General features: G+C 59.0%; 12 protein-coding genes and 1 long non-coding RNA gene across 24 annotated transcripts; 5 read left to right on the top strand and 8 right to left on the bottom strand.

Moving 5' to 3' along the window:
• Positions 1-1,507: 1,507 nt before the first annotated feature.
• LOC128801442 (uncharacterized) lies at positions 1,508-22,365 on the bottom strand. Its single transcript, XM_053967320.1, has 27 exons — positions 21,668-22,365; positions 20,830-21,044; positions 20,574-20,634; positions 20,174-20,269; positions 19,874-20,038; positions 18,857-18,982; positions 18,387-18,607; positions 17,967-18,001; positions 17,774-17,863; positions 12,453-12,730; positions 11,460-11,674; positions 11,283-11,343; positions 11,027-11,122; positions 10,726-10,890; positions 10,492-10,617; positions 10,063-10,283; positions 9,663-9,697; positions 9,243-9,578; positions 4,591-5,111; positions 3,519-3,733; positions 3,342-3,402; positions 3,086-3,181; positions 2,786-2,950; positions 2,562-2,687; positions 2,224-2,444; positions 1,908-1,942; positions 1,508-1,800 (listed from the first exon to the last, which is right to left on the bottom strand). The coding sequence occupies exons 1-27, from the start codon at positions 22,292-22,294 to the stop codon at positions 1,508-1,510; spliced, it is 4,902 nt and encodes a 1,633-aa protein (XP_053823295.1). The 5' UTR covers positions 22,295-22,365.
• Positions 22,366-22,969: 604 nt separating this feature from the next.
• LOC128801460 (uncharacterized) lies at positions 22,970-25,420 on the bottom strand. The gene is made up of 3 exons (XR_008435189.1): positions 25,166-25,420; positions 24,332-24,479; positions 22,970-23,201 (listed from the first exon to the last, which is right to left on the bottom strand). It is a non-coding gene; the product is annotated as an uncharacterized LOC128801460 (long non-coding RNA).
• Positions 25,421-26,515: 1,095 nt separating this feature from the next.
• LOC128801449 (keratin, type II cytoskeletal 4-like) lies at positions 26,516-32,130 on the bottom strand. The gene is made up of 9 exons (XM_053967328.1): positions 31,556-32,130; positions 30,626-30,843; positions 29,491-29,551; positions 29,010-29,105; positions 28,754-28,918; positions 28,408-28,533; positions 27,816-28,036; positions 27,580-27,614; positions 26,516-27,478 (listed from the first exon to the last, which is right to left on the bottom strand). Exons 1-9 carry the CDS (start codon positions 32,072-32,074, stop codon positions 27,225-27,227), a joined length of 1,695 nt encoding a protein of 564 aa, XP_053823303.1. The 5' UTR covers positions 32,075-32,130; the 3' UTR covers positions 26,516-27,224.
• A 6,385-nt stretch (positions 32,131-38,515) lies between these two features.
• Positions 38,516-48,964, bottom strand: KRT8 (keratin 8). The gene is made up of 10 exons (XM_053967331.1): positions 48,696-48,964; positions 44,772-45,104; positions 43,801-44,009; positions 43,039-43,099; positions 42,821-42,916; positions 42,579-42,743; positions 40,900-41,025; positions 40,268-40,488; positions 39,669-39,724; positions 38,516-39,582 (listed from the first exon to the last, which is right to left on the bottom strand). The coding sequence occupies exons 2-10, from the start codon at positions 45,102-45,104 to the stop codon at positions 39,389-39,391; spliced, it is 1,461 nt and encodes a 486-aa protein (XP_053823306.1). The 5' UTR covers positions 48,696-48,964; the 3' UTR covers positions 38,516-39,388.
• Positions 48,834-55,513, top strand: KRT18 (keratin 18). The gene is made up of 7 exons (XM_053967336.1): positions 48,834-49,286; positions 50,554-50,636; positions 52,141-52,297; positions 52,366-52,530; positions 53,096-53,221; positions 53,959-54,182; positions 55,311-55,513. Exons 1-7 carry the CDS (start codon positions 48,834-48,836, stop codon positions 55,414-55,416), a joined length of 1,314 nt encoding a protein of 437 aa, XP_053823311.1. The 3' UTR covers positions 55,417-55,513.
• Positions 55,514-57,232: 1,719 nt separating this feature from the next.
• EIF4B (eukaryotic translation initiation factor 4B) lies at positions 57,233-67,424 on the top strand. Its single transcript, XM_053967324.1, has 15 exons — positions 57,233-57,320; positions 60,269-60,406; positions 61,232-61,440; positions 62,497-62,613; positions 62,807-62,861; positions 63,019-63,162; positions 63,591-63,701; positions 63,863-64,030; positions 64,410-64,644; positions 65,107-65,225; positions 65,305-65,515; positions 66,112-66,179; positions 66,472-66,559; positions 66,657-66,711; positions 67,240-67,424. Exons 1-15 carry the CDS (start codon positions 57,308-57,310, stop codon positions 67,315-67,317), a joined length of 1,809 nt encoding a protein of 602 aa, XP_053823299.1. The 5' UTR covers positions 57,233-57,307; the 3' UTR covers positions 67,318-67,424.
• A 1,805-nt stretch (positions 67,425-69,229) lies between these two features.
• On the top strand, positions 69,230-83,373 carry TNS2 (tensin 2). Its single transcript, XM_053967321.1, has 28 exons — positions 69,230-69,307; positions 69,688-69,886; positions 71,226-71,336; positions 71,681-71,718; positions 71,810-71,848; positions 72,230-72,268; positions 72,852-72,895; positions 73,088-73,259; positions 73,524-73,574; positions 73,877-73,999; positions 74,278-74,342; positions 74,650-74,733; positions 75,096-75,208; positions 75,283-75,343; positions 75,662-75,731; positions 75,844-75,967; positions 76,343-76,408; positions 76,496-76,600; positions 76,923-78,722; positions 79,173-79,481; positions 79,851-79,976; positions 80,392-80,484; positions 80,713-80,790; positions 81,281-81,358; positions 81,813-81,999; positions 82,354-82,422; positions 82,520-82,549; positions 82,639-83,373. The coding sequence occupies exons 1-28, from the start codon at positions 69,230-69,232 to the stop codon at positions 82,778-82,780; spliced, it is 4,494 nt and encodes a 1,497-aa protein (XP_053823296.1). The 3' UTR covers positions 82,781-83,373.
• A 13-nt stretch (positions 83,374-83,386) lies between these two features.
• SPRYD3 (SPRY domain containing 3) lies at positions 83,387-90,041 on the bottom strand. The gene is made up of 11 exons (XM_053967335.1): positions 89,993-90,041; positions 88,931-89,116; positions 88,352-88,427; positions 88,148-88,272; positions 87,484-87,619; positions 87,025-87,213; positions 86,327-86,476; positions 85,927-85,984; positions 85,083-85,202; positions 84,854-85,008; positions 83,387-84,268 (listed from the first exon to the last, which is right to left on the bottom strand). The coding sequence occupies exons 2-11, from the start codon at positions 89,101-89,103 to the stop codon at positions 84,134-84,136; spliced, it is 1,317 nt and encodes a 438-aa protein (XP_053823310.1). The 5' UTR covers positions 89,104-89,116; positions 89,993-90,041; the 3' UTR covers positions 83,387-84,133.
• A 566-nt stretch (positions 90,042-90,607) lies between these two features.
• MFSD5 (major facilitator superfamily domain containing 5) lies at positions 90,608-94,567 on the bottom strand. Of its 2 annotated transcripts, XM_053967365.1 has the most exons (3): positions 94,330-94,567; positions 93,832-93,897; positions 90,608-93,217 (listed from the first exon to the last, which is right to left on the bottom strand). In XM_053967365.1, exon 3 carries the CDS (start codon positions 93,191-93,193, stop codon positions 91,877-91,879), a length of 1,317 nt encoding a protein of 438 aa, XP_053823340.1. In that variant the 5' UTR covers positions 93,194-93,217; positions 93,832-93,897; positions 94,330-94,567; the 3' UTR covers positions 90,608-91,876. The 2 variants fall into 2 exon arrangements, with proteins under 2 accessions (XP_053823340.1, XP_053823342.1); XM_053967367.1 differs by lacking the exon at positions 93,832-93,897 and having other exon boundaries at positions 94,330-94,352.
• Positions 94,568-95,979: 1,412 nt separating this feature from the next.
• On the top strand, positions 95,980-105,239 carry RARG (retinoic acid receptor gamma). 2 transcript variants are annotated; one of them, XM_053967369.1, is made up of 8 exons: positions 95,980-96,012; positions 99,769-99,914; positions 100,443-100,565; positions 100,944-101,098; positions 101,943-102,119; positions 102,704-102,908; positions 103,190-103,348; positions 104,036-105,239. In XM_053967369.1, exons 1-8 carry the CDS (start codon positions 96,005-96,007, stop codon positions 104,209-104,211), a joined length of 1,149 nt encoding a protein of 382 aa, XP_053823344.1. In that variant the 5' UTR covers positions 95,980-96,004; the 3' UTR covers positions 104,212-105,239. The 2 variants fall into 2 exon arrangements, with proteins under 2 accessions (XP_053823344.1, XP_053823343.1); XM_053967368.1 differs by lacking the exon at positions 95,980-96,012 and adding an exon at positions 97,169-97,389 and having other exon boundaries at positions 100,443-100,584.
• Positions 105,240-106,808: 1,569 nt separating this feature from the next.
• On the bottom strand, positions 106,809-111,733 carry ZNF740 (zinc finger protein 740). 7 transcript variants are annotated; one of them, XM_053967359.1, is made up of 9 exons: positions 111,568-111,605; positions 111,292-111,343; positions 110,664-110,834; positions 109,106-109,237; positions 107,837-107,923; positions 107,673-107,732; positions 107,415-107,529; positions 107,167-107,285; positions 106,809-107,076 (listed from the first exon to the last, which is right to left on the bottom strand). In XM_053967359.1, the coding sequence occupies exons 3-9, from the start codon at positions 110,679-110,681 to the stop codon at positions 106,984-106,986; spliced, it is 624 nt and encodes a 207-aa protein (XP_053823334.1). In that variant the 5' UTR covers positions 110,682-110,834; positions 111,292-111,343; positions 111,568-111,605; the 3' UTR covers positions 106,809-106,983. The 7 variants fall into 7 exon arrangements, with proteins under 7 accessions (XP_053823334.1, XP_053823335.1, XP_053823333.1 ...); XM_053967360.1 differs by having other exon boundaries at positions 111,278-111,343; positions 111,568-111,591; XM_053967358.1 differs by lacking the exon at positions 111,292-111,343 and having other exon boundaries at positions 111,568-111,638.
• On the top strand, positions 111,687-119,065 carry CSAD (cysteine sulfinic acid decarboxylase). 4 transcript variants are annotated; one of them, XM_053967353.1, is made up of 16 exons: positions 111,687-111,764; positions 112,563-112,817; positions 113,069-113,311; positions 113,957-114,083; positions 114,724-114,814; positions 115,179-115,285; positions 115,388-115,503; positions 116,023-116,102; positions 116,179-116,233; positions 117,182-117,298; positions 117,378-117,442; positions 117,557-117,638; positions 117,723-117,922; positions 117,992-118,043; positions 118,546-118,635; positions 118,744-119,065. In XM_053967353.1, the coding sequence occupies exons 3-16, from the start codon at positions 113,168-113,170 to the stop codon at positions 118,915-118,917; spliced, it is 1,500 nt and encodes a 499-aa protein (XP_053823328.1). In that variant the 5' UTR covers positions 111,687-111,764; positions 112,563-112,817; positions 113,069-113,167; the 3' UTR covers positions 118,918-119,065. The 4 variants fall into 4 exon arrangements, with proteins under 4 accessions (XP_053823328.1, XP_053823329.1, XP_053823330.1 ...); XM_053967354.1 differs by lacking the exon at positions 111,687-111,764 and adding an exon at positions 111,771-112,187; XM_053967355.1 differs by lacking the exon at positions 111,687-111,764 and having other exon boundaries at positions 112,464-112,805.
• A 344-nt stretch (positions 119,066-119,409) lies between these two features.
• On the bottom strand, positions 119,410-121,011 carry LOC128801473 (uncharacterized). Its single transcript, XM_053967357.1, has 2 exons — positions 120,600-121,011; positions 119,410-120,170 (listed from the first exon to the last, which is right to left on the bottom strand). Exon 2 carries the CDS (start codon positions 120,132-120,134, stop codon positions 119,496-119,498), a length of 639 nt encoding a protein of 212 aa, XP_053823332.1. The 5' UTR covers positions 120,135-120,170; positions 120,600-121,011; the 3' UTR covers positions 119,410-119,495.
• Between the last annotated feature and the right edge of the window lie 11,673 nt (positions 121,012-132,684).

The following is a 132,684-nucleotide window of genomic DNA, read 5'->3' on the forward strand; positions in this document are numbered from 1 at the left end:
GAGGATTCCACAAAGGGCAGGGACACTTTCCATTAGATCAGGTTGCTCCAAGCTCCCACCCACCTGCAGCCAGCCCAAACCCTAAATGTGAATAATGAATCCTAGCTCTCAGGGTGATGCTCAAGAAAACACCTTGACATTCCCACAGGATAATCTAAATCATCTCAAAATAGGATCATAGAAGGATTTGGGTTGGACAGGATCTTAAAGTTCATGTCATTCCACCCTCTGCTATGGGCAGGAACACCTTCCACTATCCCAGGTTGCTCCAAGCCCTGTCCAGCCTGGCCTTGGACACTTCCAGGGATGGGGCAGCCTCATGGAAGTCCATTCCAGTGCCTCACCACTCTCACAGGGAGGAATTCCTTCCCAACATCCCATCTAACTCTCCTCTTTTCCAGTTTGAAGCCATCACCTCTTGTCCCATCACTCCCTTTCCAAGGGGCTCCAGCTCTCCTGGAGCCCCTTGGAAGGGTCTCAAAGGTCTCCTTTCCCTACTCTGCAGGTGAACACCCAGATCTCCCAGCCTGGTCCCAGAAGAGCTCCAGCCCTCAGAGCATCTCCGTGGACTCCTCTGGACTCACTCCAGCAGCTCCACATCCTCCCTGTACTGGGCCCCAGGGCTGGAGCAGCTCTGCAGGTGGGATCTCACCTGAGCAGAGCAGAACACCCCCTCCCCTGCTGCTCATGTTGGGGGCTCAGCCCAGGCTCAGGGGTCTCTGGGCTGGGGCAGGTCCAGCTCTCACCCACCAGCACTCTCAAGTCCTTCTCTCAGGCCTGCTCTCAATCCCTTCTTCTCTGTTTAGCCTGTATTTGTCCTGTGATCACCCTGACCCAGGGCAAACCCATGTTTCTCCTCCACTGGGGAGCATCAAGTGATGAGACAACACAAAAATATCTTCATCTCTCTGCAGTTTATTGGTACTGAAGGGCCCTGCGGCCAGGGCACTGGCAGGAAGCAGCTGATTCACACGACAGAGGGGGGCAACAGGGCCACACACTCCAGGCAGGAAGGAGAGGAGGGAAAAGGATCCATAAAACATTAAAGCTGCCAAATTACTCCACCTGGGGAAGGTAGACAACTCCAGAGACCTGTTTCTCACTCCTAAATCTGACTATGGGACATCATCTCCTTCCTTCTGTTCATGTGGGCTCCTGACACAGCTGGAGCAGGATGAGGGAGACCCATGAGGGGTGCGGGGGAAATACAGGACTTAAAAAGTGACAGGAAAGAGCAGTTTTCCAAAGGCTCCTCCTCAGCTGGTGCAGCAGCGCCGGGGAGCTCTGCAGTGCTGAGAACCCACGAGGGAGATGTTTTACCCCAGTGGGGCTCAGTGAGGGCCAGGCTAGGCCAGAGGGATGTGTCTTGTTTTCAATCTCACTTTGGGGAGATTTCCCCCAGAAACAGTTTCTTTCCTCCTGAATACTGATGGGGATGGAAGGGGCTGTGCTGCTGGTGGGAGGAAGAGGAAGGTGCTGCTTTCCCTGGGAGGACGGAGATGAGGGCTCAGTATTTGACTCCAGAGGATTTGACCGTTGTGGTGGTGACGCATCGCCGCACAGAGGAGGAGCCCCCGCCAGCCATGAAGTTGCCACCTGCAGTGCTGCACATCCTCCCGCTCCCAGAGGAGAAGCCACCACTGAGGATCCCTCCTCCCACACCACAGCTGCCACTAATGATGTTCCCGCCACCAACCGTGCACACTCCACCGCCAACCGTGCACACTCCTCCACCCAGGCCATTGCTGGCTCCAAAGCTGCCAGATCTGCCTCCGCACACGGTGGTTCTGCCCACCACAGCTGGAAGAGAGGGAGAGGCTCATTGAACCCTAGGCAACATCCTGGGAATCTTCACAAAATCAAGGATAAAGGTAATGGGGCAGAGAAAACAATGTGCGGATACTTACAGACATTCACGTTGGAGGGGTTCTCTAAGCAGAGCCTGTGTAGGGAGAGGAACATCAGTTGTAAATCTATATACAGTCAGAAGCAAAACTCTTCCCCAAATATTCCTTTTATATCGTGTTTCATGTAAGATCAATCAAGCCCCCTGAGAAGTATTCCCCATGGGAATCATGTTTCTGTTTTGGGCTTCAAAATTTGGAGGAAAAAAGGAAAGTAATCAAATTTTAAATGTTAAATGTGTTGCAAGGGATGATAAAAGCTGAATCTGACCCCAAGGGGGGACAGAACCCAGGCCCAGCCAATGGTGGCAGGCCTCACCTGTTCTCCTCCCCTTCCAGCAGCTTCCTGTACATGGCAATCTCAACGTCCAGTGCAATCTTGATGTTCAGCAGCTCCTGGTACTCCTTCAGCAGGCGAGCCAGCTCCTCCTTATCCTTGCTCAGGGCACATTCCAGCTCCTCCAGCTTCCTCCTGGCATCCTTGATGGCCATCTCCCCCCTCTCCTCAGCCTCAGCGATGGCTGACTGCAGCTGCTGGTTCTGTGGAGAAGAAAGTAAATTTCCTAATTCCCTCTGCCCACCCTCTACTGGAGCATCCTCATGGCACAAACTGGAGGGAAAAGAGAAAGAAACCGTGAGACACTGGCCAACCCCCACCTGCTTCTTCACATTCTCGATCTCAGCCCGCAGCCTCTGGACATTCCTGGACAACTCCTGGATCTCAATCTTGGTGTTGCGGAGGCTGTCCCCATGCCGGCCAGCCGTGCTCTGGAGCTCTTCATACTGTAGGCATGGGGACAAAGGCACCCATCAGGAACACAACTGACCAAAAACTCAGGTGGTTTTCATGCTCCAGAAGCCTTGACCCCTTCCCAACTCACCCGGCTCTGGTACCAGGCCTCAGCCTCAGCCCGGCTGCTCTGGGCGATCTGCTCGTACTGGCGCCGAACCTCCTCGATGATGCTGTCCAGGTCCAGGTGCCGGTTGTTGTCCATGGACACCACCACGGACAGGTCCCGGCTGATCGTCTGCATCTGAGACAGCTCCTGCAACCAAGACATGAGTCAGAGGCACCATCTCAAGCCTAAATCCATCCAGACACCCCGTCCAACCTCAGTGTCCTTGGCCACCACACACCTGATAAAAATTTCAGCCCCCCCTGGAGAAGAGAGAGCTCCTACCTCCTCGTAGATGCACCTCAGGAAGTTGATTTCATCTGTCAGAGCTCCCACCTTGGCTTCCAGCTCGACTTTGGTCATGTAGGCACAGTCCACATCCTAAAGGAAAGATCTCAGAATTGGACCATGGCTTCCTTTCATCGCACAAGAACTGTTGGCTCTTCCTGTTGGGATCTGCCCATCTTGGAGATGAGTCCTTCCCATGTCTTTGCCTCCTGTCCCCTCTCACCCTATCCCTGCTGGTGTCTTCCAGACTCACCTTCTTCAGCACCACAAACTCGTTCTCAGCAGCCGTGCGACGGTTGATCTCCTCCTCATACCTGTGGCAGGGGCAGGACAAGGTGAGACTTTGAGACCCCAAGTCACCCCACCCGCGGGGTCTCCGCATCAGCTGCGCTCTCCCGGCTGGTCCCTCCCTGTGTGTCCCCGCACTCACTTGGTTTTGAACTCCTCCACGTACTGCCTCATGTTCTGCAGCTCGGATTCCAGCTGGCCCCGCTGCCCCAGCAGAGACTCCAGTCTCCTCCGCAGGTTCTGGATGTAATTCTCAAAGATCACATCCAGGTTTTTCCTTGGCCCTGACGGCCCTTGCTGCTGGAGCAGCTCCCACTTGGTGGAGAGCACCTTGTTCTGCTGCTCCAGGAATCGGACCTACAGCCAACAAAGGCTGTGTGAGACATTCACCAGGGAAACATCCCACTGCTCAAACCTCCTGGGAGCTTTGGAAGGCCATGGATCATTCCCCAAAACCCTTTCTATTGCTTCCAAGGGGAAAGTTACTCCCTTTTTTTCTCCTTTTTTTCCCCATTATCCTTAAATTTTTCTTTTCTCCTCCTGTGTTTCTGCTCGTTCTCTCTTTTTTTTTTTTTTTTTTTTAGGAGGTAGCTATTGAAATGCTTCCATTCCAATCTTACAAATGTTTTCCAATACCAGTTGGGATTTTTTAACATCACTTTTCAGGAGCATCTGATCCTTTTTGACCGACCATTGAATGAAATCCCCTTGGTGTCCATATTCAAGAACATTCCTCTTATCAGACACAGAAATTATTCCATATACACATATATTTAAAAGACATGGAGCACGTTTATAGCCAACATTCTCCCAGTTCAGATAATTTAAAGGGAACTCATCTGCACTTAAACTGAAAGAAGAAATGGTTGGGATTGTTTTTAAATGTAATTCCTAAATTTTAAGTTTCTTGTGAAAAAACTATCGCAGAGAAAGGACAACTTAAAGAAACACTTTGGTCACTGAGTACATCCCCATGCCTTTGGCCTGTCTGCACTGTAGTGAAAACCAATGTGAATCCACCAAACCTGGAGAAAGTTGTTCATTTCTCTGTGAATGCTAAATTTTGACACGTCCTCAGGAGGAAACCAGATAGAACCCAATGGAAAAAATCACATCCCAACACTGAGCTGAGAAGGACAATATTTCCTTCTCCAGAGCACAAGGAATTTCTGCAGTTTTCCCATTCCCAAGCAAATGCAGGTCCAACCTCTCACCTTGTCAATGAAGGAGGCAAACTGGTTGTTCAGAGTCTTGATCTGCTCCTTCTCCTGGCACTTCACTTGCTGGATCTGAGGGTCAATGTCAACGTGGACTGGCCGCAGGAGGGTTGGGTCCACCTGCACCGGTTGGATGCCTCCAGGGAACCCAGGGCCACCTCTGATGGGGCCACCAAAGCATCCCATTCCTCCACCAATTACACCTCCTCCAATGCCACCAAATCCTCCTGGAAATCCTCCACCAAAGCCACCAATTCTACATCCGTAGCCACTGCCATAAGAGCTGCCCATGGAAATCCTTGTGCTGCCCCCCAGGTTGTGGAGGCTCCGGCTGCTGAATCCTCCACAGCGTCCACTGCCACCTCCAATCCCCCTGGATGTGGAGAACGAGCTGTAGCTGATCCTGCTCCGGCTGCCGCCTCCAAAGCCACCACCAACAGCAGAGCAGGAGCTGAATCCCCTTTTGCTCCCAACTCCGAAGCTCCTGCAGACAGACTGACGAGACATGACTGCTTCTCCTCAAAAGAGCCGAAACTGGGGAAGATGAGGAGATCCACAGAGCTGAGCTGGTGCTGAGGACAGAGAGAAGTGCTCAGAGTCTTCTCTGGCTCCACAGCTCCAGGCATTCCCTTTTATCTGCTCCTGGAGGTGGGCTGGGACAACTTGGGCGTGAAGAGGAAACAAATTTACTGTCTTCATCAGCTTGGTGCGGTTAACAGATTTTTGCCAAATTGGTGACTCCACCCAGAAATCCGCTTCGCCTTGCAGAAGGAAAAGCAGGAGCACTGAGGCAGGTCTCTGTGAGTAAGTGGACTCCCATATCTTTATGTCATCTGGAAAAATATATTTTACAGTGATGTTGTCATGTTCTTCCCTCCTCCCACTTCTCTGCCTGCTCCTAACGACTCCACAGGTTGTCTGACTCCAGATTTTTTGCCTGACACTCCACACCAGGCAAGGATTTTGGTGAAACCCAGACAGAATGAGGCTTTCACAATTCCCCCAACCACACACCACATCTCCTTGTTAAGCAGAAAATTCCCAGTGGCTTTCCAAGTGGAAAAATGCTGCATCATTAACATTTAACAGGGTCAGCATTTCTGTTTTATCCAGAAAGATCTGCTTAGTTCCTTCCTAAGAGCATCAGGTGGGATTTTTCTCTCCAAAATCTGTCCCACAAAGTCTGAGACAGCCAGGTCCTGGGATTCTGAGGACCAGAGCAAGAGAACAAGGATGTTTAACTCTTTGCTTGTGTTTTTCCAATGACCACAGGGATTGTCAAGCCACAGAGGATGGAAAGGACGCTCCAGGCAGTAGATGTTGCAATGATGACTGACAATAATGTTTCCTTTCATGCAGCAGCTCCCCTGCAATGGATTTGGATACTCACATGAAGGACATCTTGCAGGTATTTTCTGAGCTGCACTAATCAAATAAATATTTCAGTTACATTTATTAATTTTTTTTTTTTTGTAAAAAAACACCAACATTTCTTTCATTCTTATTTCCTGAAAATCATGAATAAAAGTCAAGGGAAATATATATCTTAAAGCACTCCAGCAGTCAAAAAATATCCTGTTTTTAAGCTTCCAATGGCATGTGTTGAGTTTTCATGGTCACACCAGAGAGATTTGGGCAGGTAAATGCGTTTGAAAGCATCCCTAGGAATCAGCTGGTGGCCATAGACACAACAAACACTTTGGAAAACCAGCCAGGGAAAACACTTCCAAAAGCCACTGGAGGAATCAGAAACATGAATGTTATTGATTGTCACTGGGATGAGGCTTCTGGAGCCACAGACTGTGTGGAATGGGAGGAAGGAGAGGACGTTACCCTTGACGGGGGTTCAAATGTTGGCCGAGATTATCCCACCCTTCGGGACTCAACAGTTGGCAACAGTTCTTCAGCAACTGAAGGACGCAACAGCCAACCAACAATTATCCCTCCATTAATGGACTAAACAGTTGGCAAAGGGCTATCCCACCCTTGAGGGACACAAGTCATGGTTAGCCAGGTGTGTGTTCCTGCAGCTGGAGAATGGACAGCATCCCCAAAGCACGGAGGGGATGCCCTCCTTTCCAAAAGCAGCTGCAATCAAGATGGGCTGGTTTCTCCATGGTCATCTCCCAGATGGAGCTTTAAGCTCTCCAGACCATCCTGCAGCCCAGCGCACTTGCTCATGACGAGCAGCCCAGGCCAGCTGCAGAGTGGCTCAGGTTTAGGTGGAGAAAACAGGTTGTTCCTACTCCTGGCCTCCCTCCCAGCTGCCAAACCCATGGTATGAAAGCACCAGGACTTCACTGGAATATCCCACAAAGAAGTTCCACAATGAGGAGGAAGATCTGCAAAGTCAGCCAGATGCCTGGGTGCTGACCACACTCAGCTCCTGCAGATAAGACGCCCAGATTGAGTCACTCTGACGTCTTCAGACAAGATGTGCAGATTATTCCAAAACGGGAGTCACCTGAGTCTCCTCCAGGTAAAACTCAAGAGGCAGCTGGGCTCCAGCCATGCCCTCAGATCTCTTGTGCAAGGAGCTGTGCACAGCAGAATCATCAACACCAGGGAAAATGTGAACTCGGCAGAAAACATGGATCGAGACTGAGCCGCGCTCCAGCTTCGCATCTGACCCAGCCAAGAGCATGGAGGAGGTGTTGCAATGACTCTTCACAGCAGCGCTACAACGCCGTGTAAAGTTCGTTGTAAAGTTTAGAAGAAACAGGCTCTTAAAATTATACACCGAAACAGGTGATTAAGCACCAAAACAGGTGACTCTTGCCCCAAGGCAAACCTCAAAGTGCTCCTGGCACAACACCAGCTTCACACAGGCATTGCCTACACAGCATCTTTATTTGGGCCAAACGCAGCCGCAATCCCAGCTCCAGCACCCTTCAAAGCAGGGAGAATCCCCTTTTCCAAGAGCCCACTGCCTTTCCTGGACCTCTTCCTCAGTCTGCAGCTTCCTGTCCCACTGTGGGAACATCAGCAACTCCCAGAGGCTGTTGTGGGACTCCTGAACCACCACTGACAGCATTTTCTGCCTCTTTGATCTCTCCAGGTGGTGGAGGAACCACAGATCAAACACTCTGGACTCCCCTCCCAAACCCCCACCTTGAGCTCCTCCAAATCTCTCCCTCCTGCTCTTGGAGCAAGGATGAGCCACTGGGGAACTAATTGGCTTCTCAGGGAGAGGATGGTACCTGAGCTCATGGATGGGGATGAATCACCCATCATGTCATCTTCCAATCCAATCATGTCATCTTCAAATCACCTTCCCAGCCCATCATGTTCCCACGGCTGGTCAGGGATGGTACATGGCTCTCCAGTGCTCCCCCTGCTCTCTGGGTGCTGAGCTGTGCATCCCACCTGGCCATCCCACAGCCCAGGTGTGCACTAGAGGCAGGTGCTTCACCAGCATCCTGATCCATTGTTATCCATGTTCACCAGCTCTCCCACCCAAGGGGTTCCTGCCCTGCCACTCCCTCATCACAGCCCGAAGACCATTCAGAAGGAGACACCTTAGATGACACTTATCCCGTGTTGGCTCCCACCTGCTGCTGCTGATTCTCGTCATCCATCAGCCCCTGTGGGTCTCTACTGGTCTGGCAACAAGGCACTGGGAATGTTCCTGCCTAAATCCCAGGACCCAAGTTTCGGCAGACCCTTTGCAGAGCTTCCAAAATCCAGCAGGGATTGAGAAAGTCCCTTTCCTACAGCTTCAGGAATTGGAGGGTTGCCACATCTGGAGAGAATGTGATGTGGGCGCTGAGGCACTGAGTGCCTCCGTGTGCCTAAAGCTGAGCTCAAAAAACTGGGACAGGGCAGCTTGTATTAGCTCAATGACTGGGAAGATACTGGAACCCTTTGTGCTGGGGGTTTCCAGACACAACAATTGAAGAAAAATGCTGTGAGAGTAACTCTACAGAATTCCAGGGATTAACTGGATCATTCACTATGTCATGAGATGCCTAAAAATTGAGCAGGCTACTGTATTCCTCAGTTTGGTCTTGTCCTGGCTCAGTTACTGAGCACTGTGTGAACTGAGCATCCAGCACGCACCACCTGGACTTGTGCGCTCAGGTGAGAGTCGGTCATCACTTGAGCTGTGATGGCTGCCCTGGTCCACCCGCACCTGTTCACCTCCATCCAAGCACAGGTACAACACACTGAGCAAAGGATGACCCCCAGCTTCGCAACAAGCTGCTTCCCCAAAGTGTGAACCGCCCTGCCCAGAGTGGCTCCCGAAGCATCGACACAACAACATCGTGAATGTTCTCTGCAATTTATTGGGAATGGCAACATCCTGGGGAAGGAGGGCAGGATACACACACAGAGGAAGGGGAGGTGGGGACACAGAACAGGAGGAGAGAGGAGGAAAGAGGAGTTTTATACACATTTGCCACAAGAAATGTACAACACAGCAAGGAAGGCAGAGCAGCCCCTCCTGCCAGGCAGCTCCCGGTGCCGGGACACCCACGGCATGGCCACCAAACCGCCGGGTGGGACCAGAATCTGGGACAAGCTGGGTGGGAGGGACACAGTTCATCCCATCGCAGGACACCGGAGCTGGGCTTCAGGAGGCTGGGCTGCTGTCAGGAAGAGAGAAGAGGAGGTGCTTCTTTCCTTGTCAACCTTCGGGGCTCAGAATCTCACTCCCGAAGATTTGACCGAGGTGGTGGTGACACATCTCCGCACGGAGGAGGATCCCCCGCCAGAGCCGCACATCCTTCCGCTTCCAGAGGAGAAGCCGCCGCCGTACATTCCTCCCCCCATCCCACAGCTGCCGCCCATGCTGCCTCCTCCAAAGCTGCTGCCTCCTCCGCAGATGCCGCCTCCTCCCATTCCTCCTCCCATGCCGCTGCCGCCTGCGAATCCTCCTCCCATTCCACAGCTGCCGCCTCCGAATCCTCCTCCCATGCCGCTGCCTCCGAATCCGCCTCCCATGCCTCCTCTGACTCCAGAGACAGTCGTCCTGCCCACCACAGCTGGAAGAGAAGCACAGGTTACTCACCTGTTGCCCAAAAGAAAAAGTTCTACCACTTCTGAAGGACCCCAGGGCGGATACTTACAGACATTGACGTTGGACATGCTGTCGTTGCACAGCCTGTGAGGGAAAATTGGACCAATTATTCCTCTGGGAAATGCATAGCTCTTCAGCTGAGAATTTCCCCTTTTTGTACAAGTTTATATTTCTCAGTTATTCTTAATTCTAAGAATTAGCAACCTATTCAATTTTTTTTTCAGAATTTTCCGATTATTCTTTAAAGAAATGAGCAAACTTTACCTTCACATTCTTTTAAGATGGAAAACCCACTTAAGTATGTTCATGCTTAATATAATTAATACATACTTGGGAATTAGAGCATGAACGACACAAAATCAATCCAGAATTTAGTGTGGATTCAAAGGTTTTACCCACACATATTATAATCTGTTAAGAATTTAGCCAAATAGATGCCAATTAAGTACCTGTTCTCCTCCCCCTCCAGCAGCTTCCTGTACATGGCAATCTCAACATCCAGTGCAATTTTGGTGTTCAGCAGCTCCTGGTACTCCTTCAGCAGGCGAGCCAGCTCCTCCTTATCCTTGCCCAGGGCACATTCCAGCTCCTCCAGCTTCCTCCTGGCATCCTTGATGGCCATCTCCCCCCTCTCCTCAGCCTCAGCGATGGCTGACTGCAGCTGCTGGTTCTGAGGAAGTGAAAATTAGTGTGTGAGATCCCTTCTGCCCACCCTCTACTGGATCATCCTCATGGCACTAACTGGAGGGGAAAAAGGCAGAAATAATCCATCTCCTCCAAAGGGCATGAATTTTCATGATTGCTTTCCCTCTCACCACCCAGCCCCATCCTGAACCAGCACACAGCTGTTACCCAATGAGGCGCTGATGGTCCCTTACCTGCTTCTTCACATTCTCAATCTCAGCCCGCAGCCTCTGGACATTCCTGGACAACTCCTGGATCTCAATCTTGGTGTTGCGGAGGCTGTCCCCGTGTTTCCCAGCAGTGTTCTGGAGTTCTTCATACTGGAGACACGGGGACAAAGATACCCATCAGGGACACAACTGACCAAAAGCTCGGGTGGTTCAAACAGCAGAGACTGTCCCAGGAGCCTTGACCCCTTCCCAACTCACCCGGCTCTGGTACCAGGCCTCAGCCTCAGCCCGGCTGCTCTGGGCGATCTGCTCGTACTGGCGCCGAACCTCCTCGATGATGCTGTCCAGGTCCAGGTGCCGGTTGTTGTCCATGGACACCACCACGGACAGGTCCCGGCTGATCGTCTGCATCTGAGACAGCTCCTGCAACCAGGACATGAGTCAGAGGCACCATCTCAAGCCTAAATCCATCCAGACACCCCGTCCAACCTCAGTGTCCTTGGCCACCACACACCTGATAAAAATTTCAGCCCCCCCCTGGAGAAGAGAGAGCTCCTACCTCCTCGTAGATGCACCTCAGGAAGTTGATTTCATCTGTCAGAGCTCCCACCTTGGCTTCCAGCTCGACTTTGGTCATGTAGGCACAGTCCACATCCTAAAGGAAAGATCTCAGAATTGGACCATGGCTTCCTTTCATCGCACAAGAACTGTTGGCTCTTCCTGTTGGGATCTGCCCATCTTGGAGATGAGTCCTTCCCATGTCTTTGCCTCCTGTCCCCTCTCACCCTATCCCTGCTGGTGTCTTCCAGACTCACCTTCTTCAGCACCACAAACTCGTTCTCAGCAGCCGTGCGACGGTTGATCTCCTCCTCATACCTGTGGCAGGGGCAGGACAAGGTGAGACTTTGAGACCCCAAGTCACCCCACCCGCGGGGTCTCCGCATCAGCTGCGCTCTCCCGGCTGGTCCCTCCCTGTGTGTCCCCGCACTCACTTGGTTTTGAACTCCTCCACGTACTGCCTCATGTTCTGCAGCTCCGATTCCAGCTGGCCCCGCTGTGCCAGGATTGATTCCAGCTGCCTCCGCAGGTTCTGGATGTAATTCTCAAAGATCACATCCAGGTTCTTCCTCGGCCCTGATGGCCCTTGCTGCTGGAGCAGCTCCCACTTGGTGGAGAGCACCTTGTTCTGCTGCTCCAGGAATCGGACCTACAGCCAACAAAGGCTGTGTGAGACATTCACCAGAGAAACATCCCACTCCTGGGAGATTTGGGAGCCCAGGGAATCATTCCCCATCTATGTCTCATTCAGGCAATCAAGCTCCTGAAGTGCATGAGAAGTATTATTTAATTTATTTTTTATTAGACAATTAAGTTGTGAGTCATTCTGAACTTCTCCCTTGGGGACAAAGCAGTGTTCCCAGTTGAAAACATCATCCCAATTTTCCTTAGCATCAGGGTTGGACTTTGCCATCATCTTTCCTGCACTGAAGTCAAGAAAGATGAAATTTTTATTCCCTAACTGCCCATGCATTCTCTTTGGAGGGATTCTCTATTTCTTTGGCTTTTATTTGAAATTAAAATAATCCAAGAGTATTGGAAAGGGGTTTAATGCTCTGCAGTTTCTAGAATCAGGCTTTGAGAAGTAAGTTTCATCAAAAAGCAAATCCCAGCAATGAGAACTCTTAGGATAATTAAATTTACAATGATGACTCTGTCCTGAATCACCCAAAATGAGGCTGCAGAAGTGCCTTGGCAAGACAATCCCCAGAATACCCTGCAGATGTTCTGTTTAATCTTCCATTAGCACAAAACCTCCTCTATTGTTCAGTGTTACTTATTGAGTAAACCTAACTAATTACAATTTGATGCTGAGGCATTGGTCTGACAACTCCAGCAACTGTTGGTAGGTGAAAAAATTCCCAGTCCATACCCCAAGGAAGTTGTTTGACATTCCACCTCCAAAAAAAACCATCCTAAACTCTCACCTTGTCGATGAAGGAGGCAAACTGGTTGTTCAGGGTCTTGATCTGCTCCTTCTCCTGGTTTTTGACTTGCTGGATCTGGGGATCAATCTCAACGTGGACCGGACGCAGGAGGCTGGGGTCAACTTGCACTGGCTGGATGCCTCCAGGGAAGCCTGGACCACCAAAGCCACCCATTCCACCCATTCCCCCACTGCTCATTCCACCACCAAAGCCACCCATTCCTGCCCCACCACCCATTCCACCACCCATTCCACCACCAAAGCCACCCATTCCCATTCCTCCAACACCCATTCCACCACCACCCATCCCTCCACAGCTCATTCCTCCACCAAAACCACCCATCCTGCCACCGTATCCACCACCACCATAACATCCGCCCATGGCAATCCTTCTGCTGCCCCCCATGCTGTGGAGGCTCCGGCTACTGAACCCCCCACAGTGTCCTCCTCCGCCTCCTCCCCGGGATGAGGAGTACGAGCTGTAGCTGATCTTGCTCCGACCACCACCGCCTCCAAATCCACCACCAACAGCAGAGCAGGAGCTGAATCCCTTTCTCCCCCCGACTCCAAAGCTCCTGCAGACAGACTGACGAGACATGGCTGGTTTTTTCCAAGTGGAATCAAAATCCAGAAGAGCAGAAAGACCAACAGAGTTGATAAGGGCAGAAAGAAGTCTGCAGAGTCTTCTCTGGCTCCACAGCTCCGGGCATTCCCTTTTATCCGCTGCTGGAGGTGGGCTGGGACAGCTTGGGCGTGAAGGTGGAAAGCAATTTAATATTTTCATCAGCACGGGGTTGTTGACAGATTCTCCATGAGCTTTGCCATATTTGGGGCTCCCAGAAACACGCCCTGTAATCTAGAGGTGAATAAAAAAGAGCATCGAGACACGTCTCCATGACTAAGTGGAATCTCGTATCTTTATGACATCTTGGAAGTCAATTTTATCCATAATCCCCTTTTCTGCAGCCCCTCATTGGCTATCCAGCTCTCATTAGTGACTCCCAATAATTCCAGATAGAGATCTCCCTATCAAAGCTCCACAGAAAGGCAAAATTTTGATGAAATCCCATCTATAATATGGCTTTCACAATTCCTTACACACACCCTTAATCCCCTTTTTATATGTTAAATTGCATTTGCGTTTCAGGAGATGTTTCCCAATCCTGAATGGGAATTCACGACACCAAAATTTGAGGAGACTCAGCATATTATCCTGCTAGAGAGGAAAAAAATCTCCTTGGAGCATGTGGTGTCACTACAATGGGAGTGTCTTCTGCCTGCAGACTAAATTCCCTCCACTTGCAACTCCGCAAATCTGGGACAACCAGCTGGAGCTCTGGATGATGCTGAAGCAGAGGGAAGAATGTGACTGGAATCATCCCACTCTCCTCAGTGTTCTGAGGGTTACAGGGAGTGACAGCTTGAGGAAGAATGAAGGGACACATTGGGAACCCTTTGGCAACAATGTCAGAGACAGACAGACAAATACTATGGAGGAGGAGCGACAGATTAACAATTTGAAGTGGTGAGGGGTTCCTGCTACTCTGGTGAATCCCACGACCTCTGAATTACCTGTTTTTTCCCAAAAATGAGATGACTGACATGGAAAAACCTGCTGAGAAATGGAGCTGTTACAACCCCCAAGGCACAGTATAACCTTTTGCTTCCAAATAATTTATTGTGAAGGGAATGTGGTTTAGGAATGTGGTTTAGAAATGTCTTTTATAGAATGTCTCTGAAATAAACCCTTTTTTTTTTCATGTTACATGTAAATGAAATTTAATTAATTACAGAAAATACAAATAATATCAGTGGGTTCCAAAAAAAGTAGATTCTAGTTTAAAAGGAAGCCAAGTCTGTAAATACTATTTAAGAGGCATTCTAAAGGTTTTATCTACCTGAATATTATTAATTAAATACCTGAATAATTTAATGAAATAAATAGAAAATGAATGTTCACAATTTCCTAGAAAACAGCACGAGTAATGAAAAAAATGACAGAAAATGCACATTCTAGTCCTTGAAATACTTAAAACATGAATTTAAGGCCATTCAAAAGACCTGTATATGAACACAGACATTCAGAAGGAATTTTCAGAGTCTTCAATGAGATCTGGGCAACTAAATGTGGTTTGAAAGCATCAAGAGGCATCAAAAAACAAAATGTCCCTGACTGTCACTGGGACGGGAGCCCCCCGGTCTGCATGGAACAGGGAGGGGAGAACATTCCCCTTGAGGGAGTCAAGGGTTAGCCAAGGGTTATCCCACTCTTGGGACACTCAACAGTTGGCCAAGAGTTATCCCACTCCTGAGGAACTCAGTAGTAAGTGACCAAGGGTTATTCCATACTTAGGAACTCAGTAACACTTGAACAAGAGTTATCCCACTCCGAGCTCCTGGTTGGTCAAGAGTTATCCCCCTCTTAAGGGATTCAGGTAAGAGTTGGCCCAGGATTGTCCCACCCTTGAGGGGCAAGGTTATGGAGCTTTGAGGGGGACCAATGGTTGGCCAAAGGTTAGCCAGGTGTGTGTTCCTGCAGCTGGAGAATGGACAGCATCCCCAAAGCACGGAGGGGATGCCCTCCTTTCCAAAAGCAGCTGCAATCAAGATGGGCTGGTTTCTCCATGGTCATCTCCCAGATGGAGCTTTAAGCTCTCCAGACCATCCTGCAGCCCAGCGCACTTGCTCATGACGAGCAGCCCAGGCCAGCTGCAGAGTGGCTCAGGTTTAGGTGGAGAAAACAGGTTGTTCCTACTCCTGGCCTCCCTCCCAGCTGCCAAACCCATGGTATGAAAGCACCAGGACTTCACTGGAATATCCCACAAAGAAGTTCCACAATGAGGAGGAAGATCTGCAAAGTCAGCCAGATGCCTGGGTGCTGACCACACTCAGCTCCTGCAGATAAGACGCCCAGATTGAGTCACTCTGACATCTTCAGACAAGATGTGCAGATTATTCCAAAACTGGAGTCACTTCAGCCTCCTTCAGGTGAGACTCAACACCAAACTGATCCTTCAGATCTCTTACATAAGGAGTTGAACATGGTAATATCAACATCAGGGAAAATGTGAACTTGACAGAAAACGTGGATCGAGACTGAGCCATGCTCCAGCTTTACATCTGACCCTGCCAAGAGCTTCCGTCATGGATCTTGCACAGAGGAGGTGTCACAACTCCTCACATGGCACTACAATGCTGTGTTCTGGATTTTAAAGCTGAGAAGAAACAGACTCTTAAAATTAAGCATCAAAACAGGCGATTCTTGCCCCACACCAAACCTCAAAGTGCTCCAGGCACAATACCAGCTTCTCAGAGCCTTCTCAGCATCTTCTTGTTGGGCCAAACGCAGCCACGTTCCCCAACCCTGGCACCCTACTCCTGGGCTTCCAACAGGAGAATTCTCTCTTCCAAGAAGCCTGTAGTCATTCCCTGTTGCCTTTCCTGGACCTCTTCCTCAGTCTGCAGCTTCCTGATCCATTCTGAGAACATCAGCAACTCCCAGAGGCTGTTGTGGGACTCCTGAACCACCACTGACAGCATTTTCTGCCTCTTTGATCTCTCCAGGTGGTGGAGGAACCACAGCACAGCTCAGATCAAACACTCTGGACTCCCCTCCCAAACCCCCACCTTGAGCTCCTCCAAATCTCTCCCTCCTGCTCTTGGAGCAAGGATGAGCCACTGGGGAACTAATTGGCTTCTCAGGGAGAGGATGGTACCTGAGCTCATGGATGGGGATGAATCACACCTTCCCAGCCCATCATGTTCCCACGGCTGGAATCATCCTGGGGCAGATGAGTTTGTGGCTGACTGCAGCCAGTAGCAGGTGCTTCACCAACATCCTGATCCGTATTCACCTGCCCTTCCAGCACTGCACACGGCAACACTGGTGCCATCTCCTTCGCCTCACACAGGTCAAGGTCTCCTGCACCTGGAGATGATCTCAATGGAACCTTAGAAGCAGCAACTTAATTACATTGATTGGTCCAAGGGGTGCAACACCTCCCATCTAGAGGAAGGTGTCCCTGTTCATGGCAGGAGGTTGGAATTGGATGATCTTTAAGGTCCCTTCCAATCCAATCCAAATCATTCCATTATTCAATGATTCCAGGTCTCTGACCTGGGCTCTTATTTCTCATTGTTCAGCTGGAGGATCCAGACCTCCACCATTCCAGATATAGGCTTGTGCCTCCAGGTGAGAGTCAAGAGCATCATCTGAGCTGGGGCACCTGCCCTGATCCATCCCCACCACTGATCTGTTCCCTCAAAACACAGGGACGGACAGGAGAGCAACCTCCTCTCCCACCCCGCCCAGAGAAGCTCCCAAAGCAGCAACACAACGATAACGTGAATATTCTCTGCAATTTATTGGGAACGGCAACATCCCAAGGAAGGAGGGCAGCCCACAGAGGAGGGTGGGAGGTGGGGACAGTACATCTGGGGAGTGCATCGCACTGTGTCATGGGAGCTGAGCACTGAAGGACAATTTTGTTCTCCGTAGGAATAGTCCAGGTGTGTGTGAGGTGTCCCAGGTGTCACTGAGAGCTGGGACTAGTGGAATGGAAGCTGGAGATCCAGGGAAGATGTGCTGGCAGCACACCGGGGGCTCCCAAGTAAGCAAAGCTGCCCAGAATCTGCACCCTGTGCCAGCTTCTCCCCCTAATCGCCGCCCGAGATGCCCCCTCCCCAAGGGACGAGTCCCGCTTGCCCCACACCCACCCTGACCCCAAAGGCCTGGAAAGAGAATAGCAGGATGGACGCACACAGAAGCACCCCAGGGACACAGAACAGGAGGAGAGAGGAGGAAAGAGGAGTTTTATACACATTTGCCACAAGAAATGTACAACACAGCAAGGAAGGCAGAGCAGCCCCTCCTGCCAGGCAGCTCCCGGTGCCGGGACACCCACGGCATGGCCACCAAACCGCCGGGTGGGACCAGAATCTGGGACAAGCTGGGTGGGAGGGACACAGTTCATCCCATCGCAGGACACCGGAGCTGGGCTTCAGGAGGCTGGGCTGCTGTCAGGAAGAGAGAAGAGGAGGTGCTTCTTTCCTTGTCAACCTTCGGGGCTCAGAATCTCACTCCCGAAGATTTGACCGAGGTGGTGGTGACACATCTCCGCACGGAGGAGGATCCCCCGCCAGAGCCGCACATCCTTCCGCTTCCAGAGGAGAAGCCGCCGCCGTACATTCCTCCCCCCATCCCACAGCTGCCGCCCATGCTGCCTCCTCCAAAGCTGCTGCCTCCTCCGCAGATGCCGCCTCCTCCCATTCCTCCTCCCATGCCGCTGCCGCCTGCGAATCCTCCTCCCATTCCACAGCTGCCGCCTCCGAATCCTCCTCCCATGCCGCTGCCTCCGAATCCGCCTCCCATGCCTCCTCTGACTCCAGAGACAGTCGTCCTGCCCACCACAGCTGGAAGAGAAGCACAGGTTATGTCCCCTTGCCCAGTCGCAGGCTCTGTCTCTGAAAAGACAGTCTGATGCTTTTTCTGAAGGACCCCAGGGCGGATACTTACAGACATTGACGTTGGACATGCCATCGTTGCACAGCCTGTGAAGGAAATTGGACATTTTAATTACCCAATAAAAGAGAGGTTGTAAAAACTTTAAACTGTGTTTTGACTGTCAAATCATTTTCCTGGTTCATCCTCCTAAACCACTTTGGAATCACTAAAAGATTGGAGGAGGGAAGGGGCTGGAAATTCCTCTTACAATGAGTTTTCTCCAGATCTGAGGTTCATTAAAAACTCACCAGTCACAGAGATGGGGCAGCAGCTTTACCATCTCTAGGGAGCCAATTATGCATCCTGACCCCCAGAATACCCCCACAAATTATCAATCACAACATCTACCCATTAGCCCAAAGAATTGGTTTGGGATTACAGTCAATATTCCAGGTGTAGATCTCAGCATCCAATGAGAGCTCAGTTGTTTACCTGTTCTCCTCCCCCTCCAGCAGCTTCCTGTACATGGCAATCTCAACATCCAGTGCAATCTTGACATTCAGCAGCTCCTGGTACTCCTTCAGCAGGCGAGCCAGTTCCTCCTTGTCCTTCTGCAGGGCACTCTCCAGCTCTTCCAGCTTCAACCTGGCATCTTTGAGAGCCATCTCTCCCCTCTCCTCAGCCTCAGCAATGGCTGCCTGCAGCTGCTGGTTCTGGGGAGCAAAACAAGAGCTTTCTCAGACTTCATTTTGTCCCTAATGACCAGTCCTCAGACCCCCAAGAGGAGAAATCAGGAGACAAATAAACATCTGCATGAAGTGAACTTGGGGTGATGGAAGGTTTCTGCCCCACTCAGGGTCTTTTGTGTTGTAACCTGCTGCCATCTTCCCCTGAGACCCCAACCAGCCCCTTCCTTTCTTCATAGCCTCTATCTCAGCCCTGAGGCATCAACCAATCCCTACCTGCTTCTTCACGTTCTCAATCTCAGCCCGCAGCCTCTGGATGTTCCTGGTCAGCTCCTGGATCTCAATCTTGGTGTTGCGGAGGTTGTCCCCGTGCCGGCCGGCCGTGCTCTGGAGCTGCTCGTACTGATGGCACCCAAACAAAACCACCCATCAGTGACACATTCCTGGTACCTCTAGATCTGTCCCCAGTTTCAAGGCTCGGGTGACACTATGAGGACCCACTGCACTGCCAGTGGATGCCCAGCTCAATGTTCAAGGTGGCTCTGTGGCTCAGTCATGGGGTTTGAGCTTTGAAATGGACCTTGGTGACACTAAAAAGCATCTCTTGGCTTCTGAAAAGCCGCTTGGGCTGGAATTTTCTCATTAAGGTGCATTTTGCACCATTTTATTGAGAGGTTTTGATGTCTTAAGTTTTAGCGTTCATATTATCCAGATTCTGTACTGCATTGGCACATAACTCTGAACTTCATATAAAGTCTTAGCAAGTTCTCTTCACAGTTTAGTAAGAAAAAACAAGCATCAGGCCCAAAAAGTATAAACAACAGCAAATTTAGGAGAGCACTCTGAAAGGATGGGACTGCATAACCTGGAGCTGGAATTGGAGAATTAACCTCAATATGTAAATAGACCAAAACTTATAAAAGTGTGAAAACTCGTGACCCATCATCCATCTTGGGTCCATCTTGGGTCCATCTGGTCCTCGGTCAGGCACTTGTACTGCCCAAGGTATATCATTTGAAGGCCTTTTTAATAAATACCTACTTTATTCCTTTAACACTGTCTGGCCTCTGTTCTAGGCAGCCTCTCAAGGCATCAGTTTGTGCCACGCACCTCGGTGAGTTTGGGATGCACTGGGAACAGTGAGTCAGATCCCTCAAAAGCAGTTCAATCCCTCTGGACCTTGCTTGCACTACAAGCTCCAGCCCCGTTAGCTTGAAAAGGTGTCTCACCCAGACATAAATTATTGTAAACCACCCAGCCACACCCAGGAGTCTCGACTGCTCCCTGACTCACCTGGCTCTGGTACCAGGCCTCAGCCTCAGCCCGGCTGCTCTGGGCGATCTGCTCGTACTGGCGCCGAACCTCCTCGATGATGCTGTCCAGGTCCAGGTGCCGGTTGTTGTCCATGGACACCACCACGGACAGGTCCCGGCTGATCGTCTGCATCTGAGACAGCTCCTGCAACCAGGACATGAGTCAGAGGCACCATCTCAAGCCTAAATCCATCCAGACACCCCGTCCAACCTCCGTGTCCTTGGCCACCACACACCTGATAAAAATTTCAGCCCCCCCTGGAGAAGAGAGAGCTCCTACCTCCTCGTAGATGCACCTCAGGAAGTTGATTTCATCTGTCAGAGCTCCCACCTTGGCTTCCAGCTCGACTTTGGTCATGTAGGCACTGTCCACGTCCTAAAGGAAAGATCCCACAGAAAATAATTTTCTTCCTCTTGGGAATCCTTCAGGCTTGTGGGAATTGCCATCTGTGCTGAGGATTTGGTGTTATTCACTGGGACATCATTATGTTTATATATTATTCAGTAACCATATATGTAAATAATTTAAAATAAATAATGTTATGGTGTCCTCCAATTATGCAAATTAAATATAAGGGATTCCGGATATCAGCTGGGAGATCTTAAAAACTCCACAATTCCCATTCAAGCACAGGTAAAGTGAAATATTGAGAGATTGTTTTGTGGTGCCTGTGACTCACCTTCTTCAGCACCACGAACTCATTCTCGGCTGTCGTGCGCCGGTTGATCTCCTCCTCATACCTATGGAGAGGGAAAGTGCAAATTGCATTCCTGGACTTTCCTGCCTAAGGCCATTAGAAACAAACTAAAAGGGGAAAAAAAATCCCTAAATTAAAATATTTAGACTGAAAAACTATCTCTGCTACCATAAAAAACAGTTGGGGAAAATTATAGTGACCAAAAGGCTGTTTGAGCTGCTCCTGGCTCCACACTCACTTGGTTTTGTAATCCTCGACGTACTGCTGCATGTTCTGCAGCTCCGATTCCAGCTGGCCCCGCTGTGCCAGGATTGATTCCAGCTGCCTCCGCAGGTTCTGGATGTAATTCTCAAAGATCACATCCAGGTTCTTCCTCGGCCCTGACGGCCCTTGCTGCTGGAGCAGCTCCCACTTGGTGGAGAGCACCTTGTTCTGCTGCTCCAGGAATCGGACCTACAGCCAAGACATGGAGAACCCACCATCACACAGGAACAGCTCCCACCAAAACGTCTCTTGCATCACTCAGAAAGTTTTGCATGGTGATCAGAGAACCAATTAACTCTGTTTTTTTCACTTTCTGTTGGTGCCTAAGCTGCAAAATCAGGAAGAGAAGGAAATTTCTAATATTTTTCTGCTCAAAGGAGTTTTTACACATTGCCCTTACTCCAAGTCCATCCCCATCATAGGTAGTGTAGAAATCTGATCTCCAGCCTAGATTTAAAAGCTTGGAGATTTGAAAGAGAAAAATATATAAATTAATACTTAAATGGGAGGTTGTTTGGACAGAGAGTGGTGGAGGAGGAAGAATCTGTGCCCGAAACTTGCGGAGGTTGAAGGTGTTGAACCTGCTTGAGAACGTAACCTCAGAGTAGAGCTTGGTGCAACAGGACAGATGAAAGCCCTGGAGACATTGCTTTGATCTTGTGTGGAGGAGAGATTCCCATCTCTTCCCTTAATGAAAAGGCTCTGCTCAAGCTTCTCTGCCTGCTGGGATTTCGCTCCAGCAGGACATTTCTGCACAACTGGAAAGTTCCTCCTAATTCTGGCCTTAATCAGGCACAATCCCACCCTCTCACCTTGTCGATGAAGGAGGCAAACTGGTTGTTCAGGGTCTTGATCTGCTCCTTCTCCTGGTTTTTGACTTGCTGGATCTGGGGATCAATCTCCACATGGACCGGACGCAGGAGGGTTGTGTCAATCTGCACTGGCTGGATCCCAGGGCCACCTCTCCCAGGGCCACCCATGCCAAAGCCTGGGCCACCAAAGCCACCCATTCCTCCACCACCCATCCCGCCACCAAAGCCACCCATCCCACCACCAAAGCCACCCATTCCTCCTCCACCCCCCATTCCACCTCCACCCATTCCTCCAAAGCCACACATTCCTCCTCCTCCTCCACCCATTCCGCCCCCAAAACTGCCAAGACCCCCATAGCTCCCGCCAAAGCCGCCCATCCTGCTGCCGTACCCGCCACCGTAGCACCCGCCCATGGACATCCTGGCGCTGCCCCCCATGCTGTGCAGGCTCCGGCTGCCGAAGCCCCCGCACCGTCCTCCACCTCCGAACCCCCTGGACACGGAGTACGAGCTGTAGCTGCTCCTGCTCCGGCTGCCGCCTCCAAAGCCACCACCGATTGCAGAGCAGGAGCTAAAGCCCCTTCTGCTCCCCCCTCCAAAGCTCCTGCAGACAGACTGACGAGACATGGCTGGTTATCCTCAAAAGAGCCAAGAATGGAGAAGCTGAGGAACTCGACGGGATTGTGGGTGAGGAGGTGGGTGGAAGAAGGGAAGTCAGTCCCTCTGGCTGGAGGGCAGCGGACGCTCCCTTTTATGTGTTTTTGGAGGTGGGCTGGGTCTGCATGGGCGTGAAGGAGGAGACAGGTCCTGTCTTCATCAGTGTGGCGTGGCTAAAGATTTTCATCTCCAATTTGCCAAACATTGACCCGACCCAGAAACACACCCTCTAATGCAGGAGAAAAGGCAAAAAAGATACAAGTGGGGCTTCCAGCACTCCATGACTAAGGAATCCTACAACTTGTAGAGCAGCAAAGCCTCCCTGGGATACACCAGGCATTTTTTTTTTCCACCTTTCATCCACTGGGGATTTTTCCCTGCTTGTGTTTATCTTTAAATCTCTCACTCCAAAACCCCATTGCAGGCAAGCACTGCGATTCATGCCAAGTTGTAGCATGGCTTTCACAATTCCCAAAACACACCTAAGTTACACCCTCAGCCTTCTTTTTACTTGGAAAATTGCCTTTGGCTTGGAGAATTGAGTTTCTCAATCTACAGCCAGGGCTCAGCAAATTGCATTTTGATGAGGCTCTGCACCTTCTTGATAAATAAAACCTCACCGGTGACGAGACGCTGGTGCTGGCACTGGAAATTCATTTATTGTTGGACTAAAGCATGTCCCACTGTCTTCATGCCAAGATATTCTCAGCACTGGTGAGGAAATATCCTATCTGGGAAACCTGCGTAGGATTTTCTGAAAGCTTCAGGAGATGCCAGGCACTGGCTGCCACGGTGGGATGTGCAGGAAGATGGAGGGATAGCCCCGAGAACGCAATGGGAGGAGGGATCCCAAACCTTGCTGTCCACATCACAAGCCCTGGAACAATTTAAATGCAATTAATAGAGCTCAAGTCATTTATAGAGATGTGAAAATCTGGAGAGCACAGGGCTTGGAGGAATCACCATTCTTTTCAGCTGTTTCACTTATTTTGGTGTTTATATGCAAATATATCTTTGGCAAATGTAGATTTTAGAAAGGCAGGAGTTTGTTGAAATTCTCCAGTCCCGATCCCCAGCTGAGGATGGATTCAGACTATGATCTGTCACAGAATTCCAGAATGGTTTGAGTTAAAAAGGACCTTAAAGCCCATCTCACTGTACCGCCTGCCATGGGCAGGGACACCTTCCACTATCCCAGGTGGCTCCAAGCCCCATCCAACCTGGCCTTGGACATTTCCAGGGAGCGGGCATGCACCACCCTTCACAGAATCATGGAATGATTCAGGCTGACTCTGTAAGTCATTTAATCCAAAAATCCATCACAGATCCACCCTTTTGCTTTGCTTATCAAGCTGCAATTAGTCTCATTTTCTTTTTTAATAGAAAAAAATAGATTTCGCTGTTACTTTTCAACATTTTAAAGCCACCTAGGCCATATTGAAGTCCAAACCCACAGCTCTGGAGGCACCTAACTGTGCTGGCAGCCATCTGGTGCAGGTCTCGGATTTCTCACAGGACACATGTTAATTAAGAGCTTCTGGAAAATCCACACCAGCAACTTCTGGTAGTATCAGATGTTTAAATACCTCTGAAAATATCACCCAGACACCCATTTCCAAAAGTGCCTTGGGACCCGGACATGCAGCTGAACTGGCATTTCCACTGGAAAACATGACATTCCCTGTGTTTTTCCCACCTCCGGGACCTGTGTGGGTCTGGGAGGACTCAAGGAGGTGGCTTGGGAGGGATAGATAAGGCTAAGAAAAATCATGGAAACACAGAATTGTTAAGGCTGGAAAAGACCTTCAAGACCATCAAGTCCTACTTTTGAAAAAAATAAATATATATAATATCAAAATCTCACTGTGAGAGCAAAGGAAGGGAGGGGTTGGGGGTTGCACAGAAGTTTTTATAGGCAATAAATCAAAAAATAGACAAGAAATCAATACACAGACAATAAAAATGGGGGCTGAGGCACTGTCCCCCAACAGCCCAGGCAAGACCCACCTCCCTCAGTGTTATCAAACCTCTGGTTACGCTTTCCTGGGGGATTTTTGTTGGGATTTTTTTCTCCTTCTGTGGGCGGGATGACACGATCTGAAAGTTCTCCTGTTCCCAGGGGAGAAGAGTTCCCGAGTCAGCAAACGGCAGAGCCCTGAGCGCCCATGGAGAGATAACACAGGGCGTTGAGTCATGGCCATGACTCCAGCCAAGCTTAGGAAATCGAACTGGGATTTGGGTGTCGATATCACCTCCCAGTTCAAACATGATGGGCAGAGCTGGAATGGCTTGGGTGGGAAAGGAGTGGAAAGATCATCCCATCCCACCCCTGCTATGGGCAGGGACACCTTCCAGTAGACCACACTGCTCCAAGCCCCATCCAACCTGGACTTGGGCATTTCCAGGGATGCAGCAGCCACAGCTTTTCCAGAAAATCCATTCCAGGACCTCACCACCCTCACAGGGAGGAATTCTTTCCTGATATCCCATCTAATCCTGCCCTCTTCCAGCTGGAAGCCATCACCCCTTAGCCCATCATTTCAGGCCCTTTCCAAGTCCCTCCACAGCTCTCATGGAGCCCCCAGTGAAGGAAAATGAGCTTCAGCAGTCACTTCCCACCCAAACTGTTCCAAGATGCTGTAAAAATAAACAGGTCTTGAATAACTGAGAGGAAACCATGAAATCACAGAATCATGGAATGGTTTGGGCTGGAAAGGACCTTAAAGTTCATCTTGGTCCATCCCCTGCCATGGGCAGGGACAAACCCTGATGAATCCAGTCCTATTTTCAGACCATGGAAAACATTGTCTCTCCTCCAACCAGAGGCAGGAATTATATTACCTCTGTGTCTGGCCTGGGATAATTTTTCCCTAATTGCTGGTGTGATCTCAGGAATAAAAAGGGAGGGATTTGTAAGGATGTTTGTTTTAGCGACGGCCTTTGTGCTCCTGGAGAAGCCCTTTGTCTCTCCTCAGGCAGGAGTCACTGCTGGAAGCGAGTTTGGATTGGGGTGACTCGGAGGGAAGTCAATGCCTTTTCATTCAACACCACTTCAGGTCACTTTTACAACTCCCTGAATGTTTAACCATCGCTCAAACCATGTCCCCACCCAAGCAGTGACAAGCCCGTGCTGGCAGCATTGTGACATTCCATTGTGACATTCTGCCTGTCACTGCTGGTACTGGATGTCTTCAGCCTTTACCAGCTCAGAATGGAACACGGGAGAAATGGGATGAGTCACCCCAAGCACAGTCTGTGGTTGGCCAGGGATGTGATTCAAGGACTCCTGAGCAAGAGATCAAACCACAGCAGGAGTTTGGGGATCGAAATTTATCCAAATACTCTGCTTTTGGGGAGAGGTGGGGTTTGATGGAGTAGGGGGGGAAGGTCTTGCTCTTCCCATGGTCTCAGTTACCCTTTGGAGATGCCTTAAGAGCAATTCATGTATCCTTGGTGAGTCCAGACAGTAGGAAAAGCTGCAGGGCCATCTCCAAAATAATGGATACCAAGGAATTAGCTCCAAATTATTTTGAGGGGTGATGACTGCTCTTCCTTCTCCCACACCAACCATGGTAGGATGCTCCTAAAGCACTTGGAGTTGTGCAAAGAGTTTCCTGGGAGCTCCAGCTGTGGCACCGCAGTCCTGGAGCCACCTTGGAAGACAGGGTGGGCAGTTGTGTGGTCAGGCACAGCGGCCAGGGAGAGGTGGGATAGCTGGGGAACATCCAAACTGGCTAATTCCAGCATGGAAAGGGCTTAGGAAGAGAAGGAGGAAGGGAAGAGTCTCCTAAAATCCACAGAGTCTGAAAGTCTGCTCAGATCCGGTGGGGACAATGGTGGAACAACAATCTCTGCCACGTCTGGAGATCCTGCAGGACACACAGGAGGATCCAGGGGCTGCCTCTTTCTCTCTGCTAGGAGTGGGCTCATTCTCAGGGCTGTCACCAAAGACATCCCTGACTGTGTCACTGTCACTCTGCACCCCACGTCCCTTCAGCCTCGCCGCTGAGACCCTCCTTATTCTGCAAAACTCACAAACTTTCCACATTTTTGGAGACAGAGACTGGTGAGAGAAGACCCGGTTGCCCCTTCACCTGAGTTCCTTTAAATTCAGACTTCAAAGGGCAGGAGAAAGTCAGGAAATGTTTTCAGATCTCATCAGAAGATGAGACTTGTTACAACATGAAACTCTTGGTCGGGGAGAAAACCACACCAGGTTTCTGCCTCTTGTGTTTATTGGGGGATGGCACATGCCAAGGAGAAAGGCTTAAGCAAACACACATGATTGTTCCCATGGTCCCAAGGAAAAGGTGAATCCTGAGTAAAAATAAACATTTTACAACAGCACGAGTGAAACTTGGGGAGAAAAAGCAAACTGAAAGTCAGTTGGGTGAGAAACATCTTCAGTTGGGCCAAGGCACCAGGAGGAAATTCCTGTTTTGGAGCTCGAGCTGCGGCTGATGAGTGACGCTGATTAAAGTTGCACCACGGCTGGATCCAGCACAAGAGCTTGAGAGAAGCCGAGGCTTCCCTCCGCACTGGGAGCTGCGCTCGGATCCATCCCAACTTCTGCTTGTGCTCGGGCGCCTCTTGCTTGGAGGGTGCTGGGCTCATCCCAGTCAGGTTTGGGGCTCCCCATGAATGGGCAGGTCCCGCTCCCAGAGGAGAGCTAGGCACCTTGATGTCCATCAGCTGGAGGGGAGCACAAGGGATTGAGCTGTTCTCGGCTGCTGTTGGGAATCTCAGTCCTTACCAGGTGGATTTGGCCATGTTTGTCTCCTAGCCACAGTTTGAGTGATGGTTTAAGGGCCATCAGTGCCCATCACTCAGTGGTCATCGGGGGGTCATTGTGCAATTTGCTTCCTTTCTCCTCTGGATGCCGGGGGGGTTGATCCCTTTCCTATGCCCTCCAGTTGGTGGGGCCGCTGTTCTTCAGGATGGTGCCAGATCCTCCCACCACCACTGAGTTAGATCCCCCACCCAGGGAGCCAAATCCACCCCCAGCACCAAATCCACCCCCTCCCAGGCTGAAGCATAAACCAGCACCGCCCGTGCTGCAGCTGCCTTTCCCGCTTCCAAAGCCAATTCCTCCTCCTCCAAGGCACAATCCGCTGCCATATCCACCTCCCACGGAGCTGCTGCCGCCCACCACAGCTGCAGAGAGGAACAAAAGGCACCAGGTTACCTCTGATACCACCAAGAAGTTTGGGAGCACGAATCCCAGCCCGCCACACTCCAGTGGGAACAGTACTTACAGATGCTGACAGAGCTCTGGCACTCTCCAGACATCCTGCAAGGAAAAGAGTTGGAATGTCAAATCCAGCCAGAGCATCCGGAGTGGTCCAACTCCATAAAGTCAGGATTGGTCCACTGACACAGCCACAGGACCATGGTCCACAGCTCATGACAACGCCATTAATGTTTATGATGGTACACATTTTTCCCATTGATTGATCAGGATACACTGGAATTCTTGCTGCATCCCACCCACCTGCACTCCTCGCCCTCCAGCAGCTTCCTGTAGGTTGCAATCTCCACGTCCAAGGCTAGTTTGACGTTCATGAGCTCCTGGTATTCTCGGAGCTGCCGGGCCATGTCAGCCTTGGCTTTTTGCAGGGCTGTCTCCAGCTCGGCCAGTTTGTCCCTTGCATCCTTGAGAGCCACCTCCCCGCGCTGCTCCGCATCCGCAATTGACGTCTGAAGAGTCTCGCACTGGAGGGTAAGACATGGGCAGGATGAGTGGGGTGGGGGCAGCCAGTGAGAGATGAAACCATAATCCCAGATCAGAGAAACATGTAACGGTGTGGGTTGGACAGGACCTTAAAGATGATCTGGAGCATGCACAGGGACACCTTCCACTATCCCAGGTTGCTCCAAGCCACGTCCTACCTGGCCTTGGACACTTCCATGGATGGAGCATCCATAACTTCTCTGGGCAACATGTGCCACAGCCACTCAGGCTCAGCCATTCCCAGGTCCCTCCCACGCCCAACAATTCCCACCACACTTATTTCCCTTCAGGAAAGTTCTAAAAGGCATGACCAAGAGGTCCTCCCCATTGCTCAAAAAAACATAACACCCACCTGCTTCTTCACACTGTCGATCTCAGCCCGGATCCTCTGGATCATGCGGTTGAGCTCTGAGATCTCAATCTTGGTGTCCTTGAGGCTGTCGCCATGCTTGCCCGCGGTTGCCTGCAGCTCCTCATACTGGTGGGATGAAGCAGGAGGAGCATGTTGAGTCCACTGTGACCTCACAGCTGCTCCCGCGTCACCGTAGGGAAGCCAAGGAGAGCAAGTCTGTGCCAGGTCCACTCTGGATGGACCAGCACCAGCAACGTTCCAGATCTTGCCATGGCCTGAGCTGCCACCAGTAGCTCTCCCACCCCCTTGGACACTGGAGAGCCCCAGCAGTGTGTGCCACCCTCACCTTGCACCGGTACCAGGACTCGGCCTCGGCGCGGCTGCGGTTGGCGATCTCCTCGTACTGCGCCTTCACCTCGGCGATGATGCTGTCCAGGTCCAGGTTCCGGTTGTTGTCCATGGACAGCACCACCGAGGTGTCAGACACTTGCTGCTGCATCTGGGACAGCTCCTGCAGGTGACACCCAACCCGGATTTAGCCCTTCCAGAACTTCCTTATGGTGCCACAATCCTCCCCCATCCCGGTGCCCCAGAGTACTCACTGCCTCGTAAAGACACTTGAGGAAGTTGATCTCATCTGACAAAGAATCCAGTTTTCCCTGGAGTTCCACCTTGGTCATGTAGGCTCCATCCACATCCTGCAGCAGAGATGGGATGAGAAAACCTGCTCGGCACACACCAGTTAATCTAAAAGTTCATGAAACCGTCTGGGTTGGAAGGGACTTTAAATGTAATTCCACCCCCTTCCATGGGCAGGGACACCTTCCACTCTTCCAGGCTGCTCCAAGCCCCGTTCAACCTGGCCTGGGACACTTCCAGGGGTCAGGCAGTCACAGCTTCTCTTGGAAATCCATTCCAGGGCCTCCCTAACCTCACAGGGAAGAATTCCTGCCCAATATCCCATCTATCCCTGCCCTCTGGCAGTGGGAAGCTCTTCCCCCTTGTCCTGTCACTCCAGGCCCTCATCCCAAGTCCCTCTCCAGCTTTCCTGGAGTCTCTTTAGAAAAAAAACAAGGACTTGACCTTCTTCAGGAGCACAAATTCGTTCTCAGCTGCCGTCCTTTTGTTTATCTCCTCCTCGTACCTGTGGATGGGAAGGAGGGAGATGGAATCTGGCTGCTTGTTTTGGCTCCGGCTCAGACTAATGAACATTGTTGGCCTCAGACTCATAAACCCGGCAAAAATAGATCTGCCATGAGGGAGATTTATGGACAGGGAATTGCACTTTGCTTTTCAGGACAAGCCCTGGCTCCTGCACTTCCAGCGCCTGGGCGAGGAAAGCCTGGAAAGAGGAATTCAGGCTCTGCTAAAGGGAGTCCTGGTGCTTGCAGCACTCCAAGTTCCTTCTACGAGATCCAAGAACCTTCAGCTCCTCACAAGTATCATGGAATCTCCTGATTTGGAAGGGGCTTACAGGGATCATCGAGTTCAGTTCCTGGCCCTGCATAGGACACCCCAGAATCCCAAATGGACCCAAATTTTCCAGATGTTCATGTCCAAACATAAAGACAATTTTCACCCAGCAACCTCTGGTTGATCCCAGGTCTTGTGGATTCCCACGATTCCCAGACTTCCTTGCCCACTGTTTTTTGTAATTCCCCAAGTGGATTCATTTCTCCAGTCTTTGTTCTGCTTTTTCCAACTGGACAAATTTTATCTTCATATTTATAGACTAAAATAAATTATATATTATAATAAATAACAGCAGGAAAATAATCTTTATGTTTCCTTTCTTTTTTTTTTTTTTTTTTTACTTCATGTCAACCTTCCACAGAAATCCTCAAATCCTGAATGATATTATATGAAGGAATCATGACGAAGTCCGTAAGGAAATTACAGCTGGGTTTAGCAACTGATTAATTAATTCTTAATTATTCTTAATGACTCTTAAGGAATTCCTTCTTGAGGAAGACAAAGAGTGGAGGATCCTCCTTCAGGAAGAAGCACAATTTGAGCAATATATTGAGAAAATCTGAGAAAAGTTGAGAAATACCTTGAAAAAGCCCCACTTTTCATCCAAACTCACTTTTCCCAAAACATTTTACATTTTCTAACCACAGGGGGAATAAATCAATACTGATAATTATTATCATGATTTCTCTTTTTTATGTCTGTTTGAAGTGAGTTTATTCACCATCAGACACCCCAAGCAACCTACTTTGTCTTGAAGTCCTCCACCATGTCCTGGAAGCTCTTCAGCTCTGTCTCCAGCTGGTGCTTCTCACTGGAGAGACAATCCAACTGCTTCCTCAGCCCACTGATGTAGGTCTCAAAGAACGGGTCCAGGTTCCTGCCGCCTGTTCCTGTACCACCCTGCTCCTGCAGCAGCTTCCACTTGGTCTCCAGGACTCGGTTCTGCTGCTCCAGGAACCGGACCTAAACAGGTGGGGAAAGAGTCAAAATCTCCCTTCAAAACCCCATCGTTTTTCTGATTTTCTTTTTCCCCCCATGTGTTTTCCATATTTTATTCCCATTTAATGTGTGATAACTCCCCAGTCCTATAGGACAGGTAGGACCACAGTGGATGGGGTGAGTGGGCAAAAGAGGGTCACGTCCCCTTCCCAATTCTGGAGCCTCTCAACAGGAGAAACACAATGAACTTCATGGGTTTGGCATCTTCTTGTTCAAAATAGTCAAAAAACTCCCAACGTCTTCAAAATAGAACAAAATATCAAAAAAGTCTGATCATCTCCTTAAAAAAAGCCTAAATCACTACGTATCCCATCTTCTCCTTAAAAATAGTCCAAAACACCCAAATCCCAACATCTCCTTAAAAATATTCCCCAAAAAATCCCACCTTCTGCTTTAAAATAGCTCAAGTCACCTGAAATCACATCTTCTCTTTAAAAGTAGCCTAAAGCACCCAAAATCCCATTAAAAATAGCCCCAAACACTAAAAAAAATTCACCTGTTCCTTCAAAGTAGCCCAATGTTCCCCTTAAAATAGCCCATTTTCCCCTTAAAAACAGCCCCAAACACCTTCAGTTTATGATGATCTGGGCAACTGCAGCTCTGGGTGCCCCTGGATGAGCATCTCCTGGTCATTCCCACCCTCCAGAGCCGATCCTGGAGTGAAGCCCCTCCAAACCTTGTCGATGAAGGAGGCAAATTTGTCGTTGAGTTTCTTGATTTCCTCCCGCTCCTGTGTCCGAACTTTCTGGATCTCGGGGTCAATCTCCAGATTGAGGGGGGCCAGCAGGCTCTGGTTGATGGTCACCTCCCTGATGCCGCCCGGGGGGCATGGGGGGAAGCCCTGGCCCCCCATGCCACCATCAAATCCTCCACCAAAGCCACCAAAGCCACTGCCAGGGCCGCCACCAAAGCACCCTGCACCATAGCCGCCTCCAAATCCTGCTCCGGCCCCAAAGCCAAAGCCTCCTTGGCCACCGAAGCCTCTGCAGGCACCACCAGCCCCCCCAAATCCTCCCAGGGAGGTGCTTTTACTGCCCCCCAGGGAATAGAGGCTCCTGCTGCTGAAGCCACCAGCACCACCAGATCCCCGGCATCCTCCACGGGGCACGGAGCCAAACATGACCTTGTTCTTGCTCCCGAAACACACAGAGCTGGAGCTGAACCCCTTCCCAAGAGCACAGGACTGGCGAGACATGGTGAAGAGTCCCCAAAACTCTGAGCAAAAGGCTGAGGCTGAAGCTTGGGAGGCGAGAAGAGACAAGTCCTGTGGCAGGAGCTGCTGGGTCCCCCTTTTTATGGGCACAGGGAGTTGGTCGGTGCCAGGGGGGAGTGGAGATGTCATTTTTTGGGGATTGTTTCATTCTCTTCATTGTTTTCAGGTTTGAAAGGATGCCCTCCTCACTTTGCCACAACCATGACCTGCCTGCAAACATTCCCCAGAGAGCAAAGAAAAACAAAAGTATTGTTGGTGTTGGAACCGAACTCCAACCCAAATTCCCTGGGCCATGGCCAAAGCCCCATGAACTCTCTGATGCATCACGCCCTCGAGGGAAACCCTTGTTTTAGCTAAATCTGTCATTTTCAGCCTGACACCAGTGGCTGGGTTCACTGAATTCCAACAAAAATCCAGGCTCCCAGGCACACCCTCAGATGCACTCAGTTTCAACCTCCTGCTCCGAGGAGGGGTGACGTGGGTTGTCCAAAGTGTTTCACAACTGGGAGCATTAGCATTGGGCAGGGCTCTAAAACTACTTTTATGTCAATAAAGGTGATTTTAAAATCTTCTTAAACCTTCTGAAAGGGTTTTGAAGTCATTCTGGATTCCTCTGAGTGATGGGTTGAGCTGGGCGGGACACACTGGGATTTGCAGAGACTGAAATATCCCAATATATCTGTGTTGAGACACACCCCAGCAGGGTCAAGACTGTTCCCTGACCCACAGCTTTGACAGGGGATCACATCCCTCCTCTGAGGAACCTTCCAGGGATTTTGCAGCATTTCCTGAGGGTCCTTGTGGGTCTCCAGTCCCTCCACAGCACGTGGTATTCAGCAAAGCCACTCCCAGCCTACCCCATTGTTAAAACAACGCAATTTAATTGCTTAATTGCTTTAAATTTCTAATTAAATGAGGTGTTGAGCTGCCTCCATTGAGCATCCTGGTTTATCCCACTGTTAAAACAAATAAAAAGCCCCAAAACTTCCCCCTAACCCCACACTGCCAATAAGATCCAGCTCTGGATTATCTCATTCATTGGGAGAGGTTTGTGGAACCAGTTTCAGCTCCAAGACTGTTCACCCCAGCTTTTTTTCCACTGAAAAGATATAAATCTAGGTCTGGGTGCATGTCCCGGTGTTTCCTCCTGAATCTCACTGGGGATTCCTGAAGCTCCAGGATTTTCAGCCCCAGGGGATTTGCAGTGCAGGGAACAGGGAAGTTGATGCTCCCCTTGGACAATGCGCATCCTGCATGCCCCAATCCCACCTGGAAACCCTCTCACACCCTCCGGGGTTCCCCAGTTTTCCAGCTGGAGAAGAGAAGCGGTTTGAACCGATGGAAGGAGGCGGTGGCTGCATCTCCTCACCTTACGCAACCGGCAGATCAGCCCCAAAACCAAATGAACCTGTTGGAGCCCGGGCGGAGAGCATTCCTGCCAGGAGTTCCCAGGGTGGCTCCAGCACCAGCTCCTGCCCCAGCTGCTGCCCTGCGGCCAGCCCAGCACCTGCCCAAGCAGCTGCTGGGCCAGCAAAGCCCTGCCCCACCCTGCCACCAAGGGGTAAAGACACCTCACTGGTACATGGGATCACTTCCCAAATCCTTCCTGAACTCCAAGGTGGAGCATCTCAGATGCTCCAGCACTTGCCGGATGGGAATGTATCAGGAGCAAAGCCAAGGGCCCAAGGTTGGCCACTGTCACCCAACCAGTGTTGGCCACTGTCACCCAACCGGTGTTGGCCACTGTCACCCAACCAGTGTTGGCCACCATCATTCACCCAGTGCTGGCTACCATCAACCCCCTACACTGGGCAACATCACCACCCAGCACTGGCGCCACCATCCACCCAAGCAGTGTTGGCCACCACCCCTCACCCCCTGTTGTCCACCATCGCCCACCTTACACACTGGCACCCATCCACCCTAACGTGGAGGGCCATCCCCACTCAGTGTTGGCCACCATCACCTACCAAACGTTGGACTTTGGGCCAAGACTGCTCAGTCTTGGCCACTGTCACCCACCCAACACTGGCCACCATCACCCACCCAGCACCCCAACATCCCAGCTTCCCCGTGTGTCCCTTGGGAGCCAGGACCTCCAGCACGGGTGCCCAGCAGTCCCAACCAGGGAAACGTGTAGCAGAACCAGAGCCCAAATAGAGCTGCATTCACCCCAAACCTGTGCTGGGACTGGGTTCCACTGGGAAAACCTCAGATCCGGAAACTCCTGGCTGCTCCGCTGGCAGCCACCACCTGGGAAATTGCAGGGCTGGGAGCAGGAACGGTGACGGCTGGAACAACAAGATGGATTCCCGGGAGATCAAAGCAGGTGTTGCAGAAGACAGGCGGCACCCTGGCACTGCCAGGAGCCCCGGGCGCCCCGGGATCCATGGCGGGAGCAGAGCTGGCAGCAGGGAGCTCATGGCACCCCCTGATGCCAGGAGTCACAACCCCCAGGGGTGGGCTGACTCTCATTCCTGTTGGGATGCCATTGGTGTCACCTCTCCTGCTGTCCCACTGCCCAGGGGAGGGACCCCACATCCTGCCCAGCCAAAGGGAAAGCTCATCTCAGCCCTGGCACTGGGAAACAGATCCCAGGGAAGGAGGATTGGGATCATCGGGGAGGCAGCCCCAGGAAGGAGCACCCCCTTGGACTTGACAGCCCCCCATGATCCCTGTGAGGGGGTGAAGACCCTTCTGGGGGTCACAGGGTGGGGGTGGGCCCCAGGCAGGGGTAGGGCCGACCCTGGGGGCCCCACAGGAATCCATGTGAATATCCCATGGGAATAAAGACCCACTGGACACCCAGGTGCCCCTGTTTCTTCCCACATGGGGGGCAAACAAGGACACCAAAATGGGGTGAATTCAGCGTTAAAAGGGTCGGGGCAGGTGCTTAAGGTGGGGGGAGATCCCATGTTTTTGAGGGAAAAGCATTGGGACTGGGGGGGGTGGACCCAGTAGGCCCCCCAGGAGCAGCATCACCCCATCCCCAAATTCCTGGGGGTGGGAAAGAGGTGGGCTGCACCCCAGGGTATCCCTGTACCCATCCCTCCCCCACCCTCCATCCCTCCCTCCCCAGACCCTTGGGATCCCAAACGCAGAACACCCTCTAAAGGGCCGGAACGGCTCCCAAAAACGAGAGCACACCCCAGGCCACCCCAGTCCCCCTTCCTGGGGGTTCCCCAGCTCCTGGGCTCACTCCACATCTCACCCCAATTAAAAAGGCAACACTGACTCAAAATGTGCCGGGTCTGGGGGTGCAGAGTCTCAGGGGGGAATGCTCGGGAGCGGGAGGAGGTTTGGGGTGCTGGGAGGGGAGGAGTGCAGGGGTGTGCGTGTGAAAGTACCAAGAGTTCGGGCAGCTCCTCCCGACGCTAATTACGGAAGTTAATTGCCCCGACAGGCCCCAGCTTGTCACTGCACCCCAAAACCCCACCCGGGTGGCAACCGAGGGACCAGCCCCCAGTACGGGGCAGGGATACCCTGCTGTGGGGCAGAGACCCCCCACAAACACCCTGGACACATCTCTGTGAGGAGGTGCCCACATGAGCACCTGGATTTCGGGGGTCCCCACCGTGGGGAGGTGGGTTTTGGGGTGAAGGAGCACATTCAGGAGGTGGATCTGTGAGGGGCTGACATGTGGAGGGAGTTCCACAAAGACAGAGATGGGGGTTGAGGACTCCCTGATCCAGGAAAATCTGGGGGCAGGAAGTGTCTGTTTGACCTCCCATATTTTGGGGATCCCCTCCATTGGGAGGTGGGGTTTGAGGTGAAGAAGCCCATTCGGGAGGTGGATTTGGGGGGTCTGAGCTTGGATGGACGCTCAGTGGTGGAAATGGGGGTTCAGGTTTCCTAGCAGAAAAATCGGGGGGGGGGGGGGGGCACAAACCCCCAAGCCCCCTGGGGCTGACCTCAGACACAGGGGGACCCCCAAAGTGCAGGGTCCCCCGCATTTCCTCCATCACCCCTCCTGCGAAGCGAGCAGGGGATGCTGGCCCTGAGGTCATGGGAGGGGTCCTCTCCCACTCCCCGGAGTCCAGATGGCACTGAGGGTGACATGAGGTGACATCCCGGGGGTCCCACCGAGCTTGAGGGCTCCAGCTCCCCCCACAAACCATCCCTTCCTCAGTTTCCCTGCAGGGTCTCCGTGACCCCCAGTTTCCAACCAGGAGTGTCCGTGGGGCTCAACCCCTCCAGAACCACCCGGATCCCCCCACACCCCCGAAGCCAACCTGAGACCCCAGACCCCACTGCCCGGCCACACCCCCCACAGCCCTCGACCCCCCCCCCATCTACTTCTAGACCACCGCAGACACCCCCAAACCCACCCCCCGGCCCTCCCCGGAACCTCCAGATCCCCCCCAGACCCACTCCTGACCCCCTCTAAACCCATCAGACCCCCCCCCGCGCCCCCAGATCCGCCCCCTGACACCACTGCTCCCGCCCCCCAGCCCCCAAATTCTCCGTGGAGTCGTACCCGGGCGGGGACGCCCCATTCCCGACTCACCCCACCCGAACTCGCGGGGGCCCCAAATTCCGCCTCCCCCGAGGGGCCATTCCCGCTCCTCTGCCGCCCTCCAGCGTCAGCGAACCCCAAAATCACCCGGCCCGGACGGCCGGGGGGGGTCTAAGGGCTGCGGGGGAGACCTCGAGGGGGTCCCCAAACCCCTCAAACCCCTCCCCCGCAAAGAATCTGTGATCCCTCAAACCAGCCCCCGCCCCCCAAAAAGCAGGGGGATCCCCCGGGGAGACCCCCCCCCCCAAAAAAAAAAAAAAAAAAAAAAAAAAAAAAAACGGACGTAGGATCAGGGGGGGAGTTGAAACGGGGGGGCAAGAAAGGGGGTGCAGGGAGGTGACCCCAGTTTAACCCTCCCGGGGGGGGGCACTGCTGATCCCACCACCTCTTTTAAGGAGGGGCTGTGTCAACCCCCCCGGACCCTGTGGACACCGCCACCCCCCCAGCCCACGGAGGGACCCCCAAATCTGCTCCCAGCCCCAAAGCCTCGCTCCCCCCTGGGCCGGGCCCCGAGGGGTTAATGATTAACGGGGCGCAAATTCCGCTGGCAGCGCCGATTTTGGGGGGGTCCCCCTTCCCCCCCGTGGGCTCTGAGCCCCCCAAAACGGCTCCGAGCCCCCACCATGCCCCCAAATCTCTACCACCACCAGCCCAAATACCCCAGGGCATCATCTTGACACCCCCAAACCAAGTGGGGGGGCCGAGACCCCCAAACTAGGCCGCTGCCCCCCCTCCCTGCCGCTCCAAAATGGGGGGGGGGGCGTGGAGGGCAGCCAGGGGTTTTGGGGTGCGGTAGCACCCCGAGAGAAAAGGGCCCCACAAAGCCCCCCTGGAGGGACATGAGCACCCCAAAACACACCCTGGTACCCCTGGATGAGAGCTCAGGAAGGGACCCAGGCAGCCCAAAATAGATTCTGATGTCCCAAAAGGGGTCCTGGCACCCCAAAACAAACCCTGGCATTCCAAAACAGACCCAGCCACCCCAAAACGAGCTCTGATGCCCCAGGGTGGGTGCTTGTACCCCGAAACAGACCCAGGCACCCTGGAACTGGTCCTGGCACCCCAGAGGGTATCCAAGAACCCCAAAACAGACCCAGGCACCCTGACATGGGCCCTGGCACCCCCTGGTGGAACCGGCCACCCCCAAAAAGACCCTGGCACTCCAAGATGGGTCCTGGAACCCCAGAAGGGACCTTGCCCCCCAAAACTGGGATGGCTCCTGGTATGCCAAAATTGTGCCAGGCAGCCCGGGATGGGCACAGACACCCTAAAACTGGTCTGGGCATCCAAAATGGGACCCAGGCACCCCAAAACAGGGATTGCTGTCCCAAAACGAGTCCTGGCACCCCTGGAAGGGTTCTGACGCCCCAGGAGGGACCCTCAGAGCCCCAGACAGATATTGACAGGCCAGGATGGGTCCTGGCACCCCAATACAAAGCCAGGCACCCACAAATGGGTTCTGGCACCCCGACACAGACTCGGGCATCCCAAGATAGGTCCTGGCACCTGGGAGATTTCCAGGCAACCCAAAATAGGTATTGGCACCCTGGGATGGGTCCTGGCACACCAAAACTGGTCCTGGCACCCCAGGAAGGGAGCCAGGCACCCCAAGATTGGTCCTGGCAGCCACAGATAGGTTCTGGCACTCTAAAACAGATTCCAGGACCCCCAAACAGACCCAGAGACCCCAAAACTGATCTGGGAACACCAAGACTGGTCCCAGTCCCCCAAGAAAGACTCGGGAACCCCAGAACAGCACCATGCGCCCCGAGATGGAACCCGCCACACCCAGACTGATCCGAGCACCCCAAGATCGTCCTGGCACCCCAAAACACCCCAGGCAGCTTGGGATGAGCCCTCCCACACACCTCTCCCCCCCCCCCCACCCCGCAGTTATCAACACACCCGAATTTCCAAGGTTTTATTCCAGCAGCAAGCAGAACACCCGGGGGAGGCCCAGACCCCCCAGTTCCCACCCCCCAGTCCGAGAGGGGGCAATGGGGGGGTTGGAGCCCCCCAGGGGAGACTGGCACTGGCACTGGCTCAGGTTGTCAGCAGAGGGTGCCTGGTGTCCTGTCGGGAGCTGGGGTCCCCCAGGGAAGGGGGCCAGGATGGAGGGGGGACACACCAAGGTGGGGGGGGGGCTCAGCAGGTCAGGACATGGGGGACCCCCAGGGGAATGGGGGGACCCCCCAAGAAGGGAATGGGCTCAGCTGGCCTGGACAAGGGGGACCCCCCTCCCAAAAGATCCCCTCAGGACACGGACAGGACCCCCAGGAAAGGGGACTCAGGGGGCTCAGGTGGCCTGGGGGGATCCCCCCAGGCAGGAAAGAGGGGACTTGGGGGGGGCTCAGAATGTCAGGACATGGGGGACCGTCCCTCCCACCTCAGAAGAGGGGGTTCAGCTTGGGAGGATATGGGGGGACACCCTGAGAAGGGAAGGCCCAGGGGGGCTCAGCTGGGCTGGACATCAGGGACCCCCCCAAGACACAGAGTGACCCCCAAGAAAGGGGGAGGGCTCAGCTGAGCTGGACATGGGGAACCCCTCTCAGGAAAGGGGTTTTGCCTGGTCAGGACTTAGCGGGACACCCTGGGATTGCAGGGAACATGGAGGACCCCCCTGGGAAAGGGGGGTTCAGTTTGTGTGGACATGGGGGACACCCCAGAAAGGGGGGCCCAGGGAGGGCTCAGCAGGTCAGGATTTAGGGTCTGCTCAGGAAAGAGAGAGGCTCAGCTCAGCTGGCCAAGCCAAGGAATGGGGGTCCCCCAGGAAAGGGGGTTCAGCTTTCCAGGACGTCGGAGGACTCGGACACAAGTTTCCCGTCACGGGTCTCGATCTTCTTGATGACGATGGCACGGGATTTGAGGGGGGCCGTGCTCTCGGGGGGTGGGGGTGGCACCGAGTACCCTGAGCTGACCACGGCGCCCCCAAACGCCCCCCCAAATCCCCCCCCAAAACCTCCCCCGAACCCACCTGTGGGGAAGAGGGAGCAGCTGTGAGGAGGAGCACATGGGGGGGCACCCAAAATCGGAGGGTTCTGGAGACCCCCCCAAACTCACCCAGGTACCCCGAAGTCTTGCTGTGGATGCTCAGGTTCTGCACAGCAGCCTCGAGCCTGGGGGGGTTGGGGGGGTTCCCCAAACAGGATCAGTGATGGGGGGGGGGATAAAGGACATGGCCTGGGGGGACACCTCGGGGGGAGGCTGTCCCCCAAAACTTTCCCCTAAGCAGGAGCAGTGATGGGGGGGAGGGTATTTAGGGGCATGGCCAAAATGAGGGGGAGGGGGTCCCCCAAACTGAGTGGTTTTGGGAGGAGAGGAATAAGGGACACAGTCAAGTGGGGGGGATTTGGGATGTTCATGGGATATGAGACATGGGACACGGAATATCCGTGGGGTATGGGATACCCACAGGGTATGGGATGTCCGTGGGATATGGAACGTGGGATGCCCATGGAATGCGGGGTCCTTGCAGGATGTGGGACCTGGAGTACGGAATGTTCATGGTATCCAGGATGAAGGGCACGGTAAATGGGATACCCATGGGATATGGGATGGAACATGGGACACTGGGTGTGAGATAATGGATGCCCAGAGGTGACGGGATGTGGGATGCCCGTGGGATGTGGGATCCGGGATTTGGGATCGGGGCTTCCCACCTGCTCTCCTCGCCCTCCAGCAGCTTCCTGTAGGTCGCGATCTCGATGTCCAGGGCCAGCTTGACGTTCATGAGCTCCTGGTATTCCCGGAGCTGCCGGGCCAGGTCCTGCTTGGCCTGGGCCAGGGCCCCCTCCAGCCCTGCCAGCTTGGCCCGGGCGTCCCTCAGTGCCAGCTCCCCGCGCTCCTCGGCCTCGGCCACGGCCACCTCCAGCCCAGAGCGCTGCAGGATGGGACACTGAGCCCAGGATCCCCCCGGACCGGGGTCCCTGGGACCCAAAATCCCCAGTATCCCAATATCCCCCACCCCTCAGTGTCCCCATGTCCCAGTATACCCAGTGTCCCAGTATTCCATGTCCTATCATCCTCTGGGGTCCAGTGTCCCCATGTCCCAGTATTCCTCACTCTCCAGTATCCCTCATATCCCACTATCCCTCACCCCCCTCTTCCCACCAGTATTCCCAGCCCCCCTAAAATCCCCAAGCCATCGCTCTCTCCTCCCGTTTCCCAGATGACATCCCAAGGGATTCTCAGGAATCCAGTGTGGGGGTTCCCAGGGGGTGCTGGGGTATGTGGGGAGGGGGGGGGGACAGGCAGTATGCTTCCAAATTTCCATCCGAGTTGGATCCCAAACCTGATTTTTCAGAGCCTCAATCTCTGCCTGGATCCGCTGGATCCGCCGGTTCAGCTCCTGGATCTGGCTCCGGGTCTGGCGCAGGTCGTCTCCCTGCTTCCCGGCCGCCGTCTTCAGTTCCTCGTACTGGAGACACCAGGCAGGGGTAGGAATGCGGGGCACCCCCCAAACCCACTAGTGCCCCAAAACTGATAGGAAAAAGCTGGGATCTGGCCAAACTTGGAGGGATAGTCCAGGGTGGGATGTGGTAGGTCCAGCTGGGTTTGAGACTGGGATCTTGGAGGGGCTGGAGATGGAAGGACTCCCCTTTTTCACCAACACCCCAAAAATTGGGAGGGAAGAGCTGGGATGTGATGGAGGCAGGAGGGATGCCCTGACAGGGATGTGGTAGCTCCAGTTGGAATTTGGTGGGTCCAGCTGGGTTTGGAACTGGATCTTGGGGGAATGGAGATTGGAGGGACCCCTCTTTTTCCCCAGCACCCCAAAATTTGGGGTGGAAGAGCTTGGATTTGCCTGTATCAAGAAGGATGTTCCAACTGGGATCTGGGGTCTCAGGGGGATGGAGGTGAGGGGACCCCTCTCTTCCCCAGCACACCAAAACCAGGGAGGAAGGAGCTGGAACGTGGCCACGCCAGGAGGGATGCTCCAGCTGGGATGCCGTGGGTCCGGTTTGGAGTCAGAGTCTTGGTGGGATGAGGAGGGGGGAACCTCACTTTTCTACCAGCACCCCAAAAATTCAGAGGAAAGAGCCAGGATGCAGCGATGCTGGGAGGGATGATCCAGCTGGGATACGGCGGCACTCACGGGGATGTGGTGGGTCCGGCTGGGTTTGAATCCGGGGTCCCAGTGGGATGAGGCCCCCCACTTTCCACCAGCGTCCCAAAATGGGGGATGAAAGAGCCTGGGAAGTACTGGCACTGGGATCTGCACCAGGAATGGAGATGGGGGCCCCTCCCTGCCCCACGGCGCCCCGGGACTGGGATGAGCCCACACCAGGGGGAACACCCCAGGCTGGGATGTGGCAGCTCCAGTTGAGTTTCAAGCCAGAATTTCTCCCACACAGCAGCTGCTCCCTCCAGGGCAGGGAGGAAGATGAGGAGGATGAGGAGGAGGAAGAGGGGGAGGAGAAGGAGGAGGAAGGATTTGGAGCAGGGAGGAGGAGGAAGACAAGGAAGTTTCAGGAAGCAGGAAGGAGGAGGAGGATGGGGCAGGGAGGAGGAGGAAGATGCAGCAAGGAGGAAGAGGAAGGTTCAGGGACCAGGGTGGAGGAGGACAAGGAGGAAGAAAGATTGAGGCACAGGGAGGGGGAGGAGGAGGAGGATGGGGCAGGGAGGGAGGAGGATGAAGGCTTGGGAACTAGGACTAGGATTGGGGAGCAAGGAAGAGGATGAAGACTTGAGAAGCAGGGAGGAGGAGGAGGAGAAAAGCTCAGGGCAGGGAGGAGGAGAATTAGGAAGAAGACAGGATGGGGCAGGGAGGAGGATGAAGGCTTGGGGTGTGGAAGAAAAGGAGGAAGTTTTAGGGAGCAGGAAGGAGGAGAAAGTGTCAGGGGAAGGAAGAGGAGGAGGAAGGATTAGGGAGAAGAGGAAGATGAAGGTTTGGGGAGCAGGCGGAGAGGAGGAAGAGGAAAAGGAGGAGGAAGATGAAGATTTGGGCGGCAGCAGGGGTGCTCTCCTGACCTTGACCTGGTAGAGGCCCTCAGCCTCAGCACGGCTGCGGCCAGCGATGTCCTCGTACTGCGCCCGCACGTCCGCCAGCACACCGGCCATGTCCAGCTGGCGGCTGTTGTCCATGGACACCACCACAGCCGTGTCCGACACCTGCGCCCGCAGCTCCTGCAGCTCCTGTACGCACGGGGGGGTGGCTTAGCAGGGGGGCACCCCCCGAATCCAGGCACCCCAAATCCCGGGCACCCCCAAACCTCCTCATAGAGCTGCCGCAGGAAGTTTATCTCGTCCGTGAGGCTCTCCAGGCGCGATTCCAGCTCTACCTTGGACATGTAGGCTTCGTCCACGTCCTGCGGGAACACCCCTGTCACCCCCTGTTCCCAGCACCCCCAGGGACCCCCCCCCAGCAAACCCTTGTTCTTGGGGACTCCTCCCGTGTTGGGGTCCCCCCTCAGTGTCGGGGTTCCCCCACCTTTTTGAGCAGGACAAACTCGTTCTCCTTCTCTGTGCGGTGGTTGATCTCCTCCTCATACCTGGGCAGGGGGACACAAAGGTGGGGGGGAGAGGGGCTCATGGAGAAATGGGCATGGGGGACATGGGCATAGGGGGAATACGGGGATGGGAGCTGGGGGGATGTGGGACATGGGAATGGGGTGACATAGGGACGGGGAGATGGAGACAGTGGGGATGGGGACATAGCGACAGTGGGGACATGGCTCTGTGGGGACATTGGGCAGGGGGAACATGGCTCTGTGGGGACATTGGGCAGGGGGAACATGGCTCTGTGGGGACATTGGGCAGGGAGGGATATGAGGATGGGTGACGTGGGAACATGCGGACACAAGGGGATGGGATGACGTGGGGACAGGGGGACAAAGGGACAAGGCGATGGGAGGATGTGGGGACATAGAGAGGACTCTGACCAGAGATGTCAGGACATGAGGATACAGGGTGACCCAGGGACGTGGTGGGGACGTTGAGGGCCATGGGGACAGGGGCACATGGGGATGAAGGGACACGGGGTTGAGGGCACACAGGATGGGGACACGGGGTATGTGGGGAAACACTCAGGGACACGGACGTGGCCCTTGAATTCCTCCAGGAGGCTGCAGGCATGGCCCGGGCGGCATCAGCAGCCACAGGGGGGCTACGAAGTGGTACTGGGGGGCTGTGGAGGGGTCTGGGGAGACATGGGAGTACCCGGGAGATTTGGGGGACATTCAGGGACACTGACTTGGCCTTGAACTCCTCGACGAGCCCGCGGACGTGGCCGAGCTCTGCGCGCAGCCGCTGCCGTTCCTGCCCGAGCCCCTCCAGCTGCCGCCGCAGGGTCCCTGCGTAGCCCTCGAGGAGCCCCCCCAGGGTGCTGCGGGGGGGGGGCTGTGCCCGCAGGAGCCCCCACTTGGTCTCCAGGAGTTTGTTCTGCTGCTCCAGGAACCGCACCTGCGGACAGGGAACAGCATCCCAAAACCAGACAAAATCACCACAAAAATCACACCTGGGGAAGGGGGGTCAGGAGCACTCCCACACCCCAGAATCACCTTAAAATCACCCCACACCCCCAAATTACCCCAAAATTACCCCCCACACCCCACTTGGGTGAAAGCAGGGTCAGGGGTACTCCCACACCTCAAAAATCACCCCAAAAACACCTCCAACCCCAAATTACACCTGGGGGGAAAGAGGGGAAAGGGAGTCAGAACCCCAAAATGACTCCCAAATCAGCCCCTGGGGAATGGGTTGGGCTGGAGGGGGGCATGGAGTGGAAGGGTGGGGACAGGGGGGAGATTTGGGGTCCTGGGGCAAGCTGGAATCTGTGTGTCCTTGGGGAAGTCAGGAGGGGGTCAGGGTGTCCCCAAGGGGGGTGTCAATGTCTCTGAGGGTCTCAGAAAGTCCCCAAAGGTGCTCAGGAGGTCCCAGCTAATCCAGGAGGTCCCTGAAGGGTACCCATAAAGGCTTTTCAGTGTCCCCAGGGGTCTTAGGAGGTCCCCAAAGGTGCTCAGGATGTCCCAGCTGAGACTCAGGGGGTCCCAGAGAAGGTCTCAATGTCCCCAGGGGTACAGAAAATCCCCAAAAATGTTCAGGAGGTCCCAAGGAGGGTCTCAATGTCCCCAGGTGCCCCAAGATGTCCCAGGTGCCCCAGGAGGTCCCAGAAGCCAGTCCCCAGGGTGGTCCCACCCCTCCTCGGAGTGCCCCCAGCCCCACCTTGTCGATGAAGGCGGCGAATTTATCGTTGAGGCTCTTGATCTGCTCCTTCTCCTCTCGGCGCAGCTCCTGCAGCTCGGGATCCACGGCCACGTCCAGAGGCGCCAGGAGACTCCGGTTGATGGTGACAGCCGTGATGCCCCCGCCCGCCCCCGGGACCCACGAGGGTCCCCCGAGCCCCCCGGAGCCACCACGGAGCCCCCCGTAAGGGCCGAGGGCCGGGGCCGTGCTCATCCTCAGCGCCGGGCCGGCCGTGAAGGAGCGGGACGAGAAGGAACGGCCCGGAACGGCCGAGCTGCTCCGCAGCGGCTGCCGGGGGATGGAGACTGACATCTGAGAGGGGAAAGTGGGAAAAGAGGCTGGAGAGAGCCTGGGAAGTGTTTGGGAGGTGGGAAAGGAGGTCGGCTGGAGGATGAGGAAGCTGGAGAAGATTGGGGAAGTTGGGGAAGGAGATAGGAGGGAGTTTGGAAAAAGGCTGGAAAGTGGATGGAGAGGGTCAGGGAGGGTTGGAAGAGGGCTGGAGAAGGCTGAGGGGGATGAGGAGGCTGCAGGGAGGATGGAGAAGGTTAGAAGGAGGATGAGGATATTGGCGCAAGCTTGGAAGAGGGTTGCAGAACGTCCTCAGCAGACAAGGACGACTGGAGGAGGCTGAGGACGGCTGAAAGAGGCTGAAGAGGCTCAGGAGGATGAGGACGGCTGGAGCAGGTTGGAGAAGGCTGAGGAGGACGAGGCCGAAGGCCGCGCTCGGGGCAGGGAGGCTCCGGCGGCAGCCCCGGCAGGACCGGCCGGACGGGTCGGGGCAGGACGGGCCGGGCCGGGCGGAGCGGCCAGGCGGGTTCCGGGCGCCTTCCCGGTTTGGTTCCCGGGCTGGTTCTCGGGTTTATCCCAGAGCCGGGGGAGGAGAAGCGGGGGGGAGGGACCGGAGCTTTAACCCCTTCAGGACACGGGATTCGCGGGATCACCGGGATCCACCGGCATCAGGACGGGCGGGGACGCGGGGGTGGGCTTACGCCAAAATGCGGGTCCCTGTGCTCCTCGCCCCCTCCCGGAGGAGGAGAGCCACCGAGTGTCCCTAGGGAGTGTCCCCAGCCCTGTCCCCACCGTGTCCCCAGCCCTGTCCCCACCGTGTCCCCACACCTGGGTCTCCCAGTCTGAGTCCCTGACTCTATGTCACCAAGTCACCCGGCCACCCGGTTTGGGCCCCCAACCCCCGACCCCAGTCCGGATGCCCCCAGTTTCAGTCCCCAACCCCTGACCCAAGCCCATGTCCCCAGCTTGTCCCCCAGTCCGGGTCTCCAGACCAATGTCACCACCCTGTGTCCCCCAGTCTGTGTCCTCAGCACCACATCCCCAATCTGCAACCCCAAACTATTCCCCCAGCCCTGTGTCCCCAACCCCTGACCCCCAGTCTTTGTCCCCAGCTCCACATTCCCCAACCCCCAGCCCCTGTCCCCAAATCACAACATGGGACTCCAGCCACATCACTCCAAATCTGGCCCCACACCTGTCCCCAAACCTGTCCCCAGACCTCACCAGGGCCTGTCCCCAGTGCCAAACTCAGCAGCAAAATAATGAAAACATCCCCAAAAAGGCATGGGATGGATGGATGGATGGATGGATGGATGGATGGATGGATGGATGGATGGATGTGAGTTCAGGTGTGTGCAGGTGGGTCTGACAGGTGCCAGTGTGTGCGGTGGTGTCTCCAGCCCAGACTTGCCCGGCACGAGGGCGGCACACGCTGGGCACTGAAAGGGCGGCACCCATGGCCTGGGAGTCGGCAGCCGGCTTTGGGATCCTGCAGTTGAAATCTAGAGCCCCCTCCCTCCCTCCCTTCCTGCAGTCCTTCCCTTCCCTTCCCTTCCCTTCCCTTCCCTTCCCTTCCCTTCCCTTCCCTTCCCTTCCCTTCCCTTCCCTTCCCTTCCCTTCCCTTCCCTTCCCTTCCCTTCCCTTCCCTTCCCTTCCCTTCCCTTCCCTTCCCTTCCCTTCCCTTCCCTTCCCTTCCCTTCCCTTCCCTTCCCTTCCCCATCCAGATTCCACCGGGGGGGCAGGGGGAGAGAGGGGGGTGTCACATAGGTCAGAGCAGGGTCTCGAGGCCTCCCCCAAACCTGCGGTGCCCGGGAGGGGACACGATCTGCTCCCCCCTCCACCCCCCAGAGGCTCCCACCACCTCCAGCTCCCTCCCCAAATCCCGCCCGTCCCGTCTTATCAGGAAGGAATTTCCAGAGATAACCCTCGAAAGGGGGTTGGGGTGGGTCCCGGACCCTGCAGGACACTCCCCCAGGCCCCCAAGACCACCGAGTCCCCCCAAGGAGCAGCGGGGACCCCCTAAGCCCTTGACGGCCCCAGCTGAGCCCCCCCTTGCCATCAGATGGGGACACTGAGGCACGGAGGGACACGGGGGAGCACGGGGGGAACACGGGGTGGCCGTGAGGTGACAGGGGGATGGGGGGCGTTATGGGGATGGGGGACACGGGAGGACACAAGGAGTGGACACTGGGGGGTACTAGGTGACACGGGAGGGACACACCGGGGGGACACCGGGAGGTCACAGGGACATTGGGACCGGGGGACACAGGGGGAAGCGGGAGGGGGACACGGGTGGGACACGTCACCCACCGGGAACGCCCGGAATGTTCCCGATAAGGCCCAGGGTGGGAGCAGCCGCGGCACCCCGGCCCTCCCCCCGCGCCCTTCAGGGGGTCCCAGGGAGTCCCCAAAGAGGGACGAGGCCGCTGGACCCCGGGCAGGACCCCCGGGGACCCTCGGGTCCGGCAGCACCTCGGGGACCCCGCGGGGAAAATGGAGGAAAAAGGGGGCAAAAAGCGGGGGAAGGGGGAAGACAGAAGACAGGGCAGAACAGGATAAAATTGGGCATAAGTAGGGGAAAATGGGGAAAAATTGGGCAGGAATGGGGCAAAACAAAGGGAATGGAAGGGGAAGGAATGGGGTAAAGCAGAGAAAAACGTGGAGGGAAAAGGAAATGGGAGATAAAGGGGAAGGAATGGAGCAAAATGGGCAGAAACCGCAAAAAAAAAAATGGGGGAAAACCAGCAAAATTGGACAGAGATGGGGCAAAATCGAGCAAAAAAAGAGATAAATGGAACATGAACGGGATAAAACAGGGCAAGATCAAGCAAAAAGGGTTAAAGTGAGACAAGAATGGGATAAAATGACAAAATAGGGCAAAAATGAGTAAAATGGGACAGGAATGGGGTAAGACAGCAGAATGGGGCAAAACAGCAAAATGGGAAGATTTTGCATAAATGGAATAAAATGGAGCAAAAAGAGGCAGGAATGGGGGAAATAGGGAAAATGAGAAATGGGCAAAAATGGGACAAAAATGAGATAAAGCAAGGCAGGGATAGCGCAAAGGTGGGCAAAAATGAGTAAATGGGACATGAACAGGGCAAAATGGGAAAATGGACCAAAACAGGGCAGGAACAGGGTAAAACAGGGGTTCTCAGGTCAGGCAGGGGCTGCAGCAGTGCAAAGGTCAGTAGGGTGATGTGGGGCTGGCTATGGGGACACGAAAATATGTGAGGCTGAGCCCGCCCCACATCCCACAGTTCTGGGGCCATCTCCTATTCCTTCAGCCCCCACCCCACAGTGATGGGGTCGATCCCATCCTTCTGAACACACGCCCATCCCTCCAACCCTCACCCTACAAGTTCTGGGGCTGATTCCCTCTGTCCCCCACCCCACAGTTCTGGGTCATACCCCTTTCCACTCACCCCACAGCCCACCAGTTTTGCGGTTGATTCCCTTTCCCCTGTCCTGCGTTCCCCAGTTCTGGGTGAGACTCCAAAACCTCTGCCTCACATCCCATGAGTTTTGGGGCTGATTCTTTTCCCTCACACCCCACTCCCCAAGTTTGGGGCCGTTCCTCACAGGAACAAAGCCCTGGGCCGGCTCCAGCCGCACCTTCCCGGGAGCGAGGCCGTGGGGAGGTGCCGTGGGGCCGCTCCCGGCTATAAATCCCGGCCACAATTCCCGCCCGGAATTCCATCCGTGCGTCCGTCCGTGCGACTCTCGGGCTCCCGCCGTCGTGTCACCGTCCCCATGAGCTTCTCCCGCCGCACCGTCTATTCCAGCTCCGTCCGCTCCGGCGGGATTGGGACCCTCGGGACCGCCGGGATCGCCCCCGGCCGCCGCTTCGCCCCCCTGGGCAGCGCCGCGAGCGTGTACGCGGGGGCGGGGGGCGCGGGGTCCCGCATCTCCGTCACCCGCACCCTGAGCAGCGCCGGGGGCGCCTTCGGGGCCGGTTACGGGGCCGGTTATGGGGCCGGCCTGGGGGGCAGCGTCTTCCTGGGGGGCTCCGGGGCCGTGGCCAACGAGAAGGAGGCGATGCAAGACCTCAACGACCGCCTGGCCACGTACCTGGAGCAGGTGCGGCGACTGGAGCAAGAGAACCGGCGCCTGGAGACCCAAATCCGGGAGTTTATGGCCCAAAAGGGGCCCAGCGCCCACGACTGGAGCCCCCAATGGGAGTTGATAGAGGAGCTACGGGACAAGGTGGGGGCGCGGGGAGGGTTGGGTTAAACATTAACGGGGAGAGGGAGGGAAAGAGCTGAACTTTGTATCTGTGGGAGGTCTGTAAGTGCCTGGGGGGGTGTAGGGGGGCATGGGGGAGGTCTGTAAGTCCCGTGGGTGGGGGGCGTGGGGGGGGGGTTTTCCTCCCCGCGGAGCCGTTTTTGCATGGGGTGAAGGGACGTGACCAAGGGCACCGCGGTGGGGCAGTGTCAAAGGAGCCCCCCCTCCATCACCCCGATTTTTGGGTAAATTAGCCCCCCCCCAGTACCCCCAAAGCTGGTCTCAGAGCCTCCTCAAGGTGTCCGGCACCCTTCCTCCCCCCCCCCCCCCCGACACCTAGGGCCCCCCCGCCCCGCCCCCACCCTGGGTAATCGCAGCTTTTCCGGGGCGAGGCCCTGCAGGGAAGGGGGGCCGGGAAGTTATCCTGCCACGGTGACAGTGACACGTGTCCCTGTGTCCCTGTGTCCCTGCGTCCCTGCGTCCCTGCGTGCGTCCCTGTGTCCCTGTGTCTGCGTGTCCATGTGTCCCTGCGTCCCTGTGTCTGCGTGTCCATGTGTCCCTGTGTCCCTGTGTCTGCGTGTCCATGTGTCCATGTGTCCCTGCGTCCCTGTGTCCCTGCGTCCCTGTGTCCCTGTGTCTGCGTGTCCATGTGTCCCTGTGTCCCTGTGTCCCTGCGTCCCTGTGTCCCTGTGTCTGCGTGTCCATGTGTCCCTGTGTCCCTGTGTCCCTGTGTCCCTGTGTCCCTGTGTCCATGTGTCCCTGTGTCTGCGTGTCCCTGTGTCCCTGTGTCCCTGTGTCCCTGTGTCCCTGCGTCCCTGTGTCCCTGCGTCCCTGTGTCCCTGTGTCCCCCTGTGTCCCTGTGTCCGTGTCCCTGTGTCCCTGTGTCCCTGTGTCCCTGTCCCTGTGTCCCTGTGTCCCTGCGTCCCTGCGTGCGTCCCTGCGTCCCTGTGTCTGCGTGTCCATGTGTCCCACTCACCCGTCCCCCCCATATCCATGTGTTCACCTATATCCGTGTGTCTGTGTGTGTCCACCCATGTCCCCTCATGTCCATGTGTCCCTCCACGTGTCCCTTATCCGTGTATCCCCATGTCCGTGTGTGTCTTCCACATGCCCCCGCCGTGAGGCCCCATATCCCTGAGTCCACTCGTGTCCATGTCCCCCTGTGTCCATCTGTCCCTGCATGTCCCTGTATCTGCGCCCATCCCCGTGCGCCCCCGTATGCACGTGTGCCCTCGTGTCCCCATCCCAGATCCTGGAGAGCACGGTGGAGAACGCACGGACGGTGCTGCAGATCGACAACGCTCGGCTGGCAGCCGACGACTTCCGGGTCAAGTGAGGGCAGGATACTGGGAATACTGGGAATGATGGGAATACTGGGAATAATGGGGGTGGGAACATGGCAGGGATGACATGGGAATGAGGATGGAGTGGGAATGGGGATGGAAAAGGGGATGGGAATATGACAGAAAAGAGGGTGGAGATGGGGTGGGAATAGGAGTGGGAATAGGGATAGGGGTGGAAATGGAGTTGGAAACAAGGTGGGAATGGAGATAGGAATAGTGGTGGGATTGGGTAGGAATGGGGATGAAGATGGAGTGGGCATGAAGGTGAGGATGGGGTGTGAATGGGGATGAGGATGGGGATGGAGATGAGATGGGGATGAAGACAAGGACAAGGATGGAAACAGTGGGGATGGGAATGGGGATAAGGATAGTGAGGGAGATGGAATGGAGACCAGCATGGAAAAAAGAGTGGGAATGGGAATAGGGTGGAAATGGATGGAGATGGGGATGGAGATGGGGACTAGGGGGAGAACAGGTGGCAGTGGAGGTGAGGATGAGGATGGGATGGAGACTGAATGGGGATGGGTGGGAAGGAGGTGGGAATGGGGTGGAGACAGAGATGAGGATGGGGCTGGAGATAGGACAGGGATGTGCACAAGGACAAGGGTGGAAATAGGAGTGGGAATGGAGACCAGATGTGGACAGGGACAGGGATGGGTGAGGATGGAAATCAGGATGAGGACAAGGTCAAAGATGGAAACAGAAGGGGGAATGGAGATGGGAAACTGGACAGGGACAGGGAAAAGGACAGGGATGGGGACAGCTATAGAGAGATGGGATGAGACAGGAATGGGAACATGGATGGAGAGAGCGATGGGACAGGATTAGAGATGAGGATGAGGAATAGGATGAGACAGGAATGGAGATGGGAACAGGGGATGAAAATGGGCATGAAGACAAGGAGAAGGATGAGAATGAAGATGGGGACAGGTACAAAGAGAGGAGGTGACAGAGGAGATGAGACAGGGATATAAGAACATGGATGAAGACATGGGATGAGGTCAGGTGGGGCTGGAGATGGAAATGAGGTGAGGGTGGGACAAGGAGATGGGATGGAATTGAAAATGGAGATGAGGACAAGGATGAGGACGAGGACAGGAAAGGAAATGGAGATGGAAATGAGGATGGGGATGAGAATGAGGATGGATATGAGACTGAGGATGAGAATGATGGGAATGGGATGGGGATGGGACAGGGATGGGGAAAGGGATGTGATGGGGATGGAAATGGGGATGAGGATGATGGGACAGGGATGGGGAGAAGGATATGTTGGGGATGGAAATAGGGCTGAGGATGATGGGGATTGAATGAGGATGAGGAAAAGGCTGTGTTGGGCTGGGGATAGAAATGGGGCTGACGATGGGGGTGGGGGACAAGGATATATCGGGGACGAAAACAGGGCCAAGGACAAGAACAAAGTTATGAACGGGCACAAGGTTGGCTCAGCTCTGTGTCCCATCACGGCTCTGGCCCCGGTCCTGTGGCGTGTCCAGGTTTGAGGCGGAGCTGGCCATCCGGCTGTCGGTGGACAGCGACATCGCCGGGCTGCGCAAGGTCTTGGATGACACCAACATGACACGGCTGCAGCTCGAGGGGGACATCGAGGCCCTGCGCGAGGAGCTGATCCTGCTGCGCAAGGACCATGACCAGGTGGGTCTGGAGGATTTGGGGGGCTCGGGTGGGCTGTGAGACCCCAAACTGACCCACCCTGCCTCCAGGAAGTGCAGGACCTGCGGGCGCAGGTCTCGCAGTCGGCGCTGACGGTGGAGGTGGATGCACCGCGGTCACAGGACTTAGGGAAGGTCCTGGGGGAGCTGCGGGCTCAGTATGACACCCTGGCCCAGAAAAATCTGGAGGACCTGGAGAAGCAGTGGGGGCAGCAGGTAGGGAACCCTAAAAAAGCTCAAATCCCACCCAAAAACAGCCCCACAATGATCCTGGGGAAACTGTGGATCCAGGACAATGGCCTGGTCTTAAAACCCCTGGAGGACCCGGAGAAGAAGAGGGGATGGGAGCTGGGGACCCCAAACCCCCACCAATCCACACCCAAGGGTCCCCATTGACGCTCCATGGGGGGTCACAGGGGGTCCCAAAAAAGGGGAAACCCCTTTTGGGAGCTGTCCCCAGGCTGGCATGGGAGGTCCCCAAAGAAGCCCCACAAAGCAGGGGGGGAGAGGGGTGGCAGACCCAGGGTGGTCCTAGGTGGAGACTTGGGACATTTTCAGGGGGAGTCCTGGGGTGAACTGCTCCAGGAGGTTCCTGGTCCAACCTTGGGGACACTTTTGGGATGGCCTCTGTCCAAGGGGGTCCAAGTTTGGAGCCCCTACTAGGGCACCTCCACAATGCCTGAGGATGGTATCACTCCCCCGCATCCCCTCCAGGACTTGGGCTGTCCGTGGTGGGTGGGACCAAGGCTGCTGCCCCCCAGACCCCTCCTTTCCCTCTCAGATCACGGAGACCACCCTGGAGGTGACGCAGAGCACAAAGGACCTGGACACGGCACGAGGCACCGTCGGGGCCCTGCGTCGCTCACTGCAAACCCTCGAGATCGACCTTGAGGCCCTGCGCAACCAGGTACCCCAAAATTCCCCAAACCCCCCCAAAAAAACTCAAACCCCCCCCCAAATCCTTCAATCCACAGCCTCACCCCCCCATCTCCCCCCCGCAAAAAAACCTAGCTCCCCTTAATCCATGGCTCCAGAGACGCAAAACACTTCCAACCCCCAACCCATAACTCCAGCCCTGCAAAAGCCATTTTTGAGGTCCTGATCCCCCCCCCCCTAAACCCTCCGAATCCCCCAGAACTCAGGGCTGGAGGTTCAGGCCAGGGTGAACCCCCACAAGACTCTGTAATCCTCCCCTGATCCCCCCAGAACACAGGTTTGGGGTCTGCATTGACCAAAGTTCAGAGTGAACCCCCAGATTTTGGGGTGAACCCCCACAAAACCCCTACGTTCCCCCAGAATGAGGGTCTGGAGGCAGCACTGGCTCAGCCTGAGGTTACTGCCCCCCTCCCCCCATTTTCATGGTGCAGATCCTCCAAACCCCCCGTTTTAGGGGTACTGGCTCCCCCAAAACCCCATAATATCCCCGTGAACACCCCAGAACACGGATTTAGAGGGTGCCATGGTCAAGGCTGAGGCTCAGATCAAAGTGAACCCACCCAAAACCCCCTTAATTCCCCAATCCCTCCAGAAAGTGGGTCTGGAGGCAGTGCTGGCTGAGGCTGAAGCTTGGGATGAACCCCTTCAACCCCACTTTTCGGGGTGCTGACCCCCCCCAAAGCCCCCTAATTCCCCGAATCCCCCCAGAACACGGGTCTGGAGGCGGCGCTGGCCGAGGCCGAGGCCCGGGCCGGGGCTCACCTGGCGCAGGTGCAGCTCCAGGTGAGCGCGGCCGAGGCAGAGCTGCGGGACGTGCGGGCGCAGCTCCAGCGGCAGAACGAGCAGCACCGGGAGCTGCTCGGCCTCAAGGACCGGCTCGAGGCCGAGATTGCGACATATCGGCAGCTGCTGGAGGGCGGCGACGGCTTCAGGTTAGCAGGGGGGGACTGGGGAGGGGATCAGGTACGGGTGAGTTCAGGTGGGGGGGAAAGGAATTCAGATACCGCCGGGGTGGAAGTTCAGGTGAGAGGGGAAGTTCAGGAAGGGGGGGGGTTCAGGTGGGTGAGGAAGTCTGGGGGAAGAGTTGAGGTTGGAGGAGGTTCAGGTGAGGGGGAGGAGTTCAGGGGGTTCGGGTGAGAGGGAAGTTCAGGCATGAGAGGGTTCAGGGGGGAGTTTGGTGGAGAGGGAAGGAATTCAGGTACGGGGTGTTAGAAGTTCAGGTGAGGGGGGAATTTGGGGGTGCAGCTCAGATATGGGCAGTTCGGGTGAGAAGGGGAAGGAAACCATGTACAGGGGGTGGAAGTTCAAACTGGGGGGAGTTCAGGTATAGGGGGAGAATGTGGGGCAGGCATTCAGGTACAGGGGTTCAAGTGAGAGGGGGAAGTTCAGGTTTTGGGGAAGGTGAGCACAGAGAGCTCAGGTGAGGAAGTTTGGGGGGTGAGTTCAGGTATAAGGACTCGGCGGTGGGGGAAATTCAGAGAGGGGGAGTTCAGGTGAGGGGGAAATCCAGGTACAGGGGGGTTCAGGTGGGGTGGAAGTTGAGGTGAGGGGGAAATGGAGACAGAGGAGGGGAAGATATGGGCTGGGAAGGGGATGGGAAGGGATAATTCCAGGAATTGAGTGTCCAGGTGCCATCTCTGGCATGGGGAGGAGACACCCAGGGCAGATGAGACCCCCTATGATGAGGTGTCCAGGTCCCACCAGTTACAAGATTTTGGGGACAGCCAGGGGACAGCAGTGACATCCAGGGGGATGATCCCAGGAGATCACATATCCCAGCTCTGTCCTTCAGGATGGCCTGGAGATAGGGACAATGGTGACGTCAGAGGGGATAAACCTCAGGTGTCCAAGTGTCTGGGTCCCACCAGTTACAAGATTTTGGGAACAGCCAGGGGACAGTGGTGACACCCAGAGGGGACAACCTCTGGGGTGTTGGGACACCCCAGCCCATCCCACTGGACATGCCATCTCCATCACCTGTTGGGTGACACCGAGGGGGGACCTATTGGCATGGGGAGGCGACCCCTGGTGCCCCCACCCCTAACCCCCCCTCCCTGCAGCCTGAGGGATGCCCTGGACAAGGAGACCACGGCCACCACGGCAGGGACAGGGACTACCCAGCGCGTGGTCACCGAGACCAGGGAGGTGAAGGTCCGCACGTACTGAGGGGGTCATGGGGGATCCCCAGCCCCCAAAACCCGGGGGGAGGGGTCCCTGAGCCCCTCCAGATCCAAATAAAGTGGTGTTTCCCATGAATGGGAGATAGGATGTGTTGGTGTGTCCTTCCAGGGGGGAAATGGGGGTGGGGATACGGGGCTGAGACTGGGAGGAAACTGAGGCACGGGGTGTGGGGAGCTGTCAGGGAAGGGGTGGATTCCTGTACCCCCTCCTTGTCACCATCCCTACAACGACCCCCGATCCCTCATGCCCCCCCGGGACACCCCTTCCACCCCCTGGTCATGTCGGGGTCCCTGGGGGCATCGACCTCCCAGAACCAGCCAGGAGGACCCCAAAATGTCCCTGGCCCCGCTGGCCCCGGGACCAGCCCCGAGCTCCGTCCTGTCCTGAGCCGCTCCCAGGGGGACACGGGGGTCGCGGGAGCGGGGGTCCCACTGCGGTAGCCGGGGGTCCCGGTGCAGTGCTCAGGGGTCCCGGTGAGGTGCTCGGGGGTCCCACCCGGGCGTCACGGTGCGGTTCTCGGGGGTCGCGGGCATCCTCGTGCCCGGGCGTCCCGGTGTCGGGAGTTCCTCGGGCGTCGGTGCCCGGGGTGCGGGCGCAGATGCCTGGGAGTGTCAGTGCCCGGGGTCGCGGTGCCCGGGAGTCCCTCGGGTGTCAGTAGACCGGGGGTGTTGATGCCCAGAGGATAACGTGCCCGGGGGTGCCGAAATCGGGGGTCTCGGGGGGCTGCCACGGGTGTCGGCGTCGGGGGATGGCGGTGCCTGGGGCTGTCGTTGTGTGTGGGAGCCCGTACGCGGGGCTCCTGGTGTCGGGGGTCCCGGTGACCGGGAATCCAGGGGGGTGTCAGTGCCCAGGGGTCTCAGTGTCCCGGGTTCCGGGGAGTGACGGTGTTGGCGCGTCTCGGTGTCCGGGGTGTCACCGCCCGGAGGTGTCGGTGCCCGGGAGTTCCGAGCAGCCCGGGTGGTGCCTTGGGTGCCGGTGGCTGTCGGTGTCGGCCGGTGCCCGGGGGGGTCCCGGCTGCCGGGGGGTGTCAGTGCCCGGAGTCCCGGTTGCCGGGGGTGTCAGTGCCCGGGGTCCCGGTTGCCGGGGGGTGTCAGTGCCCGGAGTCCCGGTTGCCGGGGGTGTCAGTGCCCGGGGTCCCGGCTGCCGGGGGGTGTCAGTGCAGGGGGGTCCCGGTTGCCCGGGGGTCCCGGTTGCCGGGGGGTGTCAGTGCCCGGGGTCCCGGTTGCCGGGGGGTCCCGGTTGCCCGGGGGTCCCGGTTGCCAGGGGGTGTCAGTGCCCGGAGTCCCGGTTGCCGGGGGGTCCCGGTTGCCGGGCGGTGCCAGTGCAGGGGGGTCCCGGTTGCCGGGGGGTCCCGGTTGCCGGGGGGTGTCAGTGCCCGGGGTCCCGGTTGCCGGGGGGTCCCGGTTGCCGGGGGGTGCCAGTGCAGGGGGGTCCCGGTTGCCGGGGGTGTCAGTGCCCGGAGTCCCGGTTGCCGGGGGGTGTCAGTGCCCGGGGTCCCGGTTGCCGGGGGGTGTCAGTGCAGGGGGGTCCCGGTTGCCGGGGGGTGTCAGTGCAGGGGGGTCCCGGTTGCCGGGGGCTGTCAGTGCAGGGGGGTCCCGGTTGCCCGGGGGTCCCGGTTGCCGGGGGGTGTCAGTGCAGGGGGGTCCCGGTTGCCGGGGGGTGTCAGTGCAGGGGGGTCCCGGTTGCCGGGGGGTCCCGCGCGGTCCCGAGGGTCCCTTCCCCTCCGGCCCCTCCCACGCAGAACCGTCCGGCTCCAGGCCCCGCCTCCGCCCCAGACCACGCCCCCCGGATTTCCCCCGCCCCCTGACAGGGCGCGACGCTCGTGGTCACGTGACGCCACCATCCGGGTCCTTTGCCTTCTCTGCCTCGTCCCAACATGGCGGCCCCAGGTGAGCGCTGCGCCGCGGGCCCGGGCCCCGCCGGCCCGCGCGGAGCTCCGCGGGCACTGATGGCGGCACCGATGGTGGCCCCGGGGCTGCTCCGAGCATCGCCGCTGCCGGAGAGGGTGCTGGGGGGGAGACGGTGGCGGGAAAACCGGGGGAAGCGGCGGGAAAACCGAAGTCCCCCCCCCCTTCCTCCTCCGCCGCGTCCTCTCAGGGCGGGCACGCGCCCTTGCCCCCCCCTCCCCCCGCCCGCCACGCCGCTTCCCATTGGCGGGGCTGCGCGCGCGGCCTGTGATTGATGTGCGCGCGCGGCCTGTGATTGATGTGCGCGCGCCGGGCCCCCCCCCCACCCCCCCCCCCGTGTCCCATCGGCGGGGGCGCGCGCGCCCGGCCGGTGATTGACGTGCGCGCGCCCGGCCGGTGATTGACGTGCGCGCGCCGGGCGCGGCCCGACGCGTGCGCGCGGGAGGGGGCGACGCGCCCACGTGGCCGCGAACGGGGAGGGGGGGGGGGGGGGCGGAGGGGCCCCGGTACCGGGGGTCTGCGGGAAGAGCTGGGACCAGCCCCCCTCCGTTTGCCCGCAGGGGCTTCACCGGGACCCCCTTCCCGGGCCGGAGGTGCCCTTGAGGCTCCTTGGGGTTAGTAACGGGGGAGGCGGGGCAGGATGTGACCCCTCCCAGCTTCCCCGGGGTCAGTCCCGGCGTGGGGGGGGGGGTACACCAGACTTGCCCCGGTTCCCACCCGGCTCTCCCCTCCGTTGGCGGCCCCGTAGCATCTCCCGGGATCCCCGGCTCTCCTTGGAGCGGGAGGGGGGCCCCGGCACCGGCGTGAGCACAGCGGGGCTGGGAGGTGCCCCCCACCCCAAGGTTCGGTGTTTGCCACCTGGATCCTTCCCTGTCCCAGCTTTCCCTGGGCCTCAGGTGCTTTCCACATTCCCAGCAGTGTCCCGGGCTGGTTTCCTGGGGGAGGTCAGCTTGGTCACCCTGGGGCAGCTCTGAGGGTCTTGGGGCTCCTGGATGCCAGGCTGGGATTCCCGTAGGAGTCCAGGAACGGCCCCGCACTTCCCTGAAATCCACAGTGGGGAGGGAAGGGATGTATTGGGAGAAGATGAAGCCATCCCAGGGGTCTCACACTACCACTCCCTCCCAATTCCCACGGGAAGACGCCAGTGGTGGTTCTCTCCATGCTGGATTTCCATGGAATAACACATTTCCAGGCCATTCTGTGAGCAATCCCACCTCCATCCTTCTTATCCTTGTTAAAGCTCTTCAGTTGATTAATTAATTGTTATTATTTCTCACCAGAGGTATCTGACAGGAAGCTCTGGCCATCCAAAAATTCATGATCTCTCCTTAAAAAAAAAAAAGAAGGGAATGTTTTTCCAAGCCTTTGTCTTTCATGTCCTTGAAACACATCAGTTTTCCTTCCCCTGGGACCACAGTTGACCTCCCAAAAACCTGACTGGGGAAGGAGGGAAATCCACCATTTCTTTGGGGTTCCAAGACCCCCTGGCTCCACCTGGAGGGATTTTTCCTGGAAAATGCAGCTGGTTTTGCCAGGAAAGGTCCCTGATCCAGTGGCAGAGCTGCATGAGAGCGGCAGTTCCTCCCGCAAGGAGGGAAGAGCAGGGGAACTGTGAATCCAAACCCACCTTCCAGGAAACACCCCGGTTTTGTAGGAGGGTCACAGCATGTGCCTGGGTGTGTCCCTGCAGGGGGTGGGATGGAGACAGTTTTTCCAATAACGAATAAAGGGGGCTGGGGGCTGGCTCAGTGGCTCCTGGCCCCTCCCAATAGCTCCTGTCCAATTCTGGTGTCCCATGTCCAAGTCTGGAGCCCCATCCCACCCCTGTGTCTCCTGTCCCTGTCCCAGGTCCTCATGTCCAGCTCCTCATATCCTATCCCAGTGCCCCATGTCCCATCTTGTGTCCCATCCTGTCACTTCCCGTCCCCTCTTGGCTCTTTCTGTGCTGCCTCCTGTCCCATCCCAGTTCCTCCTGTCCTGTCCTGGTGCCCCATATCCGTTGCTGGTTCCTCCTGTCCCACCCTGTGCCCACCCTGATGCCCTCGTGGCCCATCCCAGCACCTCATGTCCACTCTCAGTGCCATATTCCATCCAAATGTCGTGTGTCCCCTCCCAATGCCTTCTGTTCCCTCTCAGTACCTCATGTCGTGTCTCATGTCCCATCCTGTCACTTTGTGCCCCATCCTGGTGCCTTATGTCCCATCCCAGTGACTGGTGTCACATCTTGGTGGCTCCTCTCCCTCTCGACTCCTTGTGTCTCATCCTGACACCTCCTGTCTCCTCTTGACTCCTCCTGTCCCATCCCAGTGGCTGCTGTCCCATCCTGGTGCTTTGTGTTCCATCCCAGCACTTCCTGTCTCATCCTGGTGCCTTGTGTCCCATCCCAGTAGCTCCTGTCCCATCCCAGCTCCTCCCATTCCATCCCAATGTCCCATGTCCCACCTTGTGTCCCATGGTGTCACCTTGTGCTCCATCCCAAGGCCTCATGTCCCATCCTAATGTCTTCTGTCCCATCCCAGTGTCTCGTGTCCTGTATCCTGGTGCCTCGCGTTCCATGTCAGGTCCTCGTGTCCCATCACAGTGTCCCATATCCCATGCCCCATGTCCCATTCCAGTGTCCTGTGTCCCACCCCAGTGTTCCAAGTCCTCTCTACCCCTGCCCTGTTCCTGTCCCTGCTCTCATTCCACCTATTCCCACTTTCCTTCCCTCCCATTCCCCACTCTTTTTCTGACCCATTCCTGCCCATTCCCTCTCTCATTCCTGCCCATCCCCACTCCCATTCCCACCATTTCCACTCTGATTCCATTCTTACTCTTACTCCCTCTCTGTCCTGCCCATTCCCACTCTCATTCCCACCCATTCCCTGTTCAGTTCCCCCCATCCCCACTCCCATTCCCGCTCTGATCCGTGTCTCCGGTTGCTCCCGCAGCGGCAGCAAAGAAGAAGCCAAAGAAGGGGAAGACGCTGACGCTCACGGATTTCCTGGCGGAGGATGGGGGGGGCGGGGGGGGCCCCACCTACATCCCCAAACCCGTGAGCTGGGCCGACGAGACCGACGACCTGGAAGGTGAGCGTGGCATTCCTGGAGCCAGGATTCCCAGCTCTGGAGTTGGCATTCCCAGCCCCCAGAGCAGCATCCCCAGAGTGAGGATGGCATTCCTGGAGTCAGGACGGCATTCCCAGCTCTGGGATTTACATTCCCAGCCTCCAGAGCAGCATTTCTGGATCCAGGATAGCATTCCTAGTCCCCAGAGTGGCATTTCCAGCTCTGGGATTGGCATTCCCAGTCCTAGGAGCAGTATTCCCAGAGCTGGAACAGCATTCTCAATCCCTGGGCACCATTCTGAGCTCTGAGATTGGCATTCCCAGCTTCCAGACTGTCATTCCCAGCTCCTGGTACATAATTCCCACCTTCCAGATTGGAAGGCTCCAGGACTGGCATTCCTAGCTGCCAGTGGCACTCATAACTGGAAAAATCCACTTGCTATTCCTTTTTTGGGGAATAATGAAGCTGGGAGAGCCATGCTAGTTTTTATTAGGGACGAGGCTCAGTGTCACCAGAGCTTCCCACTGAGCCAGGCTGGAATCCAAGCCAGAATGAATCCTGGAAAGCCATCCCATGGGATTGCCTATCCCTGCCTTGGCTGCTCTGGATGGCTTCAGGGCACCTTTTCCATGGATTTACGGGTGCTGCCAGCAGCTGCCTCCGGGTGGCTCTGGATGACTCCGGTTCCTTCCCATCGCCTCCGGTTGCTTTCAGCTGCCTCCATCTGGGTGGGATGTGGGATGATCTGCTGACTCCAGCTGACCTGGCCAGCTCTGCTTGGCCCCGGTCAGCTCCAGCTGGCTCTGGCCAGGCGCACCTGTGCCCACATCCCGGATTTCTCCGCAGTCTCCACCATGTGGCACAGCAATGACGACGACGTTTACCGGGCGCCTCCGATCGACCGCTCCATCCTTCCCACGGCCCCGCGTGCTGCCCGCGAGCCCAACATCGACAGAAGCCGCCTCCCCAAATCCCCTCCGTACACGGCATTCCTGGGAAACCTGCCCTACGACGTCACAGAAGAGTCCATCAAGGATTTCTTCCGAGGGCTCAATGTGAGTGACATTCCGGAGGGCGGGAATGCTGTGGGAACCTGGGGTGCAGTGCTCTCTCCATCGGGCACCTGTATCCGTTGCCACGGGGTGTTTTCCAGGGGTGTGAGTGTCTGTAGGTTGATCCTGAGAGAATCTCTTGATTCCCCAGCCAAGGATCAGCCATTCCTTATCCTCCAGTGGGATTGAGAAGCCTTCAGTGGGGGGTTTCCCTGTGGAATCTGGTGGAGGTTATATTGGGGGTTGGGGCGGGGCAGGGCAGCTGGCTCGCTCCCGGGTGGAAAGAAAACAGCATCAGGAAGCTCATGGATCACATAGAGGTGTTGAAAACCACAAATTGGGAAAAACCAGTTTATTCCCATTTGAACCAATCCTGCTCTTCCCTCTCCAGCTCTGCACTTGACCTTGTCCTTCCTCATTCCTTTTCCTTCTTTCTTGGCATTTGTCATTCTTTAAATATAATTCCATGGATGTGTTGTGGATTCTCTTTTGGTCCAAGCAAGAGCCTAGCTTTGCAAGAGGTTTCCCATCAGGAAATCTATCCCAGGAAAATCTAAGGGATGCTTCGGAGACCCCGTGACCCCCTAAGGTGTCATTTAGGAATGTGGCTCCTGACATTTCCCAGGGCTCAGATCAGGAATGAGCAAGGAGCTCCTACACTTTGGGAGCCATAATCCAGGGAAAGGAGGTCGTGAGCTGCCCTGTGTCCACGTGGGACTTGTGCTGGACACATCCAGGGCTGGTTTTCCACTGGGATGAGTTTTGAGATGGCTCCTGCTTCCATGAGCCTGCAGAGCATACCTGGCCTTCCTATTGTTCCCATTGTTCCCAGTGCAGCTCCCGGAGCTGGAATTCTCTTCTCATTCCCTCAATCCAAAGATGTTGGAAAGCTCTGCAGTGTTTGGGGTGGGACCCCCCTCTTCCTCCTCATGCATGAGGAACCCCCTCAATCCCTCGATATCCATGAGTTGCTCCATCCCAGATCCTGCCATCTTTCCACATTCCCTTTTGGAAGCCAAGATCCTCAGGGGAGCTTCCCTGCCCTCCCTCCGTTCACAGATCAGCGCCGTGCGGCTCCCACGGGAACCCACCAATCCCGAGAGATTGAAAGGTTTCGGATATGCGGAATTCGAGGATATCGATTCCCTGTTCCAGGCCCTCAGCCTCAATGAAGAGGTGAGTCCAATCCCAGCTTCCAAGAGCACATCCCAGGGCCTAAAGGGGCTCCAAGGACCTGGAGAAGGGTTTGGACACAGGCCTGGAGTGACGGGGAAAGGGCAAATGTCTTCCAGCTGGAAGAGGGGAGGGTCAGGTGGGATATGGGGAGGGAATTCCCAGCCCAGCACTCACTTCCCACTGTTGTTCCCAGTCTTTAGGAAACAGAAGGATACGAGTGGATGTGGCGGATCAAGCTCAGGATAAAGGTGAGCGTCCAGCTGAGGACACGGATCAGGCAGGGTAGGGATTCAGGGAGAGTGGCCAAGGGCCCAGCTCTGACCCTGCCCTGTTTCTTTCCTTTCCTTTTAATCTTCATTTCCTTTCCCTCTCCTTGTCCCTGTCTGTGTCCCTGGCTCCCAGCAGACCGGGATGATCGCTGCTTCGGCAGAGACCGGGATCGCTTCCGGGACTCAGAGCGGTTCGAGAGCGACTGGCGCGCGCGCCCGGCTGCTCCCGACACCTTCGATGACTTCCCCCCGCGCCGGAGTGACGATGGATTCGGGGACAGTAAGTGAAGAGAATGGGCCCAGCATTGCAGGCACTCCCTCCTTCCCCTGTGTCCTGGGAACTAGCGTTGTCTCAAGATCTGCTCTGCCTGACATTAGGAGCCACCTGAGCTCATTCCCACCCTGAGCTTGTTCATTCCCATCTGGTCCTCATTCCCAGAGCTCAGTTCCACCTGGAGCTAATGTATTCCCAGAACTCATTCCCCAACCCTGAGCTTGTTCATTCCCCGTTTGGAGCTCATTTGTTCTCAGCTCTCATTCTTACTCCAAGCTCATTCATTCCCAAAACTCTTCATTCCCACCTGAGCTCATTCCCGGTTCGTAGGGATAAATGAGGCCTCCTCCTTTCCCACGTGGAGCAGTACTGGGATTTTCCTCCTTCCTTGTGGAATCTGTGCCTATCCCAGTAAAACCCGATCCCGCTTCCAGGATATCGTGATCGCTACGACGACCGGTATCGGGACGGGCCACGGCGGGACATGGATCGTGGTTTTGGGAGCCGGGATCGCTACGACGACCGCAGCAGGGATTACGACCGAGGTGGGAATTCCCAAGGGTTTTCAGAGGAAGAGAGAGTGGGAGACCCCCCCCAAGGCCAGCAAGTAACTGGGAATCCCCCAAATTCCCAGACTCTTGTCACTGGGAATCTGGGCTACATTATTATCCCCAGTGACTCTCAGGTGATCCATCTCCTTCCCCAGGCTACGATTCCCGAATAGGCAGCGGCCGGAGAGCCTTTGGAAGCGGGTACCGCCGGGACGATGACTACCGTGGCTATGAGGATCGTTATGACCGGCGGGATGACCGGATGGATCGGTGGAATTCCCGGGATGATTACGGCCGGGATGATTTCCGCCGCGAGGACAGAGGTGGGGTGGGACCAGGGCTGTTCCTTTGGGAAAGGTTGGATAGAATGGGAATGATCCCTTGGCAAAGGTGGGATGGGGTTGGAAGGGTCTCTTGAGAAAGATTTATCCCTACAAACTAGGAACGAGCTCAGGATGGTACAGGAATGATCCCCATGAAAAGGTGGGAAGGACAGGGAATGGTCTCTCAGGAAAGGTGGGTTAGGTTGGAAATGTTCCCGTGGAAAAGTGAAAGAGAGTGGGAATGATCCCTCAGGAAGGGTGGGCTGGGGAAGGGGATGATCCCTTGGGAACGATGGGATGGGACAGGGATTATCCTGTCCGTCCCAGCACTATTCCAGGTGGGATCGGTGCCCACCAGGATCTCCCGGCTCGTTCCCAGGTCCCACCCAGAGACCGAAGCTCAACCTGAAGCCCCGGAGCGCTCCCAAGGAAGAGGAAACTTCAGGAGCTCCCGCTGCCCAGTCCAGCCGGGCCGCTTCCATCTTCGGGGGGGCCAAGCCTGTGGATACAGCGGCTCGGGAGCGGGAAGTGGAGGAGCGGCTCCAGAAGGAGCAGGAAAAACTCCAGCGGCAGCTGGAGGACGACAAGAGGATCGACAGGCGACCCCGGGAAAGGTGGGAATGGTCCCTTGGGAAAGAGGGAGTGGGATGGGGATGATCCCTTGGGAAAGGTGGGAAGGGCTGGGAAGTCTCTTGGGAAATGTGGGATGGGTAAGGAATAATCACTTGTTAGTGATAGGATGGGCAAAGAATGATCCCACCCAAAATGTGAGGGGGTAGGGAATGGTCTCTTGGGAAAGGGGGTATTGGCTAGGAATGATCCAGTGGCAAAGGTGGGGATGGGTAGGGAATGACCCCCATGGAGGGGTGGGATAGAATGCAAATTATTCCTCAGGAAATTTGGAGCTGATCCCCAGAGAGAGATGGGAGGAACAAGGAATGGTACCCATGGAAAAGTGGGATGGGTGGGAATGATCCCTTGGGAGTCGTTCGGGTGGGATGGTGTTCATCCTATGGGAAAGGTGGGATGGGGCAGCCCTTTCCCAGTCCCCTGATCCTATTTCCACCCTATCCCAGGCATCCAAGCTGGCGAAGCGAGGAGAACCAGGAGCGATCCCGGACAGGCAGCGAATCCTCCCAGAGCGGCCCCACGGGACCCCCGGGAACGTCCACGGGCTCTGGCCCCACCGGCCGGAGTGAGTCAGGATCCGGGGCGGCCGCAGCGTCCCGGCCCAGGGCGGCCGGCAGCTGCCACACGGATTTGTGTCCCCCTAGCCACACGGAGGAGGGAGAGCGAGAAATCCCTGGAAAATGAGCCCCTAGGAAAAGAGGAGGAACCGCCCTCACCGCCCCCCAAATCCCGGGAGGAGAAGCCAAAGGTGATGCCGGCGCCACCTCCCAAGGAAAATGCCTGGATGAAGCGGAGCAGCCAGAACCCCCCTGGCAATTCCCAGAACTCTGACTTGGAGCAAGCCTCCCCGACCAGGTGGGTGTAGCAGGAAGGAGTTGCCAGGGGGGGCTTTTCCAGCCCAAAGCATTCCATGGGTCCTTGGCTTTCCCTAGTGGAGGACCCCAAGGGCTGGGAGAATGGGACCCTGACATTCCCAGGGATGATCCTGTAGTGCATCCCAACATTTCTGCCACCCATCTCAACCTTTCCAGGGCCCATCCCAACATCCTTGTATCACAGAAATGTTCCTGTGCACCATCCCAGTGTTCCTGTGGCCCATTCCATGGAGTCACTGGCACATCCCAACATTCATGTGGCCCAGGGATGCTCCTGCCACACATCCCGATATTACTGTGCCCCATCCCAGTGTTCTGTGGCACATCCCAGCACTCCAGCCCATGGAGGCTCTTCTGCTCATCCCAACCTTCCTGTGCCCCCTCCCACCATTCTCAGGTGTGTTCCTGGGCTCCATCCCAGCGTTCTTGTGCCCGATCCCAACTTTCCTGTGGCTCAGGGATATTCCAGTGCCCCATCCCATATCCCAACATTCCCGTCCTCATCCCACCATTCCTAGGAATGAGGCCATTCCAGGGACCTTCCTGATGCCCCTCCCCCCTTTTCTCTCTCCCCAGTGGGGGCCCTTCTGGTCCCTCCCCCCCTGGAGATGATGGGGGCCCCCCCAGGACCCCCCAGAGGAGAGGTGAGAATGGGAGGAGGGGATTGGGAAAGCTCAGGGTGGGTTTTGGGGATTTGGGGAAGTCTTGGGAGCACTTGGGTGGCTCAGAAGGTGTTATGGGGGGAGCTTGGGGCTTTAGGGGGGCTCAGGGGGAGGTTTGTATCAGGGGATCTGGGAGGGTTGAGGGATTTTGTGGGCGGTTTTAAAGGGGTTCAGGGGGTTCCAGGGATGTTGAGGCCTTGCTGGGAGGCTCAGGAGGGCTTGGGGGGCTCAGGGGGTTTTGGGGGCTGTGACCCCCCTCACCCTTTCCCCGCAGAGGAAGTGAAGCCGGAGGGAGGTCGGGAGAGCAGCTCCAAGGGCCGGAGCTGCAGTCGTGGCCCCGCAGGAATGGGGGACCCTGAGAGGTGAGGCCCCCCCAGAGCCCCCTCAGGACCCGGGAAACCCCCCCCCCCGGGCACTGGGAATTTCCCCGGGAATTGACCTCTGACCTCTGCTCCTCAGGAGGGACCCCCGGAAGGAGCACGAGCCAAAGAAACTGGAGGAGACCCCCCCCTCCGTAAGGACCCAGGGGGACCCAGAACAGGGGAGGGACCCCCCTCAAATCCCGGGTTTGGGGGGTTTTGGGGAATTTTCACCATAATTGATGACCTATGCCTCCAGTTAACGGGGGAGGCTGTGACTCCTCTTTGGGGTGAGTGAACCCCCAAGGGACTTCAACCCTTCATTTTTTGGGGTATTGTGGGAATTTTCTGCTTCACTGCCCCCCTCCCTCTGCCCACCTTCACAGTTCAGCCTTGAGCAGTCTGAAATCCCTTTTGGGGGTGGGGTGAACCCCTCTTTTTGAGGTGCATGAACTCCTGGGGGTCTTCATGCCCTTCAAATCTTGGTTTTTTGGGGGCTTGGGGAATTTTTTTTTTCAACAGTGAGACCCCTGGCCCTCCCAGCTCAACTACCCCAGCAATTTTGGATTTCTCTGACCCCTTTTGGGGGCTGTGACCCCCTGATTTTGGGATGTGTGAGCCCCTGGGGATCTTTATCCACCTCAAATCCCATTTTTGGGAATTTTTCCTGTTTTTCCCTGCAGTTCAGCCATGCCAGCAAATATGCCGCGCTCTCCATGGATGGGGAGGATGAAGGTGATGATGAAGAAGGAGCTGAGTAAAAACTTCCTCCCCCTCCTCCTCCTCCTCAGCTGCCGTGGGAATCTCTGGAGATTCCCAAAAATCCCAACCTTGATCCAGGCGAGACGGAAATAAAGCCTAAAACTCATCAATTCCCTCAGCTACAGCTTCTTAAATCCCGAAAAGAGCCCCACACGGATCGCATGGGAATCACCCCAAAATCAGCACGGGGGGCGGGAGGGGTAATTCCAATAGTTTTCTCAAAAGAAAAGCAGCCCCCCCTCCGTGTTTTCCATGGAATAAGGGGTGAGGAAGAGCTGGCCTTCATCCTCACTGGAGCCCCTCCAAAACAGGAATAGGGAGGCATCCAATCCCCCCGAAATCCTCCGGGCTCTGGGATCCCCCTCCGCCCCCCGTTTTCCTCACCTCTGGAATGCTGATTTCCCCCTGGGCACCTTCATCATCCTCCTGCTCAGAGATGTCCCCCCAGTTCCCCCACCCTATTTCTGGGATGCAAACCCCACCCTTTACACAGGAAAAGCTGGATTTCCACCCCAGAACCTCAAGATATTCCGAGATTTTGGGATTTGGGGTGGGCTGTAAAAATGTGTAAAAAGAACCTTCCCAGAGGTTTTGGGAGGCCCTGGGGGAGTTTTGGGGTCCCCAGGGGGGTGTTTTGTTTTCTCCAATAAAATGAGCTGAAAAAGATCCAGAAAGGCCCCAAATCCTTCTGCCCTTCTCCTCCCCACCTTGAAGGGGAACAGGGCAGTTCCCAAAGCCCCCCAGGGGGAATTTCCTGTCCCGACATTGGCCTTCCTCTCTCTGGGCTTCCTTCTTGCATCCCCTTTCTTCATTCCATCTTTCCTCCTCCTTCCTCATCCTTCCTTCTTTCTTACTGCCTTTCCTCCTCCTTCATCTTCTTCCTTCCTTCCATCCTCTCTTGCTCTTCCCCCCCTTCCTCTTCCACTTCCTCATTTCTTCCTCCTCCATCATTGCATCTCCTGCTTCCCCTTCCCCTTCCTCTTTCCACTTCATTTTCTTCCTCTTTCCTTCTTTTTCCTTCTCCTTCCCTCTGTCCTTCCTCTCCTTCTTCCTTCCATCTTCTTCCTCCTCATCCCTAATTCTTCATCCTCTTCCTCCTCCTTTTTCATTTTTCCTTCACCTTCCTCCTGATCCTTCCATTCTTCCTCTTCCTCCACCCTCCGCTGATTAACGGTAATTAATTGGGGGCGCGGGCACAGCGCCGAGCCCCGGGATCCCGCCCCCCGCCCTTCCTCTTTCCCGGCTCTTCCCAACCGCTGGAATGCTGGAACCCGCCTCCCCCACCGCTGGAATGCGGGCCCCCCCCGCGGCGGTTCCGGCCCCACAAAGGGGGGTCTGTCCTGGCCGGGGTGAGGGGGGAGGACCCCGAGGGCCGGGAGAAGGGGACCCTGACAGCCCCAACCGGGAGGGGACCTGATCAGGCCCCTCAGTCCCCTCTACGCACCTCAAGACCCTCAAAGCCAAATCCTCTTCCTGCACCCCAAACAGCTCTTCCCCAATTCCCCTCCTGAACCCAAATTCCCTCCCTGCACCCCAAGCCCCCCTGCACAATAACCCACACCCGAAACCAGCCCTGCACCCCAAACCCCTCCTTGCACCCTGATTCCTCCCCTGCAACCCAAAACTTCAATAACCCTCACCCCAACGCCTGCCAAAACCCCCTGTACCCCAATTCCTCCCCTTGAAACGAGCTTCCCCCCCAGGAGTCTCGCAAGGGAGGGGTTTGGGGTCCCTGGACTCCCCTGGGGACCCCATCCCGGGATTGTGTGGGGTCCCTTGAGCCCCTCCAAACCAACATCCCCCGCCCCAAGTTTGGGGCTCGCATGGGATGAGGATCCCCTTTCCCACCGAATCTGGAGGTCTCGTGGTGGGGGCTCAGCCTCCCCCTTCTCCTTGATTTTCGAGGTCCCCATGGGGTGGGTCCAACCCCCCTTTCCCCCCGAGTTTGGGGGTCCCGGGGGGCCGCGGGGGCGGGTTAACGAGGGGGCGGTGAGAGGAGGAGGATGAAGAGGGGGCGGGGGAAGGGCCAGGAAGGTGCCGGGGGGACTTCGGGAGGAATTTTGGGGGATCCTGGAAGTGAGCAAGGGGGAAACTGAGGCAGCGTCAGCAGGGGGCGGTGTCACTCCGTGTGTCCCCCGTGTGTCCCTCTCCTTGTCTCCCCTGTGATCGTCCCGTGTCCGTGTCCCCCCCGTGTCCGCCCCGTGTCCCCCCCGTGTCCGCCCCGTGTGTCTTCTCTGTGCGTCCCCCGTGTCTCCTCCTTGTCTCCCCTATGTCCCTCCCGGCGTCCCCTCCCCGTGGCCACACGTGTCGTTCCCGTGTCGTCCCCCCCATGTCCCCCCCGTGTCCGTGTCCCCCCCCGGCACGGGAAGCGGCTCCGGGCTCGCGGAAACGGCCCCTCCCCGCGCGCCTTCGGCCACGGAGCCGCTCGCGGGACCCGCGGGGAGCCCCGAGACGCCCCCCGGGAGCGCCTGGGACCCCCCGAGGTCCCCGCGGAGCCCCCCCATGAAGCCCCCCGGGGCCGTGGGGACGCTGCTGCGCGCGCTTGGGCGCCGCGATGGCCCCGACACGGTAGGACCGGGGGGAGGTCCCTGCTCGGGGGGGGGTGAAACGGAGCTTTTGGGGGAGTCTCTTTATTCCGCGTAGGGTGGTGACCCCCGTGGGGAAGCGAGGGATGGGTGCGGGGGGAGAAGCGGGGGAACCCCCCCCACCCCCCGTGGCGCCCCTGCGGGGTTCCCCCGCTGTCCGCTCCAGCCGCCCCCTCCCCACGCGTGACGCTGGGGGGAAACTCGAGTCTGACCCTCCTCCCGCCCCCTCGCCGCCCCCCCCCCCATATTTTCCCACGCTCACCCCTCGCCTCCACCTTCCCTTTTCCCCCATTTTCCCCCATTTTTCCCACTTTTTCCCGTTTTTCCCACGCCCCTCCCTCCCCGCCCCACGCCCCCCCCCCCGCTGCCCCCTCCCCCCCCCCACAGACTCGCACGCCCCTCCCCCTCCGTGGGAACGGCGGGGTCGTCCCAGGGGTCGCCATTTCCTGGGCTTGTCCCTGCCCGCTTCCTGCGGGACTCGATGTCCGTGGCTGGAGGCCAGAGGGGCCGGGGGGGACACGGGGGGGACACGCGGGACGACACGAGGTGGGGGACACGGGGAGGAAGACGAGGGGACACTGGAGTACACGGGTGGGACACGAGCGACATGGGGGGGACACGGGGAGGCACGGGAGGGAGTGGGGCTGACACGGGAGCGACGAGGAATCACGGGAGGGACAAGCGGGGGGACACGGGGGACGCGGGGAATGACATGGGGGACACGAGGGGCTCACAGCGGGGGTGGGGGGGAGCACGGAGGTGACGCGGGGACGACATGGGGGGACGGGAGTGGGATCCGAGAGGGGATACAGGAGACACAGGAGAGGACCGGAGGGGGGGGGGGGGGGACACGGGGGAACACTGGCGGTGACAAGAGGGGGACAGGACAGGGACACATGCGGGGACACGTGTGGCGTCATGGAGGGGACACGGGTGACACGGAGGAGACGCGGAGCGGTCAGTGAGAAGTCATGGAGGGAACGTGGGGGGGTGACACGGGTGACAGCGAGTGACACCTGGGGAGGCAGGAGGGGGCCAGAGGAGGACAGGGTGTATACAGGGGGGCGACACGAGGGGACACGGAGGTGACACGATGAGAGCAGGGCGGGACTGGGGGCGGCACACAGGGGGGGTCACCGAGGGGACCCGGGGAGGACACGGGGGTTCACAAAAGAGACACAGGGGGTGACACGAGGGGACACGAGAGGTGACATCGGGGAGGACATGGAGGGGACACAATGGGAGAAGTGACGCGAGAGGTCTTGGCAGTGGCACGGGGAGGACACGGGGGGACATGCGGTGACCCCCCCGTGTCTCCCCAGCCGAGGCCGTCCCCAGCCGCCCCCCACGCGTTCCGCGAGCGGAGCCTGCGCCGGGGGGCGCCCTGTGGGGGCTGCGGGACCCCCTGGGACCCCACGGGCTCGTGTGCAGAGGTGACACCCCCGGGACAGCCCGGGACACGCGGAGGGGCTGGATGGGGGGGGTTACTGGGCACAGTGGGGTTGGGACTGGGAGGTTACTGGGGCCAGTGGAGGTACTGGGCAGTTACTGGGGGCACTGGGAGGGCACTGGGAGGTTACTGGGAGCATTGGGGGGTTACTTGGGGGGTTACTGGAGTCACTGAGTTGGTCACTGGAGGCAGTGAGCGCTTATTGGGAATACTGGGAGGTTGCTGGAGGCAGCGGGAGGGTATGGGGGGCACTGGGGGGCACTGGGGGGCCTGGGGGGACCCTGGGGGGACCCTGGGGGTTCCTGATGTCGCCGTTGTCCCTCCCAGTTTGCAAAGTCGCCGCCCACAAGAGATGTGAGAGCAAGGTACGAGGGGGGGCGGGGGCGTCACCCAAGGGCGGGGGGACCCATTTGGGGCTGGGGTCCCATTTGGGATGATCCCCGTGTCCTCCTCCAGGTGACGTCACCGTGCCAGCCTCTGCCCCCGCCTGAGTTGGTGAGTGGGGGGGGGGCCGCGACCTCCCCAAAGCCGCCGGGCAGGACCCGAGACCCCTCAAATCCCCCTCGAGACCTCCAAACCCCTCGGGCACGACCCCAACTCCTGAAGCACCCCCGGGCAGGACCCCGCGAGCTCCCATCGGGACCCCCAAACTCCCCGGGCAGGATCAGGGACCCCACGGAAGGGGTGAAACCATCCCAAGCCCCCCCCCCCAGCAGGAGACGGGACCCCCCAAACACCCATGTCAGGACCCGGCACCCCCGATATTCTCCCTGGACCATGAACCCCCCCAAATCCCCCTCGGGACCCCAAACCCCCCCCGGGCAGGCCGCCTCCGCGGTGGTCGGGCCCCCCCCAGACCCCGCTGTGCCCCTTCAGAGGCGGAACACGGCCCCGGTGCGGCGCAGCGAGCGCGTGGTGAGACCCCCGAAACCCCCGGAACCCCCAAACCCCCCTCGACTCACTGACCCCCCCCCCCCGTGACCCCTAACCTCCCCCGGGTGTCCCCAACCCCCCTCCCAGGAACCCCCTAAAATCCCCCTCCGGGACTCCCAAAACCCCCCTGATCCTCCCCAGGAGTTGGAGACCCCCCCGACCCCTCCCCCCCCGACACCCCTGACATCCCCACGACTCTGCGGTGTTTTGGGGACCCCTCTGACACCCTCCCCCTGGCCCCCCCTACCCGTCCCTGACCCCTCTTGACCCTCCCCGACCCCCTCCCCGACCCCCCTCATGTTTTGGGCGCCTCCCTGCCCCTCCCGCGGGTGTTACGGGGACACCCCACGTCCCCCCGACCCTCCCTTGACTCCTTCGACCCCTCCCTATTTTGGGGACCCCCCCCCGACCCCCTCCTTTGCCCCCCCCCCTCGCCTTGGCCCCTTCCCCACCCCCGTGTTTGGGGACAGCCCTTAACTCCCCCCCCCCCCACCCCGTTTTGGGTACCCCCCGACCCCCTTTGCCCCCCCCCCCTCGTTTTTGGGGCTCCTCCGGGACCCTCCAGGGCTCCTCGCTCGACAGCGCCCCCCAGCGGAGCACCCTGCCCAGGTACGGCAGTCCGGGGGCGCTGAGGGGGGAATGTGGGGGAGATCCCGAGAGGTTTTGGGGTGCTGGGGGATCCCGGGGAAGGTTGGGGTCTTTAGGGGGGGGGTGGGTGAGGATGCTGAGGGTCAAATTGCCTCCAGCGGGCTCTGGGGGTGCCGCCCCCCCCCCAGTTCTGAGCCGCTCCCCCCTCCCCAGGGCCCCCCGCGCCCCCAGCCCCGAGGCCTCGCCCTTCCCCCAGCTGGACCTGGCCTTCGTCACCGAGCGCATCCTGAGCGTGGCGATCCCGGGGGGCGGCGAGGGGGGGCCCGGGGGGCACCTGCGGCACCTGGCCAAGCTCCTGGGGGCGCGGCACGGCCCCAACTACACGGTGAGGCAACCGGGACGGCAACGGGGGCAACTGGAGCGGGTCTGGGGGGGTGCTGGGGGAGCCACTGGGAGCAATGGGGAGAGGTCGAGGGGGGGTGCGGGGGGCCCCGGGAGCCCTGGGGAGGGGGGACAAGGTGCGAGGGACCCGGCGGTGGCAGGGGGCTGGAATTTCGGGGGTTCCAGGGCTGTGCTGAGGGGTTCTGGGGCACTTGTGGGGTGGTCCTGGTGGGTCCGGGCTCCCCTCGACCCCTCTGTGCCCCTGCAGATCTTCAACCTGTCCGAGAAGCGCCGGGACCTCACGCGCCTGAACCCCAAAGTGAGGGGGGGGCCCGGGACGATCTTGGGGGGGGGGGGTTATGAGGGTCCCCCCGGGGGATTTGGGATGGGTCCCGCGGGGTTGGGAGGGGGTGGGGTGGGGGTCCTGGGGGTTGCGGGAGCCTCGGGGGGGGTGCGGGGGGCTCCTGGGGGGGTCCCTGAGGGGTTGGGAGTGTCTGAGGGGTGCTGGGGATGTCCCGGGGGGTGGGAGCTGGGGGTCTCGGGGGGCACTCTGGGGGTATCGCAGTGGGTTTGGGGTCCCCCCGTGGTGTTTGGAGTGCCGGCCCTGAGGGCCCCCCACAGGTGCTGGATTTCGGGTGGCCGGAGCTGCTCGCCCCCCCCCTGGAGCTGCTCTGCTCCGTCTGCAAAGCGCTCGAGGGGTGTCTGGGGGGGCACCCCCGCAACGTGGCCGTGCTGCTCTGCAAGGTGGGGAGCCCGGGGGGGGGGGGTCAGGGCTCTGAGGGGGGCTGGGGACGGTGGGGAGGCAATCGGGTGGTACTGGGAGGTACTGGGGGTACTGGGGGGCGGGGAGGGGCACTGGGGAGGGCACTGGGGGTTGCTGAGATGCACTGGGGTTATGGGGGGCACTGGGGGGTACTGGGGAGACTCTGGGAGACACTCGGGGGGGGCTCTCGGAGCTACGGGGGGGTACTGGGGAGTTCTGAGAGCCCTCATCCACCCCCCCCCCCCCCCCGCCCTTCCAGGGCAGCAAGGCCCCGGTCGGGGTGGTCGTGGGGGCGTTTCTGCACTACAGCGACGTGTGGGGCAGGTGAGGGGGGCCGGGGGCGTTTGGGGGGTCAAGGGGGGGGGCTTGAAGGGCTTATGGGGACAATTGGGGTGGCTGGTGGGGGTTTACAGGTGGTTATGGAAGGTTGGGGGGTAGAGTGGGGGTCCAAAGGAGGGTTCTCGGGTGCAGGGAGATGGGGGGGTCAGGGGTGTCCTGGGAGGGTTAAAGGGGCCGTGGGGAGGACTGGGGCTACAGAGAAATCCTGCGGGGTTTGGGGGAATCTTTGGGGTCCCGGAGGGGCCGCGGGGGCTTTGGGGGTCCCTCACCCTCCTTTTGCCCCCCCCACCAGCCCCGAGCAGGCGCTGAATGCACTGAGCATGAGGAGGTTCTGCGAGGAGAAACTGGGGGGGGTCCTGCAGCCCTCCCAGCGCAGGTGGGGGGGTTCAGGGGGGCGGGACTGCGTCGGCTTCAGGGGTCCTGGGGGGGTGGGGGAGGTTATGGGGTCAGGGGGGGTCATGGCGGGATTTGGGGTGTTTTGGGGTGATTTTTGGGGTGTTTCTTCAGGTGATTTTTGGGTGCTTTTGGGATGGGTTTTAGTGTTCTAGGGGTAACTTCTGGTGTGGCTTAGGGTGATTTTTGGGATGGTTTTGGGGTGATTCTTAGGGGTGCTTTTGAAGCGGCTTTGAGGTGGTTTTTGGTGTGGTTTCAGTTGGTGTTTGGGGGTGTTTTGAGGGGATTTTTGGCAGAGTTTTGGGGTGATTTTTGGGTTACAGCCTTGCCCCCCCCCCCCCCCAGGTACACAGAGGATTTCGGGGCGCTGCTCTCGGGGCGGCTCCGCCTGAACAGCTCCCCCCAGTTCCTGCACCACGTCCTGCTGCCCCCCCTGCCCGCCTACGACCCCCCTGACGGTCAGTTTGGGGTGGGGGGAGGCACCCGGCAGCCCCCAGGGCTCCCCGTTAATACCCCCGTGTCTCCCCCCTAGGTTGCCGCCCCTTCCTCAAGATCTACCAATCGCTGCAGCTCGTCTACACCTCGGGGGTCTAGTGAGTGACACCCCCCCCCCCCCCCCCAAATCTGACCTTTCCTGCACCTCGGGGGGTCCCGGAGCCCCCAGACTTCACATCCCGCACTGTGCCCATTGAGGGGTCCGGGGCGCCCCCCGAGCTCACGACCCCACCCTCCCCACACCTGACATGCACACCCCGCCCCCCCTTTGGGGGATCCAGGGGCTCCCCCCAGTTTCTCCCAGTGCTCTATGGGTGCTGAGGTTTCAGGGGATACCCCTAACCCTGACACCCCCCGCCCAGGCCTGCTGCCCCAAGCCCTGACCCCCCGAAATGCCCCCCCCCCCTTTTCCCCAGCAGCCCCCCCGCCTCGCAGTCGCTCTGTGTCACGCTGGAACCGGCGCTGCTGCTCAAGGGGGACGTCATGGTGAGGGGGGGGGGGGGGGGGCGCGGGGCGGGGGGATCCCCCCGACCTTTGTGTGCGACCCCGAGTCACCTGTCCGAGCCCCTCCCTCACCCGTGCCCCCCCCCCCCCCCAGGTGCGCTGTTACCACCGGCGGCGGGGGGGGCGCGAGGCGGTTTTTGGGGTTCAGTTCCACACGGGGACCCTGCGCGGGCCCCGCCTGCGGCTGCGCCGGGACGAGCTGGACCTGGCCTGGCAAGGTGGGGGCACGCGGGGTGCCGAGGGCGCGGAGATCCGAGGGAGCTGCGGGACTGCCGGGGTTTGGGGGGCACGGGAGTACAGGGAGAGTCTGGGGGTGCTTAGGGGACTGGGGGGGGGCTTGGGGGGTGCCCGGCGGCGGAACACGGGGGGGATTTGGGGGCACAGATAACGGGAACGCCCTCAGTTTCCCTGTGCCCCCCCCCCCCCCCCCCAGAGGAGAGCACGGAGGGCAGAGCTGGGGGAATTGGGGTGCGCAGGGGGGGGATGAGGGCTGGGAATGGGGCGATTGAGGAGCACGGGGGGGGGGGGGATTTGGGGATGCGGATTGTGGGGACACCCCCGCGCCCCGCCAAACCGCCCGTGCTGACCCCCAGACCAGCGCTTCCCCCGCGATGCCACCGTTGAGTTCATCTTCTCCTCAGGCCCCGAGAGGGTTGAAGGTGGGTTTTGGGGGGGGGGCAGAGACCACCGGGGATACCCCACCGGGCCCCTCTCACCGCCCACCCCTCCTGCCCCCCCTCCCCCAGGCTGGCTCCCCCCACGCGGCCCCCCCGCCACCCCCATCGATTACGGGGTGCGGGACCCCGCGGTGCGGCGCGACTCCTACGAGGGCCACTGGGACAGCCCCGAGGGTAAGCGGGGGTCAGGGGAGAACTGGGGTACGGCGGGGTCCGCGGGGCGTGGGGGGGGGGAAGAGGGACCCCGTGGCCGGGGGTCTGGGGGGCACAGGGGGGACTCAGGGTGCTGGAGGGTGTTGGGGTGACCTGGAGTGTCAGGGGTGGGTGGCTGGGGGTGTTCGGGGCTTTGGGGGAGGCCGGGGGGGTCCTCGCCTGCCAGGGGGTTCCAGAGGGTTCCAGGGGGTTCCAGGGGGTTCCAGGGGGTTCCGGGTGTCCCGTGGGGTTTTTTGGGGGTGCGGGGACGGGGGGGGGGTTTGACCGTCCTTTTCCCACCCAGAGCCCTCCCACACCTGGGGTCCCCTGGATGGCAGCCCCTATGCCCGCGTGCAGAAGAAGGGGGGTCCCTCCCCCCCCGGGGGGAACTCTGACTCCCCGCCCCCACCCGGAGCCCCCCACGGATGCCCCCCACCCCCCACGGCCGCCGAGCGCCGGGAGCTGGAGCAGCTGCTGGGGGGGTTCGGGGTGCGGGGGGGCCGCGAGACCCCTGGCCCGGGGGAGGAGCCCCCCAACACCCCCGAATCCCTTGGGACACCCACAGCCTATGGGACCCCCGAAGCACTCGGGACCCCAGCACCCTACGGGAATCAGTCATCATACAGGACCCCGATATCCCACGGCACCCCCCCGTTCCATGAGACCCCCGGATCCCACGAGATCCCCCCATCCCGTGGGATGCCGATGTCCTATGGGACCCCAATGTCCCATAAGACCCCCCTATCCCATGAGACCCCCCCATTCCATGGGACCCCTGCTCCCCATAGCCCCCCGACATCCTGTGGGACCCTAACGCCCCACGGCTTCCCCACATCCTGTGCAGTCCCCAGATCCCAGGGGTCCCCCACACCCTATGACACCTCAAAACCCTGCGGGACCCATGAGACTCTGACACCCCACGGCCCCCCAGCATCCCAGGGGTCCCCAACTTCCTACGGGACCCTGGTGCCCCATGGCCCCCCAGTATCCCCCGGGACCCCAATATCCCACGGGGTCACAGTGCCCTATGGGACCCCAATATCCCACAGGACTCCAATATCCCGGGGGTCCCCGACATTCCACGGGACCCCGATATCCCAGGACACCCTGGTGCCCAATAGCACCTCAGTATCCCAGGGGACCTTAACATTCCAGGGGTCACTGGTGCCCTGCAGCCCCCCAGCATCCCATGGGACCCCAGCATCCCTGGAGACCCCGACTCCGTATGGCACCCCAACATCCCAGGGTTCCCCATCACCCTATGGGACCCCAAAATCCTATGGGACCCCACCATCTCACAGATCCCCAACACCCCAGAGCCCCCCTCCAGCCCAGAAATCCCCAGCGTCCTACAACCCCCTAATATCCCACGGGACCCCAATAATCCATGAGACCCTGACGCCCTATGGGACTCCCACATCCCAGGAGACCCCAGAGCCCCACAGCCCCCCGACATCCTACAGGCCCCCAAAACCCCACGGCACCCCAGCATCTCCTGAGGTCCCAATCGCCCACATCACCCCAATATCCGAGGGGCTCCCAGCCCCCCACGGGACCCCGATGTCCCATGGCCGCCCCGCATCCCAGAGCCCCCCAGGAGCCCCCTCACTCCACAGCCCCCCAGCATCCCATGGGATCCCAATAGCCCACAGCTCCCCCGCAGCTCACAGCCTCCCAGTATCCCCCAGCCCCCCGAGCCCTTGGGCCCCCCCCAGCCCCTGGGCCCCCCCGTGCCCCCCCCTGTGCCGCCGCGCCAGCCTGGCGTCCCCCCGGGACACCCCAAAACGGGGGGTGCAGCGCTCGCTGTCCGAGGGGTTCCCCCCGTGGGGGGGCTACGGACGCCCAGTGGCAGGGGGGTACCTACTTTTGGGGGGGCTCCCGCCCCTCTGCCCCTGCCAGGACTGCCAAGGCTGGGGGGGCATCTCCCCGCTCCCCACCCGCCCAATTTATGGCGGGCATGGCTGGGGGGGCCCCCCGGCGCCGCTTCTGGAGCCCCCAAATTGCCCCCATTGTGGCCGCCCCGGGCTGGGACTGGAGAGGGCCCCCCCTCCCGGAAAAGGGGGCCATGACCCCCCCGCAGTGGGGGAGCCCCAGGAGCCGACAGGTAAAAATGGGGGGCGCGAAGGGGTTAATGGGAGCGCTGGGAGGTGTTTGGGGTTTGGGGGGGATCTGAAAGGGCTTTGGGGGGGGGTTATGAAAAGGGGCATTAAAGGGACTACGGGGGGCCCTGGGGCGGATCCGTGGGAGGTAAAAGGGTCCAGGGAGGGGGTCTGGAGGGGTCTAGGGGGGATTGAGGGGGGGTCTAAAGGGGCTGGGGGGTCTTCTGGGGAAGGTTCGTGGCCACAGAGTGGCTGGGAGAGGGCACCTGGGAGAGCTGAGGCATAAACAGAGGGAGACGGGGGGATTTGGCGGGGGGGGGGGGGTTAAAGGGGTACCTGGGGGGCCCGGGGGTGTTGGGGAGTGGCGGGGGGCAAAGGAGCCACTGGGGACAGGTCTTTGGAGGCCCCCCCCCAGAGAGTTTTTGGGGGGTCTCCCCTCTTTCTGTGCCCTCCAGAGCGGCGCAGCCCCATTGAGGGGACGTCCTGGCCGGGCCCCCCCCGCGTCCCCCCCGAGTCTCCCCGGGCCCCCTCCCCCGGCAGCGGCACCCCCGGTTCCCCCCCGCCCCCGCAGCCGCCCCTGCCCGAGAAGCGGCATCCCCCGGCTCCGGGGGGGCCCCGGGACCCCTCCTCACCCCAGCGCAGCCCGGGGGGGGCCCAGGGACACCCCCCGGCGGGGGCGGGGCCGGGCGGGACCCCCCCCGGGGGCAGCTTCGTGCAGGACACGACCAAGTTCTGGTACAAACCGGGGCTGTCCCGCGAGGAAGGTACGGGGGGGGGGGGGGCGGGGGCAGGGCGCTGGGACCCCCGGGGTTTGTGGGGGGGGGCATGGGGGGGGTTGGAAGGGAGGGGTTTGGGGAGTCTTGTGGGTTATTAGGGGGTATTGAGGGGCTGGGCAGGGGGCTGAGGGGGAACAGGGGAGCTTGGGGGGTTCTAGGGTGGTCAATGAGGGGGGGTCAGTTTAGGGGGGTCAGTGGTGGCCGCTATGGGGGGCTGGGGGTGTCAGTTCTGGGATCTGTGGGGGAGAACGGGGGGGTCTATGGGGGGAGTCATGGGTGAGGTCTATGGCTGGCTTGGAGGGTTAAATGGGGGGGTCAGTAGGGTCCCCCCCGTGCGACCCCCGCGTGTCTCCCCAGCCGTGACCCTGCTCAAGGCGGCCCCTCCCGGCTCCTTCCTCATCCGCCGCAGCAGCAGCTTCCCGGGGGCGTTCGGGCTCGCGCTTAGGGTGGGGGTCCCGCCCCCCCGCGCCACCCCCAGACTGGGTATGGCCTCCCCCGAGCCCCCCGAACCCCAGAGACCCCCCCCCGGCACGCCCCGAAGCTACCTCCCCCCTAGGGAATATTTGGGGGCCGGGGGGGAGGTCTTGAACTTCTCCCAGGGCTCTGACGCCCTCAACAACCCAGGGACCCCGGAAAATTACCCCAAATTCCGCAAATCCACCCAGAGAAACCCCCCCCCCCCCCGCAGTACTTGGGGGTCGTGGGGGGTTGTCCACGGTGGGGGGCTGCCAGGGGAGGTTGGACACCCCCAACACCCCCTGAACCCTCCCAAATCCCCCCCATGGACACCGCCAAATGCCCCAGAGCAAACACTGGGGCATCGGGGGGGTGCTGTGGGGCAGGGGGGGGCTCTCGGGGGTCTCACTGTGTCTGACCCCCCCCCCCCCCGGCCCCCCAGGGGACCCCCAGGAGCAGCTGGTCCGGCACTTCCTGATCGAGACGGGCCCGCGGGGGGTCAAAATCCGGGGCTGCCCCGAGGAGCCTTACTTCGGTTAGAGGGGCTCGGGGGGAGCATGGAGGGGTCTGGGGGGGGGTCTCTGAGGGTCTGGGGGCGATTGGGGAAGTCAGTGGGAGGGGCTGTGGGGGTCAGTGGGGTCTCAAGGGGAACTCAGGGGTTGCTCGAGGGGGGTCGCGGGGGGCTTGGGGTCCGAGGGAATCTGTGGGGGCTTCGGGCAGTCAGTGGGGAGTTTTGGGGTGCCCTGACTGCTGTTCCCCCCAGGGAGCCTCCCAGCGCTGGTGCTGCAGCACTCCATCACCCCTATCTCACTACCGTGCACCCTCCGCATCCCCCACGCAGGTGGGCACCCCAAAAACTGCGGGGACACCCAAAAACCCTGTGGATACCCCACAACTCTCGCATGACACCCCAAAACCCCAACAGGGACCCCCCCTCAAACTGTGGGTACGCCACCCCAACCCCTTCCTGGGACACACCAAAACCCCCTGGCAGCTCCCAAACCCCCAAAACTCCCCTGGGAAACCCCCAAAACACACGAAGGAACACCTCAAAAATCACGGGGACATCCCAAAACCCCCATGTGGACCTCCCTGAACATCTGCTGGGACACCAGGAAATCACAGGTCGTCCCCCAAAACCACAGGGGCCCCCAAAACCGCGGGAACACTCCCAAACAGTGGGAACCCCCCCCCCCCCGAAAAGCTGACGGGATCCCCCAGAGACTCCCCCGGTCTTCCATATCCCCCCAGAGTCCCCCCAAACTCCCCCAGCCCCTCAGTTTCCCCTGGGATGGTTCCTGGTGGGGCACAGCCTGTGCCTTCCTCCCCAGAGCTGCAGGAGGAGCCCCCGGACCCCCCAGGACCCCCCAATGTCAGCACGGCCGGAGCCCTCCTGAGGCAGGGGGCAGGTGGGGCTGGGCACAGTGGGGGCACTGGGGGGCACCGAGGATGCTGGAGCGGGGGGCACTGGGATGGGTTCCTGGGGCAGTGCAGGCACTGGAATTGGGTCCCTGTGCAGGGGTGGCATCGGGACTGGGACGACTGAGGGGGCAGGTCCTGGTTCTGGGGGGGCTGGGCCCAGTTTTGGGGAGGATGGTTCTGGTTTTGGAGAGGCTGGTCCCAGTTTTGGAGAGGCTGGTCCCGGTTTTGGGGGGGATGGTCCCAGTTTTGGGGAGGTTGGTCCCAGTTTTGGGGAGGTTGGTCCCAGTTTTGGGGAGGTTGGTGCCAGTTTTGGGGAGGTTGGTGCCGGTTTTGGGGACACTGATCCCGGTTCTGGGGACACTGATCCCGGTTTTGGGGACACTGATCCCGGTTTTGGGGACACTGATCCCGGTTTAAGCAGCTCCCTCCGTTGCTCCCCAGCCTGCTCCGTGCTGTTCCTGGGCTCGGTGGGGACCGAGGCCCTGACCGGGCCCCAGGCCGTGGCCAAGGCCGTGGGGTCCCTCCTGGAGGGGGCCCCGAGTGCGGGGGGGTCCCCGCGGCCCCCCCCCAGCCCCGTGCACTTCAAGGTGTCAGTGCAGGGGATCACCCTGACGGACCGGCAGCGCAAGTGAGGGACCTCCGAACCCCCCACGAACCCCCCCCAAACCCCCACCCACCCCACCCGGACCCCTTCAAACTGAGATCCCCTCAAACACCGACCCCCCAAAACTACCGAACCCCCCAAAACCACCGACCTCCCCAAATCCCCCAACCCCCAAAAACCAACACCTCAAACACCCCAAAAGCCCCATCCTGAGCCACCAACCCTACTAAACCCCTAATCCTCCAAACCACTGTTCCCCCAAACCCCGACACCCCCCAGAACCAACCCCGACCTCCGCCACCACCCCTCGGCACCCATCGACCCCGCCCTGCCCCCCCACGGCACCCCCCTCACCCTGTGCCCACCCTGTGCCCCCAGACTCTTTTTCCGCCGGCACTACCCCGTGAGCAGCGTCACCCACTGCGGCACCGACCCCCAGGAGCGCAGGTCAGGGGGGCACGGGGGGGCACGGGGGGGGGCACGGGGGGGGACCCCCAACCTCCCAAACCCTCCCAGACCTCCCAATCCCTCTAACCCCCCCCAGGTGGGCGAACCCCGACGGGACCACGGCCAGGTACGTGGGGAGACCCCCAGAACGGGACCCCCAGGAAGGAGGGGGGGGGGGCACAGATCTGACTCTGGCCTCGCCCCTCCCCCCCCCAGGATTTTCGGGTTCGTGGCAAAGCAGGCGGGGGCCCCAGGGGGGGGCAACGCGTGCCACGTGTTCGCGGAGCTGGACCCCGAGCAGCCAGCAGGGGCCATTGTCACCTTCGTCACCAAAGTCCTGCTGGGGACACGGCACTGAGAGACAGTGGGGACCCCCCCCCCGGCACCCCAAAAACCATCTGGGGTCTCCCAAAGCCTCCTGAGGCGGGGGGGGCTCAGGGGCACCCTCAAAAGCCAGTGGGACACTCCCCACTCTTCACCGAGGTCCTGCTGGGGACACGACACTGAGGGACCCCCAGAACCCCCTGGCACCTCCAAAACCATCGGGGGATACCCCTGGAGTGCCCCGTGCCAAGAGGGGGACAGGTGGACACACACAACCAACCCCCCCACCATAATCACCTTCATCACCACGGTCCTGAACACCCCCAAACCACCCCCAGACCCCCCAACCCTCCCAGACACCCCCGATTCAAGGGAGCACAAGGGGACCCCCATAATCGCCCTTCCCATCATCTTCATCACCAAAGTCCTACTGAGGACCCCCAGACTCCCCCTGAGACCCCCCCAGACCCCTCCAAATACTTCCCAGACCCTCCAGCCGCCCTTGAAGGCCCCCCCAAAACCTCTTACACCCCCCCAACTACCCCTCAAGTGAAGAAGGGGAGGCTGGTAGAAAAAAGGGGGCATAGGGACGGCCCCCTGCAATGTGGGGGTCCTGGAGGAACCCAAATAAATCCACATTTATTTTGGTGTAAGAAATGGGTTTATTTGTGTGTGGGGGGGGGGTGGTATGGGGACCCCCACCCGCCATGTGCAAACGTCAAAGGGGACCCCAAAACCAGCCCAGGCCCCAGCACAGAGCTGGGGACTCTGGGGGCTGCCATGGAATTGGAAGGGCCTGGTTACATTCATGATGGGGGGAACCTCTAATTGTGCCCCCTGGAACCCCCCAAGAATGGGGAGTGCTGGAAGAGATGAGGGGGCACAGGTGTGATTTGGGGGTCACTGGGAGTCAGTGGAGTGGGAGGGCTTGGGGGGGCTGGGGAGAGTCAAGGGGGTGATTTGGGGGGCTTTGCAGGGGGGGCATGAGGGTCACCCATTGTGGAAGGGGCTGAGCTGAGACCCCCAAATCCACCTGGGGGGTTCACTGGGGTGATTTGGGGCAGGATTGAGTCCCCCAAAAACACAGGGATGGGGCAGGGATGGGTCTCCCAAACACATGGTGGAGGCCACGGCTGAGAACTCCCAAAAACCATTGATGGGGCAACAGTGGGGTATGTTTGAGAGGGAATTCAATTAGGGGAACCCCCCAAAGAGGCCCCAAAAGAGTGGAATTATGTAGGGGGGCAGGAGTGAACCCCCTAAAAACCACCTTGGGGGGGGGTCTCCACTGTTGTGGAAACACCCTAAAGTGCACTGGGAGGGCCTGGGGTGGGTCCAGGAGCACCAGAGGGTTTCAGGTTTTGGGGGGCCCCACGCGGGCCCCCCTTTATCCGCTCAGGGGGTGCAGGTCCACCTTGACCCTCTCGCCAGTGCTGAGCATCCCCACGGTGGGGAAGAGCCCCCCGGGGGGGACCCCAACCTCCCTGCGTCCCACGACCATCCCGTTCCGCGTGAAGAACACCTGGGAGTAAATAAATCAAGGGGGTCACCCCTAGATTGGGGGGGAGGTGGGGGAGACCCCACCTCCCAAAAAAAACAGGGGTAAAGGGGGGGCAGTAAGGCAGGGAAAGATGAGCCAGAAGCAGGGTGTAGGGGGATTTTTGGGGTGAGGGGAGGCTTTGAGGGGGTACAAACACATGGAGGGGGTTCAGGGACACACAGCAGAGTCACCCCAAAATATGAGGGGAGGGCGGGGAGACCCCAATCTCCAAAAAAGTGGGGGCAAAGGGGGTGACCCCAGGCTGAGTCACTGTAAAGTGAACCCAGTGGGGGTAGCGGGGGGGATTTCTGGGGTGATGGAGGGTGCAGGGGTGGGGCACAAATGCGTGTGGGGATCATAGACGAACGGGGGGTCACCCTAAAATATTAGGGGGGTGGGACACCCCCAACCATCCCAAAATCTGGGTGTTGGAGCCCCCAGACTTATTCAAAAGGATTCCCATGATGGATGGACAAAGGAGAATTTTGGGGTGAAAGAGGAGGTTTTGGGGAGTTGGAGGTTTTTTAGGGCACAGATTTTTTTTTGGCGGGGTGTCCCCACCCTTACCATGACCTTCCTGCCCTCCTGCTCCTGCTCCATGTCCTCCCCATCCTCTTCTTCCTCCTCCTCTTCCTCCTCCTCTTCCTCCTCCTCCTCCAGGTACATCACATTGCGCACCTTCACCTTTACCTCGGGGGGCTCCGAGGCGTCATCGCTGTCACCTAGGGTGGGGAAAAGGGTGAGGGACCCCCCCGAGAGCCCGGCCAGGCTTGGGGGGTCCCCAGCCCCGCCATACCTTCGCTGTCCCGGCCGTAGTCCCGAGGGAACATGATCCCACAGCCCATCACGTCTCCCTTGTAGCAGCGGGGGCCAAAGGGATCCCCGACCCCACTGCCGTGGAAGAGCTTTCCATCGTCTGGGGGGAGACCCCGAATTAGGGGAACCCCCCCCCACAGTTTGCGGGGGAAACCCCAAGATACCCTCCATGGGGGTGCACCCCAAAAAAAGAAAAGGGGGAGAAATGGGCACAGAAAGGGGTTCCAGGTGGAGAAAGAGGAGGAGGGGAAAAGGGAGAAGAGGACAGCTGGGGATGGGGGGTGCACAGAGGGATCCCCAAATCCTGTCATAAGGAGGACCCCTCCCATGGGGGTGCATCCCAGAAAAAGAAGAGAAAGAGGCCTGAGAAAGGTGGAAAGAAGAAAAGAGTGAAGGGGGTGAAAGGGAAAAGGGGGAGAAAAGAGATAAAAGGGTAGAAAAGGGAGAAGAAGAGGCCATAGGGACTCCCCCTGCCCCGAGGGGCTGGAAACCACCCCTCAGACCTCCCCATGGGAGTGCACCCCAAAAAAAGGGAGGAAACTGGGTTGGGAAAGGAAGAGGATGAAGAGGAAAAAGATGGAAGAAGGGAGAAGGGAGGAGGGAGGCCATAGGGACCCCTCAAATTAGGGGGGGACCCCCGAGGTCATCCAAAACCTCATTATAGGGGTGCAATCCAAAATAGGGAGGAAAAATGGGAAAGGGGTTTTCAGGGGGAGAAAGAGTAGGAGGAGGTCCCCCTATTGGGGTCCTGTGTTTGGCGGGTTCTGGCATTTGCAGGGGGGTCCCACTCACTTTGGGGTCCCCCCCACTCTTGGGGGACTCACCTGCATGATAGGCCACCGAGCCCCTGCTCCAGCCGGGGTGACGATTTTTGGGGTAATCCTGAGGGGGGGGGCACAGGGGAGGGAGGGAGGTGAGGGCAATGTGGGGGGCCCAGCCCCTCAAACTCATAGACCCCAATTTTTCCCCCTAAACCCTCATTTTTGACAGCCCCTGCAACTTTCAGCCCAGCTCCAGCCCGGTGGACAGGTCCAGCCCCCCCATACCCCAAATCTGAGCTCCCTCCCTTCCTTCCTTGGCCACTCCCAGCCCTGGAGGAGGCTCCAGCCCGCCTTTACTCCCTCTGTAACATCCGGACCCACATCCCCCCCACTTCCCTGCCCCCCCCCCAGCTCTGTAGGTGTCTCCCCCCCCCCGTACCCCAATTCCAAGCCCCCTGCGCACCTTCCTGGTCACGCCCAGGGCGATGTAGCACTTCTCACCCGGGTCCAGGATCTCCAGCTCGAAGTAGTGGCTGCGGGGGCTGAGCGGCCGCCGGGCCTGGGCCAGCCCCACATCCACGATGCTCTTCCCCTTCCCCACGTACTCCAACACCTGGAAGGGCACGGGGAGGGCTCAGACGGGGGGGAAAGGGGGCACCCCCCAACCCAGACCAGTCCCAGATCCGTGAAATTCATCCCCTTCCCCACCTAAAAACGGCACCTGGGAGGGTTTCAGAGGTCCCAGGGGGATTTGGGGGATCACAGGGGTTATGGGGGGGAGTCATAGAGGGTTGGGGGGGCAGGCACAGGGGATTTGAGGGGCACCCAAGAATCCCCAGACTCCTGATGTTGCTGCTGGGACCCCCTTTCCCCATCCCCTCTTTTCACCCTCCACAGGACTGGGGACCCCTCTTGTCCCATCCCCAAAACCGTCCTTACCCAAATTCCCAGAGCCCAATTTTTCTCACCCCATAACCTCAATTTCTGACCTCCCACCTCTGGGAGGGAGTCCAACCTCTTCCAACCCCACCCCCTGCCCCGCACTCTCATTCTGAGCTCCCTCGCCACTTCCCTGGGCCATCCCCAGGCCTGGGAGGGCTCCAGCCCCCCCTTTTCCCCCTCCCTGATGCCCCCAGACCCCCCGGGTTTCCGGGTGCTCACGGAGCCGTAGAGCCGCACGTCGTGGAGCCTTCCCCACTCCTCCTCCAGGCTGTCCACCAGCATCGCCCCTCCCTCATCCTCGGGGGGCCCGGGGGGGGGCAGATGCAGCCGAACCTCCTCGCCCAGCGAGTGCAGCCCCACGGCTGGGAATAGCCCCGGGGGTGACAGTGGCACCCCCAGACCCCCCACCTGCAATTGAGGGAGTCAAGGGGGCTGAGGGACAAGGGCACCCCCAGGCCCTCCATCTGGGACTTAGGGAAACACCAAAGTAGGAGGTAGGGGGGCTCTGGAGGCTTTGGGGTTTCAAAAGATTTGGGGGTCCCCCCATCCTCTGTCCATTCTTTGTGAAGAACAGCTGGGGGAAGGGTAGAAGGATCCTTGTTTAGGGGATGCCGGAAGGTTTGGGGGTGCCACGGTGAGTTTTGAGGGTGCTCTTGGGCAGGGTAGGGATCACCTCACCCTCTGGCCGTTCTTGGTGAAGAAAACCTGGGCTGGGGGGGCTCCAAACGAGCCCCTCTCGACGCCGCAGCCGATCCGGTCCCCGGAGCTGCACTTGGAGCCGAACTGGCGCCCTTTGGCCCGGCCACTGTAGAGCCTGGGGCACGGGGGGGGGGAGCCCGAAAACGGGGGGTTCAGAATGGGGGGGGGTGTCAGTAACAGGGGACCTCAAACCTGGAGCAGAGCCCAAATATCGTGACGGGCCCCAGTGCTTCGCAACAGCTCCCAGTCCTGCTGCTCCTCTGGCTGCCCCCAGTATCTGACACCGCCAAGGTCCCAACGCTCCCCGGTATCCTGACATCTCCAAGGTTCTAACGCTCCCTGAAATCCTGATATCCCCAAGGTCCCAACACTCCCCAGTATCCTGACATCTCCAAGGTTCTAACGCTCCCTGAAATCCTGATATCCCCAAGGTCCCAACACTCCCCAATATCCCGACATCCCCCTGCTATCCCGACAACCCTAATATCCCAAAGCATCTCATCCTTCGCCTCACATCCCGCCATCTCCTAACGTCATGAAATCCCTTAATATTATCCCAACACTTCTCCTCCAGCTATTGCGACATCGCCCACTGCCCGAACAATCCCCGCCCCCCTGACGCCGTCGCTATCGCGACACTCACTTTCCATCATCGGCGTGGTAGGCGACGGAGCCGGGCCCCCATCCCGGGGGGTGCTCGAGGCTGTGGCAGTGCGGGACCAGCCCCACGGCGATGGTGCCGCGGACCCCGCTGTCCACGATGGACACCTGGGCACGGGCCGGGGGGGGGGGGGGTCAGGGCTCCGTGCCCCCCGGACAGCCCGCGCCCCCCGCACCCCCGGCTCACCTCGAAGTAGTTGCTGTCGCGGGTCAGCGGCCGCGAGGCCACGTAACAGCCGACCTCGCCCGAGGGGCCGCGGTAGCTGCGGGGGATGGGGACGGGTTTGAGACAGCGCCCGGGGGCTGGGACTGCCCCCGACCCCCCGCCCCGGGGGCTGGGACAGCCCCCGACCCCCCGCCCCGGGGGCTGGGACTGCCCCCGACCCCCCGCCCCGGGGGCTGGGACTGCCCCCGACCCCCCGCCCCGGGGGCTGGGACTGCCCCCGACCCCCCCGCCCCCCCGCCCCGGGGGCTGGGACTGCCCCCGACCCCCCGCCCCGGGGGCTGGGACTGCCCCCGACCCCCCGACCCCCCGCCCCGGGGGCTGGGACTGCCCCCGACCCCCCGACCCCCCGCCCCGGGGGCTGAGACAGCCCCCGACCCCCCGCCCCGGGTACCCTCAGAGCCCTCCCAGGTCTGTGGGTGCCCCCTCCCACCCCCCCGGGTGTATCTCCCCCCCCCCCGCCCCCTGGGTCCCCTCGGTCCCTTTCCGTGGGTGCCCCCCGGAGCCCCCCAGCCCCCTTCTGCGCCCCCCCCCCCGGGGTACCTCAGGGTGTCCCCGTCCACCAGGATGTGCCGGGCGCGTTCCTGGCAGCGCAGGCCCCGGTCCCGGTCCCGGTCCCGGTCCCGGTCTCGATCCCGGCCCTCCCGCACCTCCCGGATCTCCCGGATCCGCCGGCGCCAGTTGAGGAACCTGAAGTGCAGGTTCAGGTCATCCATGGCGGGGGGGCTCCTGCGGGGAGGCAACGCTGGGACCCCCGAAAGAACGGGCGGAACCGACACATGCGAAACTGACACCCCGAATCAGACATGAGCCCCCAAAACCCGGGATCCCCCAAAATCGCCCCCCCAAACGCACACCTGGCACCCCAAACGCACACCTGACACCCCAAAATCGCCCCCCCAAACACACACCTGACACCCCAAACACACACCTGACACCCCAAAATCGCCCCCCCAAACACACCTGAACCCACAAAACTTCCCCCAGAAAACACCCGATGCTCCAAATCCTACCTGAAACCCTTAAACATACCTGACTCCCTAAAGCACACCTGAACTGTCAAAATCAATCCCCAAAACGCACCTGATTCTCCAAAACACACCTGAGCCCCCTAAACACACCTGACTCCCAAAAACACACATAATCCCCCAAAACTCATCAGGTCCTCCAAACACACCTGGACCCCCAAAACATATCTGAACCCAAAAAAATCCACCGGAGACCCCCCAACACTGTCCTCCCACTCACCTGAGACCCCCAAACCCACATCTGGCACACCCAAATCACACCTGAGATCCCCCAAAACTGCTCCTCAACACACCTGACCACCCGAACCCACACGTGACACACCCAAATCACATCTGCCAGCCCAAACCTGACCCCGAGTCCCCGCCCTGACAACCTCCCCCCACCAAGGTCCCCCCAAGCCGGGGGTCCCCCTTTCCCAGCACCCCCCAACGCCCCCATTCCCCCCGCACCCACCATGCGACCCCCCAGACCTCCCCACTTCCCCTCAGGACCCCCAAGTCCCTCCCGTATTCCCCAAAACTCCTGAGGAAGCCCCCCGATCTCGCCCAGAGCTCCCCCGGCCCCAGCGCCCCTCACCGGGGGTCCCGCCCCCTCCATGGGCCGCGCGCACATCCGGGCCCCGCTCCCTTCCACCTCCCTGTGCCCGCCCACTGGGCCCCGCGGACCAATCGCCACCCGCTGCGCCAAGACTGATGGGCCCCTCAGCCAATCGGAGGACGAAGAGTGCGGGAGGCGGAGCCTAACGGGGAAAGCGGGGAGTGTGCATCGAAGTCACGTGACGCTGGGAAATCGGGGCGAGCGGCGCAAGGGCGCCCCCTGGCGGACGGGGGAGAACTGGGGGGAACTGGGGGGGACTGGGGGGAACTGGGGGGACTGGGGAGGAACTGGGGGGGACTGGGAGGGACTGGGGGGAACTGGGGGGGACTGGGGGGAACTGGGGGGAATGCAGGAAACTGGGGAGACAGGTGGGAACTGGGAAAATTGGGAGGGTGGGGGGGGTTACTGGGAGGACTGGAGGATACTGGGGGCACTGAGGGGTTCAGCTTGGGGTCAAACCAGTGCTATGGTTGCACTGGAGACATGGCTGGATTGGGAGTCACTGGTTTGAACTGGGATTGCTCTGGAAGGGTTTCAGTGTCCCCCAGACCCAGGTTTGGGGGGCAGGGGGAGGAAGAGGACTTTACAAACACCTCTATTGGGTGGGTTTATTAGAAATTAATTAAGTAATTAATACACCCCCACCCCCATGACACCACACGGGGTCGGCCACAGGCCACACCTGGCCTGGTGTCCCCATGTCCCCTCTGCTGTGCCGTCGGGGAGGTGGCACTGTGACTCGTCACAGCCCAGCTGTTACCTGAGGGTGTACCAGTGTCCCCTCACCTTGTCATGGGGTGACACCGTGATCTGTCCCGGCTCAGTGTCACCTCGGGGTGTCTCCACCCAGAGCTCGTTGTGGGGGTGGCACTGGTAACAGCTCTGTGTCTCCACTGGGGCGTCCCGGTGTCACTGTCACCTACGTGTCATTATGGAGGTGACACTGTGACCTGTCACAGTTTAATATCACCAGTGGGGTGTCCCAGTGTCACTGTTACCCACAGCTCAGCCACAGGGGTGACACTGTGACCTGTTCTTGTCATGATCGGGGTGTCCCCGTGTTGTTGTCACCCACAGTCCATCGCGGGGTGGCACTGTGACCCCTCACTGTCCAGCGTCCCCATGGGGTGTCTCTGTCACTCACAGCTCAGCACAGGGGTTACACTGTGACCCCACCACTGCCTGGTGACCCCATGGGCTCTTCCTGTGTCCCTGACCCTGTCACATTCTGGTGTCTGTGGCGCTGTCCCAGCCAGCTGTTACTGTCCTTGTCCCTGTCAAATCCCAGTGTTCCATCAAGCTGTCCCTGTGTCCCTGGTGTCCCCAAAGAGCTGTTCTGGTGCTTGTGTCACTATGACATCCCAGTGTCTCCCTCCTTGTCACATCTTGGTGTCCCTGTTACACCTTGGTGTCCCCGTTGAGCTGGGGCTGTCCCTGCTGTCCCTGTCCCACCCCAGTGTCCCCATTCCTATCACACCCCAGCGTCCCCACCAAGCTGTCCTGGTGTCCCAGTCACATCCTGGTGTCCCCATCAAGGTGTCCTGATGTCCCTGTCCCACCCCAGCATCCCCATTACACCCCTATGTCCCTGTTAAGCTGTCCCAGTGCCTCTGTCCCTGTCCCATCCCAGTGTTCCCATCGAACTGTCCCAGTGTCCCTGTCACAGCCCGGTGTCCCCAAGAAGCTGTCCCAGTGTCCCTGTCCCACCCCGGTGTCCCCACCGAGCTGTCCCAGTGTCCCTGTCCCTGTCCCAGCCCTGTGTTCCTGTCACACCTTGGTGACCCCCTGACGCTGTCCCAGTGTTCCCATCACAGCCAGGTGTCGCTGCTGAGCTGTCCCAGTGTCGCCGTCGCAGTGTCCTTGTCACTCCCCAGTGTCCCCCTCGAGCAGCCCCTCGTCTCCCACCCTCAGCCCCTCGTCCCCACGGCTGGTGCCCAGGACGCCCCCGGCTGCCCCCAGCGCCACCAGCGCCGCCAGGGCCGCGGCCCCGAACACCCCTCGTGTCCCCGCGAGGTCCCCGGGCAGGGCCGGCAGAGCCAGCGCCACCCCCAGGCCCAGGGGCAGCCGCAGCCACCGCGCCCCTCCCGCCGCGTCCCCTCCGCGCTCCAGCCGGCGCCGCAGGAACGCCATGGCCGGGAAGTAAATCCCGCAGGAGAGCTGCAGCAGCAGCACGGCGAGGAAGTCGCCGGGGGGGTAGAGCGGCAGCGCCAGGAGCAGAAGGGCCAGCGCCAGGAGCAGGACGGAGGCAGGCAGGAGCCGCAGCGGCTGCAGCCGGAGCTTCCCGGTGACGCCGCGCCGGAACAGCGCCGAGCCCGCGGCACCAGCGGCCGTGAATCCCGAGAACGCGATTCCCAGCGGGATCCCGTGTGGCTCCGGGACAGGTGTCCAAAGGAAGGCAAAGATGAGGAGGATGCTCTCAACGAGGGCCTGCACCAGCCCCAGGAGCAGCGCCCGGGGGTCGGACGCGAGGCCCCGAAGGCCTTCCCCGCAGGCCTTCCCACAGGGCCGGCTCTTCCCATAGTTCTCATCCCAGTTTTTCCCAGCGAAGATCCCTGAGAGAGCCAGGAAGGGCACTGCCAGCAGAAACGGGGCCACGGGGCCCAGCGCCAGCCCCTCGGCCACCAGCTCAGCTAGCAGGCCAGCTGCCACGGCCAGGCCGCTGTTCCAGAGGGCCACGCGGGAAAAGGTGTCAGGAATCCACTCGGCTGGGAAGTCGTGGCGCTCCAGGTGCTCATGGATGTACCAGGACTCAAAGGCGGAGAAGAGCAGGGAGGTGCCGAGCCCCACGAGGAGCCGGGCAGCTGCCAGGGCCAGGAAATCCTGGGAGAGCAGCAGCAGGCAGGACACGGAGCACAGCCCCGAGGACAGCACACAGGACTTCTTCCGGCCGAGCCGATCCACAAAAACCCCGGAGACGAGGCCAAAGGCGACGTTGGAGGCGAAGCCGCAGGAGTAGAGGGCGGCGATCTGGCTGCGCAGGAAGCCCCGGCTCTGCAGCAGCTGGAACAGCAGCGGGCCCTGCAGCCAGTCCGCAGCCAGCGCCGGCAGGTAACCCAGCAGGAACTGCCGCTGGAAGGCGCGGAACGCGGGGTTGGAGGGCGAGGGGCGGCGCGGGGGCGGCTCCAGAGCCAGGCAGGTGAGGAGGAGGAGGGCGAGGGCAGAGCAGGGGAGCAGGAACATGGTGGGGAGGGGGCTCAGGAGGGCCTGGGGAAGGGAAAGAGGGGGATCAGCACTAGGAGGAACTGGGAGAGTCCAGAGGGACCACCCAGGTGCCCCAAATCCCCCAGACAGCCCATGGGTTCTGCAGGGACTCCCCACCCCACAGGGACCCCTGGGGGCTTACAGGGACCCCCAGCATCACTGATATGCCACACAGTCCCCGACAACTCCTCCACATGCCGCACCACCCCTCCCAAGCCCACCCAGACCCCACAGAACCCCCACAGACCCCAAACCCCCACCAGAGTTCCCCACAACCACCCACAGACCCCCATACCCCCCAACAGGCCCCCTCCACACGCTCCAGATCCTCTACGGGCCCCGCATAGGACCTCCATAGACTCCTCATAAGACCCTTATAGAACCCTCACACCCCCCACACAGGACCCTCGCACCCCAAATCCTCCTGAAGTCCCGCAAATTCCCCCTACAGCCCCACACAGCGCCCCCTCCACTCCCACAGCCCCCACTCTACCACTCATAGACACCCCCGACCCCAGAGTTGCCCCGTAGGACCCCTCCAGACACCTCTCAGACCCTCCGAAGCCCCCCCCCACCCCTTCCGGTAACCCCCGGCTCCCTCAGAGCCCCCCCCATACCCCCGGTCCCCGGCGCCGTCGCAGCTGCCCCGCGGCGCCTCCGCGGAGCCACTTCCGCTTCCGGTCCTATGGGCGCCGCCATGTTTGCCCGTGTCACGTGACACAGGGCACACACTCCCGGCCCCCCCCCCCTCACGGACCCCCCCCCCCCCCCCAAAGGTGTCCACGAGGACCCCCAGAGACGCCACGCGGACTTGTGGAGACACCCCCGAAAGGGACCCCAGACAACGACAATGCGCGGGGGATTGTGGAGACGACCCCCCCCCCAAGTGCCCCCCAGAGTTGCGGCATCCCCACCCCGCGCCCCGGGAGGTCTGTGGGGACCCCCGCCCTCCGAGGGCTCGTGCGAGGACCCTCGAGCAAAGCCCCCCGAAACCCCCTGGGCAAACCCCCCTGGTGACCCACCCCCCGCTGCCCCCCGGTGCCCCCCGGTGCCCCCCGGTGCCCCCCTTTCCGAGGCTCGTTAAAGGGGGGCTGCCCTGAGCGCCCCTCACTCACCGCCGCCCCCGGGGGTCGCTGCCGCCGCGCGGGGGGGGGGGCCGGGCCCCCCTCACCTGGCGCTCGGGTGGGGCCGGGGGGGGCCGCGGCGCGGGGAGGGGCAGCACCGGTGACACGGGGGGGGACAGCGCGGGGGGCGGCACCGGGGACAGGCAGGGGGGGCGCAAAAGGGGGAGCAGCAGGGAGGGGGGCGACAGGGCGGAGGGTGGCACTGGGGGCAGCAGGGAGGGGGGCGACAGGGCACGGGGGGGCACTGGGGGCAGCAGGGAGGGGGGTAGCACTGGGGACAGGGGGGTGGGAGGCACCAGGCGGGGTGGCAGGAGAGGTGACAGGGCGGGGGGCAGCAGGGCGGGGGGCAGCACGGGGGGCAGCACTGGGGGGGTAAGCAGAAGGGGCAGGGCGGGGAGCAGCAGGGGGGGAGGTGACAGCGGGGGTGACACCGCGGGGAGGTTCCCCCGCGCCGGCGGGACCGGGGTCGCGGCCAGCCCAGCCCCATGTCCGAGCCGCCCCGCCCCCCCCCCCCCCGGGGATTTACCGGGCAAAGCGGCTGAGCGGGGGGAGCACGTGGCGGCACCCGTGGGTGAGGGACTCGGGGACATGAGGACACGGAAGGGGGCACAGGGGACATGGGGACACCGGGGACGTGGGGAACATGGGGTGTGAGGGGACACGGGGGACACGGGAAGGACCTGGAGATAGGGGGAATTCAGGGGATGTAGTGGGGCAGGGGACATGGGAGAGCGGGACACGGTGGGGCACGGGGGACAAGGGAGACATGGAGCGGACATGGAGGAAATCGGGGACGGGGAACATGAGTTTGGGGGGGATGCGGGGAGGCGCAGGGGACACGGGGGACGCTCGGGACATGGAGGACATGGGGTGACATGGGGAACACAACTGAGGGGACATAGGGGTGCAGAGGGGACATGGGGGACAAGGGGACACTGCGGGGACATGACTGGGAGGATGAAGGGGTTATAGGACATGGAGCAGCATAAGGGACACGGGACCCGTGGGGAGAGACGTGGGACATTGGGGACACGGGGTTATGGAGGTCACAGAGGACACAAAAGTCATGGGGAGACATGACTGGGGTGGACCCCGGGTTATGGGGACTTGGGGGGCACGGGGATTACGGGGAGATGCTACCGGGGGGGACACAGGTTGGGGACATGCAGGACACGGGGGGACGTGGTGGGGACACGACTGGGGCTCACAGGGAATTATGGGGGCAGTGGGGAGACATGGGGGGACAAACGGGGGGACACCAGGGATTGGGCGAGACACACGGGGGGGGGTCCCAGCATGGCGGGGCCAGGGCCGGGGCCGCACAAAGGGGCCATTGAGTCGTAGTGGGGGAGGGGCGAGGAGAGGAATTTCCACCCAAAACTTTTTCCATGAGCCCATTCCCTCCCCTCCCCCACACCCGCCCCTCCCCTTTCCCGGCACGGGGGGAGAGGTGGGGGTGGAGGGAGTTACACGCGTGTCCGGGCATGGGGACGCATGCGTGCGTATGACATGTAGGGACACACCCTGCACACGTGTCCCCATGCCCAGACATGCGTGTGCACGCTGGAGGCTGACACATGCAATGACACGTGACCATCCCTTGTACAGGTGTGTGACACGCGCAGTGACACATGACCATCCTGTGTAAAAGGGCGTGACATGTGACATGTACAGGTGTGTGACATGCACAATAATCCCGTGTACAGGTGTGTTACGTTCAGCGATCCTGTGTGCAGGTGTGTGACCTGTGCAATGATTCCATGTGCAGGTGTGTGACACATGCAGTGACACATGACCATTCCGTGTGCAGGTGTGTGTGTGTGTGACACGTACAATGATCTTGTGACCTGTGCAATGATCACATGTGCAGGTGTGTGACATGCACAATGGTCCTGTGTGCAGGTGTGTGACACATGCAGAGCCCCAGAAATGCAGTCGGGCAGGCGGTGCTGGCACAGCCTTTGCACACCCAGACACAGCTGCGCACACTCACACACACCTGTGCGCACCTGGATATGCTCACACATACCTGGACGTACTGACACACACCTGTCCACAGTGGACACACTGTGGGGGAAGGGGATTGGAAGAGACTGGGAAGGACTGGGGAGATGACACGGGGGACTGGGAGAACTGGCAGGACTGGGAGGGATTGAGGCGTGACAAGGGGACTGGGAGGGACTGGGGTAGTGACAGGGGAAGTGGAAAGGACTGGAAGAACTGGGAGGACTGGGGAGACGGGTGGTGACGTGAGGACTGGGAGTGCACGGGGTGGAATTGGGAGGGACTGGGGAGGGCGTGGCGCGGGGACTGGAAGGACTGGGAGGGGGTTGGGGGTGACAGGGGGCGGGGCCTGGGTGCCCCCCAGGGAGGGAGGACACACGGAGGGGACAAACACGTCTGATACCGTGTGGCACACGTGACACGCGTGTACGCGACACCGCGGGCCTGCCCTGCGGGCCGCACCCTCTGCGCCAATCCCCGCCCATTCCCCGTTCAGCCCCGCCCCCGAGTCCCGCCCCCGCTCAGACCACGCGCCATTGAAATCCAGCCCAGCCCTTCTGGCCCCGCCCTTCCAGCCCCCGGGCCCCGCCTCCGCCCCGCCCGTTCCCGAGGCCACGCCTCGTTCCTGTCCAGCCCAGCCTCTCAAAGCTCCGCCCCTTACAGGCCCCGCCCTCTCAGCCCAGTCCCTGCTCTCCATTTAGCCCCGCCCACATGCCAGCCCTCACGTTCCAAACGGCCCCGCCTCTCCAGGCCCCGCCCCATTTCCCCTCGCCGTTTTCCTCCTCCAACCGAAGCCACGCCCTTCGTCCAGGCCCCGCCCCCAGGCCCCGCCCCCGCAGCCGCACCCTCCGGGCCGCTCGGGGCCGATCGCGACCGGGGCCGATCGCGACCGGGGCCCAGGGGCCCGGGGTGGGCCCGGGGTCGCCATGTTCGGCTGCGTGGAGGCGGCGGCGGCGCCGCGCCGGCTGCACGACGTGACCAACCGCGGGGGCTGCGCCCTGCGCAGGGTCCCGGTGCCCGCCGGCTGCGGGGGCCCCGCCCGCAGAGGTACCGGGGAGGGGGCCCGAGGGCGAGGGGGATGAGGGGGGATCGGTAGCGCCCGAGGGGTTGGGAGTGTCCGGCAGTGGGTGCGGGGGTGAGGGGAAGCGCGTCCAGGTGTGAACTGACCGTGCAAATGCGTGTGAGAGCGAGTGCGGGGGTGCGGTGGGTGCGTGGGGGGGTTTCGTGTCGCGAGTGGGTACGAGGGGTGCCCCGAGACCCTCCGGGTGTGCGAATGAGCGCGGTTGTACCAACGGGGGGGTGACTGCGCGGGAGGGGCGGGGCTGCGCGTGGGTGTGGGGAGCGTGGGGGGGGTCGGGGACGTGGGGAGGGGTCTCCGGGAGTGAACCCGAATGTGCCAGCGAGTGTGAGAGCGAGTGCCGGTGTGCGTGAGCCTGGGGGCTGCTCCGCGCCCGCGAGTGGGTGCGTGGGTGTGCCAGGAGCTGGGGTGGAGAGCGTGTCCAGGTGTGGAAGCGCGCGTGCAAGGGGGCTGAGGGTGACCCGGGAGTGACGCGCGTGGGTGCCGGACCGGCCCGGGCGTGTGCGGGGATGACGCGAGGCGGTGGCCGCAGGGCGTGTGCGCCGTGGGGGGCGAGTGTATAAGCGGGGGGGGGAGGGACATTCCCAAAATCTTCCCAGGAGGGACCCGGGTTGCGGTGGAGCAGGGTCCCAGACCCGTTTTGCGGAGGGCACAGGGACGTGGGGACCGCACTGGGGGAGTCCCTTTGCGGGCTCCAGGGACCTGGAGCCTGTTTTTGGGGGAGGTCGCGGTGTCCCAGAGCCCCTTGCGGGGGCAGAAATAGGGACCCGGTATTGGAGGGGCAAAGGGCCGTGGACTGCACAGGACCCCTTTTGGGGGGTCGAGGGCCCTGGACCCTGCTTTGGAGGGGCTCAGGGGCCCCGAACCTTGTTATTTTGGGGGGTCGCAGACTCTTTTATGGGAGTAGAAAGAAGTACCCGGTTTTGGGGGGGGGGGCACGACGGGGATCCTCGGGGTCCCACAGGAGCCCTCCGCGTGTAAATCTGGGTGCAAACAGGGTGGAAGGGGAGAGAATCCCCTCAAACGCCCCTAAATCCCCCCCGCTTCCACCTATGCCAGGGTGCGTTGCCTCCCCCTGTGTCCTCCCTCCTCCCAGTTCCTCGGCCTAACTGGTTCCAGTCGTGGCCGCGCCCGCGTCCCCCCGCGTCCCCCCCGCGCTGCCAATGTGGCACTTTAACCCCTGCGGGGCTGCACCAAAACCGCCCGAACCCCACTTGGGGTGGGCGGGGGGGGGGGCCTTGCCCAGCAGAGGGGGGAGGGCGTCGCTCCCCGGGTTTTGGGGGGGCCCCCCGTGGCCCCACCAAATTCCACCCTGGGCGGAGGAACTCCCCCCCCCCCCCCCCCCCCCCCGTCAATTTAAGGCCTGATGGGAGATCGCGCCTTGGAGTGGGGAAACCCCAAAAACTTGGGGGCCCTACAGCGTCGTGACCCCGTCGTGGATGTTTTTGGGGTGCTGTTTCTGGGGGGGGGTGGGGGGTGGATGCTTTAATTGGGTTCCGTCCCCTTCAAAAATCAAACTTCAAGAGAAAACACGCACGATGGGGTCCACCAAGTGTGCCTGCACCCCCCCGAAATGAAACCCCCTCTCCGCCTCAACCCTCCGCGAGGAATCCCTAATATTGATCGGGGGAGGGGGTCACAACCAGCCCTCCCCAAGCCTGGGGTACGCATGGGTGGGACCCCGTGCCGGGGGGTGGGGTGCGGTCCCCAATTTCGGCCCCGTTTTTAGGGTGGGGTCCTCCCCCGCCCCCCCCCGGGTTATTTTGGGGTGCCCGTGGCACGCGCTGGGCGGAGTCCTCCTCGCTCCCCCTCTCCCCCGCGGTTACAAACGCGCCGCTCGAGGCCGGAATTTCCTCAATTTCAGCAGTTTTGGGGTTTTTTTTAGCAAAACACACAAAACCTACCAAAAAAAAAAAAAAAAAAATCTGAAACCAGCCGCCCCTCCTCCATTGCCGCCCGGGCTGTGCGTCGGGGGGCTCCTCCCTCCCCCCGTGTCACCCCCCGGCGCTGCGTGGGGGATGTTTGAGGGAGGTGGGGACCCACCTCCTCCCGGATTTTGGGGTTTGGGGAAGCTGGGTACATCCCCACGCCAGGTTTTGGGGTTCGGGGGGGAGAAGGTGCACACTGATATGTCTCCCACCCATGGTGGAACCCCCGGATTCCAGCCCCCCAGCCCCCGATATCGGGGATTTGCAACTCCAGGTTTTAGGGCTGTGGAAGTGACAGCGAGACCCCAAAATCACACACCCCCTGTGCTTTAGTTTCCCCCAGCCCCGACGTGGGCTTGGGGCCCCTTTGGAGAGGGGTTGAGAGGGGCTGTTTAACTCCCCCGCCTTTTGCCCCCCCAGCCCTGGAGCCCTCCCCTGGGCGGGTTTTGGGGGACACGGGCCCCCCCTCGCCACCGCCCCCCCCCCGCGTGCACAAGCCTTGCTTCGTGTGCAGCGACCGCAGCTCCGGGTACCACTACGGAGTGAGCTCCTGCGAGGGCTGCAAGGTGAGGGGGAGTCGGGGCGCAGTGGGGACCTCCCCGGGGCAGGGGGGACCCCCTGAGACAGTGTGAACCCTCGGCGGGGGGGGGGGGGGGGGGGGAGCAGTGGGGACCCTCTGATGGGAATGGCGGGGTGTGGGGACCCAGCACTTGGAGGAGGCGGGGGTCCCGGGGGCGCTGGGGACCTGCCCCATGGAAAAGAGCCTGGCGCAGGATCCACTGGAGGAATGGTGACCCCCTGGGGGAGTGGGAATCCCCCAAGCACTGGAGAGCTGTCATGGGGGCACCTGGGGACATCACGGACCCTGTGGGGCGAGTGGGACCATGCCTGGGGGATGGGGACTCCTTCCCGGGCCAGTGGGCACCCCCTGGTGAGATGGGAGCCCCCCAGGCCCTGTGCCCCACCCTGGGATACTGGGGAGCCTCTGAGGAGCTCCACCCCAAGCACTAGGGAGCCTTACTGGGATCCCTGGGCATGTGATAGTGCTGCCCCCATTTTGGGGGATCCCCTGACCCCCTGTTTCCCCACTGCAGGGGTTTTTCCGGCGGAGCATCCAGAAGAACATGGTGTACACGTGTCACCGGGAGCGCAACTGCCAGATCGACAAGGTCACCCGCAATCGGTGCCAGTTCTGCCGCCTCCAGAAGTGCTTCCAGGTCGGAATGTCCAAGGAAGGTGCGAGGGGGTCTGGGCCAGGGTCCCCCGAAGTTGGGGACCTCCCCAAACATCGCTGAGGGGCCCTGGTGGTGTTCCGGTGGGCCTGGGGATGTTCCTGTTCTTGGGAAGGATTTGGGGCTGTGGAGGGGACTACTGGGTGTGAGGCTTTGCCCCCTTGGTCCTACAGGGGAGTTGCCTAAAATTGAGACCCCTCCCCCAAGCTTTGCTGAGGGGTCCCAGGATCCTGGGGATGCTCACGGCGGGGATGTTCCTGTCCCATGGGAGGATTTTTGGGGGAGGGGGGGCGGAAACCCCACCTGTGAGGGATCTGAGGGGGCACACCAATGCCCCCGACCCCCAAATGCCACCCCCCGCAGCCGTGCGGAACGACCGGAACAAGAGGAAGAAGGAGGTGAAGCAGGATTTGGCGGGGGATGAGCTGAGCCCCGAGCTGGCCGAGCTGGTGCGGAGGGTCAGTAGAGCCCACCAGGAGACCTTCCCCTCTCTGGGCCAGCTGGGCAAGTACACCACGGTGAGCAGGGCTGGGGAGACTGAGGCGGGGCCCCAACCCTCCCCCATTTCATCAGATCTGGGGCGGGGTCACTGCTCCCTCCTGGTCCCCCCCAAACATGAGCACTGTGGGCAGCTGGGACTGGGGGACATGTTCAGGGGGAGTGCGGCACCAGGTTTCTGTCCCCAGGGGGTTTTGGGAGTCCCTTTGGGGCAGACCCCAGTCCCAGCCCTCGCACCTACAATTGGGTCTCTGTTCCCTCCCGACCCCTCCAAAACATAAGTGCTGAGCACTGGGGGGGCTGGGGGACAAGTTCAGGGGGAGGGGGGCACTGGGACGGAGCACTGGGGGTTGTGGATGGTGTTTGGGGGGTTACTTATGGGAGGGACCCTAGCCCTGGAGCTCAGAGCAGGGTCTCTGCACACCCTGACCCCTGAAAACTCAACTGCTGAGTAAGGGGGTAGCTGGACCTGGGGCTGGGGTTGGGTTCAGGGGCTGGGGTTCACTGAGTACCAGCAGCTTCCTGGGGGTCCCAGCAGGTCCTGAACCCCCATAACTGAGCCTGTGTCCCTTATAAATTGAGCACTGACTCCATGGTGCAGTTGGACCTGGGGCCGGGGGTTACTGAGACTGGGGTCTCAGGGGGTCCCAGTTGTCCCAGGGAGTCCCAGTCCATCCTGAATCCTCCTAACTCAGCCCATGCCCCCAAAACCTGAGCGCTGGCCACTGGGTGCAGCTGGACCTGGGGATGTGGGAAAAGTTCAGGGCGCTGGGGTTAGCGTCCCAGAGGTTCCAGGGGGTCCCAGGGGCTCCTGAACAATCCCCTAACAGCCATGCCCCCCCCCCCCCGCCCCCGTGCCCCCAGAACTCGAGTGCTGACCACCGGGTGCAGCTGGACCTGGGGCTCTGGGACAAGTTCAGCGAATTGGCCACCAAGTGCATCATCAAGATCGTGGAGTTTGCCAAGCGGCTCCCGGGCTTCACAGGGCTCACCATGGCCGACCAGATCACTCTGCTCAAGGCTGCCTGCCTCGACATCCTGGTGAGGGTTGGGGGGCTCTGGTGAGGGTTGGGGGGGCTCCTCAGGGTAGTTAGGGGCTCCTTGAAGGAGCTTGGGATGGCCCACAATGGTCCTGACCTCACCACCCCACCTGAGAGGGGCTGGGAGGGCTCCTGGGAGGGCCTGGGTGGGTTTGGGGATCCCATGGTGGGCAACTTTGGGGTCCCTTAGGTGCTTTTGGTGACGTTGGGCTATTTTGGGGTGTCCCTGGCCCTGACCTCCCCCCCCCCCCCCCCCGCTGCTGTGTCTGTCCTGTGGCACAGCCAGAAAAGGACATGACAATGCTCCAGGATGGGCAGATCCTGGGTGGATTTTGGGGTCCCTGCCCTGCAGATACTGTGGATTTGCAGCTGCTTCATTCCAGAGCAGGACACAGTGATGGGATGGGCTGACCCTGGGTGGATTTTTGGTGCACCTGGAGGTATTCTCAGGCCTTTCTGTGGATTTTTGGTGTCCCTGTGTGGATTCTATTGCCCTTGAGTGATTTTGGTGACCATGGATGGATTTTTGGTGTTCCTGGATGGATTCTGGTGCCCCTTGGTGATTCGGGGGTCCGTGCCTTACAGATGCTGCGGATCTGCACCCGCTACACACCGGAGCAGGATACGATGACGTTCTCGGATGGGCTGACGCTGACCCGGACCCAGATGCACAACGCGGGATTCGGGCCCCTCACTGACCTCGTGTTTGCCTTCGCGGGGCAGCTGCTGCCACTACAGCTTGATGACACCGAGACCGGGCTGCTCAGTGCCATCTGCCTCATCTGTGGGGGTGGGGACATGCAGGACATGCAGGGGCATGTGGGGGTCAGGGCTGCTCAGTGCCAGGGTGGGGACATGGGGGTGTATCAGGGCTATGGCAGGCAGGGGGACACGGGGACGTGGGACTGAGTTGTGGCCACTCAGCTGCGGATGGGGGGGGGGACACGAGGGGATATTGGGGTGACATTGGGATCTCTAGGACAGAAGATGGGCATGTGGGAACATGGGGACACAGAGACAGGGGAAAAGGGGACAGTGTCTATCCAGGTGGTCTCTCTCTCTCTCCCCCAGACCGGATGGAGCTGGAGCAGCCCCGGCACGTGGAGCGGCTGCAGGAGCCGCTGCTCGAGGCTCTCCGGGTCTATGCCCGGCGCCGGCGCCCGTGGCAGCCGCAGCGTTTCCCCCGGATGCTGCTCAAAATCACTGACCTGCGTGGCATCAGCACCAAGGGTGAGCAGCACCCAGATCCCCGGGGCTCCCCCAAACTGTGTCAACCCTGCCAGGACCCCAGAAACCCCCAACCCCCCTTGGAATCCCCCCAAAACCCCCTAAACACAGTGATCTTCCCAAATGCTGTTCAAAGTCACCACCAAAAGGGGCAACCCCCAAACCTTCCCAGGACCCCTCCAGGAGCCCAAAACCCATCAGGACACCCCCAAACCAACCCCTGACACCACAGGATTTGAAGCTCTCAGGGAGATGTAGTTGAAGGTCCTGGGGGTGTTTCAAGGTTTTGAGCAGGGGGAGTTTGAAGCTCATTTTGGTGGTGTTCAAGGTATCTGGGGAGGTTCAAGGTTTTGAAGGCGCTGAAGATTTTGCAGGGTTTTGAAAGCTGGGGACTGTTGAAATTTGGGAGGGCACTGAAGTTCATTTTTGGGTGGGATTCAAAGCCTCAGGGTGGGACTCGGATCTCTTGTGGGGGTTGTCAAGGCTTTGCAGTAATTGAAGCTCGTTTTGGCGGTGTTCAAGGTCTTGGAGGGGTCCAAGGGTTTTGGGGCTTCAGGGTTTTGGGGGGGGGGTTGAAATTAGAGAGGCTGTTGAAGCTCATTTTTTGGAAGGGGGTTCCATCTCTCAGGAGGGGACCAAGGCCTTGAGGGTGGCCCGAGTTCAGGGGTGCTGACATTTTGGCTCCTCCAGGGGCGGAACGAGCCATCACCCTGCGCACGGAGATCCCGGGGCCGATGCCCCCCCTGATCCGGGAAATGCTGGAGAACCCCGAAATCTTCACCGAAGTGGGGGGGGATGCCCCCCCCCCACCCCCAGACCCTCCTGCTGCCCAGGACAGTCCCCCTGGCCCCCCCACATCCCCATAGCCCCCCCCCCCCAGCTCAGGGGGATCTCCAAAACCCATCCCCAGTGGGGTGGGACATTCCGAGCTGCCTTCCAGGGAAGCTGCCTTCCCTCTCCCTTTTGCTCTGGGGAGGGGGAGCTCCCCAGAGTGCCCCCTCCCCCCCCCCCCCAGAATTTGGGGAAGGGGGCAGAGACTGACAGAGCAAAGCTATTGCCTTAAGCTGGGGGAGTCTGGGGGTGCCCCCCAAACCTCAGCTTCACGCCAAAGCCCCCACAGACCCTGCTGCCAACCCCCCTTGTTCTGGGGGGGCCTTGAGGGGGGGGAGTTGGGGGGCCCAGCCCCTCCCCACCAAATTAATGTCTGACACTCCCAGGGTGCCCCCCACAGTTTATTTATTGGACACAGGGTGGACTGGGGGGGAGACACCCCCATTCTCCCCCAGGACATCCTACCCCCCCCCCCTAAATCTGGGGGACACCGTTTATACTGGGGGGGGGAGGGGGGGGCTGCTTGTGGGTTTTGCTTTTTGATGCTGTTTGGATGGGGAGGGAAACCCCAAAATTGCCCTCCCCCAGTGCCCCCTCCAAACACTACAGAGACCAAAGATGGGGGACACAAGGTGACCCCCCCACAACCCCCTCCATTTCAGGGTGGGGGCTCAAGCCATAGGGTGACCCCAAAATCCTGGGGGTCCCCCCAGACCCAACTGCCCTCCCAAATCTGTTACCCCCAGCCTGGCTGGCCTCCCCTACAATTGCCCCCCCCTTACATTTACCCCCCCGAATTTGGGGGTGCAGAGCCCTCAGGGGGAGCCTGTTACACTACACAGAGGGGTACCCCCCCGGGGCTGCACTTTCACCCCTATTTATTCCTCTGCGTTTACAGCGGGCCCCCCCTCAGAATGGGCCCCCCCCCGCTGCTGCCCCCCCCGCTAACTCCCCCCTTTTTGGGGGGTCCCCCTGCCATGTTTACAGCCCAACCGCCCCCTCCCATGCTGGGGGGGGGACACAGGACTTTTCTATTTTTGCAAAATAAAGTTATGGAAATTTTGGGGGGGGGTCATGAATTTGGGAGGGGGGGCTGTAAAGGGGACTTGGGGGTAGAGGGGAACCTTGGGACCCGCCCTGAGGTGAGGGGCACGCCTGGGGTATGGGGGGCAATGTGGGGTCCCCTCTGACTTAGGGAGCCCTGCAGGGAGAAAAGGGACTACTTGGGGACCCCTCCCCAACTGGGGGGACCCCCCAGAATAAGGGGGGCACCCGGGGAGCCCCCAGCAATTGCGCCCCTTCCCTCTTAAAAAACCCTTATAGTCCCAATGTAACCTCCCCTTACTTTGTTTGGCATGAGTGAGTTCTGGGGTCCCCCCTCACTCCCCCAAAGGACTTGAATTTGGGGTTAAAAAAAGCAAAAACCCAAGTTTTTATTTAAATAAACCCTAAAGGAGGAGGGAGGACACACAGTAGGTGGGAGGGACACTGGTGGGACACAGTGGAAAGGGGGAACACAAAATTTGGGGACCCTTAGAAAAATCTACAGTTTAAAAGTGACCCCCCGACCCCCTAGGGCTGCACCCCGCTTCCCCCCCAGTAGCAAAATAACTGTATTAAACCCTAAATCCCAACAAAACACCCCAAAAATGAAACCGGGGGGTGTGATGGGGGCTGGGAGCCCTCGCAGGTGGGGGGCCCTAGAGTTCCCCCTCCCTCCCCCAAGAATCCCCCAACCCCCCCCCCCCCTGCCCCCAGCACCCCAACCCCTGCTGGAGCCCCCAGACTGCCCCCCCTGGGCCCCACAAATTTGGGGGAATGAGCTCAGCAGAGCCAAAGTCCTTCTTGACATGTCATTGGGGGGGGGGATCCCCAAAATTTGGGCCCCTCCCAAAACTCCAGCAGGCCCAGAAAAGGAGTTCAGGGCACAAAAATGGGGGAGCCAAACTCATCTCTCTTGCCCCTTGGAGCAGTCTGTGACGGGGGGACAAGGACACTCCCAAAATGGGGGAGAAGAGCAGGGGCCCACCTCATGGTTTTGGGGGGCTGCTCCTGCCCCCCTCACCTCGCCCCTGATCTGGGGGTTTTCCTTTCCCTTGGAACAGGGTTTTCCCAGAAACTGAGGGGCCTCTCACCCCCCCCCCCTTCCTCCACCCACCTAGGGCGCAGACCTCCTAGCATGGGGGGACATAGGCAGCACCCCAAAACTATGCAGAAGGAGGAGAAACCCCCCCAGAATCTGAAGGAGTTCCAGAGGAAATGGGAAGTGCCACTGAGTGTCCCACAGGATGCACTGCTCAAGGGAGGGGCCCCCAAATTCTTTTTTTCCTATTTTCCAAGAAAAAAAAAAAGAGGGTGTACCCCCCCCAAGCTGAGACACCCCGCAACATCTTCAGTTTTCCTCCTTTTCCAAAAGAAGAGAGTGATTGATGCTGTTTCCCAGTGGGACCCTCCTACCTGTGCACGGGTATCCCGGATCCACCGGGATTTCGGGCAGTTTGGGGCTTCTTAGTCTTTCCTAAGAGGGGGAGGGGTGGATTCAGGGGTATAATGATGGTGGGGGGGGGGGGGGGGGCCACTTGAAGATTCCAGGAGGATTTTTGGGATCATAATCCAAGTTTTTAGGCCGGAGGGCAGGAACGATCCGAGTTTTTCATGTTGGCAGCGCTCGGGTTCTTCCCCATCCTTATGGGGGTGAGAAATCCAGGTGAGGCAGAGCATGGTGATGTGGGGCGGGAGGGGGGGGGGGGTGAAGGAAGAAACACCTCCCTCCCGCACCCCCTGAACTTCCCGGTATTCCCAGATTTTCACAGCAGGAGCTGGGAGTCGGGAGGGGTCTTGGTCTGGCAGCCTTGGCACATGCGCTTGTGTCGGAGCAGCCGGTCCGTGCGGGAGAAGCTCTGCGGGACAAGGCGGGGTCAGTTGTGGGGGTGGCGCTGTGAATCCCAGGGGTGCCCCGCCCGTTCCCAGGGGAATTCTCCCGTGAATACCTGCATGCAGCGCTCGCACTGGTAGGGCTTCTCCCCACTGTGCACACGCTTGTGCCGCTCCAGGTGGTACTTCTGGATGAAGCGCATGTCGCACATGTCGCACTCGAACGGCTTCTCCCCTGGAATTCCGGGCGAGAATTAGCAAGGGAGGGAGCGAGGGGGCGGGGGGTGGGAGCTGCTCATTAACGAGGGCTCATTACCGGTGGAGCGAGGGGGCGGGGGGCTGCTCATTAACGAGGGCTCATTACCGGTGTGGATGAGGATGTGCCGTTTGAGGTGGTAGCTGCTCCGGAAAGCGCCAAAACAATGGTCGCAGATGAAGTTCTTGAGCTGGAAGGAGCCGTTTTGCTCAATCACCACCATCTGAAATGGGGGGGATTTGGGGGTTCAGAGCCGGGGGGACCCCCAGCAGCCCCCCCAAATCCCGCCCCCCGGCCGTCCTGCGCCTGCCGGAGTTTGGGAGATTGTCTTCCTCCTCCTTCTCCTCGTGCGGCGCGGCGGCAAACCTGGGATCCTCGGCGGGAGGAGCTCGGGGGTCCCTCGGCGCCGGGAACCCGCTTGCGGCGCTGCCGGGGGGGCGAGGGGGTGTCAGCGGCCCCCGAGATGGCCCCCGACCCCCCCCCAGACCCCAAAATCGAGGGGGGACCCCCCGCTGGGGGAGGGGACCTGCCTTTTTCATGGATTTCTTGGGGTTGGAGGCCTCAGGAGCATCATCGTCCTTGCGGGCGCGGGGCTTGTCGGGGTCCTGGCGGAGGGACTGGGGGGGACACAAATTGGGATGGGGTTTGAGAAGGGGAGTTTGGGGGGCACAAATTGGGAGGGGTTGGGAACAGGGCAGGAATTGGGATGGGGGGATTGGGAAGAGGGGATTGTGGGACCAAGAACCGGTGAGAAGGGGTTTGGGAAGGGGTGATTGGGGGCAAGAATTGGGATGGGGGGATACGGGGGCAGGGATTGGGGGGGTTTGGGAAGGGGGAAGGAATTGGGGGGGCAATTGGAAAGGGGAGATTGAGGGACCAGGAATTGAGAGGGATTAGGAAGGGGGCAGGAACTGGGGAGGAGGGATTGGGAAGGGGGGATTGGGCAAGCAGGAATTGGGGCAGGTTGGGGGAGCAGGAATTAGGGGGCAGGAATGGGGGTGGGGGGATTCGGGAGGGTAAACCGGGGCAGGAAATTGGGGAGGGGGGTTCAGGATGAGCAGGGAATGGGGAGGTTGGGGGATAATGGAATTGAAGGGGAAACAATGGAATTAGAACAGGAAAATCCAAGACAGGAGGAGACCCAATAAAAGAGGAAAAATCTAAATGAAGGAGGAAAAATCCAATGAAAGAAAGCAAAGGGCGAGTGAAGGAAAGAAAATCAAGTAAGGGCCAGAAATGGGAAATTACAGGACGAAAAACTCAATTAAAGCAGAAAAAGGTCAAATGAGAAGTGAGAAAATGAAACTAAAGCAGGAAAACTAAAGGAGGAAAAACCCAAATAAAGGCAAGAAAAAGCCAAATTAGAAGTGGGAAAGGTCAAATAAAATGTAGAAAAGGATGACTAAAGGAGAAAACCTCAAATTCGACTAGAAAAAAATTCAAATTCAAGGAGGAAGAGGCAAATTAAAGGTGGAAAATGGCAAATTTGGGGCAGAATAGCCCAAATTAAAGCATGAAAAAAAAAATAAATAGTTGGAAACCCCCAAATAAAAGCTGGGAAAAAAAGAAATCCAATGTAGAAAAAAGCAACTTAATGGTGGAAACCCCCAAATTAAGTGTGGAAATACCCAAATTAAAGGTGGAAAACTCCAAATTAAAGCAGGAAATGCCCAAATTAAAGGTGGGGAAAGCCAAACTAAAGGCGTAAAACCCCAAGTTAAAGGGCAAAATCCCCCAGTTAAAGGTGGGATCCCCCAGTGGAAGGTGCCAGATCCCAGCCAGGGCTTCCCACTCCATACCAGGAGGTCGGGGCTGGAGCCCCGTTCCCGGTTCCCGTCCTGTTTCCCGCCGGATTTGGGCATCATCTTCTTGCTGGCAACGGTGGGGACGAGGCAGACGCCCGAGAGCCCCTCGCAGGCCAGGAGACTCGCCTGGAACAGGGAGGGACCCCCAGGGTCAGCCCCACAGCCCGGGAACAGGGGCTGCACCCTGGAGGGGGTACGGGCCAGCAGCCCCCTGCTTCTGGGCCCTGGTGGCAGCTTTGGGGTGATCTGGAGGGAAAGTCGGGATGATCCTGGGGAAACTTTGGGGATGATCCCAGAATAATTCTGGGGGAAACCCCCGAAGTAGAACAGAGGGTGTTGAACCCTCTTCGTTCAGTCCAATGAGGATTTAAGGTCAAATGGGAAAATTCAATGGAATTGTGCAGCAGCTTTGGGATAATCCTGTGGAAAAGTGGGATAAACCCAAAATGGGAAGATCCCAAAACTGGGAATGGAGGAGGTTAAACCCCCCTTTTTTGAGGCCTGTTGGGACCTAAGGGTTAATGGGAAATTAGGGGATAATCCCAGGAAAAAAAAAAAAGGGGGAATTACAGGGAAAAATTGGGATAATTCCTGAATAATTCTGTTAGGAGCCCCAAAGAAGGAGGGTTTGGGGGGGGGGGGGGGGCTGAACCCCAAATTTGAGGCCTGACAGGACCTAAAGGCTACTGGGGAAATCTAAGGAATCCTGGAGAAAACTGGGACAATCACAAGGAAAATTCAGAAAAAATGTGAGAAAATTTTGGGAGAATACCAGGGAAAAGTGGGATAATCCTGGGGTAACTCTGGGAAGACCCCAGGGTGTGTTTGGGGTTGGAAAAACTTTTTCCAGCCCAGAGAGGATCTAATGGATAACAGGAAATTTCAAGATGATCCTGGGGAAAATCTGGATTATCCCACAGAAAACTGGCACGATTCCAGCAGAAACTGGGAGAATTCAGGAATAACTCTGAAAAAAACTCTGACAGTGGGGAGGGGAAGGAGGGCGGGAGGCAAAGACACTGACCCGCCTTTATTGCGGCCCTAAAGGCTACCAGGGAAATTTGGGAAATCCTGGGGAAAACTGGGATAATCAGGGGAAAAATTTGGGATAATACTGTGGGAAAATTTGGGAAGACTCCACATGTGGAGGGGGCAGCTTGAACCTCCTTTTTTGAGGCCTCATCGGCTCTCAGGGCTAAGGGGGAAATTCAGGATATTTCTGGGGAAAATCATGGTAATCTTGAGGAAAACAGGGATAATCCTGTGATATCCCCTGGAGCAGGATGGGGAGGCACCCCCCACCCTGGCGCAGGGGGAGGGAAGCTCCAGCTCTCTCCCCTCTTCTTTCCCTTTTCCCTTTTTTTTTTTTTGGGGGTCGTTGTTCCCCCAAATTCCTGGGCCTGGGGGTGTCAGGATGCAGGAGGTGGGGGCTCATTACCTGAGCCATGCTGTGGGAGCCTTTGGCCTTACTTCTCGCCCAGGTAAAGCTCGTTTGGGGTAAGAAAAGGTGGGATCAGTAAATTTTTATGGATTTTTGGGCGGGCTCCAGTACCCGCCACGGCGCCGCCATTCCTTCTCCTCCTCCTCCTCTTCCTCCTCCCGAGGGGGCCACTGGGGCAGGAAGGGGGGGAGACAGGGCCGGGCTCCCCGCCGGAGCCGGGACCCCCCCGAGCTGGGCGGGCGCTGGATCTGCAGGGACGGAGCTGAATCCAGGGGGATTCGCCTGGGGGAACAGCGGGAAAAGGGGGTCAGAGGGGGCCCGAGGGAAGGACCCCGGGGTGGGGACCAGGGGGGCGACAGGGACACCCCACGAGTAATGTGGGGAGGTGTCCCACGACAGGATGGCACTTGGGGGGGGGGGGGGAATTCCTGGAACAGGGGGTGTCCCAGGGGAAGGGGGAAAAAGGGGGTCCCGGGGGTGGGTGACTCTGGGGAGGGGGAGGTGGGGACGATTCTGGGGGTCCCCGAGGGTGTCTGTACCCTGCGGGGGATGGAGGGGTCTGGGGGGGGGGGGTGACACAGGAGGGACCACCCAGGCGAGGGGTCTCGGGGGGGGGGTCACACCTGGGGGTGAGCAGGGAGAGCACGGAGGGGGTGGGACACACCGGGAAACCCCAGGGAGAGCGGGGGGGAGATACCGGGGGGGAGATACCGGGGGGGAGATACCGGGGGGGAGATACCGGGGGGTCCCAGCGGCGGTGTCCCGGGGAGGGGTCTCAACCGGGGAAAGGCCTGGGGAGGGGCACATCGGGAGGGGTCACACCGGGCATCGGGGCCGCCTCCCTTGTTAGGGACCTCCTCCCAATCCCTCCCCATCCCCCTCCCACCCCTAGCCCGTTCCCCTCCCGCCATCCCCCGTGGGAACGGCCCCCCGGTGCCGGGCGGGGTCCGGGCGGCCCTGAGGGTGCCGGAGAGTCTCGCGGGGGGTGTCATGGTGGGGGGGGGCCGATCCGTACCTGCCGCGGCCCCTCCGCGCTCCGACCGCCCGAGCCCGGCCCCGCCGCCCCCCCGCCGCCGCCGCCGCCACCCGGAACCGGAAACCCCCGCCCCCGCCGCCGCTTCCGGGGCCGCGGGGCGCCGGGCGGAAGTTAAGGGCACCTGGCGCATGCGCAAAGTGGCGGCGGGACGGCGAGCGCTGCGCCGCCATAGTGGGGTGGGGAAGTTGCCATGGCAACGGCGCGGCCTGGACCCCCTCCGAGAGCCCCCGACCCTCCCTGACCTACCCCCAGGGGAGGGACCCTATCGGGGAGGGGAAGGGACCCACGCCCCCCTCGATCCCCCCTGACTCACCGCGATCGGGGACCCGCTACGGCCCGACCCCGCCCCCGACCTCCCCGGTCGCCCCCAGGAGCGGGACCGACACCCTCCCGCCCGACAATCCTCTGCCGGCGCCCCCCCTCCGCTGCCCCCACTCGCGACACACTCTTGGGGACCCCCTACTACAACCGCCCTTTGAGCTCCCCCCTCCCTCACTCTGACCCCTTCCTTTGGGGCCTCCCCTGTGACCCCTTTTTGGGGGTTGCTCCGCCCCTTTCCTCTGCCCCCCTTTATTGTCCCCCCCACCCCCCCGGGGCAGGTACTGGCCCTCCCCGTGGTGTCTCGGAATTGAGGGGGATACTGGAAATGGGGCACTGGGATTGGGGGGTACACTGGGAATGAAGGGCACTGGAAATGGGTGTGGGGACACAGGGGACAAGGGGGACACCAAACATTGGTGGGGGGACACACTGGGAATGATGGGGGGGACACTAGGGACAGCTGGGGGGTACACTAGGGATGGGGGGGATACTCTGGGGACAGGGGGGACAATGGGAATAAGTTTGGGGACCCTGGGAATGGGTGGGGGCCACACTGGGAATGGGGGGACATATGGGGTCATCACTCTTCCCTCTTCCCACGGATCTGGGGACACAGTCCTAACCCTGCCCTGCCCCCTGCCCCCTGCCCCCAGAACCCTCTGGAGCTCCTTCCTGAGTCCTGGACTTTGCTCCTTGCCCCTTGGTGACGTGACCAGAGGAACATTCCATCCTGCGGAGGGAAGAGAGAGAAGCCGGGAGAGCCTGATCCAGGAGATCCCAGGAAAAGCTTCTCCTGGGAGCACCTAATTCTGGGATCACCTGGTCCCAGGATCACCTAATCCCAGGAGAAGCTGGTCCTGGCAGCACCTGATCCTGGAAAATTCCAGCTGGCAGAGGTGAGAGGAGAGGTGAGTCCAGAGAGCCTGATGCCTGGATGAAACCCATCCTGGGAACACCTAATTTTGCAATCATCCTGTCCCAGAGCTACCTCATTCCAGAAGAACATCATTCTGGAATCCTTTTATGCCAGGAGAATTTCATCCTGAGAGAGCCTTATTCCAGGAGCACCTCATCCCAGGGAGAAGCTCAGCTTGGGATCACCTTATCCCAGGAGATCCTTGTCCTGGGATCACTTTATCCCAGAATTATCTCCTTCCAGGAGAAGCTCATCCTGGGATCCCCCATCCTGCCACCTGCTGCCAATCCCAGGCCCAGGGTCCCTCCGGCCCATTTCGGGGTCTCCCTGTGTTCTCCTGCCATGGCTGAGCCCTCTGGGGCTGGGTACAGCATCCCATTGGATGATCCCGGCCTGGACATGGCTGCTGGGGAGGAATTCCTGCAGGAAGTGTTCCAGATCCTGCTGGAGGAGGGCGTGCGGAAGAGCACGGATGTGACACAGAAGGTTGGGCACTGGAGCACTCAGGAGGGCGGGGGTCCCCAATCCCATCCCATTCCTGTTTCCAGTCCCATTCTCAATCCCAATCCCATTCCTGTCCCCACAGGTATGTGACTGGAAGGAGCCCCCTGGGAGGGGGTGGGGTCCCCAGTCTGTCCCTATTGCCTGTCCTGTTCCCAGGCATTCCCTGTCCCAATCCCAATCCCATTCTCATTCCCAGTCATTCCCAGGCATGTGACTGGAAGCAGATATGGAAGGGGGTGGGGGTCACAATATTGCTCCTTTCCCAGTCCTATTCCCATTCTGAAACCCAGTTCCAGTCCCAATCCCGTTCTCAGTCCCATTTCCAGTCCTGTTCCCATTCCAAGTCCCCTTTCCAACCTTACACTCGGAACAGGAGTGGGACTGGGGTTGGGAATGAGAGTAAATCCCAGTTTGCAGTCCCATTCTCATTTCCAGTCTTGTTCCCAATCTTGTTTCCATTTCCAGTCCCATTTGCAATCCCACTTCCAGCCCCATTCTCATTCCCATTCCCCACTCTGTTCACAGTTCCGGTGCCAGGCCCATTCCCATTCTGGTTCCAGTCCTAGTCCCATTCCCAGTCTTGTTTCCACTCCCAGTCCCTCCCAGTCATTCCCAGCGCATTCCCAGGTGTGTGACTGGAAGGAGCCGCAGGAGCTGCGGGAGCTGCTGGATCTGGAGCTGCGGAGTGACGGGGAGGGGCGGGAGCGGCTCCTGCAGCGCTGCCGGGACGTGCTGCGCTTCAGCGTCCGCACTGGTGCGCTCCCAGTATGCACCAGTGCACACCAGTACACAGGAGTACAGCCCCGGGGCAGGCCCAGTGCCTCCCAGGGCAGGCCCCTCCTCCTCCCACGTCCTGGTTCAGCCCCAGCGGTTCCCAGTGTGGCCCCTGGTGCCTCCTAGTGTCGAAGATTGTGGCCCCTGCCATGTTCCCCTCCATATCTCCCCGATATTCTGTGTCTCCCTTGACTGCCCCTGTGCCCCCCCATTTTCCTCTGCATCCATTCCCTCACCCCCCCCATGTACCCCCAACTCCCCCATGTCCCTCCATGTCCCTTCCGTTCCCTCCCTACCCAACCCCGATCCTTCATGTCCCCTGATCCTCCATGTCCCTCTTGCATAGCCCCTGATTCCCCTATATCCCCCCGCCCCCCAGTTTCCCATTTCCTCCCACCCCCCCATTCTGCCCTCCATGTCCTCCTCCTGTCTCCTCAATCTCCTTACGACCCCGCCATGTCCCCTCTGAACCTCCCAGGTCCTTCCCTTATCTTCCTGTGTCCCACCTCCCCAGCTCTCTCATGTTCCCCCCCATTTCCCCCTATCCCCTCCCCTATCTCTCTCTGTCCCCCACCATGTCCTCCCCTGACTACCCTATGTCCCCTGCCATGTTCCCCCAGGTCACCCTCGATTCTTCAACCAGCTTTTCTCAGGGCTGGACCACCATGCCCTGGCTGGCCGGTTCCTCACCGAGACCCTCAACACCAGCCCGTGAGCCCCCAACACCCCCAAATGGGGACTGGCGAGAGGGGGGGTCCCCTAAAAACCTGCTGTGACCCTCCCCTCCCCCAGACCCACCTGCGAGGAACCCCTGGTGCTGATGGAGTGGGAGGTGCTGAGGAGAGGATGAAGTCTGGAGGGAGGGTTTTGGGGGTGTTGAGGAGCCCAAATGAGAAAGGACCCGCCAAAACCCTGTCCTGACTCCCCTGATCTAGCCCCCAGTGTTGGTGCTGATGGAGGGGGGTTCTGCTGATGGGGGGAGGGTTTTGGGGTGCTGATGTTCCAGGGGAAGGTGTTTGAGGTTCTGAGGTTTCACGGGGAGGGGAACCCTGTGACTCCTGCTGGACCCTTCCAGGTACACATACGAAATCGCCCCAGTGCTGGTGCTGATGGAGGAACAGGTGCTGGCCAAGCTCCGGGAGTTTGTGGGATGGAGCACCGGCGATGGGATCTTTGCTCCTGGTATCCTGGACCCTTCCTGAGGGTTATCCCTGTCCCCCCTCTCCCCCTGGCAGCCTGTCCACGGTGCCCTGGGGGTGAAACAGAGGTCCCTGTCCTGGGCAGGGGGCTCTATATCCAACATGTTGGCCATGAACGTGGCGCGATTCTGGCGTTTCCCGGAGAGCCGGAGCAGAGGGAACTGGGACCTGCCTCGCCTGGGCCTGTTTGCATCCCAGGAGGTGGGAGTGGGGGCTTGAGATCACCCCAAAACCTGATCCTCAGGGTCATCCCAATTTGGATCCATGAGGTCACCCCAAAACTAGTCCCTGGCATCACTCCAAACCTGGTCCTGACATCACCCCAAAACCTGATCCGCAGGGTCATCCCAATTCTGATCCCTGGGGTCATCCCAAATGTGTCCCCCTGAGGTCACATGGAACCTGATTCCCTGGGTCACTCCAAATCTGATTCCTGGGTCACTCCACAAAACCTGATCCAGGGGGTCACTTGGGGTCATCTCAAAACCTGATCCTGGCATCACCCTAAAGCTGATCCTTGGAGGTTGCCCTAAACCTGATCCATGGGGTTACCCCAAAACCTGGTCACTGAGGTCACCCCAAAACCTGGCCCATGGGGTAACCCTAAGTCTGGTCCCTGAGATCACCCAAAATCTGGGGTTACCCCAAGTCTAGTCCCTGAGGTTACCCAAAATCTGGTTTCTGGGGTCCCCACAATCCGAGTCCTGTTTTCCTGCCCAGAGCCATTACTCCATCCTAAAAGGAGCTGCTCTCCTGGGAATTGGCACGGACAACGTTCACCTGGTGCAAACAGACAAGAGGTGGGTGCTGGGAGGTCCTGGGGGACCCCAGGTCAGGGGGTTCCTCCATGTCTCCATCCCTGTCCCTTCCCCTCAGGGGAAAGATGATCCCCGAAGAGCTGGAGAAGGAGATCCAGAGGGTGAAAGCTGAGGTCAGGAGAGGCTGCACCCCCCATGTCCCCAAAGCCCCTCAAACTCCCCAATGCCTCCCCAGTATCCCCAACGGCCTTCCCAGTGTTCCCAAAGCTCCCTCAAAGTCCATGTGTCCCACTCTAAGCCCCAAAGCCTCTCCAGTGTTCCCAAAGCCCTTCCTATGTCCACAAAACCTCCCCATGTCCCCCAGTGTCTCCTGAAATCTCCCCAACGTGCCCCCAGATAACCTGAATCTCCCCCAATGCCCCCCGCCCCATGTCCCGTCAACTCTCCAATGCACCCAGTGTGCCCTGTCCTCCCCCGGCCTCCTGTCTCCCCTTAAAGTCAGTCCCCTGTCTGCCCCAAAGTCCTCTGTACCCCATTTCCTGCACCCGCAATATCCCCCTGTATCCTCCAGCCCCCCCAGCCTACCTCCTGAGCCCCCTCAAAGTCCCTGAAAATGCCCACCCAGGGCTCAAAGCCCCTTCTCTTCTGTGTCACTGTCCTGGCCACCTTTGACCTGTGTCCCCCTGTCCCCTGTCTCCCAAATCCCCCCAAGCCTTCCTTGATCAACCAAAACCCCTCCAGATCCCTTCCAAATTGCCCCCAAAGCTTGCCCAAATGCTCCCTCAGGACTCAGAGCCCCTTCTTTTTCTGTGCCACCATCCTGGGCACCTTCAACCCTCTGTTGTCCCCCTGTCCTCCATCACCCAAATCCCCCTCAAGCCTCCCCAGGTCTCCCCCAAGCCCTCTCAGATCCTCTGCAAATCCCCCTGAAACGCCCCCAGGTCCTTCTCCAACCCCTTCCAAAGCTCCTCCAAGTGCCTCCCACACAAGACTTGGAGCCCTTTCTTTGTCTATGCCACTGTCCTGGCCACCTTTGACTCCCTGTGCCCCCCTGCCTTCTACCCTCTTCCATGCCCCCTGCACCCCCCAATACCCCCAGACCCCTCCCTAATCCCCCCCAGGGCTCAGAGCCCCTCTTTGTGTGTGCTACGAGTGGCACCACTGTCCTGGGCGCCTTCGACCCGCTGGACGCCATCGCCGACGTCTGTGCCCGCCACGGGCTGTGGCTGCATGTGGACGTGAGTCCGGGGGGTCCCTGGCTGGGAGGGGGGGGGTTCGGGGGTCCCTCTGTGGGTGCTGATCCCCCTTTCCCTGCAGGCAGCATGGGGGGGCAGCGCACTCCTGTCCCCTCAACTCCGTCACCTCCTTGCCGGCATCCACAGGTGTGTCCCTCTCCCTGCCCCCACAAAAGACTCCCACCACTCCCCCTCTGAGTTTTTGGGGATACTCCTTTTCGCCACAGGGTCCCCCCAAACTCTGCTGTTCCTCCCCACCAGAGCCGACTCGGTGACCTGGAACCCCCACAAGCTGTTGATGGTGGGATTGCAGTGCTCAGCATTCCTGCTCCGTGACAGCTCCGTAGGTGCACCTCATTATGAATTCCTGCCCCTGGGATGCCTCCTGGGCCCCCTCATTAATTTTGGTGCCCCCTGCCCCTCCTAGGGGCTCCTGCAGCGCTGCCATGGCGTGGGGGCCTCGTACCTGTTCCAGCGGGACAAGTTCTATGACGTGTCCCTGGACACAGGGGACAAGAGCCCCCAGTGCGGCCGCCGTGCCGATGGCCTCAAGCTCTGGATCCTCTGGAAAGCAGTGGGAACCCGGGGGCTGGGACAGCGTGTGGAGCGGGCGTTCAGTGCCACTCGGTGAGCCCCGGGATTGGGGGAACCCTCCACCCTCCCAAACTTGGCTTCACCCCTTTGCTCCCCCCCCAGGTATCTGTTTGAGCAGGTGAAGAGGAGGGAGGGATTCCAGCTGGTGATGGAGGTAAGGCTGATACTGGAATGTGGGATGGGGAATGTGGACACCTAAGAGTCCTCGAGGTTGGAATGCCATAGTTTTAAATCATCCTGGAGGTTTAACTCCCAGGGGATTAATCCCAAAGGTTTGAATCTCCAAGGTTTAAGTTCCAGGGTTTTCAATCCCAGAGGCTGAAATCTCAGAGGTTTGAATTGTCCCAGTTTAAGTCTTTGAGGTTTAAATCCCCAAGGACAAATCCCAGAGATTTAAATCCCAGAATCTGAAATCCTGGAGTTTGGAATTCCACAGGTTTAAATTATCCCAGGGGTTGAAATCCCAGAGGTTTAAATTCTGGAGTTTTAATCATCCTGGAAGTTTCCACTTTGGAGGTTTAAATCCTGGAGGATTAAATTCTACAGGTTCCAATCCCAGACAATTAAATACACATGGCTGAATTCCTGGGGGTCCGAATCCGTGTCAAATTCTGGGAATTGGGTGAATGGCCATAATCTCCTTCCTCTTCCTGCAGCCAGAATTTATCAACCTCTGCTTCTGGTTCATCCCGCCCAGCCTGCGGGGCCAGGAGAGCTCCCCAGAATTCTGGAACAAACTGGGAAAGGTGAGCCCAGAATTCCAAATTCCCTCCACCACCAACTCCAATTCCAAATCCCAAAAAAACCACCCGAAAATAAAACCAAAACCCTCCTGAAATTGTGTTTCCCCCTAGGTGGCCCCAGCCATCAAGGAAAAGATGATCCGGAGGGGCTCTATGATGGTGGGATACCAACCCCATGGATCCCACGTCAACTTCTTCCGGCAGATTATCACCAATCCTGCTGTCACCCGGCAGGACCTGGACTTCTTCCTGGATGAGATACAGGAATTGGGATGGGATCTGTGAGCACTCCCAAAAACCCCTGTGAAAGACCCCAAAACCTTCCCCCCATCCCTGAGGAAGAGGAGCAGAGCCTTGATTTCCTCCTCACATCCCAAAATTGGAAATGACCCCAAAATTCCACGCTTATGGAATAAAAGAGCATTTAATGGTCCTGATCTGATAATAATTTGATATAACCCCACTCCTGAAATGGGACTTGGGGTGTAGGGGGTCCCTCAATTCCCCCGGAAGCTCCGGAGGAGGTTGTGGATTCTGGAATCAGGATGTAGTGGCCTCGTGACTCTCCTGACATTCCCATGACTTCTTGAAGAGCCAGAGGTTGGAATTTGTATGGAAGAGGATCTGTCAGCACCCAAAAAACTCTTGGGAGAGTACCTCAAAACCTGCTGTGTCATCCCTGAGGAAGTGGAGCAGAACCTAGACTTCCTTCTGGAATCTTTAAATCAGGAGTAAAGATGGATGTTCTCGGTGCTTGATCCCAAAACACCACACTCATGGAATAAAACAGCATTTAATGGTCCCAATTTTATATTAATTTGATATCACACTCCCCTCCCCCAGAAATGGAGTTTGGGGGTCCCTCAATTCCCCTGGAGGCTCTGGAGGAAGTCGAGGATTCCGGGATCAAGCCGGGCATGCTCAAGGCAGGCTAGGAGCTGGGACACTGTGGCTTCATGTCGCTCCCGCCGCTGCCATGCCCGCAGCATCTCGAAACTCCACATGACGGGATTGCCGGGATTTTCCTCCTGTATCTGCTCCAGCCGGCTCCGCTCCAGCCCTAGATGCAAAATTCCCACTTCCTGCCACTCTTTTCCCAATCTTTGGGCAACTTTCATCAAATCCTTCTCCGTCAAACGTCGGGAATTCACAGGTGGAGCTGGAATCCCTCCAGCATGATGTCCTGAAGTGGGGTCCCCCCTCACACTGGGGCTGTCCCCGTTAGGTTCCAACGGAGTTTTCGCCGGGATTTGCTCTTCCAGGGGCAGCTGGAAGCGCTGGATGAGGTCGAGGCGGCCGAGCTGTCGCAGGATTCTGGCGGTTTCATGCAGGGCATTCCCCGGGAAACGCTGGAGGAGGATCCGGCACAACTCGGGGCGCGATGCCGGGAGCACAAATGCGGCAGGAATTTTCCTTTCCAGCAGGAACTTCAGGTCCTGGAATTGATCCTCCGGGAGCGCCTGGTGCACCTCCAGCAGCGTCACCCGCTCGTCCCTCGCCATCGGGGCAGAAAATCCCGCAGGGAAATGGGGTTACTCCTGGGACACAAGGGTTGGGAGAAAGGAGTTACCATGCAGCCCAAAAAGTGGGGGAAAAAGGGGGCCACCCCTGGGCCCCAAAAATTCGGGGTGGGGGTGGAAAGGGGTCCCCACCCTGCCCCGGGGCTGAACCCTCCCAGTGTCCCCCTAGAGCACCCCACTCTGCCCTGGGCCTGAGACTGCCAAGTGTCACCCCAGTGCCCCCCCAACGCTGGGGCTGGGTCCCCCCAGTGCCTCCCCATTCTTCCCTGGGCCTGGGACCCCCAGTGCCCCCACTCTGTCCGGGCTCCCCGCGATGTCCCTCCCGCTGTCCCCGCCATGTGGCTAGTGCCCTTTGTTCCGGGTGCCCAGGATCTCGCGGCGCCCTCGGTGCCCCCCTAGCCCAGACTGCCACCGCTCTCTCTCCCCCCGCCGCCGCCCCGCTCTCACCGCGCTCCGTTCCCGCCACGGCGCTCTCGGGAGGGCGCGCGGCTTCCGCTCCCGCCGCGGCGGCTGCCGGGGCTGCTCTGAATGGGCGGGCCGGCTTGGTTTTGGGGCGCTGGATGCTTTAATTTGGGTTCCTCCCCCGTCAAAAATCAAACTTCAAGAGAAAACACGCACGATGGGGTCCACCAAGTGTGCCTGCACCCCCCCCAAATGAAACCCCCTCTCCGCCTCAACCCTCCGCGAGGAATCCCTAATATTGATCGGGGGAGGGGGTCACAACCAGCCCTCCCCAAACCTGGGGTACGCATGGGTGGGACCCCGTGCCGGGGGGTGGGGTGCGGTCCCCAATTTCGGCCCCGTTTTTAGGGTGGGGTCCTCCCCCGCCCCCCCCGGGTTATTTTGGGGTGCCCGTGGCACGCGCTGGGCGGAGTCCTCCTCGCTCCCCCTCTCCCCCGCGGTTACAAACGCGCCGCTCGAGGCCGGAATTTCCTCAATTTCAGCAGTTTTGGGTTTTTTTTTTTTAGCAAAACACACAAAACCTACCAAAAAAAAAAAAAAAAAAAAAAAAAAAAAAAAATCTGAAACCAGCCGCCCCTCCTCCATTGCCGCCCGGGCTGTGCGTCGGGGGGCTCCTCCCTCCCCCCGTGTCACCCCCCGGCGCTGCGTGGGGGATGTTTGAGGGAGGTGGGGACCCACCTCCTCCCGGATTTTGGGGTTTGGGGAAGCTGGGTACATCCCCACGCCAGGTTTTGGGGTTCGGGGGGGAGAAGGTGCACACTGATATGTCTCCCACCCATGGTGGAACCCCCGGATTCCAGCCCCCTGCCTTGTCTTAGCAACCCCTTTTTGTCCTTCCCTTGTCCTTCCTTCAACTCCACTGCCTTGCATTGCCTTTCTCACCTATCCACAACCTTGACCTCCCTATCCCTTTTTTTCTTGTCCTTGCCCTGCCGAAGGCTACCCCACACCGAGTCCCACAGGGTGACCCTCAGTTATCTGGTCAACGGGTGCCTGGATAGCGTAATTAAAATCCCCACCAGGAAGACAGAAGGACTCTTGAGCTGCTGGAATCCGAGCGGGTTTATTGAGGATTGATCGGAGGAGTAGGGAGGCAGAAATAGGAGCAGGGAGACAACCACACTCAGGGGAGGCAGACTCCGAGAGCCCCGGGGAAGGAGGGGCCAGAGTCTATAACTGGGGAGCGAAGGAGTGCCTAGGGTACAAATGATCGGATGGGAAGAGGGTGTAAGGGAGGAACAGGGATGGGGTAACATAAACTGGGCCAATGAGGGAAAAGGGAAGGAGTGGTTTACAGAGGGAACCATTAGGAGCAACGAGAATGGGGAACTTTCCAGAACTTGGGGAGATGACAACCACAAACTGACAAGTGGATGGGCATGTGCTCATTTGCATTGGGGGGCAGAGGACTCTGGGGAAATGCCTTATGCTAAATGACTGTAGTTTCCCATGGCATTCCCACACTGTCTTCCCCATGGGCACAACCCACACCCTGCCTTCTTCTCCTTGCTGTGCATGGGCGAGCAAGGCAATGCAAGGCTTGCATTGGACTTTGCATTGCTACTGACCCCTCTGTGTCCTACTTTTACCCTTCCTAACACTATTGCCTTGTTTTGCCTTGTTGCTCCCCCATTCCCCAACTTGACTTCTCTACCCCTTTTTCTCTGGCCGGCTCTTACCTTGCAAGCCTCTCATTTGATTTGCCTTTCCTTGCCTTGCAAACTCACCCCAGGCCTTGCCCTGCCTACCTTCCCCTTCCCTTGCATTATTTTACTACTCATCCCCCACCTTGTCCTGTCTACCCTTTCTTCCCCAGCCTTGCCTAGCCTACAGTTTCTGGCTCTTTCCTTCTCTACCACTCCCCTGCCTTGTTTTGCCATTCCTACCCAGACTTGCCTTTCTTTGCCATCCCTGTTCCTCCCTTGCCATGCCTTGCCTTGAATACCTGTATCTTGTTTTGCATTGTCTTTCATACCCATCCTCCACCATTATCTTCTTGGTCCTTTCTTCCCTGGCCTTGCTTTACCTTGGCTTGCATTTCTCTCCTTTGTCTTCTCTTCCATTTCCTTTCCTAGCTCTCTCTTGCCTTGTCTTAACCTCCCATAGCCTGTCTTGCCTTGCCTTCCCCTTCCTTTCCTTCCATTGCCTTGCCTAATTCTACCTTGTTTTGGATACCTATTCCCTGCCAAGACTTTGCCTTTCTTGCCTCGCCTTGCCTTGCCTGCTCCACCTATGACTCTCATTGCCTTGCCTATCTTTTACTTGCCTTGCTTTGCTAACCCACGCTTTGGCATGCTTACCCCACATTGCCTTTCATACCCAGCCCTTGCCTTGACTTGCCTACACTGTTCTTCCCAGGCCTTGCCATGCCATTGCCATGCCTTCCTCCCTCTTGCCTTGCTTTTTCTACCCCTCCCTTATCAACCTTTCTGTGTTCTTGCCTTCCCTTGCCTACCTGTCCCTTGCCTCACATTGCCTTGTATACCCATTCCCTGCCTTGCCTTGCCTACCTTTCTTGCCTGGCATTTCCTTGCCTAGCCCTTCGAGTCATCTCTTTGTCTACCAGTCACTAGACTTACCTTCCTATGGCCAGCCTTGCCCACAACTTCTGGGTCTTCTCTCACCTCCATTTACTTTCCTCTCCTTGTTCCTGCCTTCCCTACCTCTCCCTTGACTTGCCTACAATTGCCTACACTTCCATTGCATTGCCTGGCCTGCATGGAAAGCAAGGCAAAGAGTGGTAGACAAGGCAAAGCAAAGCAAAGAAGTCTTAGGCAGGGCAAAGCAAGGCAGACATAGGCAAGGCAAGCAAAGAAGGTGTAGGATAGGAAAAACCAGGCACGGTACGGCGGGCAAGGCAAGGCCAAGTGACTCAGAGTGCCTTTCCTTGGGAAGCAAAGGACACAGTGCCAGTGTTGGTGGAGCAGATGTTAAGGAACCATGGGGACGTATAGTCCAGCAAGACACTTTTGTCCTAGCACCTTCTGTGTAGGAGCAATAGTTGGAAATATATAATTTCTATGGGAGGTAGTACCCAATTTGGATTGGCAAGTTCCTGAACGAGGATGGCCCCTGGAGACAAAGTCCGGCCCTTTTCCCTAGGAAAGAAAAGTGGCCAGCCCAGGTTCCTGATGTCAGTTTGTAGGGTTCCCTTGGGACTGTCAGGGCAGTAACTGACATCAGGAACCTGGGCTGGCCACTTTTCTTTCCCAGGGAAAAGGACCGGTCTGTGTCTTCAGGGGCCTGTGGCCCTGAAGTGGCCGGACACCTCCAAAAATCCAAACGATCGAAGATGTGTCGCAGACCCAAGCTGCCCCCACCTCAAACCTGTGCTGCCCTGACAGTCCCAAGGGAACCCTACAAACTGACATCAGGAACCTGGGCTGGCCACTTTTCTTTCCCAAGGAAAAAGGCTGATCTTTGCCTCCAGGGGCCTGTGGCCCTGACTGGCCGGACACCTCCAAAAATCCAAACGATCGAAGATGTGTCGCAGACCCAAGCTGCCCCCACCTCAAACCTGTGCTGCCCTGACAGTCCCAAGGGAACCCTACAAACTGACATCAGGAACCTGGGCTGGCCACTTTTCTTTCCCAGGGAAAATGACCGGTCTGTGTCTCCAGGGGCCTGTGGCCCTGAAGTGGCCGGACAGCTCCAAAAATCCAAACGATCGAGGATGTGTCGCAGACCCAAGCTGCCCCCACCTCAAACCTGTGCTGCCCTGACAGTCCCAAGGGAACCCTACAAACTGACATCAGGAACCTGGGCTGGCCACTTTTCTTTCCCAAGGAAATAGGCTGATCTTTGTCTCCAGGGGCCTGTGGCCCTGACTGGCCGGACACCTCCAAAAATCCAAACGATCGAAGATGTGTCGCAGACCCAAGCTGCCCCCACCTCAAACCTGTGCTGCCCTGACAGTCCCAAGGGAACCCTACAAACTGACATCAGGAACCTGGGCTGGCCACTTTTCTTTCCCAAGGAAAAAGGCTGATCTTTGCCTCCAGGGTCCTGTGGCCCTGAAGTGTCCGGACACCTCCAAAAATCCAAACGATCGAAGATGTGTCGCAGACCCAAGCTGCCCCCACCTCAAACCTGTGCTGCCCTGACAGTCCCAAGGGAACCCTACAAACTGACATCAGGAACCTGGGCTGGCCACTTTTCTTTCCCAGGGAAAAGGACCGGTCTTTGTCTCCAGGGGCCTGTGGCCCTGAGTGGCCGGACACCTCCAAAAATCCAAACGATCGAAGATGTGTCGCAGACCCAAGCTGCCCCCACCTCAAACCTGTGCTGCCCTGACAGTCCCAAGGGAACCCTACAAACTGACATCAGGAACCTGGGCTGGCCACTTTTCTTTCCCAAGGAAAAGGCTGATCTTTGCCTTCAGGGGCCTGTGGCCCTGAGTGGCCGGACACCTCCAAAAATCCAAACGATCGAAGATGTGTCGCAGACCCAAGCTGCCCCCACCTCAAACCTGTGCTGCCCTGACAGTCCCAAGGGAACCCTACAAACTGACATCAGGAACCTGGGCTGGCCACTTTTCTTTCCCAAGGAAAAAGGTTGATCTTTGCCTCCAGGGGCCTGTGGCCCTGAAGTGCCCGGACACCTCCAAAAATCCAAACGATCGAAGATGTGTCGCAGACCCAAGCTGCCCCCACCTCAAACCTGTGCTGCCCTGACAGTCCCAAGGGAACCCTACAAACTGACATCAGGAACCTGGGCTGGCCACTTTTCTTTCCCAGGGAAAAAGGACCAGTCTGTGTCTCCAGGGGCCTGTGGCCCTGAGTGTCCGGACACCTCCAAAAAGCCAAACGATCGAGGATGTGTCGCAGACCCAAGCTGCCCCCACCTCAAACCTGTGCTGCCGTGACAGTCCCAAGGGAACCCTACAAACTGACATCAGGAACCTGGGCTGGCCACTTTTCTTTCCCAGGGAAAAGGACTGATCTTTGCCTCCAGGGGCCTGTGGCCCTGAGTGGCCGGACACCTCCAAAAATCCAAACGATCGAAGATGTGTCGCAGACCCAAGCTGCCCCCACCTCAAACCTGTGCTGCCCTGACAGTCCCAAGGGAACCCTACAAACTGACATCAGGAACCTGGGCTGGCCACTTTTCTTTCCCAGGGAAAATGGCTGATCTTTGTCTCCAGGGGCCTGTGGCCCTGACTGGCCGGACACCTCCAAAAATCCAAACGATCGAGGATGTGTCGCAGACCCAAGCTGCCCCCACCTCAAACCTGTGCTACCCTGACAGTCCCAAGGGAACCCTACAAACTGACATCAGGAACCTGGGCTGGCCACTTTTCTTTCCCAGGGAAAAAGGCTGATCTTTGCCTCCAGGGGCCTGTGGCCCTGAAGTGCCCGGACACCTCCAAAAATCCAAACGATCGAGGATGTGTCGCAGACCCAAGCTGCCCCCACCTCAAACCTGTGCTGCCCTGACAGTCCCAAGGGAACCCTACAAACTGACATCAGGAACCTGGGCTGGCCACTTTTCTTTCCCAGGGAAAAAGGACCAGTCTGTGTCTCCAGGGGCCTGTGGCCCTGACGTGGCCGGACACCTCCAAAAATCCAAACGATCGAAGATGTGTCGCAGACCCAAGCTGCCCCCACCTCAAACCTCTGCTCCCCTGACAGTCCCAAGGGAACCCTACAAACTGACATCAGGAACCTGGGCTGGCCACTTTTCTTTCCCAAGGAAAAGGACCGGTCTTTGCCTCCAGGGGCCTGTGGCCCTGAAGTGGCCGGACACCTCCAAAAATCCAAACGATCGAAGATGTGTCGCAGACCCAAGCTGCCCCCACCTCAAACCTCTGCTGCCCTGACAGTCCCAAGGGAACCCTACAAACTGACATCAGGAACCTGGGCTGGCCACTTTTCTTTCCCAGGGAAAAGTACCGGTCTGTGTCTCCAGGGGCCTGTGGCCCTGAAGTGGCCGGACACCTCCAAAAATCCAAACGATCGAAGATGTGTCGCAGACCCAAGCTGCCCCCACCTCAAACCTGTGCTGCCCTGACAGTCCCAAGGGAACCCTACAAACTGACATCAGGAACCTGGGCTGGCCACTTTTCTTTCCCAAGGAAAAAGGCTGATCTTTGCCTCCAGGGGCCTGTGGCCCTGAAGTGGCCGGACACCTCCAAAAATCCAAACGATCGAGGATGTGTCGCAGACCCAAGCTGCCCCCACCTCAAACCTGTGCTGCCCTGACAGTCCCAAGGGAACCCTACAAACTGACATCAGGAACCTGGGCTGGCCACTTTTCTTTCCCAAGGAAAAAGGACCGGTCTTTGTCTTCAGGGGCCTGTGGCCCTGAGTGGCCGGACACCTCCAAAAATCCAAACGATCGAAGATGTGTCGCAGACCCAAGCTGCCCCCACCTCAAACCTGTGCTGCCCTGACAGTCCCAAGGGAACCCTACAAACTGACATCAGGAACCTGGGCTGGCCACTTTTCTTTCCCAAGGAAAAAGGCTGATCTTTGCCTCCAGGGGCCTGTGGCCCTGAGTGGCCGGACACCTCCAAAAATCCAAACGATCGAAGATGTGTCGCAGACCCAAGCTGCCCCCACCTCAAACCTGTGCTGCCCTGACAGTCCGAAGGGAACCCTACAAACTGACATCAGGAACCTGGGCTGGCCACTTTTCTTTCCCAAGGAAAAGGACTGATCTTTGCCTCCAGGGCCTGTGGCCCTGAGTGGCCGGACACCTCCAAAAATCCAAACGATCGAAGATGTGTCGCAGACCCAAGCTGCCCCCACCTCAAACCTGTGCTGCCCTGACAGTCACAAGGGAACCCTACAAACTGACATCAGGAACCTGGGCTGGCCACTTTTCTTTCCCAGGGAAAAAGACCGGTCTGTGTCTCCAGGGGCCTGTGGCCCTGAGTGGCCGGACACCTCCAAAAATCCAAACGATCGAGGATGTGTCGCAGACCCAAGCTGCCCCCACCTCAAACCTGTGCTGCCCTGACAGTCCAAGGGAACCCTACAAACTGACATCAGGAACCTGGGCTGGCCACTTTTCTTTCCCAGGGAAAAAGGACCGGTCTGTGTCTTCAGGGGCCTGTGGCCCTGAAGTGGCCGGACACCTCCAAAAATCCAAACGATCGAAGATGTGTCGCAGACCCAAGCTGCCCCCACCTCAAACCTGTGCTGCCCTGACAGTCCCAAGGGAACCCTACAAACTGACATCAGGAACCTGGGCTGGCCACTTTTCTTTCCCAAGGAAAAAGGACCGGTCTTTGTCTCCAGGGGCCTGTGGCCCTGAGTGTCCGGACACCTCCAAAAATCCAAACGATCGAAGATGTGTCGCAGACCCAAGCTGCCCCCACCTCAAACCTGTGCTGCCCTGACAGTCCAAGGGAACCCTACAAACTGACATCAGGAACCTGGGCTGGCCACTTTTCTTTCCCAGGGAAAAAGGCTGATCTTTGTCTCCAGGGGCCTGTGGCCCTGACTGGCCGGACACCTCCAAAAATCCAAACGATCGAAGATGTGTCGCAGACCCAAGCTGCCCCCACCTCAAACCTGTGCTGCCCTGACAGTCCCAAGGGAACCCTACAAACTGACATCAGGAACCTGGGCTGGCCACTTTTCTTTCCCAGGGAAAAGGAACGGTCTGTGTCTCCAGGGGCCTGTGGCCCTGAAGTGCCCGGACACCTCCAAAAATCCAAACGATCGAAGATGTGTCGCAGACCCAAGCTGCCCCCACCTCAAACCTGTGCTGCCCTGACAGTCCCAAGGGAACCCTACAAACTGACATCAGGAACCTGGGCTGGCCACTTTTCTTTCCCAAGGAAAAGGACCGGTCTTTGTCTCCAGGGGCCTGTGGCCCTGAGTGGCCGGACACCTCCAAAAATCCAAACGATCGAAGATGTGTCGCAGACCCAAGCTGCCCCCACCTCAAACCTCTGCTGCCCTGACAGTCCCAAGGGAACCCTACAAACTGACATCAGGAACCTGGGCTGGCCACTTTTCTTTCCCAGGGAAAAAGGCTGATCTTTGCCTCCAGGGGCCTGTGGCCCTGACTGGCCGGACACCTCCAAAAATCCAAACGATCGAGGATGTGTCGCAGACCCAAGCTGCCCCCACCTCAAACCTGTGCTGCCCTGACAGTCCCAAGGGAACCCTACAAACTGACATCAGGAACCTGGGCTGGCCACTTTTCTTTCCCAGGGAAAAGGACCGGTCTGTGTCTCCAGGGGCCTGTGGCCCTGAAGTGGCCGGACACCTCCAAAAATCCAAACGATCGAAGATGTGTCGCAGACCCAAGCTGCCCCCACCTCAAACCTCTGCTGCCCTGACAGTCCCAAGGGAACCCTACAAACTGACATCAGGAACCTGGGCTGGCCACTTTTCTTTCCCAAGGAAAAAGGCTGATCTTTGCCTCCAGGGGCCTGTGCCCTGAGTGGCCGGACACCTCCAAAAATCCAAACGATCGAAGATGTGTCGCAGACCCAAGCTGCCCCCACCTCAAACCTGTGCTGCCCTGACAGTCCCAAGGGAACCCTACAAACTGACATCAGGAACCTGGGCTGGCCACTTTTCTTTCCCAGGGAAAAGGTCCGGTCTGTGTCTCCAGGGGCCTGTGGCCCTGAAGTGGCCGGACACCTCCAAAAATCCAAACGATCGAAGATGTGTCGCAGACCCAAGCTGCCCCCACCTCAAACCTGTGCTGCCCTGACAGTCCCAAGGGAACCCTACAAACTGACATCAGGAACCTGGTCTGCCAACCTTTCTTTCCCAGGGAAAAAGGCTGAATTTTCCTCCAGGGACCTGTGACCCTGAGTGGCCGGACACCTCCAAAAATCCAAACGATCGAAGATGTGTCGCAGACCCAAGCTGCCCCCACCTCAAACCTGTGCTGCCCTGACAGTCCCAAGGGAACCCTACAAACTGACATCAGGAACCTGGGCTGGCCACTTTTCTTTCCCAGGGAAAAAGGCTGATCTTTGCCTCCAGGGGCCTGTGGCCCTGAGTGGCCGGACACCTCCAAAAATCCAAACGATCGAAGATGTGTCGCAGACCCAAGCTGCCCCCACCTCAAACCTGTGCTGCCCTGACAGTCCCAAGGGAACCCTACAAACTGACATCAGGAACCTGGGCTGGCCACTTTTCTTTCCCAGGGAAAAGGACTGGTCTTTGTCTCCAGGGGCCTGTGGCCCTGACTGGCCGGACACCTCCAAAAATCCAAACGATCGAAGATGTGTCGCAGACCCAAGCTGCCCCCACCTCAAACCTGTGCTGCCCTGACAGTCCCAAGGGAACCCTACAAACTGACATCAGGAACCTGGGCTGGCCACTTTTCTTTCCCAAGGAAAATGGCTGATCTTTGTCTCCAGGGGCCTGTGGCCCTGAGTGGCCGGACACCTCCAAAAATCCAAACGATCGAAGATGTGTCGCAGACCCAAGCTGCCCCACCTCAAACCTGTGCTGCCCTGACAGTCCCAAGGGAACCCTACAAACTGACATCAGGAACCTGGGCTGGCCACTTTTCTTTCCCAGGGAAAAGGACCGGTCTGTGTCTCCAGGGGCCTGTGGCCCTGACTGGCCGGACACCTCCAAAAATCCAAACGATCGAAGATGTGTCGCAGACCCAAGCTGCCCCCACCTCAAACCTGTGCTGCCCTGACAGTCCCAAGGGAACCCTACAAACTGACATCAGGAACCTGGGCTGGCCACTTTTCTTTCCCAGGGAAAAGGACCGGTCTGTGTCTCCAGGGGCCTGTGGCCCTGAAGTGGCCGGACACCTCCAAAAATCCAAACGATCGAAGATGTGTCGCAGACCCAAGCTGCCCCCACCTCAAACCTGTGCTGCCCTGACAGTCCCAAGGGAACCCTACAAACTGACATCAGGAACCTGGGCTGGCCACTTTTCTTTCCCAGGGAAAAGGCCGGTCTTTGTCTCCAGGGGCCTGTGGCCCTGAGTGCCGGACACCTCCAAAAATCCAAACGATCGAAGATGTGTCGCAGACCCAAGCTGCCCCCACCTCAAACCTGTGCTGCCCTGACAGTCCCAAGGGAACCCTACAAACTGACATCAGGAACCTGGGCTGGCCACTTTTCTTTCCCAGGGAAAAGGACCGGTCTGTGTCTCCAGGGGCCTGTGGCCCTGAAGTGGCCGGACACCTCCAAAAATCCAAACGATCGAAGATGTGTCGCAGACCCAAGCTGCCCCCACCTCAAACCTCTGCTGCCCTGACAGTCCCAAGGGAACCCTACAAACTGACATCAGGAACCTGGGCTGGCCACTTTTCTTTCCCAAGGAAAAAGGCTGATCTTTGCCTCCAGGGGCCTGTGGCCCTGACTGGCCGGACACCTCCAAAAATCCAAACGATCGAGGATGTGTCGCAGACCCAAGCTGCCCCCACCTCAAACCTGTGCTGCCCTGACAGTCCCAAGGGAACCCTACAAACTGACATCAGGAACCTGGGCTGGCCACTTTTCTTTCCCAGGAAAAAGGCTGATCTTTGTCTCCAGGGGCCTGTGGCCCTGAAGTGCCCGGACACCTCCAAAAATCCAAACGATCGAAGATGTGTCGCAGACCCAAGCTGCCCCACCTCAAACCTCTGCTGCCCTGACAGTCCCAAGGGAACCCTACAAACTGACATCAGGAACCTGGGCTGGCCACTTTTCTTTCCCAGGGAAAAGGCTGATCTTTGCCTCCAGGGGCCTGTGGCCCTGAAGTGGCCGGACACCTCCAAAAATCCAAACGATCGAAGATGTGTCGCAGACCCAAGCTGCCCCCACCTCAAACCTGTGCTGCCCTGACAGTCCCAAGGGAACCCTACAAACTGACATCAGGAACCTGGGCTGGCCACTTTTCTTTCCCAAGGAAAAAGGCTGATCTTTGCCTCCAGGGGCCTGTGGCCCTGAAGTGGCCGGACACCTCCAAAAATCCAAACGATCGAAGATGTGTCGCAGACCAAGCTGCCCCCACCTCAAAACTGTGCTGCCCTGACAGTCCCAAGGGAACCCTACAAACTGACATCAGGAACCTGGCTGGCCACTTTTCTTTCCCAAGGAAAAAGGCTGATCTTTGCCTCAGGGGCCTGTGGCCCTGAAGTGGCCGGACACCTCCAAAAATCCAAACGATCGAGATGTGTCGCAGACCCAAGCTGCCCCCACCTCAAACCTGTGCTGCCTCGACAGTCCCAAGGGAACCCTACAAACTGACATCAGGAACCTGGGCTGGCCACTTTTCTTTCCCAAGGAAAAAGGCTGATCTTTGCCTCCAGGGGCCTGTGGCCCTGAAGTGGCCGGACACCTCCAAAAATCCAAACGATCGAAGATGTGTCGCAGACCCAAGCTGCCCCCACCTCAAACCTGTGCTGCCCTGACAGTCCCAAGGGAACCCTACAAACTGACATCAGGAACCTGGGCTGGCCACTTTTCTTTCCCAAGGAAAAAGGCTGATCTTTGCCTCCACGGGCCTGTGGCCCTGAGTGGCCGGACACCTCCAAAAATCCAAACGATCGAAGATGTGTCGCAGACCCAAGCTGCCCCCACCTCAAACCTGTGCTGCCCTGACAGTCCCAAGGGAACCCTACAAACTGACATCAGGAACCTGGGCTGGCCACTTTTCTTTCCCAAGGAAAAAGGCTGATCTTTGCCTCCAGGGGCCTGTGGCCCTGAGTGCCCGGACACCTCCAAAAATCCAAACGATCGAAGATGTGTCGCAGACCCAAGCTGCCCCCACCTCAAACCTGTGCTGCCCTGACAGTCCCAAGGGAACCCTACAAACTGACATCAGGAACCTGGGCTGGCCACTTTTCTTTCCCAAGGAAAAAGGCTGATCTTTGCCTCCAGGGGCCTGTGGCCCTGAATGGCCGGACACCTCCAAAAATCCAAACGATCGAAGATGTGTCGCAGACCCAAGCTGCCCCCACCTCAAACCTGTGCTGCCCTGACAGTCCCAAGGGAACCCTACAAACTGACATCAGGAACCTGGGCTGGCCACTTTTCTTTCCCAAGGAAAAAGGCTGATCTTTGCCTCCAGGAGCGTGTGGCCCTGAGTGGCCGGAGCACTCCAAAAATCCAAACGACCGAAGATGTGTCGCAGACCCAAGCTGCCCCCACCT

Source organism: Vidua chalybeata, chromosome 30, assembly GCF_026979565.1.
Source record: "Vidua chalybeata isolate OUT-0048 chromosome 30, bVidCha1 merged haplotype, whole genome shotgun sequence".
NCBI classification, from domain to species: Eukaryota; Metazoa; Chordata; class Aves; order Passeriformes; family Viduidae; genus Vidua; species Vidua chalybeata.

Bases quoted from the DNA above. Each gene is read 5' to 3' on its own strand.
- LOC128801449 (XM_053967328.1), bottom strand. From the start codon at position 32,074: ATGTCTCGCCAGTCCTGTGCTCTTGGGAAGGGGTTCAGCTCCAGCTCT. The intron at 28,534-28,753 runs GTGAGGGTGGCA...TCATCCCACCAG, and splicing joins AGTCCTGGTACCGGTGCAAG to TATGAGGAGCTGCAGGCAAC. The intron at 28,037-28,407 runs GTGGGTGTTATG...CTTACCCTCCAG, and splicing joins TCGACAGTGTGAAGAAGCAG to TGCGAGACTCTTCAGACGTC.
- EIF4B (XM_053967324.1), top strand. The intron at 62,614-62,806 runs GTGAGTCCAATC...TGTTGTTCCCAG, and splicing joins CCCTCAGCCTCAATGAAGAG to TCTTTAGGAAACAGAAGGAT. The intron at 66,180-66,471 runs GTGAGAATGGGA...CTTTCCCCGCAG, and splicing joins CAGGACCCCCCAGAGGAGAG to AGGAAGTGAAGCCGGAGGGA.
- TNS2 (XM_053967321.1), top strand. From the start codon at position 69,230: ATGGGGTGGGTCCAACCCCCCTTTCCCCCCGAGTTTGGGGGTCCCGGG. The intron at 69,887-71,225 runs GTAGGACCGGGG...GTGTCTCCCCAG, and splicing joins GCCGCGATGGCCCCGACACG to CCGAGGCCGTCCCCAGCCGC. The intron at 73,575-73,876 runs GTGAGGGGGGGG...GGCCCCCCACAG, and splicing joins TCACGCGCCTGAACCCCAAA to GTGCTGGATTTCGGGTGGCC.
- MFSD5 (XM_053967365.1), bottom strand. From the start codon at position 93,193: ATGTTCCTGCTCCCCTGCTCTGCCCTCGCCCTCCTCCTCCTCACCTGC.
- ZNF740 (XM_053967358.1), bottom strand. The intron at 107,924-109,105 runs GTATGGAGTGGG...TGTCCCCCCCAG, and splicing joins GCTCCAGCCCCGACCTCCTG to TCCCTCCGCCAGGACCCCGA. The intron at 107,530-107,672 runs GTTTGCCGCCGC...CCCCCATTTCAG, and splicing joins CCTCCCGCCGAGGATCCCAG to ATGGTGGTGATTGAGCAAAA.
- KRT18 (XM_053967336.1), top strand. From the start codon at position 48,834: ATGAGCTTCTCCCGCCGCACCGTCTATTCCAGCTCCGTCCGCTCCGGC. The intron at 50,637-52,140 runs GTGAGGGCAGGA...TGGCGTGTCCAG, and splicing joins GCCGACGACTTCCGGGTCAA to GTTTGAGGCGGAGCTGGCCA. The intron at 52,531-53,095 runs GTAGGGAACCCT...TTTCCCTCTCAG, and splicing joins AGAAGCAGTGGGGGCAGCAG to ATCACGGAGACCACCCTGGA.
- RARG (XM_053967368.1), top strand. From the start codon at position 97,269: ATGTTCGGCTGCGTGGAGGCGGCGGCGGCGCCGCGCCGGCTGCACGAC. The intron at 101,099-101,942 runs GTGAGCAGGGCT...CCGTGCCCCCAG, and splicing joins AGCTGGGCAAGTACACCACG to AACTCGAGTGCTGACCACCG. The intron at 102,120-102,703 runs GTGAGGGTTGGG...CGTGCCTTACAG, and splicing joins CTGCCTGCCTCGACATCCTG to ATGCTGCGGATCTGCACCCG.
- KRT8 (XM_053967331.1), bottom strand. From the start codon at position 45,104: ATGTCAGTCTCCATCCCCCGGCAGCCGCTGCGGAGCAGCTCGGCCGTT. The intron at 42,917-43,038 runs GTGGGGGAACCC...GTGTTCCCGCAG, and splicing joins AGTTTGTCCTGCTCAAAAAG to GACGTGGACGAAGCCTACAT. The intron at 40,489-40,899 runs GTTTGGGATCCA...CCCATCCTGCAG, and splicing joins TTGAGGCTCTGAAAAATCAG to CGCTCTGGGCTGGAGGTGGC.
- SPRYD3 (XM_053967335.1), bottom strand. From the start codon at position 89,103: ATGGATGACCTGAACCTGCACTTCAGGTTCCTCAACTGGCGCCGGCGG. The intron at 88,428-88,930 runs GTACCCCGGGGG...CATCCCCCGCAG, and splicing joins GTGGACGGGGACACCCTGAG to CTACCGCGGCCCCTCGGGCG. The intron at 85,203-85,926 runs GTGAGTCCCCCA...GTCTCCCCCCAG, and splicing joins CTCGGTGGCCTATCATGCAG to ACGATGGAAAGCTCTTCCAC.
- LOC128801473 (XM_053967357.1), bottom strand. From the start codon at position 120,134: ATGGCGAGGGACGAGCGGGTGACGCTGCTGGAGGTGCACCAGGCGCTC.
- CSAD (XM_053967353.1), top strand. From the start codon at position 113,168: ATGGCTGAGCCCTCTGGGGCTGGGTACAGCATCCCATTGGATGATCCC. The intron at 114,084-114,723 runs GTGCGCTCCCAG...ATGTTCCCCCAG, and splicing joins GCGCTTCAGCGTCCGCACTG to GTCACCCTCGATTCTTCAAC. The intron at 117,923-117,991 runs GTGAGCCCCGGG...CTCCCCCCCCAG, and splicing joins CGGGCGTTCAGTGCCACTCG to GTATCTGTTTGAGCAGGTGA.
- LOC128801442 (XM_053967320.1), bottom strand. From the start codon at position 22,294: ATGTCTCGTCAGTCTGTCTGCAGGAGCTTTGGAGGGGGGAGCAGAAGG. The intron at 20,635-20,829 runs GTGAGTGTGGAG...CCCTCTCCATAG, and splicing joins GTCGAGGATTACAAAACCAA to GTATGAGGAGGAGATCAACC. The intron at 18,983-19,873 runs GTGAGTCAGGGA...GGGTGCCATCAG, and splicing joins AGGCCTGGTACCAGAGCCAG to TACGAGCAGCTCCAGAGCAC.